Raw genomic sequence first — 114,724 nt, forward strand, 5'->3', positions numbered from 1 at the left:
CCCCCTGCACCCTGATTGGCAGCCGTGCATACTGTAAGGGCTCCCCAAACCCCACGTAGACCCCCTGTCCCCAAAGAGACCCCCTGCTCTTGACTAGCCCCCATATGCACCCTGCTTTCCCCCCCTGCACTCCAAGCAGACCCCCTGCACCCTCTCTGGACCCCCTGGACCCTGCCTGGGCCCCCTGCACCTCAGCCAGACATTCAGCATCCTGTCTGGACCCCTCGCACACAACACACAACCCCTGCACCGCAACAAGATCCTACACACCCCAACCAGATGCCCTGCAACCTGCCTGCACCCTGTCTGAACCGTCTGCCCCCCCAAGAAGACCTCCTGCACCCTGTATGTGCCCCCTACACCCTGTCTTGGCTCCCTGTTCCCCAATCAGACCCGCTGTAACCTCTCTGGCTCCCTAGCACCCTGTCTCGGCCTCCTGAACCCCAACCAGACCCCCTGCACCCCAGAAAGAACCCCTGCACCCCAACTAGCCCTGCTACACCTTGCCTAGTCCCCCTGCAACCTAAACAGACCCCCTGCACCCTGTCTGAGCCCCGTGCACCCAGGAAGACTTGCTTCGCACTGTGTGGTTCCCCTGCACACCAACCAGACTCCCTGCACCTTCGACCCCTAGTCAGCCCCAGTGGCCTCCACTCCCTCCCAGTGTCTCCCAGTGCACACACAGTGCCTCCCACAGAATTCAGCGTCTCCCTGTATCCTCCAGTCCCTCCCAGGGTCCCCCAGTGCCCGCCAGCATCTCCCAGTCCATCCGGTGTCCTCCTAGTCCTGTCAGAGACCCCCTAGTATTCCCCCAGTGCCCTCCAGTCCCTCCCAGTATCTTCCAGTGCCCCCAACTGTGTCCCAGCCCGTCCAGTGTCCTCCCAGTCCTGCTCAGACCCCCTAGGATCCTTACAGTACCTTTCAGTCCTCCCAGCATCCCTCCCACGGTCCTCTGCAGTGCGTCTCCCACTCTGTTCCGTGTCCCCTCAGACCATCCGTTGTCTCCCAGCACCCCCCAGTCCCTCTCAGCGTCCCTCCAGTGCACCTGCAGAGTCCCTCAGTGTCTCCCAGTCCTGCCACAGACTCCCTGGTAACTCCCAGTGCTCTCAAGTCCCTCTCAGTGTCCCCCAGTGCCCATTCCGGCATTTCCCAGTCCAGCCAGGGTCTGCCAAGTCCTGGCAGACACCCCCTAGTATCGCTCCAGTCCCCACCGTGTCTCCCAGTATGCCCCCAGTGTCCTCCAGGCCCCTCTGCAGCACATCCAGTGTCTCCCAGTTTGTGTCCAGGGTCTCCCCTTATGTTCCGTGGCCCCGCAGACCTCCCAATGTCCCCCAGTGTCCTCCAGTCCTTCCCCATGTCCTCCTGTCCTCCCAGTGCCCTCTTGTTGAAAAACAGTGAAGGAAAAAACATTGTTTAGGGTAGTGTAAAAACTTAAGCAATTGGTCAAACACCTGCAACGCGTTGTCCGTCACACAGAGGTCCCTGAGCTAGGCGAGCATGATAAACGCCTCCCAGGAAACGCAGATGTGGAGAGGCCCCATGAGGAAATCGGGAGACTCCTAATCACGAGCCATTGTCCTTGAAGATTAAGGCCCTCTGAAAAAGAACAAGCTAGCTGAAGCTAGGCAAGAGATAAGAAAGTGCAAACATAAACCAAAGAAAGACCAATTCCAAACCGTAGACAAGTATAAAAAAGGATCTCTCCAAAGACCACCAGAGGTGGCTAGAGACCACCGACAACCCCCGCGGAAGTCCCTCAGAGACCTAAACTGCACACATAATAATTACGTGATTATAGTAATGACTTTTTGGAAATTGGATAAATAGACACGTAACGGAGCAATATAAGCTTTGGCTATCGTAACGTACAGCAAGCATGTTAGGCAGAACGATTCCCTTGCGTCCCCGGCCAAATAAAGCAATGCCCGCTCGTTAACGCTAAACGCGATTTCAGTGAGGGAGGGAGAGAGACAGGGAGATGCTGAGAACAGATACGAGTCACCGGGTAGAGGGAGACCTTCCGATGCGATTTTCACAAGCGACAGGGAAGGCGGCAGCGTGGAAAGAATGAAATGCTTCAGGCGGCTGGGGAGCCAGCAAGGGAGCGGCGTGGAAAGGACGTGGAGAAGGCGACGGGGGACGGGGCGGTGTCAGCAGAACAGCAAAAAGCTGCGGGGACCCGGACAGCCCGAAAGGCAGCCGGAGGCGGGAGCAGGCGGGCAGCTGGAGAAGCGCGGCCGGGACCGGCCCGGGGGGACGCGCGACCCGCCGCAGCTCCCGGTACCGGCCCCGGCCCGAGGCTTTCGCAGCCCCGGGGCTCGTCTCTCCGCCTCCGCCCCTTCCCACCTCCGCAGCGCCGGCTGCCCGACCCTCACCCACGCGGGGGCGGGCGGCACGCGCCTCCGAGCGCCTCCCCCGCGAGGCTTCCCGGCCACCCGGCGGCTCGGGGGCGCCGAGCTCCCGGCGCCGGTGCTGCGCCCCGTCGGGGCCGGCCGGGAGGAATCCTTCCTCGCCGCACGGACCGGCCGCTCCTGGCCGCGGGCAGCCGCGGCTGAGACTCTCTTTCGCTCCTCAGCCAGATCCCGCGGGTAGAGAAGCCCCCCTCCCCCGACTCCAGCTGGAGCCCCTCGGCACGGCGGGGCCGGCCCCACCCTCAGTCTCACCGGCTGCACCTGGGGCTGCACCTGGGGCTGCCCCTGGGGCTGCCCCAGTCCATCCCCAGCTCCCCAGCTGCAGCCTATTTAAAACCTTGGCCCGGTCCCATCCTCACCTCACCTGACCCACCTGAGCTGCCCCGGCCCCAGCCCACAGCTGGAGACTGTGGGGAGCAGGGGGCCGTCAGTACCCGGCCTGCAATAAGGTCATCTTAACAGGCTCAGGAGCAATACTGTCTTTTATTCAGGCCTGGGGGCTCAGTGGATTTTCCTCAAATCCAGCACAGCTAAAGGCAGCTGCGGGTGCTTCTTTTATACACCCAAATCACAGGTTGGTGCTTTTCCAAATGCTCCTATTAGACACCGATTGGTCAGTAACTCTAATACAATTACAATACAAATGACACATCGAGACGATGAGGTGCGGAATCACGACTTTACAACCAGTAAGGTTATAAAGTAGGTATGTTTATTCAGCGCTGGGCGCACAGGGGAATCATTTCCTCCAAATGCGTTCCCCACTTGGAGCGAAAAGCAGCTCCTTTTTATTGCTTAGAAATGTTACGTATTCATCTACTCTAATACATATGCATCATTACTCTGAGGATAGGGAGGGAATATTACAATTAGTTCTGAGAAATCATTAACATATCCCCCCACCCCAAATGCCTCCTGTCGCGTTTGCACAGTGCTCCCTGGTGGTCATGGGCAGGGGTCTTCAGATGAAGGCTCATAGTCTTCTTCATGGTGTTTGCTAGTTGACCCTTACTTCTGCGCAAGCTCAGTCCTGTAGTCACGTACACCTTGTCCTTCAAGTCTGGGCTAATTTGCAGCTCCTTGGTCTTTCTGGCTTAGTGGTTTCAGTTCCCCTCTTATCTCAAGGACAAGAGATACCAGAGATGGCCCATCCTGTCTTCCTTCCGTTCAATCACAAGGGAGTTACCGCCCTTTGATAGGGACTACCAATGGTCCATCTTGTTCTTTCTCATTCCATTGCAAAGGAGTTACCATCCTTTGATGGATGGAGGCCATCTGGGGAGCATCCCACGGGAGGGGGGGGGGGGGCCGCTATCGAGTTAGTGTGAGCATCTCCTGAAAGGCGGGGGTTATCGGGTGTTTTCTCAGATCAGTTCCCCCCTTTTCTTTTTCCAGTAGTAAATTCTTTTACTTTTGTTAAAATTTGGATCGTTGTAAAGAGCCTCATACATAAATTATAGTCACTTTGCGAGTCGCCAATTCCATATATTTTCATTCTTCCAATGACCAAAGTTTTACACTGTGCACATTGATCTATGCCCAGCCAAGGGGGCCCTCGTTTAGACTTTCCTTCCTCTTCTCTATTTTAGACAAAGTGTGGTCCTCCTCCCCTGTACTTTTATAACGGACCTCTGTGGCAGCAGAGAGGACAGAGATGTTAGAGGTGGCAATTGCGAATAGAACTTATCTACACAAGGCAGATAAGCAGGCACTTCTTTATTCCAGCGCTGGGGAACACGGGGGATAACTCCACAAAAAAACGTGTTCCCCGACAAGTACAAAGCACAACATATTTATACACTTTTTCAGCAGAGTCATGGTTACACAAGATCAACAAAATTCACAAAGTTTAGTTTGACCTTAATAATGATTGGCTTTCAGTTACCGCACCTTACCTATATTCCTATTCTACAGAAATCATTGGTCATCTTTACTGATTGATTTGAATAGAATGATGGGAGTGTAATGATTAGCATATTCATGTTATTTCCTGGAAATCATTATGATATGCAAATGTCTCTAACCCATGCATGGTTATGTTGGACGGGGGTCCTCTGGTGGTCGTCAATAGTCTTCATCACTGTGTGCGCTGATTGAACTCCATCCTTGCGCATCACCAATTCATCTTTGGCTGATGCTCATTTCTTCTCTGGCTGATCTTCCAAACCAAACCCAGTATCTTCTGGTACCTATTGTTTTGACTCAAGATCCATAACCAGTACCCATTGTTTTGATTCAGAGTCCATAATGATTCGGACAGTGTTCAAAGCACACACCATACTAGCTACCTATTCCTAAGGGCCTTAGTGTGCTTTATATTCTTAAAGCTGCTATAACTCCATTTTAAATCAAAATAATATTCTAAACTAAAATCAAAATAACATTCTAGGATTCAAGCTACTTTGTTAAGGTAACTGCAACAGCAGCAGGAAGAGAGGCAGCAGGAAGAGGGGGAAAGAGCAGGGCAGAACAACAAAGTGATGAGCAGAATCATGACTTTACAACCAGTAATGTTATAAAGTAGGTACGTTTATTCAGCGCTGGGCACATGGGGGATAACTCCTCCACAAGCATGCGTGTTTGGAGGGAGAAGCGGCTCCTTTTTATTACGTAGAATGTTACCTATGTATCACAATTCCGGGAATAGGGAGGGAATATCACAATTACTTCCAAGAAATCCTTAACATATCCTCCACCCCAAGCCCCCAGTGCCGGATTCCCCAACTACAACTTTGGTGCCAGCCCTCCCCTTGCAACTCCCATGTTATCAGATAAACAGCATATCTCAACCCCCAGGTGCAATGTTTCCTGAGGGTGGGGGGGCTTAATGTTTCCTTAGATGAAAAGGACTGCAAGCAGGATAGATATGCAGAAAAAACCTGGGATGAGCAGCACAAGAGAGAGACAAAAAATGAATGGGGGCAGGGAGCCGGACCGAGAGAGACAGGGAAAGACAATAAAGCAACAAAGAACAGGGCAGAGAGGGAGGAAAAAGGCAATGGGGACAGGGAGCCAGGACAGCCAACAACGGAGGGAAGGGGCAAGGAGCTGCAACAATACAAAACAAAACACATGCCCACACTCTGCAGGTCAGAGATGGAAGAATTAAGAAATGGGGACAGGGAACCAGAAAAAAAAAAGCTGGAAAGGAGAAAGAATATCAGTGCGTGGGGGGGAGGAATTCTAAAATAGGGTTGCCGAGGAGCCAGGGACACAAAGGTCAAGAAACAAAAAAGCGACAAGGACAGAGAGCTGGCCACGCAGAGACAGCGAAAGGCAAAAGATCGCAAGGGCAACACGGCAGAGAGGGAGGAATTGAAAAACCAGGGACAGGGATCCAGACAGGGAGAGGCAGAAATAGAACAGGGAAAAGCGGCAGAGTGCAGAGGGTGGCATTCATCAACAGGGCCGGGGAGCAGACAGAATGCAATGGATGACACAAAAAAAAGTAGCTGCGGGCTACCGCGAAGAGAGAGCGAGTCAAGAACAGGGACTGGGAGCCAGACAGAGAGACACGGAGAAAGGAACACAAAGACGGCAACGGGCTACAAGACAGAGAGGGAGGAAATAAAAACTAGCGTCGGGGAACCGGACAGAGAGGGGCGGGGGGGGGAGAAATACAGGCAAATGTGGTGGGTCTATGGGACAGAGAATGCGGGATTAAAACACAGAGAGAGGGAACCAGCCAGAGAGAGAGACACCAAAGAAAAATTCCAGACAGACTACAGAGGGCAGAAGGATGAATTAACAGCTGGGGACGGGGAGCCAGATGAAAAGAGATGGATATCACAGGCAATAGCGGTAAGTGCAAGAAGAGGGAATGTTGGAGAATGGCTCAGAGACAAGGGTCCTGAGCCCACCGAGCAATTGTATGATCAGAGCCTGCTCTAGCTGCTGATGCTGAGCCTCACTAGGGTTGCCTGCAGCTGCTCGCAGCTGCTGTTACATGAAGAATGTCAAGGACGCTTCAGCCCTGTGTACCGTGGTGTGTCGAAAACAGGTTAAGGGGAATTAGGAATAGTGGTCTGAGAAACCCAGTGTTATGGTAACGGTGGTCTGAGAAACATTGTGTTATGGTACTGTCATGTATCGAAAACAAGTCAAGAGGAATCAGAAATAGCAGCATGAGAAACTTAGTGTTATGAGAAGCTTGTGCTGTAAGCTAACTGCAAGTAGGTGGACTGTGCGAATACGACCTTTAGAGCTTAAGCCAATCAGCTAGTGACTAGTAGGCATCATAATTATCATTGTCTGTATAAATATATGTACCCTGGACCAATAAAGACACACGGTGATTGATGCTCTATCACCCACACTGAACCCGTCTCGGCGTGTTGTTCGTCCGCGGCTCCGCAAGGGAAGAACTAATCAACAGGGACGGGGAGCTGGACAGAGAGGGACAAAGAAAGGCAAAAATAGCGGCAGGGTACAGGTCAGAGAGGAATGATTAAAGAACGGGGGCACTGGGAGGGACACAGAGAGATAGAGAAAGGAGCGACAGGCTACACGTCAGAGGGAGGACTTGAAAAACAGGGACGGGAAGCAAGAAAGAGGCAGATGGAGAAAGGGGGAGACGGGGGGGTGGGGGGTGGGCACGGCCCAAGGGGAAACAGGACAGAGAGGGAGCAATGGAAAGGGAGGGATGGGGAGCTGTGAAAGGAGAGGCAAACAGAATCACAACGTGCTACGGGGCCAAGAAGGAAGAAACCAAACAACAGGGACAGGGAGCCAGACAAAGAGAGCCAGACAAAGACAAAAAACCACGGGGCTATGGGACTGAGGAAGAGGAATGAAAAAGCAGGGATCTGGCGCTGGGCAGCAAGAGATGGAGAAAATAAAAATAGCCAGGGGCTACCAGGCAGATAGAGGGAAGAAGGAAGAAACAGGGATCCAGAGCTGGCCAGAGAGAGACGGTAAGAGACAGGTATACTGACGGGCCCCAAGGAAGAATGAAAAGAGAGGGACGAGGAGCCAGACACAGAGCAACGCTTACAGGAAGTACAGCAACAGCTAGAAGGCAGAGAGGGAGGCATTAAAACATCAGGACTGGGAGCCGGACAGGAGGAGGGAGATAGATAAAGAGGGGACAATGCCCAGAAAGACAGGCTACGGGGAAGAGGAGGAGGAATTAAAAAATTGGGATCCAGAGACAGATGGAGAGCAGGAAGTAAAATTGCCACAGGCTAAAGAGCCCAGAAGAAACTGAGAAACAGGGGGCGGGAGCCAGCCAGCGATGCAGAAAGGAAAAACCACTATGGGCTCAGAGACAGAGGGAGGAATTTCAAAAAGGATGGGACCAGGAGCTGGACAGAAAGAGACTGAGAAAGGGCAGAGAGCACCAGGCCGTGGGGCAGCGAGGGAAGAATCAAAAAGCGGGGACAGGGAGCTGGACAGAGAGCAATGGGGAACGGGGGAAAAAAAAAAAACACAAAACTGCACCAGGCTACGGGGCAGAGAGGGAGGAAATGGAACACAGGACAGGGAGCAGGACAGAGACTAGAACAATAACAATGGGCTGCAACACAGAGAGGGAAGAATTAAAAAACAGGCACAGGGAGCCCGAGGGAGATGAGGACAGACAAATAATAGCATTGGGCTACAGGGCCAAGAGGGAGAAACTGAAAAATAGTGACCAAGAGCCAGAAAAAGAAGAGACGGAGAAAGAACAAATTGCAACAGGCCACAGGACAGAGAGGGAAGAAGTAAAAAACAGGTACAGGGAGCAATCGACAGAGATACCGGGGAAGGAAAATTTAAAGAGCAACATGTACAGGGCACAGAGGGAGGATGTAAAAAAAATTAAGTGAGGGACAGGGAGCTGGACAGAGAAAGAAAAATCAGCAGCGGGCTACAAGACAGACAGGGCGGAATTAAAAAATCCCTGCAGGGAGCCGGACAGGGAGAGACTGCAAAAGAAATGAGTGGCAATGTGGCACAGGGCCTAGAAGGACAAACTGGAGAAACAGGGCCTGGGAACTGGAAAATAGAGCCAGGGAAAGAAAAAACTACTGATGGGCTCTAGGACAGAGAGAAAGGAATGACAACACAGAGCCGGGGAGCCATAGAGAGGAAGTAAGTACAAAAGAGGGGACATCGAGGGGCAGAGAAAGAGAGCTTTGAAAGTGACAGGCTGCAGTGCGGAGAGGGAGGAATGTCAAAAATCAGGATCTCGAACCAGACCAAGAGACGCGGAGTCAGTAAAAATGCTGCCAGGTAACAGGGCAGAGAGGGAGGAATTAAAAAACAGAGACAGAGAGACTGAGAAGAAGAAAAAGTCCTGGCAGGCTTTCAGGGAGAGAGAGGGTAGAATTAAGATTTGGAGGCAAGGAGCTGGACAGAGAGACAGACAAAGAAAAAAGCTGCATCCAGCTACCAGAGACAGACGGAGAGGGACGGAGGGAGGGAGGGGGAGGGAGAGAGGGAGGAAGGGAGGGAGGAAAGATGCGACAGGTGACACAACAGAGAGGGAAGAATGAAGGAGACTGGGAGCCAGACAAACCGAGACGGGTGTGTTGGGTTTGCTTGTGTGTGTGGCCGGGGGTTTTGGCAGCGGGGGAAGGGGCTACAGCACTGGCCCCCGTAAGGACATCCACCAAGCTCTGCCGGCTCCAAGCGGGACCCACCTCCGGTCAAGTCCACGCCGAGTAGCCACGGTGGCTGCGCCTCCAAGCTAACATTTAAGGAGAACCTGGGAGGATGAGTGGGAGTTGTGAGGGAGACAGCTGTGCAAAAACAAGGTCAGTGGAAGAAGGGGGAGGAGGAGGAGGAGGGTGGGGACGGGTGCAATGGAGCAGAGCGTCCCTTGCCGCCCGTGGTGAGACGGCAGGCTGTCCCCCTGCAGCCCGTGGAAGTCGCTGGCAGAGCAGATGCCCACCTGCAGCCCGTGGAGGAATCCCGCCGGCCGGAGCGGGCGGCTGCTCCCAAAGACGAATGCCGGGACTCTGAGGGAAGCCCCCGGCGCCGTTGTACTTTGTTGCCAAGAGGACTGTGAGGCGCAGCAGGGACCCACGCTGGAGCCGTTCAGGAAGAGCCGCAGCCTGCAGGAAGGACTCGTGTGGGAGAAAGTTCAGGGAGGACCATCTCCTGGGAGAGGGATGCCAAGCTGGAGCAGGGGAACAGCATGAGGAGTCCTCCCCCTGAGGAGAAAGGAGCAGTAGAAACAACGTGTGGCCAACCGACCGCAACAGCCGTTCTCCGCCCCGCTGCGGGGCAGGAGGTGGAGAAATCGGGAGCAAAGCTGAGCCTGGAAGGAAGGGAAGGGCGGGGGGGAAGGTGTTTTTAAGATGTGGCTATACTTCTCATCGTCCTGCTCCGTTTGCTACGTGTTGCTGTCATTTGAATTAAATTGACGTTCCTTTCCTTCTCCTAACAAGTCTGTCTTTTGCCCATGACCACAGCCAATGAGTCATCCCTCCCCGTCCTTACCTCAATCCCCGAGCCTTTTGCTTTATTTTCTCCTTTCCATCCTGAGGGGGAAGAGGCGAGTGAGCAGCCGCGTGGCAGTCCGTCGCCCTCTGGGCTCAAACCACAACAACAGGGAAAGAAAATTAGAGTGACATGCTAGTGGGGGGAGAGGGAAGACTTAGAAAAAAGGGGACAGGAAGCAAGACAGAGTGAGATGGAGAAAGAAAAAAAAAATGGCAAAAGGCGATGGGTGACAGGACAGAGAGGAAAGACCTTGAAATGACAGGCGGGAAGCAGGGTAAAGAGAGGCAGGAGTAAGAAATAGACTCTTGACATGCTCCAGAGCTGAGAGGGAAGACTGAACACCAGGGATAGCGAACAGGACAGAGAATTCCAGACACAGCAAAAATACTGATGGGCTACAGGACAGAGAGGGAGGAATGCAAAAATAGTGGCTGGGAGCCAGACAGAGAAATACGGAGAAGGGAAAAATAGCCACAGGCTACAGGGCAGAGAGAGGGAGGACCTAAAAGATGGGGACAGGGGGCCACTCAGAGTGAAGTGGAGAAAGGAGGTGCAGGGCAGAAAGGAAAAAAAAATAGCAGCTGTGTGGGAAAGCGAGGGGGCCAGGGGAGGGACAGGGAGGGACCGGGACGCACAAGCGGAGGAATAAGGCCCCAAGGGCCCAGGACTCACTGCAGCTCTCACTCTCGGCGCTGCCCGGAGAACGAGACAGTTGGGATGCTTCTTCCTCATTCTTCCTTCCTCTTCTGTAACTCCAGACACTTGGCTGTCCCCCACCTACAAGGATACCTGTGAGTCTTACAGCTCTTATGAGACAAAGCTTCCTGAACACGCAGCCCCACTCACTCGCGTGCTAAGTGCAGGAGAGTAGGACAGAGGGAAAGAGAGAGGAAATGACGAGTGGAGAGCAGAACACCTGGACAGAGGTATGTGGCAAGAAACAATGGGACAGGCAGCAGCATGGCATATACAGACAAAAAGTTGAGGGGATGACAGAGGAGAGAAGAAGAGAGAAGGGACAGGGAACAGGGCGGAGATGGACAACGGAACACTAGAGACAGCAAGAAGACGAGTATCACCATAACAAGGCAAAGACATAGAGAGGAAAAAAAGAAAAAAAAGACAGCAATGGGCAGCAGGCCAGAGGGATGAGGAAAGACAGGGGGAAGGACAGAGTGGTATAAAAACCAGGTGAGGGACAGAGAGCCAGAAAGCACGATCCTGCAAAAGAGAGTGGGACAGGGAGCAGGATGCTGGGATAGAGAGCCAGTGAGAGCAGAGACAGACTGGAGGAAGAACAAAGGGAAAGACTGACAAGGACAAGAAAGCAGGACAAAGGGATGGAAAGGGAAAAAGTAGCAATGGGAAGCAGAATAGCCGGAGAGAGAGAAAAAGAGCAAGAGCAGCAAGAGGAGGAGAATGACAGGAGTATCTAGAGAGAAAGACCGGCACTTGGAAAAGGCGGGGACTGGGGGAAACACACATCAGAAAGGTAAAAAGAAAAAGCGGCACTGCCACTTTTCTCCTCTCTTCTAGTGTCCTGCAAGAGAGGGATGGTGAGCAGGACAGTGTGACAGAGAGGGCGGGAGGGAGGGAGTAGGATGCAAGGAGAGAGAAAAGCAGAGGTAGAGGGAAGAGAAAAGAATGACAGAGAGAGAAAGGGGGAGGATGGGGAGCAGGAGAGATGGAGAATTAAAAAATAGCAATGGGCGGAATAACAGAAACACTGAGAATTAAAAAACAAAACAAAACAAAATCTATCTAGGGAGCAGGACAGAGGAATAGAGTGAGAGGGAAAAAAAACAACAGGGAGAAGGACGGGTAACCCACAGCAGGACACTACGGGAGCGAGGGGGCGGAAACACAAAGCAGGGCAGAGGGATGAGGAGCGAAAGAAAAGAGGAAGAACCAAGAGAGGAGAAAAAACAGAAAGAGACCTGGACAGAGATGGCCAGTGGGACAGAGAGATGGAGGGAGAAAGAAAAGAGGGACAAGGACAGCGACAGCAATGCAAAGAGAGGCACAGGGAGCGGGCCAGTGGGATGTAGCCAGAGAGGGACAGGCAGCGGGACACGAGCTTTCAGACAGAGGTGTAGAGAAGGGTAAAGAAGGGAAGAGTGGAAAAGAGGGGGGCGGGGAGCAGGTCAGAGAGCTGGAGAATGAAAATACACTGCTGCAGAGCAGGACAGGAAAACTGAGATGAAACAGATGAATGGGAAGCAGCACAGTGGGGTGCAGACAGCAAAAGTCACGCTAGGCAACGGGACAGAGGGATTGACAAAGAAGGAAGGGACAGGGAGCAGGACAGAGAAACGGAAGGAAAAAAGAGAGATGAGCGACAGGACAACGGGACGCAGAGGAAAAGGAAGGATGGAGAGAGAGGGAAAGGTGGGGAGAGAGCGCGGGCTGCGGAAAGACAAGAAGCAGGACAAGGAACGTGACAGAGGGACTGGGGGCAGCAGAAGGCGGTGAACCAGATGCAAATGAATACAAACAGGTGAAGGAAGGATAAAAATACGGAGATGGGCTGCTGGGCAGAGAGAGAGGAAGGAAAAGTAGGGCCAGAGTAGGGCAGAGAAAAAGGGAAAAAGGGACAGACGGCCGGACAAGGGGAGATAACTAGAAAGAGTGAGACGGGCAGGGGGATAAAAGCAGAATAACCCAAGGGAAGATGCGGGACAGATGGACAGTGAGAGGTAGAAAGGGGCAGAGATCAGGAGTGAGAGACGCAGAAAGAAGCATTAGGGGCAGAGGGACAGAGAGAGGAAGATACAGGTTGCACGAAGGAGAGAGGGACCGAGAAGGGGAGAGACAGAGCCCAGACAGAGAGCGGGAAAAAGGTAAACCAGGGACCAGCAGCAGGCCAGAGGCAGAGGGACAGGGGGGAAGGAGAGAGGGGTACAGAAAAGAAGTGAGGGATGGGAAGCAAGAAGATGGAAATGCAAGAAAAAGGGAGGAGTGGGAAGCAGAACACTGGGATAGAGAGCAAGCCAGAGCAACGGGAAGAATGACAGGAGGCAGAGCCAGGGGAAAACCAGAGACCAAAAGCAGGTACAGGGAAACGGAAGTGGAAAATGAGAGATAGGAAGCGGGACAGAGGGGTGGAGAGACAACGAGGAGCGCGGGGGTAACGTCAGAGAAAGAGGGAGGGAGAAAGGGAAGGACAGACAGCAGAGAGCAGGAGCGAGAGCTGGAAAAAGAAGCTCTGGGGCAGAAGGACAGAAAGAGAAAAAAGACAGACAGGAAGAAGGACGGAGGATGATAAGGAGGGGGAAAAAGAAGGCCAAGGAGAAGGACAGAGATTGTCCAACCAAGACAAAGGAGCAAGACAAGGTGATACAGAGAGAGGAAAAAGGGACAGGAAAGCAGGACAAAGTGAAAGACAGGCAAGAATAAGAGAGAGGGAGCAGAAGAGACAAGGAGGGGGAAAAGCCTAGGACGGGTAGCAGGACAGACAGCTGGAGAGCAGAAAAACACCAGTGGGTTGCAGGACAAGAGACAGAGGATAAAAAAAAGAAGAAGACGGAGCACGACAAAAGCGCAGAGAGAAAAAGAAAAGGGAGTGGCAGAACAAGAGAGAGGAAGAGGGAGCAGGACAGAACAACAGAGAGGTAAAGGGAAACGAAGAAAATCACAGCAGCGTGGGAAAGAGAAAAGGCCAGGGGAGGGCCCGGGACATTCAAGAGGGGCGACAGGGCCCCATGGGCCTGGGACTCACTGCAGCAGCTCTCGCTCTCGGCGCTGCCGGGAGAATCTGCCGGTTCAGACGCTTCTTTCTCCTTCCCTCCCCACTTCCTCTTCTCTAGCTCCAGGCGCTCGGCTGTCCGCCACCTAAGAGAACACGGGGGTGCCTCAGCTCTTACGGGATGAGGCCTCCTACGCACATAGCCCCACTCGCCCGTGCACTACGTGGCTGTACCGCATTTTCAGTGAGACGTACAGACCCTGCGGTGCACGTTGGTGGTCTGAGCTGCTGCAGACTGCGAAGCGGGATCCTTCCTCACCCGGAGAGGCTGGCTCTCTCTTCCTGCAGCGGGAGGCAGCTGCCGGCCGGATGGCCACCCGTTTAGTCCTCTTTGCCTTTCTCTGGCCCCTCCAGCGTCAGCCACGGCAACTCCTGCCCACCGCCAGCCACCGCTCTGCCTGTTCCTTTTTGCTGCCATGCCGCAAGGTGCACGAGGGAGGCCAGGCAGAGACAGCCCACGCAAGCCTGAGGCGGGTGCAGTCAGCAGCATCCCCGGGGGAGGAACGGACAACCGCTACCTCAGCGCAGCCTCTGGAAGAGGGAAAGAAGAAACAGAGATTGTCAGCACCAGAGCCCACCCCTGGCCACGGCCCCTCCTGCAGGGGCTGCTGGAGATGCAGTTGCGGGCCAGCTCGCTGCCCTCACGACAGGGCTTGGGGGGGGCCTGGGGCTACGGGACAGGCTCCAGGGGAGGGGCTGGAGCTGAGGGCAGCGGCACGGGGCGAGCGGGGCGGGGGCGGCTCAAGGGGATCTCTGGCGAGTCGGGGACGCCCGCCTCCTTTCCCCCTTCCCGCTCTCAGGGAACTCCCCGGGGCTGCGCTGGCGAGGCTCGCCTGCCGCAGCGGAGGGGGTGCAGCTTCCCGCGTCCCCCGCCCCCAGGAGACACCCCCCCCCCGCCCAAGGGGCGGGCTCGCCTCACCGGCAGCCTCCACCCGCCGCCCCGCCCCTCTCTCTCCCGCGCACCGCGCCTGCGCCAGAGGGACCAGAGCCGGCGCGCGACCGCCGGGCTGCAGTAGCGTGCTCGGCACCGCGCACGGGGGGAAGCGGCGGGCGCAGCGACACCGCTCTGCGGGCACTGCCGTTCACCGCGGAGGCAGCAGCAATGGCCGCAGAGGGCGCCCCCAGTGCGCATGTGCGGAAGCGGGGCTGCAGTACCGCATTTCGTTCGGCAGGCGGCAGTAGCGAGAGCAGCACAGGGCGCCCCCACCGCGCTTGCGAGGCTGCAGGGCTGCAGTACCGCACTTCGGTCGTCAGGAGTCAGGAGCGAGCGCGCGACAGAGCGCCCCTCACTGCGCATGCGCAGCTCCGGGGCTGCAGTACCGCATTTCCTTCGGCAGAAGGCAGTAGCGATCGCTGCAGAGCGCACCCCCATTGCGCATGCGCGGCTCCTGGGCTGCAGTACACGCTATCGGTCGGCTGGAGGCAGTAGCGAGCGCGGCGGCACCACCCCGTAGGCACCATAGTCTCATACTGACGTTACCGGCGCATGACAGCGTGAGCACAGGGGAGCCGCAGCGCATGCGCGGCATCCCAGCTGCAATAGCGAACTTTGGTCGCTGGGCAGCAGCGGCGAGCGCTGTGACGGATGCCACCGCGCATGTGAAACGGCGGACCCCAGTGCGAACGTGTGCTGTGCCGGCACCGCAGTTCCACACTTCGTGCGCCGAGCACCCGCCGGCAGCGCGCACGTGGGACGGCCGCGGCATTTCCCTACGGGGAGGCAGCAACGATCGCGGCGGCAACACCCCGCAGGCACCGCAGCATCGCGTTGCTTTTACCGGCGCACGGCAGCAGTGAGCGCCTGACAGTGCACCATTGCGCATGCGCGGTTCCCGAGCGGCAGTCCTGCGCTCCGGCCTGCGGGCGGCAGCAGCGAGCGAAGGGCCACGCCCCCGTGCGCGCGCACGGCGCCTCAGCGGCCGGATTGACTCCTGATCGCCGGGCGGCGGCGGCACCTTCGCTCTCCTTTTGTGAGCGCGGAGTAGAGGCTTCCGGGGCTACTCAGCCAGGGCCCGGTGGCTCGTCAGAGTCTTGGGGCAGGATTTCGGGTAGCCGAGCGCCACGGGACCACTACGGAGCCATATCAAATGGCAGGGGGAACCCCAGTGCAGTGCGAGGCTGGTGGAAGGCTACGCTGGCAGCAGGAGCATCTCTGAAGGCCTTGCCCTTTACCCTAGATGACTCCTAAGGCATTCCATATGGGTCCCTTAGGGTGGTACCTGGCCTCACGGAGGGCTCTGGGGAGGTCCACACCTCCATCCTAGCCCCTGCTGTTTCCTGGCACCACAGCCATCCCCCCGGGTAAGAGAAAGGCCAGGACTTAGGCACGGAGGAGGCAGGAGCCCTCTGGAGTCACACCGGTTTCCCTCGTGCAGCCTAACCCTGCTCGGTGATGGCAGCGCCTGCTGCTACAACGCTGTGCCCCGGGTTCAGCTGTGTGGCTGGGGGCCACTGCTTGCAGTCAGGATTTCACACGACAGCCAGGGGGACAAACTACTTTTTACTTAGATGTGAGACAAGTAAAGACAAACTTTACCAGAAAAGAACAAAGACATAGCTTGTACGTGTAGCTACTCCCATGGTAAATACAGCGGTGTAATGGAGAAAGCAAAGATAAATCACTGGTAAATTAAAAAATACATATAATTAATTCTGAGATTGGATCTTGTAATAGAGCTTTTCCTTTAAAAATAAAACTTCCACCCTTCCATACTGTTGCTCAGCTAAAATGAGTAGAATCTTTCCCAGTTTTAAGATTATATTCAAAGAACGGAGTTGGGCTTCTTGCAATTTTTGCCAAAAACTAATGTTTTCAATAGGTGTAGGGAACAAGGGAATTACTATAAATCACGTAGTAAGGATGTTTTCCCCCTGGGTACTACACAGGACTCTTAACATCTCATTACTTTGTCTCTGAATCCCAAGTGGGTTACAGTTGAAATTTATTTGACAGACATTGAAAAGTATTAAAATTATTAATTAAAAAATATAATTAAAGAAAAAGGTGTGTGTGGGGCTGTGTGTGATCAATCCCTGTGGTTTATGAGCTCGCAGAGTACAGCTGCATTTTCTAATCAATTTTATAATGTTCTACCATTATTCTCATTATCCCCAAATCAAAGGAATTATTTTTAAGTCCTTCTGCAATGTAGCAAATTCAGAGACAGAAAAACAAAACAAAACAAAACGAAAGCAGGAAAAAAAGCACACACAAAAAAATGAAGGCAAGACCATTACCCCATTTCAGACCTCTTCGTCATACTTCAGCAGAAATCCAGTTCTGAGGTATCCCTGTTTCAGATGATCTGGATCATAAAGATCTTTCTCGGGTTTGGTAAGTAATTTTTGGTACGGGCTTGGACTGCCTATGCACCAACATTAAAATATGTATAAATACCATCTAGAGACCAGCAGGCTGAAATAAATACTTGCTTCCGAGAAGACTGCAGAAAAGTTATCCTCAGGGATGTAGCCATTTCGAATACTAGAAGTGTCTTTCATGATAAAAAAAGATCTAATCTGAAATAACTGGCTTGGTATAGATGAGAGATAAAGCAGTTCAATTAAACTCAGTAATCTGAATGAACAACAGAAGTGACCTATGAATAACTTGAAAATTTCAATTAAGAGATATGTGCCTTTTTTAAAAACAGAAAAAAATGGGGGTAGAGCTGGAGCAACTGATGATTTTAAAGCTCAGAGGTTTTTTTTTTTTAAAGTCTCTGCATTTTTATTGGACATAGCAGAACAGTCAGCACCACCACCATGGTGGGAAAAGAGCCTCAAAGTAGTAAAAGAAATGGGATCTTGAGTATAGCTAAAAAAAATTTTTCTTCTTAAAACATAACCCGTTTAAGATAGTCTTCCTCCTTTGACAAGTTTGCAGGTAGAGCCTAACATTTATTGCATCAGATACAGATATATAGAACATTGCTCTAAACTTGATAAAAAGTTATCTTTACATTTCAAATGCTTTGCAAGCAATGTTAAAAGTTTCAAGACAATTTTTAAGTTTCCCTCCCCTTCTCCAAAAGGCTTATTTTCATCCGTAAGCACTAGTAAATACATTCCACAGTCCCTCTATTTAAGGGGCCATCTGTAATTTGTTACAGTGTGATAAACAGAAACAAATCAAGAAAAATTAGACTAAAGCTGTTCTGCGTGGCTACAGTACACAATCACAAACAGTTCAGCAACCATTTATGACACTTACTGGTTCCCCAGACTGTAGTAGCTCTACCTTGGGAACTGGCCACTGGTACCACCACCGCAAGCTCACAAACAAATGGGTAACCTGGACCTTGACCATTTTTCATTTCTGTTCATTTTTCATTACCGTTACAGAACAATTGGAGTACAAATACAATCTGCAACCCTTTTTTGCTTTCAGAAAGAGGCAAACCAACCGCTGTACAGTGCCAGCTTTCTCTTTGCACAGGCAACCAGAATTAAAGCCTCAAGAAGCACACAATTAGGCAAATAAAGCATCCATACGCCCTATATATACTCTAACATTAGTTTAATCCCCAGTGCCATGTAAAAATACATTCTAAAATAACTGCTTTTCAGGGGACCTTCAAAGTTGAAGATAAAGATCATAAATAAACAATGAACCAACTCCCTGCAGACTCAATCAGGGTTGTCAGTTCACAAGAGGTTCTTATTCCTCCTCCATGATACATTTGATATATTTTAGCACAGCATGGGCATATACTGATACATAGCTACGTCATTAGAAGTTGTATGTGCAAGTTTCTATTCATGTCCCCTTTCACAGACTTGCTGGCAAAGGTCGGTTACTTCCCATAAAATTTCTTATTCAGAAGAAAGATCAGAAGGTTGACATTCACTTTTGCTCTGTCGAACAACTTCATGACCGCAACGCCTTCATACTGCAGCTGCAAAAGATCCTGCCAAAGAGAATACCTTTGTGAGCGAGGAAACCTCAGAAGCCTATGGAGAATATACAAGACCCTGTGGTACAGTAGGTTTTTGAGGAATATTTATCACAAACTATATGGCATACGATAGAAAAACAAGAGACTCGTTAAAGATCCATGCGTACTGCATGAAAAATAAAGTTGTGCTAAGACATTTAAGAACTTAACTTTCTAATCTGTGTTTATTAGAAGAAAAATTATGAAAGAGAGCAGAAATAGAAGACCATCCTAAGAAAGTCAAATTTCAGATCTAGCCATCTCCAGACTTTTCATTTGTACGGTAGCCATAAAAGTTGTTGTAACATTTAGAAAGGGCCTCCTATGGACCTAGTTATATTATGTACCCATCAAACATTGTAACGTTCCACAGGATCGCTTTCTAAAAATCTTAGTTGCCACAGGTCTCAGTGAGGTGGTTTAGAGCACTGCAATCTAGGGCAGAAAAGGAAATGTCAGCTCTGCTAGGATTCAGTCTCTCAGACGTTAACATAGGCAGTATATCTAGTTACACTTTGCTGTTGTCAGCAATTCACCCGACAGAGCAATGCGACTCCCTGCACCGATTTATCTCAGCAATGCGTTTCTTTCAGCAAGCCCACTTTTAAGCGATATGTATTTAAGAAAGCCTTAAGGGAAACACCGTGTGCGTTCCAAAAATCCAAATCTAGCTCCTGCAGCTGTCCAGCTTGAGTGATACTGAAGTAAACGATCATAAAGCTCTTTCTGTAAAAATTTTGGCAATGACAATGCAAGTCCTTTTAATTAATGCCACTGTTAATGCTATAGTTGGGTGACCAACAGCAGTCCCCTCGTTGCTCTCCTCTCAGAATGCTTGCTTTTTCTGCAAAGCAGTGCTTCAAAGGCATAGTGGTGTAGCAACACGTGTGCCCGAGCAGCAAGTGACCTTGGGCAGCCCCACGAACCAAGAAGTTTGTGACCAGCTCTGACGGATTAGGACCGGAATGAACTGTGGGACACCCTCAGAGCACACAAACAGCATGCCCAAGGCAGCTGTTCCTTCCCGCAGCCAGTTAGGTGGCACAGACTTATCGCAATGTGAGGTGCTCTTGCACACAATCTGTTTCGAGACCCCAGAGGCATCCACAAGTAACAAACCTAATGACGCCCAAGTTGGGGTGGGGGGGGGGGGGGTGGGCAGGGACAAAAGCGGAAGAAGGGGACAGAAACACCAGGCACAACAGTACTGTCGTGGGAGGAAGAACGGGGAACTGTTTGTGAAAAGGTCATTCAGGATGCTTGTTCTGGTAGCCTGGCCTAAGTAAAGGTTGAGGACGGCTAAAGAAACTGGTAGGTGTAGAGTGACAGGAAGATCACCTATACAGCTGAAGCCACCACACCCAAGCCCAGCTAACTGCTGCCAGATTCCCGATCTCTCTGCTGTAGCAGAAGTTGTTGAAAATGCATGCGTTCATTTTGTGTGTGTACATCCAAGTGTAACTAAGAACACTGACACCAGGCTTTCATTAGTAAAGAAACAAAAGTAGTCCAAATCCCCCATTTGCATTGCACCTGTTTTGCCTGCAACAAATGGGTTGGTTTTGGGAGCATTTTTCAGACTGCTCAGGCAGAAAACATGTCATCGTTATTCTGATGAAGAGGCTAACAAGTGGAACTTACATGCCACTATTAAATAGGACAGTTCTTACCTGATAATGTAACATAAAGGTTTCCATCTGCACCCCCATGAATTTTGCTTTCACCTCAAAATCTCCTACTTCTTCTGTTGGACCAATTTCAAATATCACGTTTTTAAACCTATGCAATTAGAGAAATGAAAAACCACAGATCACTACCAAATGTGCAAATCCTACTGAAACGGGGAGAGAATATACGAGATGAAATCTGAAGATAAATTTCTAAGAATTACATTCTTAACTCTTTATTCTATATCCCCATTTGGAATGAGACCATAAAAGCTGACCAGAATCAATACAACAATGAACGGAAGTCTAACAGATTATACATCCAGCAGATCATGCCTTCACACGAGCACAGTAGGAAATACGGCAATTTAGCCTGTGCAGTCTAAACAGTCTACTTCTGCGCTGCACAGCCGCACCTATTTTAGTGCACAAAGTACGAAACTGGAATCAGGGTTGAAAAAAAATTCTATTAACAGGCAGCTTCTCTATATTCCACAGAAGCTACACCAAGTTCTCAAGGTTAGCAAACTGCAGCTGGACAAACTCAAGCTAGCATTAAGTTGATTTTTCGACTGTGAGAACTAGTAACCATAGTAGCAAGTCACCTGTGGAGGCACCCTTCTGTGACTGTGGGGGTGACAGGGAAGGGGCGGGTGGGAAGAGGATGTCACGTTTAAATCCTGTTACCCTTCTCAATCGAAGACCTGCTTCGCTTCAGCCAGAAAAAGAGAGAACTGAAGTGATCACTATAGGCGAGGTTTCTCGGCCCTAGAGATGCCAGCCTAGATCGCCAAAACAATTTCTTCAGTTTTAATAGCTACATCATCTACCAATAATGCTATATTCCAAGAACAAAACCGCACGACAATCTGTCATTATCTCAAACAAACCTCAGAGCTTCTGTTCCTCAATTACCAGCACCTAGACTAGTTCAAAGAAAGAGACCAGAACTCAACATACCTGTTTTCCTCCAAGGTTATTTAGCTCTAAAGAGTTTTAAAAAGATACTCACTGGTTACTTTGCAGGTCCTCAATCTCTAAAAGCACTCCCTTCTCATGAAGTCGAGCTGCTGTGTATTTTAGAGAAATCTTTTTACTGTTTTTGCCTTTCATCTCCTGAGGCTTCTTAGAGACTCTAAAAAAAAAAAAAAAAAAAAAACCACACAAAAAACCACAACAACATACACGTGCAAACAAACAAGATGATCGGTCAAACGAGTAAAGAGATTTCAGACAGCACACATTTAATCCTATTTATATGAGGGGACAGAACCAGTATAGCTAATCAACTATGACTAATGCAGCTGATAGATGATGTATTTCTACTAGTGAGTTTATCTACTAAGCACTTGTAGCTCAGATCAAAGCTTTGATTTTCTACTATTTACCAACAACTTTTATGCTACAGGAGAAGAAAAACAAAAAAACCAAACCAAACGAACAAACTGACCAACCATCCCCCCAAAACATAACCACATGGTACTTCACAGAAAGCAGTACCATCTATCGTTAGGCAAAAGGGGATCTGGTGACAGCTGACATCGAGAAGGCTGAGATCACTCAACAATTTTCTTGCCTCAGTTTTCACTGGCAGTTGTTCTTCCCACATCTTACTGGGGAGAAAGATGCTTTTTTTTAGTTTTTCGAGGAAAATCTGAATTGTCTTGCACTACTACAACTGACACCATTCGGGATAGAAAAAGAGGTCAATTAATGATTGATGCTTTCCTTGTAGATAACTACGTTATTTTCATTCTCTGCTCCCAGAAGGGATGACAGGACAGAATGAGCAGCATGTGCGTTATCTGGGCAACCTGCTTCATTCTCACTGGATTCTCTAAACTCTCCCAGAGGGACCGAAATTCTTTCAAGTATGTCTTTTTGACCCCATTCAGGACACTGCCCTCTCCCCATATTTTCCCATTACTTCTGAGACCCTTTCCCTAGAACTACTGCTGTGGTAAAGGGCTTGGCTGAGGACCTTTGAGCAGATGGCATGATGATTCTTCTTAGGAACAGCCTACACGTGCCTTCTCTAAGAAGCACTTCTAGGGCCACAGCGCGGTTCCAAGATACTTACTTGCCCTTGCTGGCCAGGTTATCCAAGCAGGTTTTGATGTAGCTTTTGTAATAATCCACTTGCTCCCCATAAAAAGTAGCTTTGGAGTTCAAGGCGCTGTACGTCTGCTGCAGCTTCACCAGCTCTGCCTTTCTTCTCTGACGGTATCTACGCTGATTTCGGATATCCTAAGTCACAGAGAAAGACAGGCAGAGACTTAACAGTCACTTGAGCTCTCCAGCTGCTCATGCCCAGAGCACAAAGTATTTGAAACACACCATTTGATTTTGCTTAGTCTTGCTTCATGCTACAAGCCAGAGCCCTCAGTTGCACTCGCCCCAGTTTAAGTGTAACCACTTCTTCTCTGTTTTGACGATTTTTGGAACTAACCAACCAACCCTACACGGCAGTTCATCTGAACCTTTTGTTGCTTTTTCAAACTTCCATGCTGTCCTAGTTGAAATGACTAGAGCAGGCACGGACAGTATGCGATCTAAAGGAAGGGCAGCAATTTTTGCCACCACCGGGTAGGAAAGGTATCTTACAAATCAAGCACTGAAACCATGGCAGCGCAGAGACTTCCTTACTTTTTGTTCTTGGTCGGCCATCTTTAAGCATACGTTACCTTAATACCTGAACAAAAAATATATTGAGTTCAAGTCGACTTCTATTTTAATGTTTATACATATAAACAACAGTACGATTAATTATAATCAGATCCCTAAAGGCAATTACTTATTCGCTTTACATACATAACATTTCCCAGATAGTTTTCTGGTAAGCACGTAATATAAAATACACTGTCACTGTAGCAACGTGCAACAGTAGCAGATCACTTTTGCAAGTTTTTCTCAAATCCCCCCTTTATTGTTTGGGTGTTCCTGAACAGGTACCTTTAAATAAAAATAAAAGTTAGGATGTCTTTAAGTTATGGATAAAACCTCCCCTTGTGAGTAAGTTTGTAAAGGTGCTACTTAAATTAGTGAAAGGGAGCAGGTTAAAAATAAAGGTCACACATCAGGACTTCCCTTCCAAGCTATAATGCTTTCCCTTAAAGTACCTGAGATTCTGGCAACCCAGTAACTTGAGAAAACACAAACATCCTACAAAATAAAGGACTTCCCAAACGCCAAGAGGTGAAAATGCTGTGGCAAAAGGTAGGCTTAATGTCCGTAAACTAGCTACTACTCCTGAGAGCTCCTGCCAGTTTCACAAGGCTGCAAACTCTGGTAAAACTCCACTATGATTACTAGGAACCCCCCCGATTGGCATACCTTCGCGATATCGTTGATTAGTTCCTGGTATTTATTTTTTGCATTCACTGTCCCCAGTTCTGTCAACCTCTTCAGGCCTGTCTTGATTTTATCTTTTTTTTCTTGAATATTTAAGTTGCCGTCCTCCTTTACAGACACAGATTTTTTCATCTTATCGGGAGTTTTAGCATCACGAATGGCCCGTTTCTGCATTGCTCTTTGATGTTCCGCTTCCTAGAAGAAAATAAAAATTAAAATTGATCTGCTTATGAACTTGTAAAGTGACAAAAAAACAGAAACGGATTGCCTGACCTCCAGCTTAACATAGGATAAATAGTTCCGCTCGGTCATTCCCATACTGATGCCAATGAATCCACGTTTGGTGAACACATTCCATGTATGGGAATGAGCAGATGCCTACTTGCCATTTAAAATGTTCTAGATAGTTTCTAGCAACTACGAGAGGAGTGAGATTCACACATACAATTTATTGGCATTATTCTCCCCCTCCTCATTGTTGTTACACACTGCTCCAACATCAGCGGAGACAGCTTCCCTACAATATATCAATGCAGATTCCCACGTATACCCACATAGATCCTAATTTCCTAGTCTAAAAAGAATGCCGGTAAGCAACTTCATACTTGCTCTGAGGTAGCTGGAGTTTCCAAGATTTCAGTCAGCGTCTCCCCTGGTTGGAAGCGGATTACATCAACAATTAAACGTTTTGTGCTGCAAAGAAACCAAGGAGAGTAAGAGAAAAACCTTTAAGCTGAAAGACCTTCAAGACTGTTCTATTCTGCAATGATACCAACGTTACTGATTTACCTAAAGTCAGATTATCACTGGATGCACACTTAGGGAGTCATCGGCTAGACCAGACTAGAACCCTGAGAAGCACTTTACTTATTTGGCAGTGTGTCATCAGAAACTGGTTCCCTGAAAGGGTCACCAATGTAGTACATATGATTTGGTCCCCGGTACCCCCTCAAACAGCAAGGACATTATAGCATATACTCCAAGGCAGCCCCAGCACTGCCATACAGACCACAGAGGCTGCAATTCCATGGTGAGAAGTAGAGCAGGTAGCACCAACGGTGAATTTGTGCAGCCAGAAAAAGTTGGTAATATTATCCATCCGTAAGTGCACTTCATTGCTTTGTAACAGGAATAAAAACACTCCACAGGACTATTTTCTTATGTGTATGGCAACCGAGACAAAGCAGATCCCTGAGTCCAATTTGGTGATAGACGGGGTTGTTCCTCGATCTCAACCGTGATCTAAATCGCAGCCGGTGCCCACTCTGAGGCAATTCTGTCCTTGAGCCACACAACGAACAGCACCTTCAACACTTCACGCTGAGGCTAAAATTACTTTGGGCATCACAAAAAGCACACCATATGTATCATCCTCCTCATCATCATCCACAGCTTAGACGACTGCCGGCACATCTAGTAGATTTTCATTTTTTAAACCAATGTCGCTTTCTTCTGTCAGATATCTTTAGAGAAGCCCAGTTCATTTAAAGTAATTTTTGGAGACAAGACTTTCTTCTGGGAGATCACTGGTCTGTTTAGGCCAAGTGTAAGCTGACCCTAAGAATTCTCCGTTAAACTATCCAGCACCTGAGCAGGAATGCATCAGAGTGGGTAAACGTGCATCTGAGCATCCGGTAGCTGCTGTATACCTCTCAGCAACAGGGGTTTGATTAAAACTGCCCCAAGAATCAGTATTAGTACTAAGTCCTCCAGAATAAAGAGTCCAGTGATAATGAAATCCCCGACAGTCCATTGCTGCCTGTTCATTAGGGTAACACCTCTATTTCCCAAAAAAGGTTACTAGTCTTCATCTATTAAGAGTCAGGTTTGGGGGACAGCGAGTGCAGAGAGAAGGGGACGCTATCATAAATCAAAAGAGGAGAGCAGCAACAGCAAAAATATCCTAAGGAGGTATTTCCCACAAGTAGGGGAAAACTACAGGGTGAGTATTGTAAGTTACCACTGTCTCTTGCTTTGCTAACAGGATACAGACATAATCCGCTCAGAGGCTGTGTAAAGAAACTAATTGTGCAGGAGCTAGCAAATTTAGCAACAGAGCGTTATTCACATATACTAGACATTATGCTACCCTTAAAATTTCCGTATGTCACATGTATTCTATTGAAAACATTTGCAAAGGCCATTATGTAGGCAAGACAAATATTCACAGAATCACAGAACGCTTTGGGTTGGAAGGGATCTTACAAGATCACCCGGTTCCAACCCCCCCACCATGGGCAGGGACACCTTCCACTAGACCAGGTTGCTCCCAGCCCCGTCCAACCTGACCTTGAATACTTCCAGGGCAGGGGGAGACACAGCTTCTCTGGGCAGCCTGGTCCAGCGCCTCATCACCTACACAGTAAACAATTTCTTCCTTATATCTAATCTGAATCTGCCCACTTTCAGTTTAAAACTGTTAGCCCTCATCCTATCCCCCCAGCTTTCCTGTAGCCCCCTTTAAATACTGGAAGGCTGCTATAAGGTCTCTCTGGAGCCTTCTCTTCTCTGGGTTGAACAACCCCAGCTCTCTCAGCCCGTCCTCAGAGCGGAGGTGCTCCAGCCCCCAGATTGTCATTGTGTCCTCCTCTGGAGCCGCTAAAGAAGGTCCATGTCCTTCTTCTATTGGAGGCCCCAGAGCTGGACACAGCACTTGTAGGGGGGGGTCTCACCAGAGCGGAGCAGAGGGGGAGAATCCCCTTCCTCGACCTGCTGGCCACACTTCTCGATGCAGCCCACACACTGATGGCTGACGGTCAGTTTTCCATCCACTAACACCCTCGAGTCCTTCTCTGCAGGGCTGCTCTCCGTCCACTCCTCGCCCAGCTAGTATTTGTGCTTGGGATTGCCTTGACTCACGTGCAGGACATTGCACTCGGCCTTGCTGAACTTCATGAGGTTTGCACGGGCCCCCCGCTCCAGACTATCCCAGGTCCCTCTGGATGGCATTCCTTCCCTCCAGCACGTCGACTGTACCACACAGCTCGGTGTTGGCAAACTTGCTGAGGGTGCAATTACTGATTAATCTAAATTCTACATTAATAGACTTCGGAGTTGAAACTCAATCGTGATGAATACTACGGATTATTTAAGAGGATATTTACAAATTATTCACATGTAGGCAAATCCAACTGCTGCTGTCACGCTCACATCTAGAAAGTTTTTTTTTCTGGTAGTTTTCTCCCCGAGAACCATCCAAGACAGACTTTTAAAGAATAACAAATTCAACAGTGACAAAGAACTAACAGAAACAAATTTAACAGCTGCAGCATTGAAAGGACACGGCTACAATATCAGTGCATTTGGATTAATACTCCCACCTTGGTTTAAATTACACTTCAATTCTCTTATTTTCACATGCAGATTAACTGTAAAAATTCAGGTTCCTCGCTCTCTTGAGAAACATACCGGGTAGTTACCACTCACTTACTTCAACAGAATTGTCCTCGCATCCATCTCTGCATTCTCATCACCAGGAACGTCAAATTTATTAGTGAGTGTGAGAGAAACCTCAGTCTTTGCTAGCATTTCCCTGTTGGGGTCATTAATATTGCCAGACCCTTCCCCTGCCAAGCAGAAAGAGTTTATGCATTAAATTGTATTCTTTATGTTCCTGACTGCTGGAGCTTTGTAATTTTTCCCTATGCAACAGACCACAGAAAAACGACACTGTTTCCTATACTGTCAAAAGGACACTTCAAAAGCCACAGTTTTTAAAAACATCATCTTGAATATATTACAGATTTTTTCTTCACAGAACTGAGAGAAGGCACTGGCCAGAAAGGCACTACAAAATCACTAGGTTGTATGCCTTAAAGATGCATGTGTGCTCCACGCTGTGTCTCAGCATCTTACTCTCTACTCAGAAGAGTAGCCGACCTGCCAAAAATACTTCATAAATAAAAATATGACCATGTCTTTATGTCCGCACCCTCATGAGAATGGATTTTCCAAGCTAAGAGCGAAGCCCTTATTAGCAACTGATCTTATAATCTTCGCTTAAACCAAGCCATTTGTCAAAAGGAATTCTTGCTTGTGTCTGAACTTTCATCAGAACAGCTGTTAGGACGCTTCCCCTCCTGCCTCCCTTTTTTAAAGGGCAGCAGAAAGATTAAACTTTGACATATTAACCACATTGATACAACGCACGCAGGACAAATGAAATGGGGAAGGAGAGTAAGTTCTAGTTAAACTCAAGCTCTAGGTTCACTCAGATAATACTTTTTATGTTCTGGTCTTTGTCAGTGCTCGGAAGAACATGTGCCACCAATCATTCCTTTAAAAGGTTCCAACCTTTCTCATCAAGTGACTTCAAAATAAGCATTTTGCTGTCAAAACATCATCTCCAAAAACTGTGTGCATCTGTCCCCTCCACCCCCCAGACTTCACGCTTCAAATAACGGCAACATAAAAACCAAGGAAGGAGGGAGGCTTGCTCAACTTTCCAGTGTTTCTTACGTCCTGCTCAGGTTAGAAACTTTCACAGGCTAGTAAAGACAGTTCCTTCCCTCCCCAGCCAGAATAAAAGAGGATAAAATTCTTAACATATAGAAGAAACTCTACAGGAGGGAAAATAGTTACTTGTCCGTATGCCAAAAGATCCTTATAGGGATACACACATAATTTAATACACTCATCACCGCAGTCCGAAAGGAATGAGTACAGATCTCCAGAACAGAGGACAGACCTTTGCAAACAAGCTGGAACAGACACGCACAGAGAAATGTCTCCAACACAATAGCCTTCTAGAAACTTATGAAGCAGGGGTGAGGTGAGGGTGGTGGGGAGGAGAGAAGGAACCCTTCTTTTTTTCAGGGTAACAAATTCTGCAGTCAGAGAGAATACACCGGGACAAATCTGTTGCTGCTTTTTAGAGTACGTCTTCCCAAACAACCTGTGATGATTCCTTAGATAGTTTCTTTACTGCACTTCAAATCATTTAAGGTAATATCACATATTTCTTAAGTACAATAAACTAGATCACCTATTAAGGACTCAATCGTCGGAACCTCTCCAAGATCATCCAACAGTTCATGAATCGGATCATTGTGCTCAGGAGCAATTGCATCTTGATGGTCTAGGAGCAACTAGGTGAACATGAAAAAACACTTATGCTGTTAATCATACATCCTTTTCTAGACAGTAAAATAACATTACTTTGAGCTGGTATCTTTTAGAAAAAGATCTTATTTCACTGAACTCCACAGCAGCAATATCAACATTCAAAGCTGTGCCATTATCACATATTCAAATACTTTCAAAAGAATCTTTGAGAAGCCACAAGCAAGTTACTTAATTCTTAAATAGTTCATAAGCCAACAAGCTCTTGCACACTACAAAAGACAACTTTCAGCCTTGTATTTGGTATCTTTACATTTCAGCCAGAAGCAGCATTTTCTTTGTAAGCGCTGCTTGTAAGGAGCAACCGTGACCAATGTATACTTACGGTGTGTGTATTGATGATTTCACCAATAGAAATATAAATAACTGGTTTAGTGAGAGTCACCAAGTCAGAATATTCATCAATATTAAATTTATCCTGCAATTCAGGAACTTCACAGGCAGCCTGAAAAAAACGTCTTCAGAAAAAAGGAGGAGAAAAGAAGAATCAGTATGACTCAGTCACATGATGCATCGAGAGCATTAACTCCCTGTGACATCCCAAGTGCAGCCTCTCCTCTTTAAGCTATGGTACAGTACGGCATACAGTTTGTCACCTTTAGCTTAACACAGCAGAAGTAACCTAGTGAATTCAATTATTGATATTGGCCACTGGCTCATTTTCAGCATTCGCAGGTCTGGTCTATGGCTCCAGTGACCTTGTTAACATATCCTCCCGCCTTCACTGCAGTAACACCTCTTGCTCCCAGCAACCTCTGGCTTTCCTTCTTCCAAAACACGAGAGGTATAAGATGAGTCGAACAAAAGCTTACTTCAACAATATGAACAGCTAAATGCCAACTTGCTTTATTCCTGCGCACCACCGGGTTTTCCTGTGGAGCCATGGATCGTATGGGACAGAAGAATATTGTTGTTGCCCACGTCCAAATTATTACAATAGACTTGTCCAAAAGCAATCTTTGTTCTGGAAGCTCCCAAATCAAATTACTTGACTTTTCAATCTCATTAACATACATTGTATCATTCATAAATTCGAGGTACACATTTTATCTGCCATTGTCACTTGCTTAGTACAATCTGGACTGCAATCTCCTATTTTCAACAGACCACATATCTGACAGAGATAGAATTTATCATATTTAAAATTTACTTTTATCCCTTTTTACTTGCAATGTACCAATGTACTTTTACTCGCAATGTTACTCTGCTAAACTTCTCAATTAGCTAAGGTCTTCTACCTGAATTTCTGGTGTGACTGAGATAGGTATTCATTAATGATGCTTAGGTGCGCATTGTCTCCCATGAACATCTTATTGGATGCAGCATGCTGCAACATCTTTGCAATGGAACCGAGGTTTCTGCGTTGATCCGTGGTCAGCTGACCTCCAGCTGAAAGATCAATGATGTCAAACGCATCTGGTGCAACAATGGCTGGATTCATGTAGCGATAATAGAGTAAGTTGCCAACGATCTGGGAAAAATTGAGAAGAAATGCATCAAGAAACAATGGTACGGGATCCAACTGAATTTTACTGAAACTGCTCTAACTGTGCTGTGATAAACTATTTTCTTGTAAGCCAGAGGCCTCTTCGAAGATAAAGGTTCTGCTGTGCTACTGTATGCAAGCACATACTATCCCAAAGAATCTACAGTGTAAAATAAAATAAAATAAAATCCTTAAGACGCAATAGGATGGTCATCACAAAGAAGGAAGACTACTAGTCAACGGGACAATACAGCAGCAGATATTCCTACGCATGAAGATTTAAAACATTAACTTATAAAAATGTACAGACAGGAGATACAAGTTACCAACTGACTACTCATATAAGCGGGAGACAATCTATCAGGAGAATTAAACGTAACTGAGTTAGTCTAACAGAGGGCAAAACAATCACGGTTTAGAGGAACCCCGTAATGAAGTTTCAATATGGAACAAAAGCTAATTCTGAGAGAAGCGTGCAGAATTGTCCGCCATCTCCGACAAAGCAAAAATGGTGAGGAAGCATGGCACACCAGGGAGCTAAATTGAGGAAACTACTTTCCATTCCTTCTTCAAAGCCATTTTCTCTTTCAGAATATTTCTTCGATAAGCCAGCAACATTTTCAGGCACATATCCCCCCGTTAGCAGGAGTAAGTAAGAAGCCATTTAATCCAGAGGTAAGAAAATCAGAAGCCCAGAAGACAAATGGCATTTGATGCTTCAAAACCCAATTTACCTAGTCAATTGTGAGCAGCAATAAACTTCAAGGAGCCAAAAATAAAGATGTCACATTATCCATATGCTCACAAATATAATTCTAACCTGTATTTAACATTTTGCCGAAAGTAATTCCAGCAATGAAAAGGAATTAACCCAACATGCTGATGTAAAGCGATAGTTCTCACACCGCATGCTCTAGTATTTTCTGGCGGTTCACAGAAATTTGCAGAGGGCCAGGTCACTGAATCTGGGCTTCGCCTGCTTGCCATGTGACCTAAATGCACGGAAGAGATTGGGGTCTGAATAAACGGCTGACAATAGAGAGAAAAAAGTCTAGCCATTGCTGAACAGCCCCAGAAACTATTAACTGCTTTCAGTGAAGTCATGTTTTTGACAACTGTTTCATGGAAGGCCCTGCTGTACTCTCATAGATTATGCTGTGGGATGACAACAGTCAAAGCAGTTTACTACCAGTAACAAAAAAATAGCCGTGAAAGAAACTGTATTAATAACTTTAAAACTTGCAGGGGGGGAACAGCAGTATATAGGTAGCTTTGGTTGCTACAAAATCTAGTAGTCATTGCACACAACTGCAGTTTTGACTTCAGTGTGGACAGTTACATTGTTTCCACAAGGATTAGTGAAAACCACAGTTTTCCACCTAAATTTAGAGATGGAAGAAATTAATTCACCTGCACAGAAAGAACCGATGTCTCAGAATGGGAAAGCACAGAACTAGAAGAAAGAAGAAAACAGCATTCAGATTGGTAATTATTTTGTGATGAAGCAGAGGCAGAGAAGTTTAAAGAGACATTGTCAAGTACTCCAAGATCCAAACTTTGTTTTATTAACAAAGCACAGCACTCGTGGACAAAAAGGCCTTCACAATTACCAAAAGCCACAAACCCAAAGAAATTTCGTTGAAAACCCCAAAGCTATACTCATCTGAGAGTGCCTACTATTAGAATCCTTCTAGTTCTCCAAACCTACTGAAATGCAAAATACAAAACTGACTAGACATCATGGAAAGAGACTGTCCACATGTTCCTGTCAGAAGAGCCGGCAGTGTTACATATAGGAGAATTAGGATTATCAGACTTTTTAACTTGCCATTGTCTCTTTTAAGAAAGGAGAAGCTGGCTGTGATCATACCAGCAAAACCAAGGTTTACATTCTAGGAGCAAGAGTACCCCAAGTCAAGAAATCTAAAGGACCAAATGCCCAAGATAGTAAAAGCAAAGCAGAAGCAACAGGATTACCCCTGAAACAATGCATTACGTCTTAGGTGACGTATATGAAGCTAACAATCAAAAGCCCAATGTGAAACATTTTCTATCCGTAGAAGTAAATAAGTAAGTCTATATACGTTTACATGCACTCCTCTCCACACACATAGCTGACAAAAGAGAACGAGACGTGCTTGCCACAGCCAATTTGGCTGACAATTACTCACAAAGGTGTTCAGATCCTCACCTTCAGAAGCTCATCCTCGCCAGCATCAGGAAACTTCTCATACAGGGAGTCTTTTAGTACCTTGGCAATGAAACGCATTCCGTAACTTCGAGAGAAAGAAAAGGGCAAGTCAGACTGCTGCAAGCATGAACCCAACAACTTCCCAGGGATAATACTGTGGTACACCAGACTCACGGGATTTTGTCCACTGAACTAACAATGGCAGACAGGAATTTGTCTGTCACTGTCCTCATGTTTCTGATTGAGGCATCCAGGCGCGTCCTCACCTCTTCGTGATTTAGAGCTTGTTCAGGTGTAACATCATATGGCAGTTTGCTATTTGAAAAAGTCAAAAGGAAAGGTGAGTATTCCTCAGGCTAGTACATTTCAAGACTTTCTAGCTTAACAGGGAAACAAGCCTATATTCACTTGGCTGCCAAGATCTGGGCATTGCCTTCAATTAACCTTTTAGGCACTGGAAGAGCTGAAGACTTCTTGCTTTTAACTTCCTCTACTCTCGCTTGCGGTAGCCACTGTGAGAAAAGGCCCAGCTAACTCAATACTGTTTTGTTCTTGTTTGTTGGTTTGTTTTTTTTTTTTACACCATGCATACTAGACAAAAAAAGAGTCACCTGTGACATGCAGTGGTACTTCAGGCTGCAAATAAATTAGTGAAAAAGCAAGCTACACATTTGAACATTAAGATGCTAAAAGCTTGGACACAAGACAGAAGCTAGAACAGCATCCACAAAATTGATATAACATGCTATCGGCAGGAAGCAGTGTCAAATGAGTAGTTAAGTTTTCTCCATCAGCTGAAATTACTGCGTAGTATTTCAGCGAAGACAGACAGATGAAGCAGATAATTCGTAAAAGGGTCTCCTAAACTTCATGTAAAGAGAAGGACCTGAACACACCCCTTCACCTGCATTTTTAACACATCCAGAATTTTGAACCAGGTGTATGGCAAGATATATGACTGCAGATTGCTCTGAATGGGGAAACTCATTCATCTGTACGGCTTTCCCCCCTGCCCTCCCTTTTCTTTTTTTTAAAAAACTACGTTAGAACACCCAAACACAACAGAAACCTCTAGTTCTAATAAGTCACATGCACCGGAAGAAAAAGAAACCAGAACGGCACAAAACCATCTGGCACAGTCCAATTGTCGTCAGTGGGTGATATTAATTAGAAGGATGCTAGGACTAAAAGAACTGCAATGTCATGCTTCTCCTCCAGCAAAAGAAGCTTTGCTGGCTTGCAAACAGTACCTTATCTTGCACAGTCTATATACAAGAACAGAAACTGACATGGAACTGATTCCCAAATACTTTTCCTGACCATGATTTCTTTTAGGTTAGAGGGCATCTCATAGCTAATTAGCAAGTAAACGTAGGCAAACACCGAAGAGCGTTTCTTCTTCCATCTCCTAATGAGATTCCCTTTCGATACCCTCAGCACCATCATCACCAGAACATGGTCTTTAGAACTCTCGGATGAAAGCCACCTTAAATGGAAAACCTCCTATCAGTTGGACACATGCATGCAGTGAAGCCATGGATGGTTTGGAATGATTAACCGAGCAGTGCAAAGCAGCCGAGCAACGTTTACAAAAACACAGTAGTAACAGTTCCCATACCTGGCCTCACCAGTCTGAGACTCCATCTGGTTAACCCAAGACTTGTAAATATCCACCGGATCGGTTTTGATATTGAGCGATTTGTCATCGATGATTTCCTTCACAACCGGTGCTAGGATCTGCCTCAAGGCATTCTGACCACGGGCACCACGGTTGAAACTTACCACCATTTTAATAACAGTAGGATTCCCAGTCACAATTTCATGTATTTGGTCTACTTTTGATCTGAAGAAGAGAGAATCCGTATGAAATACAAGATACCCATAATTCCGTTAGCTTTAGATCCATCTGTTGGCATAAACAAAACTGGTAAAGAGCATCACCCTCACGAAACAGATGATGGATTTGTACTAAAATCTCGATACAGCAATAAACTACAACACTGTATGAGTACAATACTGGAACACTGTTCAAGGACAGATGAGGCAAGAAACTTATGACCTCCGTTCGGGAATTCCAATGCAACTCGCCAGTAGTCATCTCGACGACTATTGATGCAAATGTGACTGTACATTCTATTTGAGACCACAATTCAAAAAATACAAAGGAAACAGAGCATGTTTTATGCAGAGAAGAAAAAGAACGGTAAATTTCTTCTTGTATTTAAAATAAGAAAACAAGCAATCGACAACAAAAGCCACTCCTAGTATACTCCTACGTGAAATACAGCAGCAGAGAACAAAATGTCTACGTTTCCCCGGACTAGCATAGTTGCTACTTGTTTCAGGGCGTATTTCAAGGAATGCTTGAAGAGTAGCTCCTCAAAAATTTTATTGCTCATTCTTCTTCACAGCACGTTGTGCAGCTGTGCATCATAAAGAACTGAAGTCGTGTAACACTGAGCCCCTAAGGCCCAACTGATCAAGCAAAACATGCCGGAGGACAGTCAGAATCCCTAACACTGACAGTAAACAGAAATGCCAAACAATAAAGCCTCGTGGTTTCAGCCTCCTCATCAGCTTTTGGAAATCCAGAAAGCTTAGTGTTAGCTCTCTCTCTGGCTTGTAAAGCCTGAGTTTGCAGTTTGTTAGAGGTGTTTACAACCAGACACTGGAGAATTGCGATTAGACTGAATTTTGGGATGACTTCGCATCAGATTAAAAGTAGCTGACATGTTGAGCGGTGAAATCTTGAGTGAAGTAAAAAGACCTCACCCTCAAAGGACATACTTGACTACTTCCTTTATAAACTACATTAAGAACAGACATGAAACGGGAAGAGGACGTTGAAGGCATGAGGTTAGCATTATCTCCATATTAGCATAAGACACGACGCAAAAACTACCTCAATTCAAGAAACTGCCAAAACTGATTCAACAGCAAGAACGTGCCATATGCTACCACGTACTTGATCTCTTCCTGCAATGCTGTTTGGAAAAGCCGCAACAACAGGTATTCCTCCCTCTGATTGGATGCATAGTTATACAGCGTGAAGATGACAGAATCCATGAATTTTGTGGATTTGTTTTGAGGCATCTGAAAAATCAGCTTCGCCAAGTAGGTTGGGTTAGTCTACAACAAGAAAAACGACTTAGTGTGCATGTCCACAGAGGCAACTGTCGCTAAGAACTATGGTGGCTCAAAATTACAGTGCATAATCAAAGACTGTGCCAAGACACGGAAGCCTCTCTGACGAGGTTACCGAGCAGTGCTAGAAGCTACTTACCTGAAGTAAGTAGAACAGATGCTGATAGGCTTCCAGCTTTTCTCTCTTCTCTTTGCTCAAAGCTTTCAACCCTCCCCTCTGTTTGTTGAGCATCATCATGTCAGAGAGCTGTTCCTTGTTCTTCTTGGTAAGTTTTTTGCTATGAGAAACAACATCCTGGAAAGAAAGAATAAGGACAGATTCCACTCTGAAGTATTTTGTAACAGACAATATTGGAAAACAGCTGCATCTGAGAGCCCGCTTCTCTTGTACGTGGAAAGGCAGTCAGGGTATGCCTGGTGCTACAGAAGTGTTATTTGCTACGGCAGCAATTTCTCTGACTGGAAGTACATGTTCTGCTTTGTCCCTGACTTCCTGAATTTGTCCAAAACCCCAGAAGGGTTAGTAATTGCTGCCAAGAGTGACTATCAGAGCTGGTAGCATCATGAAGATGCCTGAAAACGTTTTCCTTTTTAAATTTGGCTTAAAAATCTAAAAATCCTGTTTCATACTCAGCTAGGCTCGCCATCTCTGCATACTCTAACAGCAATGGCACTTTTCGCTGCATGCATCAGCCCAAAAACTGCAGCCTCCTTCCTTCACCACAGATTATTTTTACCACAGCAGTTGATATTTTACACTGGGAGAAGCCTAGGGTCACGACATCCAGGACCAAACGAAAAGCTGATCAGAACTTCAGCTTGAAGAAAAGGCAATGCTGTATCAGTAAGAGCTTTTTTTTGGTTGTCAAACGAATCACGTCAGCCAAGTGACAGAGGGGGCCTCCTTTAACCAACAAACACCAAGTGGCACGAGCATGTCTCCTGCCTCCCAAATCACACCCCTCGCTGCAAGCTTGCAGCGTGTCACTTGTTTAGCCACAAAGAAGCAACAAAACAGGGTTCTCAAAACCTTCAAACGCACAATCTGTTGCGTTCATTAGGTCAAGATAGTCTGGTGTTTGCCTTTTTTGGCTTCAGGTCTTGTTTCTTCTCCTCCTACAATTTTCTTTCTACGGATACATACTAAATGGGTGGAATGGAATAAGAACATACAGGGAGTAAAATCTGGAAGTCTGGGGCAATGTTTTCCACTGGGCCTGAGCAACTGAATTCCACGGCCAGGAGCTCTTCATGCTAACTACTGCTGGGCTCAGTTCAGTCTGTAATAGGTCTCCCATCAGCACATTTCCTACCTGCAGTGTGATTTTGTTTTTCACTAGCAGCCCAATTTTGATGTCCATGAGATTGAGGTCATTTTCCAGTTGCTGATTGGATCGGATCAAGGTTACAACTTCTTCACGCAGTTTCATTAGCTCAAGCTCCTCCTGAAAATCTTGGTCACTCTGATCAAGCAAGTGGACAAATTTCCGAACCACAGCCATAGGTGGGTTTTCAGCATTAACTAAACACAGGCACGGAAACATCAGGGAATGGGAAACAGAAGTAAATATATGCCTTATCTAAGTTTAAGCAGCATATTGAGGAGCAGCCAGAATAAAATTAGCACCATCATGTCTAAACAGCTTCTGACATTTTGATTTTCTTGTTCCGAGTAAATTATGAGAAAAGCAAACAATAAAGAATGAAGTCAGCATAAGCCTAGGGTAGTTCACACCACAAAGCTACAGTTCTATTTTTCAGCAGCAAAAAGCAACAGCTGGAATCAAGTTTTCCTTCAGCCTTAAGAACCTACTCTCCGCACTGTCCCACCAACTTCATCCCAATCGCTCTTCAACACTGTCTAGCAACATCCCTTGCAAATAGAGATCCGAGGCACATCGGTTTTATCCTCTTGGCAATACTTACTGAGGGTTTTATAGTCTTCTCGTGCTTTGTTTGCTCGGATAAAGGCTTGAATTTTTATAACATCATTTATCTAGGATTACAAAAAAAAAAAAAAAAAAAAAGCACGTGACCTCATTCTGGAAAGAGTACAAAAGTCAGGTACTGAATTCATTTAAGAAGATAGCCTCTTACGTGGTTTCTGAAATACTGCAGACGATCTCTGTAGCGCCTTCTGGCTTGATACATCCTGGTCATTGACTGAATCTGTAGAAGAGTAACCAAAAGACTCCGATAAAAACCTTTCCTACAAAGTTCAGTGCCCAGAAGGTTTATCAAAGTCGTCAGTAGGGAGCCTTCACTACCTTCACTACTTGGTCCTTTTGTGCTCGCAGGTAATCCAAACGGATTTGATATGCCTTCCTCTGCTTGTAGCCACGCCACTGGGACTGAAAACACAACAGGTGCACTGACTTTACTCTTCTAATTAAAGAGAAGCAATTACAGATCTGAGCTGCTTTCTGCTCCTCAGCTTCCAATTTCTCTTTTGGCCAAGTAAAATGTGAGGGAGACATGCTTATCTTATCAAGAAATATACAGTGTGAGGCATTAACTACTTCATCAACTGTTATCATGAGAGACTTGAAATTATCCCATGAAGAGCCTGGACCTTCTGAAGCACAGTTAGAGATCAAGCATATACCTAAACAGTCAAGTTGACAGAAAATGTTCTACGTGACCATCGTGCCTTAGATGCTGCTGCTGGCGAGAACAATGACGGAACATTATAAACCTTCAGTGGAGAGTCACTGCTACTGATACTTGGGGAACATAAGTTAGGCATGAGGTTGTACTACACTTAAAGGGAGAGAGTGTTACTTTATTGAGCTGGGAGTGGTTTTGGGGGTTCTGTTGCGTGGTGTGTTTTTTTTTTTTTTCAAACATACACACAGAGTGTATGCTACTTATGCAGAAACAAAACACAGACATACTGCTCAAACAATAAAGTGGTAGTAGGGTGCAAAGCATCTAATTCATTTGCACACATTTCAGTTACACCACCAGAGAAAGTTTTTTTTCATTGTTCTCCTGTAAATGAGCCCAATCTCATGATGAATTATCCCAACCATCTCTTTCAGGTCCTCAATCCTCCAAATACCTGGACAAATTTGAAGAGAAGAAGAATCTTACTCAGGAATACTGAAAGCCATGTTGTTTCTCTTCTATTCATGAGAAATCACAGTAGAAATTCATCACACCGTATAATCACCATAAAGACATGACACACCTCGTATTGCCCTATTCGCAAAACACTGAATCTGATAATAAAGTGATAGATAAAGCTTCCTCAAATAAGTTTTTCTCTGTCCAGTTCTGCCTGAGAAGACTTTACCGATTATATATGATATGGAAAAGTAAATAATATACCAAAACTCTTTGGGAGAAGGAAATGCCTTTAAATAATTTGCCAAATGAGGTGCAAACAATTGTGTGCTGTAACTGTTTGAATTGAACAAAAAACATCAACAAGCTTGTGTACAGAAAACAATAGCAGAGTACAAGTTTCAAACATAATTAAAGTACATCATTACCTGAATGCAAGTGATTGCTGGGACTTGTTTCTTCAAAAAATTCATTCTTGAGTTGAATTCCTGACGAACAAGATAGCCTCGACAACAAGCCTGAAGTTTTGTAATCAGGTTCTCATTGGCTAGCCACAACTGCTCTCGGTTGTATGCCGCAGTGACTCCAGATATGGTGCTCTGGATTAATGTTATGGTAGGAAGAAGAGACAAAAAAGAGAATGGAGATACAAGAAACAGGGTGTTACATCAGCTTTCCGTATTGCGCTTATGAAAAACGACGTTTCCTTTCAATAAACAGCAAGACCATGGTCCTCTACCCTTTCACTGACAAGATCAGTTTTTCTGAAATGGGACAAGGAGTTTTGACACACACAGTCCGATACTGCCCAGTGAAATAAAGCAGTTACTGAGCTTGTTAACATGACTATGGCGTTGAAGTGTTCTCTTAGAGCTGCATTGAGGATGGGGATGATAGGAATGTCAACTTTTCAGAGAAAGAGCATGTGTTATCTACCCTACCTGTATCTCCTCCCGTGACAGCTGTGTGTCATTTTGCACAAATTCTGCTGGTTCATCCCATCCTCCCTCTTTGGTCCGCAGGTTATGATAATAATGATAGCCTCCTCTCACCCAGTGTTTCACCCATTCGCTGCCATTGCCCCCTAAGAGCAGAAACTGCAGCATAAGTCTCAAAAACAGGCAAGTGTCTTATCTATCCCACATACAACTGTTACGCCTAAGAAATCCACATATACAGATGCTCCTTCCTCCAAGCAAGTGAAGGAATGTTTCCAAGTCCCTAATGACCTCACAGAAGAAATACCTAAACAATACATTCTACAAGTGGAGAACATTCTACTATTCACTTTTTCTTTTTTTTTTTTTAAACCTTAGTTCACAAAGCATCCACAATTGCCACCCTTAACGCAAGACTTCTCCCCAGAGGCTTTTTTACTTCCGATTATGATTCCACACGCAATATTCCTGAATTTATTTTACTGTTAGCTACTTGATGTTACCTGCTGCCAATTTTCTTCTCTTGACTTCTGACAGCTCTCGCTGGTATGTCTCAGCACATTCTGGAGTGACTCCGTATAACCCAACATCTGGTGAACGCAAGGCACTCAGGGTCTGGCTAACATCACCACGGTCTACTGCTTCATTAATGGCCAGAATTCCTAAGGAGACTTTGATAGCACAAGGAAGCAGGTTATCTTAGCATTCAGGGGCTCAGTGACTCTCGGAAAACACGTAACAACAGAATAGAGCAAGGCAACATGAACACCAGCTTACAGTATGTGTGTGTGTGTATACACAAATACTTAAGTGTATATAAATACAAAATATAAGTAAAACTAATCAGAAAACTTGCAGTATAGAGGCCTCTTCAGTACAGTGTCTAACCATATGGGGTACTGTACCTGGCAGCACGTAATTTGTGTGCCCCAAGTCCCAGTATGATGCTGATTTACCACCAATATTTCTCAACAACATACGATGTTTTAGCTCTATGCTGACATGCATTTTAGTTAATGCAGTTTCTTCTGGCAGAGCCAGGCCATGACCGAGGCCTTTTCAACAACTAGTACCATCCATCTCTAGTGAAAAAAAGTATGGAGTAGTTTAAACAAGTCAAAAACATGACTGGGGAAAGACAGCGGGCAAAGACAAATAACATGTCATTCCAGGGCTACACCACAACTGTGACTCAAATACGGACACATCCACAAGAACACAGGAATCGCTCTGACACAGCAAACATAAAATACTATCATTTTCAACACTAGGTAAGACTGCAAAAATGTCTGTTTCTACATGGATAGATAACGGTATCTGAAGATCTTATTCAGGCTTAGGGGCACATATTTTAATCCTGTTTTTGACCAAATGTTCCTTGGCGTGACATTCAAGCTGCTGTCCTCCCAAAGTGCTCAGTGGGTAATAAAATGGTGAAAAAATTGCACTGGCACTGCTGGGAAACAAACAGTAGGATGAACAGGTAAAGCTCTGCCCTACTCCCCCCCGAACACACCCACTCCCTTTTTTTTTTTTTCCTTAGGAAGTTCTCAGGGGAATTCACTGACCAAATAATGTAATTAAAAACAACTGAACTAGGCCATGGAGTTGGCCAAACTCATTTAGCAATAGAAAGCTTTTTGTGAACATGTTGATTTTTCTCTATTCTAAACCACCTACAAATAAAGAATGGCAACGGACAAGGCACAAATACAAAATCAAGCTCATTTCTGTGCCAACAGAACGAGGATGAGAGGAATCAACCGTGCCAGAAACTCTATGTATCTGATACACAGATTCATTAAGAACTCATGGCGGAGGGCAATCTAGTCCCATCACGTTCACAAATCTGGGCTAACTTCAAGGCCTTCTCTGAGTGAATTTGGGAAATCTTGAAGGACAGAGATTCCACAGTGTCTTTGGACAACTTGCTTCAGAAGGCATCGGGGATAATCCAGATTCAGGTTAAACTTTTCAGTTTCCGGTACGGTTACCCATTCAAAGCAAATATCAGAAGGGACTGACTGTGCATCTTTGGATAACTAACAGGGAAAGCAAGATATTTTATCAGCACACCAGAGATGAAGAAACAGAATAAAGAAAAATATAAGGTGTCTATAAAGAGAGAAAACAATGTTTACTGATACTGTACAAGTCAAGCAAAACAAGCAGATGCATGCAAATGTGGAATGTAATGGAAAATTAGAGATTTAGAGTAAATGTAAATAGATCATTATCGTATTTTTAAAAAATGTATAAAAACAGGCTCCCTGAAACATGTGGTACCCAGCCAACAAACAATATATACCTAGAACAGGCCACTAGAATATATCAGAAGACTTCAAAAATCCTCATGTTTTGTTAAAGAGAAAGCTTCTGTCAAGAACAAAAAAAACAAACAAACAAAATAACAACCAAAACCACAACACACACGAAAAAAACACCACAAAAATAACTACCAAAAAAACCCCAAGTTAAGCAAAATAGTAATTACTTCATTGCTTCTGGAGACAGAAATTACATCATTATAAAGACTGGGATGTAATGATGGGTAGGCCAGTCCACCTGCAAACTGCGCTGAGGAGCAAAGGTGGATATCACTGATGTGTATTATTGTCTGTATTTGAAAAAGATGTGAGGTAGTCTGGAAATACTTAACAGAATTGTGACAAGACAACAGTATGCCATCCAAACAAAAGGTAACGCACACTGGAAAGCACCATGTAAATCGGGCATGTGAACATTCTCATATCTTACTAACCACACACAGACACACACAATTAATCGCAAACAACAAACAATTTGATAGAGGTTTGCCCGATGAGGTAACACGGTCACATGTAAAACTGGAAAAATGGCATATCCCCCCAAAAGATAAGAAATTCACTCTAACGTTCACTCTTCAAAGAAAAATTACTACACCAGAAGCACCTAAGTGCTTTTGATTTCCTTTGCCACACGTACATTACTCTTCTAGCTCCCAACCTTTCCTTAAGTAACCAGTATTTGGTTGATAATGGGTATTAATTGCAATATTGTGTGACAATACTTACATCTCTCTGATTCCTCTGTGTCCTTGTTAGCGCTATGAATCCCATCCTGAATTTCATCTAGCCAAAGTACAGCTGTTTCATCCTGTGTGTCCTGAAGAGAATACGAGGCAAAAAACACACACAGTGTGAGGAGAAAAGTATCACTATTTTTGCAAAGTAAAATAACTCATAGTCAGCTATAGCTAATACTGTAGTTTTCCGTACCAGATGGAATAAGCAGCATTTCAGTCTTTCTAACTGACTTCAACACAAGAACATCACATGCATTTGTGGCGAGCAGAGACTGCTAGGGCATTACCAGACTCAATACCTCCCTCCCTAGTCAAAAACTTTTTTCAGGAAACAAAACAAAAAATAAAGTCTGTCAATGGGAATCACTCCGATAAGCAAAGAGAACACGGGGCCAAGGACTCCGTACTGGTTAGTTCTAAAAGCTGTGCTTGTTAAAAGAACATGACTTCCCAGGAACACAAGTTAGTCCTTTGACAGATCATGGCTACAAAGAGTTCTTGGAACAAAAAGCTGTTGATGCACACCTGTGGGCAGAAGCTAAAATCTCTCAGGTAACTAATGCCCCATCAGGCTGTTTTGTTCCTGTCCATAAAAGTTCACAACCCTGTACAAACTAGCAAACCAAAAAGCACTGTACACATTGTGGCTGGGAGTACACACACAACAGTCAAAGCCATGTTTTAAGTTTCTGTTTTAACAGACTGCTCATCAAGAAGCAGTGATCACACAGTATCTTGTATTTTGGCCAGGATTTCAAGAAATCCGATCAACTTATGTGACACGCAGAAATTTGAGAAGAGGAAAGAGACAAGTGTTTAGCAAGTCCCAAAATACACATAAAGAACAATGATCCAGCAGTTGCCAAGCATAGCTTCTCCTCACCCACTGTTGCTTCCTGTAGGTAACTACTGAAAGAAACACTAAGATGCAACTGCCAACCCTCTGACAACGTTCACCATACAAACCGAACATCTACTTCTGGCGTGGAATAAAAATCACACTGCACAAAAGAGCCACTATTTAGAGTGCTCGAAAGCTTTAGGGCCAGACTGAAGAGGAGTATTTCCTTACACGCCCTCCACATTTCTCCCACTGTTTTGGAGGTCTGAAACAGACAGGCTTAATGACACTTCCTTCAAGAGACTAACGTGTCTTTCACAGGCAGATTTCATCTGAAAGCTCAGACAGTCCCAAGAGGGTACCAGCAGCAGCAAAATTCCTGTTCAGGGAGTGGGGAAGAATAATCAAAGAAACAACTTCCTCTACTGTAATCTCTACCAGCAGAAGTCAACCCTAAGACTACCAAAACCATCCCGTGCTTTTCTACAGATTTACTGTTGCAGGCTTTTTGAAGGTACACACGGTGTAACATACTACAGGATCTACTGGTTTTCTCTCCCTCTCCTCATCACATGACAAGCATGCATCATACAGCGCTCCCCCATTCACATAAGCAACTGAACAATGTCTTGTGGTGAACTACACTCCCTCTCAGCCCCAAGGTACAGAAATCGCTAGTTAGTAAGTTTCAGCTGACTTCAGATAGTGACTATTTTCCCCACAGTGTTACTTTATAACGTGATCTTTCAATTTCTTAAATTACTGCCATGCTGCTGGTAGAAGCCCTAAACTGAACATATGCCTAAATAAGGTAATTTCACACCAACTGAGAAGTTACCAGCAAGGCCTGGCACAAGCTTACTGGAACACTAAAAAGAGTTCATTATTTCATTCTGACTCAGCGGGAGGAAATGCTTCAGCACAGAATGGGTTCCTGAGGAACATTAACCCTTTCAGGGCCCTAGGGAAAGCTGCTTCATGATTTTCATCAGAAACGTGTAGTTTTCAGCTACTGCCATCATATGGATTTACCTTTAGTCAAAAAAAAAAAAAAAAAAAAAAAAAGGTCAGTGTTCAACACAACCTAGATCTTAGTCTCTACGCAAAATTCCGCACTGGTATGAGAGCAGTGAGCTCCACATCAGAAAACAGGAAAAACCAAACCAAAACAAAAAAAAAACACACACCAAACATCCACACCATCAGGCCACTGATAGCAGACACATCTGCTACTTCTTTGAAAATAGACTAGAATAAAAAAAAAAAAAAAAAAATCAGTTTCCTGTATACACTACTCAAAAAACTGTTGTGTGTACACACATGCACTCCCATCCTCTCTCCTAAACCCACAAGATGAGGCTTGCTCTTCTCTTCCTCTCCCCATCTTCACCTGCATATTTAATCATGTTAATGAAAGCATTAACTAATGTACAAGTAGGATCAAGTCTTGGCTAATAAGACAGACATTGACCACTCAAAAAATCATTAGCAATATAAGTATCACCATGTGAACAACAGACATCAGTATACATTTTGCTAGTTGCATGTATTTTGCTTCATTTCTTTTTTCTAATTTATCACCTAACAGATGTTTCCACTTTCAGAAACTTCCTTTTTGCCATATATAACTACGCCTATGACTACGTTTAACAAAGAACACTACAAAAAATACTTCAGCTTGCAGGAAACTTGCATTCGGAAGTTCAGAACTCCTAGAATTAACACGGTCTCCTTGCGAAAACAGAGGAGGCGTGTTATTTCTCTTCAATCAAGATACATATTTCATTCTGGACCCAGGTTTAGCTATAGCAAGCCATCTCGTTCAGTTAATAGCCATTTCTGTAGTTCATGAAGATTCATATGGTCTGGCTGCAAATCTCTTTCTCTAGTATATAAAGATACAAACTGACTGGATAAGATCAGCTGATGGTACGCAGAATGTCCGGCTCTCATGTTTGATTCCTGGCTTTCAGGACCAGTAATAAGCCCATTACACACATGTAAAGGTATTTTGAGAGGTGGCATTTAAGTGCACTCACCTGTGCTTTCTCTCGCTTGGCTCGAAGTAGTGTATCCTGGTAATGCTGTGCTACCTTTGGGACTACACCCTCCAATTTTGCTGCAGGAATTTGTAAGGCTTGAATAGTCTTCTTGGTGTCCCCTTCATCCAGAGCTTCATTGATAAGACCAATTGCCAAAATCCCTAGGGAGGAAGGCGTAGCGGGAGAAATACAAAGTTCCGTTTTCAGTCAACAATAATCATAAGCATTGCTTCAGAAGAAAAGTACAGCTAAGTCCTTCTTAAACCAGGTATTGGCTGAGAATGGCAACATTTTTAACACAAAACCTTATTTACTAGTATAGGAAGCAAGGCTATTTCTCCACCTTAAAGTAGTCATAATGCCTGGGCATTGCAATTAAAAAGGGCCGGGGGAGGGTGGAAAAATCACTAAGGGAGATCACACGCAGGGACAGAATTGAGTCCTCAGACATCCAACTCATAGCAACTGGAAGACTGTTATCAAAGCCCACACAGCCAGAGTTCATAGGTTACAATTTTCCAAGGTTCTGGCTCCTCTTGAAAGAAATCTGCACATAAAGCTAAAGATTTGCATGGCATACCATTTAAAAACAGTAACTCCGTATTTTAGAAAACGCTAATATATGTAGTATTAGCTGTATTACCAGAGGTGTGGATGCTATTCAAGTACAGTAAAATTTACCATTCAGCTAAATAAACAAAAATAAGTATTTTAAAGTCAGCTAAATGCAAACAGAGTCTACATCATACACGTCTGACCTACAGCAACCATCTCCTGAGAATCACAAAATAACTTGGGTTGAGATAGACCCTAAAGGTCATAGGATTCAATTTCCCTGATTAAGGAAGGATCAATTCAAATCATGGTTTGATCAGTACAGAATAAAGAAATCTTTTAGACAAAAGAAAGGAAGGACTTCAGTGTGTGGATTTCCAATTTTGGTTAATGTAATCAAAGATCGTGCCTTTTTCTTCTATGCAGCAAAGAGAATTATAAAACAGAAGTTTGTATGAAAACCGGAACATCTTAGGGAAGAAGTGGTATTTGGATGGAATAGAGATTAGGGAAAAATATACATCGAGGACACTGCAAGATCCCTAAAATGACAGCATGGTTTCTGTCAAAATGCAGATATGGTAACTGTTTGACTTGGGAAAGGGCACAGAATGTCAGCAGTAATTCTCTTTGATTAGTTTGCTAATGTGGGCACAACAAGACTACTTCACAGAACAATGTATTACAGCTCCTCACTAGAAAGCATTTTTTTATTTTGAAATTATTTACAAGGATAGCGTAAATGAAAGATATATGCTCATATGCCTTGAGAACCTTCTTAGACTAATTTAACTTTTTCACAGACAGGAGATAAAAAGTGTCCTTGCATAAGGGCATATATGAAGCAGACCAAAGGAATAAGAAACTCCCTATGAACATTCCCTATAACATCTTATCTCATGGGATTTTCTGCACCATTTTTTACAGGATTAAGAGTGTTATAAGAAACAGGGTGTTGGGACTACACGAACTTCTGCTGTGACCTCTTATGTAGAAAAGATACTGTGCAAGTAGCATCTTGGCGTGTGCAGGCACCAGTGTGCGTCTGTGTGTGTGTGGTTTCAACAAATCTGCTCACGTGACCCAAACAGGAAACCCGGTGTCTATTTGGAGATGCAGGAAACTAGTTAATCAAGATAGCAGGCTCTTAATTTAAAATTTAACCCTCTCTAAAGTATAAAGTCTTTTCAAGGTGAAACACAATTCACCAACTACATAGCAAGAAGTGGCAGAAGACAACCGTTTGTCTCCGTATACAAAAACTTTATGATCACCTCCACATCTGTGACAAGACTCTCCCCCCTTACGATGCAAGGCTTTAGGCTAAATATTACAAAGATAGCATGAAAGTGAACGTCATGATACTTGCACATGGAGGAGGTGTTCAGTACCGGTCACAACCAAAAATTATGGTCCCTTAATGACCTTGAAAGAAAATTATTAGAAAATTAAACCACCTGATACAGAACCTTACAAGGATCTACCTAAGACTAAGCTTGCTTAATTATGCTACTTTCAAGGACACCTTTATCTCTGCTCTGGATTTTAAGTCAACTAGTACTGTCTCTAGAGAAAGGAGGATTACTCCAATTTTCTGTTTTGCTGAAATTTTCGTCATTATGCTCAATCCCACTCTTTTATCAGTGCTAAAAGACACTTATTAACATAAGCACTACTAAAAAAATAGAGACGAAAAAAATGCAAAACTAGAAGCAGCACAGAAGTTACATTAACAGCCATTCACATTTCTCAGCTTGCATCAGGAATTTTTTCCTTCACAAGTATTTAAGTTTTAGTACTTGCACTCGCTGCATACACTTATAACTTCTATAGGGTTTTGTTTATTTTCTAATTGGGGATTTTTTTTTGGCACTTTACCAATATTTCATCCTGAAAGGCAACAGCTGTGCAGGCATATTCTTCTACTGGTCAGAAAGTCAGTTATCAGTTATTTCAGCTTTTATAGATACTGGTTTTAACAACAAGTAGTCATACACAGTGTTAAAACAGAAAATAAAAGCTTCTAATTGCCTGATGGAACTAACTGTAAACAAAGCAATTAACCTCTTAAGAGGTCAGCACTTTTCATTTCAATTTTAATTTGAGGTTTATGTCTCACTATCTGGAACTTTGAATTTGAATGGCATCAAATTGATGAGATAATTAAATGTTCTTTGAAAAAAGAAAATTCAGTATCAAGTGTTTTAAACAAAAACATCTGAATACATAACTGCTGGAAAGACAGTATTTCACAATAAACTTTGTTGGGCATCTCTGTTGATGTATCCCTGAAACAAAGTAACTCCGAAAGGCTATTTCTTTGATGCAATATTTGCATTGCTGATCTTCAAAGATGCTGTAATTTGGAAGTAGTGTTAATACATCCAGGAGTTAAAGGACTGAGAATAAAACTTGGAAATAAACTCATCTCTCTGTTGTTTGCTCAAGCTCCTCATCCACTACAGAAATGTATCTGACAGATCATTAGATCTGAGAGTCATCAACACAAAGGTGGGTAGCAGGTCGGATTACCCACAGATAAAAAGGGAGATCCTGGACTGACTCTGTAGGACTTCCACTAAATATTGTTCAACGTAACAAGGCCAAATCACTTTCAAAAGGCCTAGAAGGGAGAAGAGGAAAACCTGAACAAGGCAGAGATTGCAGCCCAGGCAGCAAATTAGGAAGGAGGATGGACAAGTCCAAGACCGGGCTACAATTAACTCAGAGATTCTGGTAACAGTTGTCATTAAATTTGAGGGGTTGAAGCAAAATTAAAACAGATTCTAGACTAATCCTAGACACTGACAGCAGACAACACACTTTGTTATCCCAAAAGGGTTGAAATTTGCATTGGAGGGATTAATAAACTGTTTGGTGATACCACAAACACTCCTAACTCCCTGATCTCTCCATCCACAGTCCTGCTATCCAGCCTTTTATATTACTGACTACCAAGTCTTGCTCACAACTCAGATCTTCCTAGATATCTAATGTATGACACAACTACAAGTCAATCGGTAACTTCTTGTATTGACATGCTCCTAATTTTAGCACTCCTTATGAGCTGGAATCAGTCTAGCAGCAATCAAGCAGAAAAAACTTACTTTCATGTTCTTCGTGCACAATTATGTTCACACGATCAACACATGACTGGATATCATTCCACGTGATAAATTCATTTCCTTCTGCACGCGTTTGAGCTTTCAGCTTCATCAAATCATCGATATATCTGTCAAAGAACAAAAAGCAAAACCAACAAACATCACATCGCAACAAGCTGGCCAGAGAACACATAACACAGCATGAAAATTGTAAATGAACTGGAAGAAGTACTATGAGGGTTGAAACTTGAACAAATATGAAAAGCGGGAAGAAGGCTGCATGCAGCATAGTTAGCCCAAATGTAAAATAATAGACAAAAGCACTAAAACACTGAATGGGGGCCCAGGGCAAAGAACACAGTGGGTGAGCTGGCCTCATGTCAGTGACAACCTAATAGTACCACAACAAGGCTTTAATGTGAAATCCACAAGAAAGCATTGAAAGACTGCAAAGAAATCAGACCAGTAAGAAATAGTAATAGCAACAACAAGCTGCAAGAGCCAATGGAAATTAAATCAATACCGTAATAAATAACATAGAAAGAACATAAAGCATAAGAGGGAAAAACACATTCAAAAAGTCACAGAACTTGAACAACATCAAGGAAGACATGATTCCTTGAAATATCCACCTTTGAGAGTTCTCATCCTCAATGTTTGTAAGTCCCGTGACAGGACTGCTCAGTTGTTTCCACACTGTATTCACATCCCCTGAATCCAAAGCCCTATTAATCAGGGCCACAGAAGACAGCATCTCTACAGCAACAGATAATTCTGGATGGGTGAGGTTACCCTGAATACAAAGAAGACAACAAATTAACTCCACTTGCTCTTTACGAACTACTGCTGCACATAGAACACAGAATAGAGTAGTTGACAGAATAGACATATAACAAAGCAAAGGTACAACCTCTATGACATCGAAGTGGAAAGATGAATATCATAAACAAAGCTGGAACACCAAGAGATTAAAGTAGAACCTTACAGGGGCAAGTAGCTCGAGATTTAGGAATTAAACCGCACATCAGACCAGACTGACCACTAAAACAGTTCTATGAAAACTCAAGACAGGTTTGTTCCAGAGAACACATTCAATTAAACAAAGAAGGTAGACCCGATGATCCACAGCAACTTCCAGAAATATTGGAGAACGTGGTACTTACTTCAGGGCTCTGCTGCTGCAAAGTGGCCAGCTCCCTCTGGTAAAGATCTGCAGCAAATGCATAAACCTCTGGTAACTGTGCCTCTGGATTCATCATTTCTGCCACAGTCTTCTCAGCATCGCCCATTCGAATTGCAGAGTTAATTCTGGCTACTGCTGCCAGCCCTGGAAGATCAAAGAAGTAGCACAAAGAATGAGGAAGGCAGACAGTAGAGTCCCCAGTAATAAGAGCACTTTTAATCTACTTGATAATCAGATATCTAACAAGAAAGAGTAATTCCCTTAGCTGCAGGAATGAGCGAGTCTTTCTGATCCATACTTCCTCACTTAATTCTTCCATTACTGCAGACAACTAAAATACATAATGCCTTCTTTAAAATAAAGTTCATGTTTAAAACCAATTCACCTTTTTGCCTGGTTATCAAAGGATGTTTCACCATTTCGGTCTTCTGATAGTAAGAAGCCTCATATTTGTAAATTTTTGGATGGATGAGTAGTAACAACTTTTTCTTCCTGTCTGTGCCTATCCTGCTCGAGGCCGTAACAAGCACTCTATAGTGGGTACAAGTTGGCTAACTTGACATTAGCAGAAGCAGGTAAACAAACGCTGAACTCCATGATGAACAAATAAGGTATTTCGCAGGTACCCTCCTCCTTATTAGGTATTCACTGTTTTCCTCTTGTATTCTAAACCTTCTCTCCCCAGGTCTCTAGTAGTCTCCTTTATACCTATTACAAACTGAACTTATTGCTCCTACGCTGCTAGAACTGAACATTCTTCTCCAGAAAAGAGCTCTGCACTGTGTCAGAAGCATAAATCAAAAAACAATCAGCCACTGTAATCTGCATTTTATTTGCCACCTGATCTTTAGAAACAGATTAAGGTTCTGTAGCTCAAACCAAGTAACATTTATGTCAGTGGTCAGCAGGTAACCTAGTTTTCACACCTCATGGAGCAATCCAGATTTCCTTCACAGATCCACAGCACAAAAACTCATGCAAGCATTCTAGAAAAAGAGGTTATTTAAGGTGGATGCAAGAGTTCTATGGTTCTTCATATTTCAAATTATATGCTGTTATCTCCAACAGTATTGTAACAGCTGGATAAAGGACACTACAAATACTCAGGGCAACAGTCTCTAATGTTCTTAGCAGCTGTGAACTACTTAGAGAACATTCATAATGGTTTGAGAGAGACCACATGTACCCCCACAAAGACTCAAGTATTGTGTGGTCTCATCCTTTTATCCTTCTGATCACATCCATGGTCACTTTGTTGCAATAATTTCTGCTGATCCTTACTTTGCTGATACTGTTGTGCTGCCCTGTTAGCAGCATCCACTCCCAACTGCAACTCTTCCTTTTGCAGAGGACCTGTAAGGCCAGCCTAAGGAAAAAAAAAAAAAAAGAACACAGGAAGCTGAAATGATCATTCACTTCAAATAGCTCAATAATAATTAAAAAACAAACAAACAAAAAAAACCCAACAAACAACAACAACAACAACAAAAAAAAACCCAGCTTTTCCTTAAAGCACTTTAATGACACGTAGGTTCTGCAAAGAAAGAACGCCCAAGGAAGGCAGAAATGACCAGATTCTCAGTTCAGATGCTGAAAGACTGTATGTGGACAACCCGATCCCTCTTACAATATTAGAAGTGCAGTCCTATGAACACAGAAATTAAAGACAAGACCCAGCTTCCAAAATTATAAAACATTTCAGACAAAAGGGACACTTCTGTAGGAAAATACCCCCTGTACATGAGCTGCTTGCTGGAGTCAAATTAGTACGTGTGTAGTTTGCCAAGAGGCGACACATTAATTAATGTTCCATTTTACCTCTGAGCAACAGAAGGTAGCAGAAAGTCAAAAATGAACAACGTGCAGTTTTAGCTTATTGCTTCTTGGACTACACGGTACCACATGAATACAAACAGAAAATGAGACAGAGTGACTGGGGAGCAGGAGAGCTTGAATAACTTGCTTAGTGTCCGTACAGGTCACGATCCTTTGCATAGTTCACATGGTAAAGATGATAATTCTCCAAAAGCACCACCACATTTATATAACAAGACTCCTCAATTACATTCTGGAAGAATGTGCAATCTGACTTTGCAGTTTATAAAAAAGCTGAACTTGTTTTTTGTAGCTACTAAAAAACTTGGTAAAAATCCTCAGAGTCCTATGTCATTCCTAGAGACATCTCTGGACAACTATGGAGAGCTTCTGCCACACCAAAGCTTGGTAGGACCTTTTAGCAAGCCCCCACTTTCCCTATTTTATCTTAATTGTAGGTCCCAAGAAACATAGCTTGGGAAGATTTTTCTTCAGAGGTAAGTGACACATCTTCTGAATAGCAAGCTGTGAGGCTAAGTCTGTGCTGTAGAAGTCTTCACAGCCCCACAGAAGGGTGTAACAGCAACACACATATTCTTCAGCTCCATCATTCACACAGAATCCCAGGTAAGGAACACTCACAGAGTACACTGGCTGACGGAAAGAGTATCCCAAAACAGCACGTTCACTTTAAGGAATTATTCTCTAGGGAACATTGTTTAGCTATTGACCAAACAAAATCTTGCATCACATCTAAATAAATAATTAAATACATAAATAAGCATCTCTGAAGCAGCTCTGAATTACAGCTGTATGCCTTACAGTTTGAGGGATCCTTCTGAAACATAAAAAAGCTGCACTCCAGCAGAAAAAGTTGTAACAGCCAACAAAAGAAAGGTATTGTATACCCACATGTGTGTGTGTGTATATATATATATATGTATCAATATACGTTGATGCAAATAGATTTTGAGGGGGTTCAGGAAAGAGGACACATTAAGTTAGTAGAAACATCGGTCCTAATGAGCCCTACACAGAGACTGTCCAAACTGGGAGAATACATCAGGTCACACAAGACGGGTACAATCACGGTCACAGAGCCAGGCAGTCCCCACTGCAACTGCATTCAGTCCTGCTCTATTATATAGCAGTTAAGGAGTTGAATGAGTTGTGCTAAGTGTGACAACAAAAGGATAGGAATCCTGTTTGAAAGCAGCTTCCTAGTTAGGTACTACAACTGAGTCCCGGAAACTTTAAGGCAGAGAGTTTCTTCAGCATCAGAAAGACCAAAGTTCTAAGCGAGACTGGTTACAATGACAGAATCACAGGACAGTCGATGGTAGAAGGAATCTCTGGAAACAGCCTAGTCCGAACCCTGATCTAGAGCAGGTTGCCTGGGACCTCTGCAGAAAAGGAGCTGAACGTCCTGGTGGACACTAAATTGAACACAAGCAAGCAAAGTGCCCTACCAGGAAAGAGGACTAATGGTAGTGTAGGCTGCATTAGGAGGAGTGTTGCCAGCAGGTCAAGTGAGGTGATCCTTCCCCTCTACTCAGCACCAGTGAGGCCACACCTACAGTACCTTGTCCAGTGCTGGGCTCCCCAGCATAAGAGAGACACAGACATACCGCAGAGAGTTGAAAGCAGGGTCGCTAAGGTAATTAACGGACTAGGGCATCTCTCCTACGAGGAGAGGCTGAGAGCTGGGACCGTTCAGCCTAGAGAAGAGAAGGCTCTGGGGGGCGTCTCAACAATGTGTGCAGCTATCTGAAGGGAAGGTGCAAAGAAGCCGAAGCCAGGCTCTTTTCAGCGTTGCCCCATGACAGGTCAAGAGGCAACTGGCACAAGCTGAACCACAGAAGGGTCCCTCTGAACATCAGGAAGCACTTAATTTACTGTAGGGGTGACCAAGGAGTGGCACACATGGCGCCGAGAAGTTGTGGAGTCTCCGCCTTTACAGATATCTTTAGAGATATTCAAAAGCCATCTGGGCCTGATCCTAGACAGCCAGCTCTAACAGGACCTGCTGAAGCAAGCAGGTTAGACAAGATGACTTAACTTGAGAGAACTCCTATAGCCTCAATCTGTGATTCTGACTGTTCAGATGAGCTTTGAATATATATCCAAGGATAGAGACTCCACAAGCTCTCTGGTCAACTTATTCCAGTGTTTGATCATCACTGGTAAAAAAACTTTTTTCTTATGCTTAAATATAATTTATTGAATTTCAACTTGTGCCCATTGTATTTTATACTGTTGCTGTGCACCACCGAGAAGCATCTGGCTCAGTCATCTTTATTCCCTCCTACCAGTTGACAGCCGCCTTCTCCCAAGGTTCAGTAATCCCAGCTCTCTCAGCCTCTCCTAGTACGAGATGCACTGAGCCCCTACTCGGTTTCTGAGCCCTCACTACACTTGCTGCAGTACGTCTATGGGTGTTCTGCCGAGCCTCCAAACTGGGTGCAGTACTCCAGCTGTGGCATTGCTCATTTTGGTGCATGTCTCATCCACGTTGCGCTACACCCTTTGTTTGCCAACCCAGCTGACCACTTCCTCACTTGGAGACACCATCACCCTGTCCTGTTGATTCCTTATGAATGATGAGGCCAGATACCTCCAAAAGTCAGGGAGCAAACACGGTATGGGGTTTGATCACCACCTTTATTAGTTCTTACACGTACTACGTAAGATAGGTCAACCCAGAAGCTTGATGTTTGCTGACTTAACAGAAAAACGTCAGTTTTGTGAACAAAGAGGTGTGAAGGGCATTCTGAGGCTCGTTTCACGTTTGTCAGCTCTGAGAACACACTCCGATTTGACCTCATGCCCTTAATTGCTGCCATTAAACATGCTGAATGATGCAGTACTTGGCTAAGCAGTGGCTTACAATGGTGAACTACATACAATTACTTGCTGCCTGACACCGAGTGTTTGTTTCCCACTTGCCAGCTCCGGTGATTTAAGTCTCATAGTATCAGAGGTCTGCTCCAGTACCTGATGATTTAATAGTGGTAAAATTTCAAAGCCTTGTGATAATGCACAGATTTTAATTTCCAAAAAGAAACAGAAATTCAAACCTGACATTTATTCAGGACCTCAATTTAAACTGTAGTAAGTAGGCCTTACTTACTGCAGATTCAGCTCTCTGATTGCTTGTCGTACACTACTTCTAGTTCAAACAGTGGTTCAAAGGCCCTAAGAACAAGTAAGTTTCTCCAGCCTCTTACTGTAATTATGTGGTCTGAACTTTTCTAGGTCTTTCTACACTCCCTACAGTGCAAAAGTCATCTCACCTCCTCCTTCTCCTCAACAGGTCTTCCAGCAGGCACTGTTGGCTCATGTCACTGCATTTTCAGCTTATGACATACAAGCACCCATGCATCCACCACAGTGCCCAAGATCTAGTTTGTTTTAACTGTGTAACTGACTTGTCTGCATTTTTCCTGAATCCAAATGCATTCATCATCTTACTTGTCTACCTTGCTGCAGCTTTCAAAAAAATCATTTATTAAATAGATGCAACAGTAATAATCATCCTTGTATCAGCATATTTTTCCCCTATTGACGTATGACATTGTGATAACTGAGATAATACTGGTTTTAAAAACTATTCTGTGCTTTTTATAAGGGGCATACATAATCAGCGTGCACTAAAAATTCACTGAAGAGTTGTCTTGAAATGAGAAACTAAGGTTAATCTTAGTTATACAATCACAGAATCATTTAGGTTGGAACAACCCCTTAAGATCATCGAGTCCAACCGTAAACCTACCACTGCAGTGTCCACCACTAAACCACATCCTTAAGCGCCACGTCTACAACTGATGTACGGTGGGATCCTCCACAGTGAAAGTAGTTTATGCTTCTCTGATAGGTATTTACAAAACACAGGTATCCACATTATTTGCAAACTGACAATAGTAAAATGAGAGGGAAGACCCACCTATATTATAACGGTTCTATACACACACGAGTTAGTATTTTAAGGTTTGGTGAAAGTATTTTAATTATTTATACATACATACAAGCATTATACTGGCCCTTCATATGCAGAGATGGAAATTAAAGGATAAATATGCTTACTGCATGCTTTCGTCTTAGTCCTAACTTTTCAAACCAACACTAAACTGTAATGCAGGTATATAGCATGTGATTAGTATACACTGGTATGGTGGAAGGGGAGGGTGGGGGGGCAGGGGGAAAAGCTCATGAATCAGGGTAATCTAGAATTTTCTATACCTCCTGTTTCTGTTGTCTATCACTCAAAAACTGCTTGAAGTACCAGTCACAATTTTCTTGTAGCAATCCTCGGACTCCCAGGGCTGGTGTTGCCAAAGCTTCATACAGTGCTAATGCATCTCCTCGTTCCAAAGCTAGGTCGATCTTTGATATGGCTGCATGTGCTGCAACAGTAAAGCAGGGTTTTGAGAGAAACATGAAATGAGGAAACCCCACGGTTTATATAACCTACTGCTCAGAAATAAATACTCTTAGATCTGATAGATAGCAAGATAGGTAGTATGTAAGCTGAATAGAAGACTTCCGAAGTAAATTGTAAAGTAGTGCTTGACAAAGAGGCTGAAGGTTGGAAATGGCACGTATTACTGAATAAACGGGGGGGCCCAGACGGGCAGCAACATGGACAATCCATTTCCTAAAGGGCAACAGAAGTCAAAATTATTTCAGCTTACAACTATGTACTAATAAGTTTAAATAAAAAAACCCCAAACAAACAAAAAAAAAAAACCAACACCAAAACAAAAAACAAAAAACCCAAACAAAACAAACAAACAAAAAAAAAAAAAACACAAAAAATAAGCTCTGCCACCAAAAAACCCCAGAAAAACAGGAGAGCTGCCTTCCACTTTTGTTAGCATTACAGAAAGCAAGGAGGAATACAGGTATTGTTTTTAAGTACTCTTTTAATTAAGACTATTAGCATGATACCTACTGTTCACTTTATTGATGTTTCCCTGAATCTCAGCTTGAGTCAGAAGTTCTTCATACACATCCCTCTCTCTCTCTGAATTTTCTGAGGCAATCTGAAGATGAAATAAAAACTAATCAGTGTTTCTACAGTTTCTTTTGCCCTCACAGATCTCAGTGAAAATGTCAGGGAGGATAACTGTGTATCTATACAGAGCTGTGATAGGTCTTAGACAGGCTACCTCTACACGTGCAAAAAGAAGTCATAAAAGCAAATCCATCTTATGTAGGTATACTCATACTCCGATACAGACAGCCTAGAAACACCTTATTCCAACGTAATGTCTCTGTATGAACACACAGTAGAGCACCAGAACACAGTACGCTCCAGTACACATCACTAGGCATTTGATATACAGCATTCTAAACCAACATTGACCCCTAATGAGAGCATCAGTCAGTTTTATTCACCATTTAATCGTTTGGAAAACATACCTATATTGTATGAAAATAGAGTAGTATCATTCCCAACATATAAAGGCCGACATGAATTCTGTATCTATGCAGTCAATATTTCAGACAGCTAAACAGAGTAACACAGCTAACTACTGCTTGTCTTCTACAATAGGATGACAAGTTATTGGGGAACATATTAGAATACCATCAGAAATAAATCCACCTAACGCTATACATACACGACTAACACACATTCTGTGAATTCTTCAGTTTACAGTGCAATACAAAATTGCAATGCATGCAAATAGGTGGTTTGAAAGAAGAATTGATTACCCTATTTTTAGCATTTTCCATCTTGTCTTGCTTTGCTCGGTAGAGTGTGTCTTGGTAAATGGATTCCAGTTGATCATCAAGATTTATTAGCATGGCATTAGGGTTCTTCATTGCCATAAGTGTGTCAGCCGGAACCTGACGGTCAATTGCTTCATTAATGGCAATGACCGCAGCATGTACTGAAAAACAAGTCACAGTCTGTCAGTTAGCCTCAAACACAACAGTTCCATTAAAAACTGAAAACTTAATTAGAAAGAGCAGAAGAATTATCTGGAAAATTAACTGGAAAGCAGAAGAATTATCAAAGTACCTCTCATTCCATCATGGTTTTGTGTTCTTGACAAAAAACAACAGCCTACTTTCTAGTATGATATTCTAGCTAGTCAAATCGTCATGTTCCAGAAAGAAAATAAAAAATAAAATAAAAATTCACAAGAAGAAAACCCTCTTCCCAGTCTTCCAAAAGGCCTATCAAAAGGCCTGTACTGTCTTATAACAGGGAACGTTAAAACCAATGCTTTAAAAAGAAAAAAATCATCTCATCTGCTGATTTCAATAATCACATAAAATGAAACTCAGTTTCTCCTTACATGCTGCTTCATCCACAGAAAGTTCATTTGCAAGAATTCCTCCAATCTTGCTGAAGGCAGGCATCTGAATACCATACTTCTCCAATTCAAGCCTCATATTACTGATTTCCTCCTCTGAAACAATCAGAAAAACAGTGCGATGCAGGCTTAAACACATTAGGAATCAGCATTGCTATACCAACTACTGCTACAAAAAAAAATTTAGGATAACTACAATAAATTACAATTACTGTTTAAATAATACTTTGAATATAACTCAGTAAGTGGAACAAAATAAATGAAAACTGATAAACATTTTGCACACTTTCCTAAAAATCTACATTTCTCCCAGAAACTCCTATGGGAATATTCTGTAGTCTTTCTCACTAGAAAATAAGACACGACCCTCGTGAGGAGCTGGAAACAGACTCCTTCATTCTAAGGTGCCCCAACTATGGCTGCCAACAGGTCGGCAAAATGCACAGGCAGTATTTTAGCATTCTTTTTTTCCCTGCAGAAAGACTATGCTGAGAAAAGCAAATGGAAGTTATTGAGACATACTGTTGCTAAATACCATACAACTCAAAAAGAGAGTTGATAGTTTAGCATTTTATAGGTACAATGAACAACTGCTTTGCAGGAAAATAAAGTTTGTACACCTTTTAAATCAGATGCACGCCCTCAGGCAGGAGCCTCACTAATGCAAAACACAGAATTTGACACTTTTACAAAAATCAAGAAACTGAAACCCTGAGGAGGCATGTGGACATGAGACTTTATGCTGAACCTCCTGGAGGCAGATCAGCTGAAAAACGCTTCTTCAGCTGATGGCACCTCCACTTTAGGCTGTCGAGGGAGGTCAGAACCATTTACCAAGTTCCCAACTGAAACCTCCGCCAAAGGGATGGAGGCAAGGGCAAGGTTTAAGCATCTTACAATAGTGGAAAAAAAGTTCAGGGGCTGTTGTATTTGTGAAAGTAATGATTAGTGAACCGATGGCTACTTAACAGACTGGCACAGAAGCACCCAAATCAAACCTCTTAAATTACTATAACTCCTCACAGACATTAATTTTTATTTTAATTTGCGTTTAGGATGTCAATAGTAACAAACCTTTAATTGATCTATACAATGTCTATTAGAGTATGACATAAATGCAGCACACATCAGCACCTTTTTTTTCTTTTTACCTGTGAAGTCCACCTTCCCATATAAATCCTGAATCTGGGGGGCAAGACCCAGCTTGAACAGGTACAGGCTAGAAAAGAAAATAAGCAAATAATTAGAACTAGTGATTTTCCTTTGTGGTTCTGACAATGACACAGATAATTTTAGGAGATAGAGATTCAAAGAGCCACTCAGGTAAGCCAATATAACAGCTCATAATCACCAAGAGAGTGAGCTGACTCCTCTCTTCCCACCTCAGCTGCACGTATCTGGTCCACCACTGAAGTCTTCAGAGAATTACAGAACAGCCAAGGCTAGAAGGGTGCTCTCAAGTGTGTCTCATTCAAGTTCCCTCCTCAAACAAGGTCATGAATAACCAGGTTCCTCAGGATCAGGCCCAGATGGCTTTTGAATATCTCTAAAGATATCTGTAAAGGCGGAGACTCCACAACTTCTCGGCGCCATGTGTGCCACTCCTTGGTCACCCCTACAGTAAATTAAGTGCTTCCTGATGTTCAGAGGGACCCTTCTGTGGTTCAGCTTGTGCCAGTTGCCTCTTGACCTGTCATGGGGCAACGCTGAAAAGAGCCTGGCTTCGGCTTCTTTGCACCTTCCCTTCAGATAGCTGCACACATTGTTGAGACGCCCCCCAGAGCCTTCTCTTCTCTAGGCTGAACGGTCCCAGCTCTCAGCCTCTCCTCGTAGGAGAGATGCCCTAGTCCGTTAATTACCTTAGCGACCCTGCTTTCAACTCTCTGCGGTATGTCTGTGTCTCTCTTATGCTGGGGAGCCCAGCACTGGACAAGGTACTGTAGGTGTGGCCTCACTGGTGCTGAGTAGGGGTGAAGTATTCACTAAGCTGATCTGGCTTACTAAAATGGTGTTAATGCATTCACTTAGAGCCTCACAGCAAATTGAACTGCTACAAAGGAGGGATGAATCCATATAGCTAAAGACAAATGGGACTGGGGAAAGAGAAGCAACCCCTCTCCTTTTTGCCCGTCGTGCTGGCTCAGCACAGATCATGGACACATACCCTGTATTAGGATACCTGATTATACAGGAACTTTAAAAATAAACTATTAAAAAAGTAAATATCCATTCCTCCAGTAAACTCAGTCTTAACATGATTCTAAAATAGAGGGCAAGCAATTCCACCTTTTCACATGATCTCAACATGTCAAATCTAAATCTCCAATCTTTATAAATCTAATCAGTTTTTGTTTTGTTTTGTTTTTTTTTTTATACAAAAAACCCCCACAAACACCAGGCAGGAGCATTTATGACCTACTGACTATCAAAACTGCATTCTAGATCTTTAGGTCTTCACTGGAATATACTTAGACTAAAGTATATATGTATATACCTTATACATAAAGTATATATACACCGAAAAATGAGCGATGTTTGATAAAAACATCCTTTTCCACATTTATATTTACACGTCAGAATTACTCTTTTCCTTGATAAGTAACATAATTGAAATGATAAAATCTTGAGGAGGCTGCCTTCGCATAGAAATTGCCTATGGAATGTTTCAGCCAAAAAGGTTAGCAACTGAAAAAAATTAAGTAGTATGGAAAGGGTATTATTAGATGAAAGATTGTAACTTCTACAGCCTTAACTACTGCATCTATTAATTCTGCTCCCTGAATTAATTTTCTTTTCCTAATGTATGATCTAGAAAGAGTACAGCAACAGCAAATTTAATTTGCTTGGGAATCTTGGTAATTGTCCACAGTTCAGACTATTGGAGGAGTCGAGGGGTTGTGGGGGTGTGGCAGGGATTGGGAAAAACGGAGGTACAGCAAACAACATGTAACAAGAATATACACCAGCCAACTCCTCGCATAAAGCTACGACAAAGCTGCCAGCGAGGAAAGAACTTTGCCATAACCTAAACAAACAGCAGCGTTGTTCTTGATAGTGGCAGCATACCCCACCACAGGTCTAATCCTCACTATTCTTAAAACTCCAAATTACTTATTCTACAGAAGTAACTCATTTTATAAGATCGAGCTTGGGATCAAGCTCACTTCTGTAAATACCAATTTCATCTACAGCAATCTGAAATAACAGATAACATTCAGATAAACGCAATCCATCTCTGTGGATTTTACACTGACGACAGATCAGAGAGTAGAACAAGCCATTGATGAGAACTGAAACTGAGCGAGCAACAGACGAAGACCCAAACGTGTACAATCCACCATTGTAAATTCTACAAAAGGAACCCTTTCTAAATATAAATCTCAACATGTTTCAAAAGCCACACTTGCATTCAAACCAGCTAGTCAAGGGAAAAAAAAAAAAAAAATCAAACAAAAAACCCCACACCAATATCAGAAACGCATGCAATGTGCCATACTGTCAAATTAAAGAGCAAAGCTTCAACAAATGAATCCTCCCATTTTTACCAAGCACTGTGATTATCCCACTCAGTCTGCTATTTTACGGTTTAAGAGACCTTTCAACAACGGTTCCTGCTTGATCACTTATCGTGGTCATCAAGAGACACGTATAGCAGTACAATACCGTGACTACACCAGCTTTCATTCAGTGATCTGACTGAGCCCTAGAAAAAATAATATTTTCCTTTTCACAAACACCTTTTAGGGCTTCAGGCCTTCCTTTAAGCCCCAAAATGTTTAGCTCTGCCTCAGACAGTAGAGAGGGAGGGTGAGAACTGGGATGGGAAGGTAGTCATCACAACATACTTGACCAGTTCTTTTTCCTCCAGCATCTGTTTTGGCCAGTGAAAATATTGGCTTCACAGATCTTTGCTCTGACCTGGAAAGATTTTTCTGCTAGAAAATTCATCCTCATCCAGCCTTCAGTTCAGGTGTCTCCTCTCTCACCTTTCAGTTTTGCAGCAAGATTTCAGAAGCAATTAGATTTCTGCCTAGCATGCCTTACCTGAGTGCATGAATACAGTAGATACAGCGTGGCATGTTCTTGCGATCGTAGATATCTGTAGTTTCTGGGTAGAATATCTAAAGATAAAACAAAGTTAGCAATCTGAATCATACCCTATGCAGCCAAATTGCATAACTGTGAGAAGCCCAATTCTTCTGCAGTACACTAATGAAACAGCCCACAGAACAAAACGCTTCTAGCTTCTCTGCCCTGGCTCAACACTTCTCCTACTTGAAATCCTTCCTTCTGTTTCTACCACCCAAACCAGGAACTTCCCTTTTCCTACTCAAGTTCTACACACATGGATGAGTACACCCTCTCTTTTGCGTGCCCACAAAGACACCGGGTCATAAAGTATTACTGACGGCTTTGGTGAAAGCCAAAGAGACAAAAAAAAATACTTACAACAGAAGAGAGAAAAGAGGATTTTGTTTGGTCTAAATGGGGTGGAGAAGCAAGAGAAGAGAGGGGGATAAAGGGAAACAGAGCAGCACTGCGGTGCTCTGGATATTACATTTTCAGTTAGCTGGACCCAAAAACTTTCAGACTGTCTCAAACACAGAAAGTTTGACACAAGGGGCGAATACTGGAGTTTCAGTTTATTCAGAAGTGCTGACAAGGCACATTACTTTCTAGTTATTGGAAGGTTCCTTTCTGTTGCCTGTGAGCACAAAGTAGCATTGCTCTTTCTGTAAAGAAAAGAACTGAAGGACCCTCACAATTCCACAGCATCAGTTCCCTGGCTCTTCTGCACGGGAAAATACTGAAAGCACCTATATCTCCCTGTCAATGTACTGGACCCCAACCCAGCCTCTTTAACATCACCTCACACATTTATTTCCCCCCAAAATCCACTTACATCTGAAAATCTTGCCTCATACCTGGCACTTAACTTCTGTCCAGCTCCCTCCTCATTTATTTTCACCTAACAACCTTAACAGCATATTTCAGTATCTCCTAAACCCAAATTTGTTCCTGTAAAATCATTTTAAGCCCCAGAAAGGCTCAACTAGTAAATCTCAACAGTTTATTTGAAAAACTTTGCCAAAAAGGAAGTGTTTAATCTGCAAGCATGTATGCAAACACAACATACATCAGATTAAACTACACAATGCTGATTTTAGTAAGACTAAACATAACATGGCTTACAAAACAAAACCAAAAAACCACACATTAAAAAAAATTACTTACTATCCATGCATGCAACTTGACCGTCAGCACAAAACTACCACAGTTCCATATATTTTCAGGCAACAGTGTTAATTAGCTCAGGAGAGTTTATCTGGCCATTCCCCTAGTGAAGCCAATCATTTATATTGGATTAAGCTACACCAATAACATTTCAACTTGATATGAGTATTTTGTAGGGAAATCTGAAGAAATGGAGAACATTGTATTTTCTGTCACGCTACTTCTTTTAGAATAGATTTCTAAAAAAACTTCCACAATCATACTGCAGCTCAGATATTGTTCAAAAGAACGCATGACAAGAACAATGTAATGCAGATGTTATGCAAGATTAGTGATATTAAGGATATGGTACAGAGTGGGAATTGCTTTGCTCCTAATCATTCTCACACTCACAGCAGAATGAAATCTTTCTTGCAAGTTTTAGATTAGTATTTTTATAGGGACACAAATCTAGAAAATGGAGAAATAACTAAATGAAGTCTGCTGACTTTTGCACAACATAAAATGCTTCCACAGAACATAAAGCTTTTCTGAGATTATTTATTTATCTGTGGTGTTTGGCTGCCGACCAAGCTCAAACCACGACAATGTACAACACAGAAATTACCTTAGGGAGACCAATCTCAGCCATGGCATTCAGCCACTGGATTACATTATCTGTGTGCCGGAAGTGGAGACCAGTTGCCTGTAAAAAAAATAAGGAGGAACAAGGGGGAGGGCAGTAAGAAACAAAATACCACCACCGCCAAGAACAGCTAGGAGGTTCATTAAAATGGATATTGAGAACCGTACCCTTACAGAAAAGGGATCAGAAGTCTTCTATATGCAATTATACCGCCTGTTTATAACAAGTTCTTTCACATAAGTGCAAGCTCAGATATAAAGCTAAGAATTCACACACATACCCGCTTAACTGATGTTCTAGAGTGCAGGTGGAGTTTCTCAAGTAATGCTAATATAAACTAGCTTTCTGCTTATTTGCTCACAGTACCGCCACGTGCACATTTTCCTATTTTAGATGTCTCCCTAAAGCAGGACCTATGCCCAACAGCTCTCACCTTATATCTAGTCTGCTCCCTATCGTAGATTTTCTTCACAGAAACCACTTTAGGGGAGAAGAAGTTTCCAAGTTTGGCCAGGTAGACTCCATTTCTCAATCCTTCTTCCAGCTCTGTTGTGGGAGGCAGCTCCTCATTCAGACAGGCTTCCATCCATCTGAAGTGCAAGTAAAACAAAGTTGGCCACATCAGTCTATTTCCAATTTGTGAATACAACCCCATGCTAAACAAGTTTCACGCTGCTACTACTGTCATACTCTAGCATACTATTTACTTAACATTAGGGGTTGAAAGCACTACTACACAATCTGTGTCATTAAAATGTTTGTCAGTAAAACTTCAGACAAAGTATTACGGAGAAGTACTGAGTCCAGTAGCTAGATTTTCAAAAGTAATTAAGATACCATCTCACCATCATGTTTCTCTTTCAGCCCATGTGATTCAGCTGCTACCGGCCTAGGCAGAGTGGCGAACCTGTCCTTTTAACTAACTTAAATCTTCCCCTTGAGTACAGGTTTCTCTCACGAGCATTTCTTCACTTTAAGTATTCACTATTTCTTTCATGAATTTGTACCACTTATTTGAGCTCTCTTAGCTAATCTCATAGAAAGGCACTACAATGCTGTCATCAAGTCTACCTTCCTGACCTATGTATTTTCTCACACCCTAGTATAAATTTCAAAAATAAGGGGAAAAAAATGGAACAGGCATTTCTCTCACAGCAACTGATTTTCCCTTATCTTGTTTCCTCCCATCCCATTTAATGGTATCGTGGATCTTCGTGACAAAAACAAAGATTACAACAGGGATTAATTTGAAAAGTCACTGTTCTCAACACAGAAGTGCACCTTGATATTTATTCTGTACAGAGCTGCCAGAGGCCGTATACTGCAAGCTCAGATACGCAGTTTCATCCAAAGATGACACGTTCCCTCGCTGTTCTGTTCTCCGAAAAAGGGGGTTGCACAGCCATGGGACACTTTCTAAAGCGTTTTCCTTAGATTGTGCCTCACTTGCAGCTAACCTCTAAAGGTCTTGAAGCACGGATGAGCCTTACATCAATAAAGATCACAGAAAAGTGACTTTCAAGACAACAGTGGCCCAGAACAGCATTAGGCCATATTATAAAACAGAGCTGACAGTGTAACAGGAGCAAGGTTAATAACTTGGCTCATGGGGATGAGTCATCCACATTACTGGGACTAATTTTAAAGATAGGCAAGTAGAGGATCCCGCTTGAACCTAACAAACAGAATTTGAATATTCTAAATACTATTTCAGATGCATAGATAACTGTAAACTATATAGCTCCGTATTAATCCAGGCAAATAACTGGAAAACACCATACTGGATGCAAATGATAATTTACTACACTAATTATTCATGTAATGTGTTAACCCAATTTCAAAGAAATTAGTCCTATAGAACACAACTGGGAAAACTAAGTGGCTCTGTTGACCAACTGAAACTGCAGACGTTTCACATCTGTGAGGTACGAGGCTTCATACCTCGTAATATTCTGATTAAAATCAAGCCCTGTACATACATAGAAAAAATAGCTCATATATACTAAGAACTAATAAGACATCTCCGAGCAGTGTTTCTGTGGGGATTTCTTGACTGGTGCTGTTTCTAACGCATTCTGACATAGATGTGTGCTACATCCCCTTCTTTAAGTTTTCCAGGAAGTAAACACAAAAACTGAGGCTGACAAAATTAGAGAACTAAAGGATAACACTAATATTGGTATAACTACAACCTATAATTAGCACACAGGTGGTCACAGATTGAGCAAGAACAGGACTGTTCAAATAACCTAGGCTTCAGACACGGTCAAATATAAGGTCATTGACCTAGCTTATCTACAGACTGGGGATTGTATCCTAAAAGACAACCATGACACTGAAAAATGAGTAACGAGTACAGCACACATAATGAATTAAAAGTTTAAAGCTGTAAGACCTAGTGCTATTGAGGGGTGTATACAAAAGGGAAAAGAAAAGTCAGGCCCTGCTATTCCTTTGTGTACTACACCAATGAGACTAACCTTGTCACTGTGATCTGCATTTTTTCAAACGGGAGAGCAGAAATAAGAAAGAAAAGAAATTTTTTATTAGATAACACTTCACAGTGAGAAGCCTGAACAGTGCGGTGCATTCAGTTTGTTGAAATAAAGTCCGAGAAGCAGCTTGGTGCTCTGACAGTCCTCTGGTAGCACAATGAAATCGGATGACTGAAACCGTAGTCACTGACATCAGCCTGCTCCACCTTTTCTGATGAACAGCAACAAATCTGTGGCAGTAGCATATGAACTACACATGAATCAGCTTCTGAACCACCAATTTTCAGCCCAGCATGCAAGGCTCAATGGAAAAAGCTAAAAATTACTTAACCTGCAATATCCAAGATAATGACAGAGCAAGTGACCATTCTTTCTGACCTTAACAAGAAAATAGAATGTGGTGATTTCTTTACAGTAATTTAGGAAAGTATTATAAACATAAAATTTAATTTGCATTTTGGAGATATTTTTATACAGTTTACTCTTGATCTCAAATATGCGACACTAGCAGTACACGACAGAGATGAGACGCATTAAAATTCACCGTGGTCAGTTTTTCATCTCTCCTGAGAAGGTAGTAAGCTGCATTTCTAATTATAGAAGACAAGTACTTAGTTCTTAGTTAGAAAATGAAAAATCTCCCAGGCTGCAATATTTCAGCAGTCAGAGGAAAGATAACTTTGACTAGTGCAAAATGTAGTCTTAGACAATCTTGCCTGCATTTGGTTTCATCTATCTCTAAGGTTTACTTTTTTAATCTACCACAGAGCTAGTCTGTTACTCTGCCACACCTCCTCCATTTTCATGTCTATTAGCATGAACAGAATGCTTGCTGTAACATACATTTCAGATGAATGTCCATCTTCACTACTGAAACTCAAGGGGAATGGCAGTCAAGTTCTCATGTCGGAATCCATTACTTCTCCAGCTCTCTCTACTTGAAATGTTAGTATACAGTGTAGTCTCATAGAACATAAAGCAGACTTCTGCCTTTTAAGATAAGCAAGCCAGTGTTCTCAAAACAACAAAAAAGGTGTAACACTAGTGCTTTGTTCTTTGCTCTAATTCTCTATTTGATTAAAGGTACATTGAAATGTACATCTATTTATCTCAGCTGCTACTAATCCTCAGATGGTCTTTTCTCTTAACACAAGTTAAAATCAGCCGTAGCAATTCTGATGTCTACACCCAAGAGCATCTAAAACCTGACTGTAGAGAAAATATTGCATAAAGTCCTCAAATTTTTATTTCATCCTTCTCATACTTCTGTTTGAGGTTTTTTTAAAAGATCTAATCCCTGATACTGTTTTTTCCTATTTGTAGATTCCACAGCAGACAGTTATGCTTACAACCTCATTGTTGAAAGAATACTCATGATTCAATAGAGGTTTTACAAACAGCTTGATTTCATCGCCGTTTCTCTGGTTATTCAGACTGTTTTCAGTATCTGCATTCCTCTCTGGATTACATAGAAAAATGCTAACCTGTTTCAAAAGAAAAAAACCTCACTAACATTCCATAGCTGTACATCATAAAGTACCTACAATCAGTTGCTATTACAGTCTCCAAAACCTCAGTTCTACTGACTCTTCCACCTGAATACAAACAACTACTCCAAGACCCTTTCTCTTTGCCCAAGAAAGCCTTTTCCTCAGACACTTAGCTTCTCCACAGCTCCAAGCAGCAATGACTACACCTTTGAAAAGTTAACACAAGCAAAAGGTGCCAGGAAGCTTCTCAGTGAGTTTGCCACAGAAACTAATGACAGAAACAGGTCAGCAACCAGATGTCTCCAAGACAGCGGTGGAGACTTCGGGAGAGCCTGGAAGGAGGGGGAAGAGAAAAGGGAAACTCCACGTTTCTCAGGAACTACCACTCACAAAAATGAACAGAAAGAAAGAGTTTTATGTTCTTGTTGACAGCCCTCCCACAACAGGGAGTGGTTTTCTGCAGGAAATGGGCAACACAGCAGATTTTTCCTGCTTCTGGCTTCTCGTTCCCCAGCTCTCACTCACTCCTACTTTCCCAACCCCCAAAACTAGAGTAAATTTCCTAACTAATGCCTCACAAAACTCTTCATAAAATGTACAACCTGACAATTATATCCTCTGTTCTGAATGTCCAGATTACAAAGGCTCTGTCTGTTGAAACTTTCAATCAGCAAACAAGTAGCTGGTTGGAATGGCTGAGACAAACTTGACACAAAAAATGACTGGGCCCTAGCACTACTGACAAAGCGTTACTCAAAATGAGACACCGCAACACTGCATGGGAGGTGCAGAGGGAGAAAAACTTTTTTTATTCCCCCCCTTCCCTCTCTCAAAAGAGTGGATACTCCGCAGAAATCAAGAAGTATCCTTTTGTATTTCTGGGAAGCACTTAAATCACTATTTGGAAAGCTATATAAAAATGACATTTCCAAGCCTCAAAGTCTCACACACTTGTTGTGGGTTCTACTTGCTTTCCTAAAAAGCTGCGAGAAGTCAGTGGACTGATTTATGTGCCCCTTGAGAGCACCTGACTAACTGGAAATAATAACTCATCTCACTGCCTGGTTTATTCACAGAATCACAGAACACACAAATCTGGAAGGGACCTCAGATGATCATCGGGTCCAGCCTCCCATGGGAAAGGGAGTCTAGTTGAAGTTATCTAGCACGCTGTCCAGCTGCGTTTTGAAAACCTCCAGCGATGGGGACTCTATCACATCGCTAGGGAGGCTGTTGTTTCTTCTCACTGAAAAAAAAATGGTCTCTCTCATATCAAGATGAAACCTCTCCCCAGTGCAACTTGCACCCATGGCCCCTCATCCTCTCCATGTGGCTCCTTGCAAAAAGAGAGCCTCTGCTCTCTTTGTAGCCGCCCTTCAAGCACCGGAAAGCTGTGATGAGGTCTCCTCTGAGCCTTCTCTTCTCCAAAATGAAAAGACCTAACTCTCTCAGTGTTTCCTCACAGGGCAGATTCTCCGACCGTTTTATCATCTTCATGGCCCTCCTCTGGACCCTCCATTCGTATACAAGAAAGTCAGCAGTTAGCCATCAAACATCAGATGATGTGCAGCCACGTTCCCTCCATCTTGTCTTTGACCTCCTTGCCATCTAGCTTGGAAAAACAATAGGAAGACTGTTTTATGCAAAGCCTGTAAGCTACAGAAAACAAAGACAACCCGAAGGACATGTTAAGGGAGTAAGGAACTGAGTCAAAGTACGAGTTACAGAAAGTAAACCAGTTCAACAGGTTTTGACGGGAGTTCAGTGTTCAATGTGAACAGCTTACAAATTTTATGCAGTAAAGGGATGGGAGTGCAGAAGGCATCAACTCAGAACACATACAAGTCACAGATGGCAGGGGCTACATGTCAGAAGAGTTCCAATTAAGATATAAATCAAAATATCCCATACTAGAGAAGCTTCCACGAGGCAAAGGATGCTCAGTCCCTCTAGCCCCAATGAAAACAGTATTATTAACCTCAGAAAATCTTACAGACTTTACATATAGTAGGTCAGGTATAGGGCACTTAAACGTTAAGTAACGCTTTTAAGTGGAAAAAGAATATTTAGGACGTTGCTCATTTGAGTCCAGTTTAGCCTGGAAAGGATTAGCTTTTCTGCAAGTTTCTCAACAGTCTTCTATACTAAGAGGCTTACTACCATACTTTCCTTTTTAATGTGATAAATAGTGGTTTATGACTTAGTCTATCATATTTCCTCAGGTTACTCTTATAAATAGGAATGCAAACACTCTCCTAAAGGGATTAAAAACCAAGCTGGTTGGCACACCTTATTGAACAGAATGTTACCAAGTAAGCCTCTACTGCAAATGAAGAATTGTGGATCACAGACAGTTAAGCTTGGAGAGCACTTCAAATCCCGAATGAGACACCGTTACACTGTGGAGTGCAGCTTAAGAAAAGGGGAGCTTGCTACCCAAAGCAGGACAGGAAGCCTGGAAAAGCAACAAAGAGTAGTGTCTTCTGGGTACACCTGGCCAACTTCTACACAAAGAAACCAATTCTTCTGCAAGCTACTATTTTCCTGGGTTTTGCTGCTTTCCCCTCAAAAAACTTAGTTCTTGAACTGTAGTTTATAGAAAAATGCAGATAACAGCTGAATAAATGATAGAAAAAACACGACAGTAGTTTAAAAATTCTGGACCATTATCCAAAAGATACTGTAATGCCAGTGTTTGACCTGCTTTCAGACCATGCTCTTCCCCATCCCACATGGCTGCATCTCCTATGCACTTCCTTCAACCCAACCTTCACAGAATCTCTGAGGCTGGAAGGAACCTCTTGAGATCTAGTCCAACTCTTCCCCACCCCCACAAGTAACTTTTTTCCCCATTCCTTCTGAGTGGGGCAAGAGCTTTCTGAAACGACACTTGCATGCCTTAAATCATTACAACCAAAGTCTCCCAAGATGACAGAGAAATATTCAAACCCTTGAAGAGTTCAAATGCTGGCAACAAGGTTCATAATACCCTCTCAAGAACCTTACCGGGGCAACGAAAACCTCCACTCACTTTGTTTGACCTAGGAGGACCTAAAAATAAAGTAGAAGGGACATGGAACCAAATCATGTAATGCCCTACCAAAGGACACAGAGGCGGTGAGTTCTGTCTAAGCGTCTCCATATAGTAAGATAAATAACCCATAATTAGAACGTATGCTGTCTCAGTGCACTCATACCTGTTTCAACAGATTCCTAAGTGGGTGTTAATATAACTACAAAACTAGGGCAATTTACATACAATAAAGCTCCCACTTGGTGCGGCGCTGTTTAACCACTTGCTAGGCCAGAGGACAGAGAGATGTTTTCAGAAAGCATTACACAGTACAATTTTACATTTAAAAGCTCACGTACTCATATTAAAATTAACACCTGTCATCCTTAAAATGCAGAAATAAATGCAGAATTTCCAGATGAACAAGAGGAAAGCATTTCTCAAGTCTCACAAGGCAGGAGGTAAAACCTGGCCGATGGGCAGCAACCTCTACTCTCTTTAGACATTCGGCATTAGAACAGTATGTCATCGATAAGCTTCCTACAGAAACCTTGAATTCTTTTTTGCTACTTCAGCAGCTTCTACTACACTTCCTCCCTCTCACCAGCACAGAAAACCTAATTTTTAACTCAGAATTCATTCTTCACTCAAATTTAATCATCATGACTGCATAGGTAGTGCTGGACTCTCCAATTTTACCAAAACTAGCTCAAATTGAAGTAGTAATTGCACCTTTTTAATCTGTCAGTCCTACTGCTACAAAGTGCAGACGCCCTTCCTAGAAAGATCCTTGAATACCTACGTGCATCTACTGCCATCAGCTGCAATCTAGTGCCAGGCCTTCCTTGAGAAGACAGGATAGCAAAAATGTAACAAAGGGTACTGTTAGGCAGCCAGTCTCTCAATTAGTGCTGTCTTCAAACTTCTAAAGGGAATATTACTCCATTAACAAGGACTGGAAAAAAATTAACACCAGTTATCTCAACTACCAACTCGTTTACTCTCCCCCAATGCAGCAATATCAAGGATTGTGACAAGTTGCACAGAGGCATCATACTTTCCAATAGTATCACAGGCCAATTTTAATCAGAACTGGAGTTTAGACACAGCAAAAACTTAACATTGATCACAAGGCACATATTTTGCTCTTACACTAGTGAAAGCATCAAAAGCCTGTCTAACCCCAAGACAATGGAAAAAACTGTGGAAGAGAGAAAAAGTCACTCTTTTCCTCTCAGACTGATCATAGATAAGCCTAAGGAAGAAGAAGAACTAGCAACCCATCTCTCCAGAATTTTTTGCAAGAGTACCCAATTTAATAAACAAAAATAGTAGAGCAGACAATTTAGAAAATGGACAAATCTGTAAGAAACACTACTCATTTCGGGTCAGGAATACCAGGCAGTATGTTCCAGCACAAAAAGAAAACAGAACACAGCACAGAAAACACAGAAGGCATTAACAGTCAAAAAAGGTGATCTTTATCAACCAATAAGGAAAGCTCACATCTTGGTCATCGCTAAGTAGTAGTAATTTCAAGCTAAAAGTATTTGCAGAGGCCAGAAATAACTTCTTCTAACCTTCAGCTGGCCTAGAATTTCAAGACAATGGCTTTTCCTTTTGTACACAGGTTTAGCCAGTGACATTTTTCAACTCTCAGACCAGACTTTGGCCCAACACACTGTCTGGGTTTGCACCTGCTGTTCACTTCCACTGTGTTCACCTCAAGAGCAACACCTCAGTACCTATAGCCATTAAGAACTCTAAGAAGATAAAGTATGTAACACTAACACATCACGCCACAGGATAACCAGTACCACTCATATCAGAGTCTGGCACCAATGCTGTGTTGGTTGAAGACCAGATGTCACATCACATTCTGCTTATTGCACACCTCACCAATTCCACTAGCGGGAAAGCTGCAAACAGAAACTCAATGCAAACTTCTGAAAAAAATAGTTTGGGAGCACTGGCCACAGACTTCTTGATCAAGAGTCAGAATCACGGGAGTCTTCTCTTCATAAGCATGTCAGTGCCCCAGCACTCCTTGCTTACTTTTAGTCGTCTCCTACCAACTACGTTTCAGAAGGGTGTTGTCTCCTTCTTCAAGAAGGCTGAATATACTTTATTTCCCTCCCGAAGGAGGTCTAGATGTAGACTGAAGGGACATAGAGCTTGATTCTCTTTTCAGCCGCATATGATATTATTCTCCAGTCTTTGTAACAATGTCTGTATACTATACCAATGTATTTTAATTAGCAAAATAAGCCTGCCTAAACCTGTGCTCTACCAACACAGACTGTCTTACACAACTCTTTCTCGTAACCGTAAAATAGGCAGGCTATTTGCCCAAAATCAAGATCTTCAAGTACATCTTCAAGATGTGATCTCCATATGCACGTTCACACTGTGGGTACAAGTTCTTGAAATGAGTTGATCTTTTTGTGCTTTCAAAGTAATCCTATGGGTATTCACCCATTGCCTGTTGCTGTATCCGTATACAGACAAAGAGCGCATCTTGTACTCTTTGTTTCTTCAAATCTCACGATACCTAAAATTAAGGGACAAGAAGAGAAAAGGCGCATCCACCTTTGTACTGAAAGCGCCACAAAACTTCACAGGTTATTTCCAGTTGCTTCCCCTTCCGAGTGTTTACCCCCTAACGTTTAAAATGTGGGCAACTCCAAGCAGCATTGTGCAGTCTACACAGGGATCTGGAGAAGTACCTGGATAGTTTTACAAGAGCGACTGAAGAGCTGCTCAACCATTAACTGTGGCTGGAACTTGGAAGCTATGCAAAAGCTACATGTAATGCTTAGCAAAACTGCTGACAAAGCTTCAATGATCTATCTCAAAAACACCGAAGTCATTTGTACTCTTGGAAGGTATTTACAGCACAACGAATACTGGCACTGTTGTAGAAGGTTCTTAAGGAGTCCAATACTGAGTGCAACAAACCCTGTGTGTCAACATAAGTAGTACAGGTGCCCTCTGCTATGAAAAGAGGCAAGAGATCACACTGGAGTCCTTCGGGCCACTGAAGATAAAGCATTCATGGTGGCCAAGCCTATGACCTTATTCATAAATTCTGAATGCGCATAGTTCAATAAAGAGTGATTAACAGTATTTCATGCTAAAAAACACAGCTCAGAAAAAAAGATTTTAAGTGGCTATAGCCTTACAACTCATCCCACTGTTGAAGTAACATCCTGTTGACCTCAGAGATGGGGGTCCTACTCCCAGCACTCACTCAGCTATGAGACTGCCAACATATTCCCTAAGGAAATAACCATCTTTATTTTAAGTAGAGGCAAGTCACTGAGAAGGGCATGGAATTGTGATACACAAACACCAGGATCCTTTCATCTAATGCTGCACATCAGGCTGGGATTCTGTACAAACTCTTGTGAGAACAGGCCTTCAAGCGATGGTTACATAAACTAATCCCAGAACGTCAAAACTGAGATTACTGCAGATACTGTTACCTCACAGGGAACTAACAGTTCTTTAAACACAGTCATCCACAGAAAGACTGGGAAGTCCATCCCTCAAACTACCACAACACACCATGTCTTAAAATAAACCCCTGTAATTCCAAGCTCTACACTGGACCTATAGCACTGCATTCTCCCACTTAATTTATCAGAGTAAGAAATCTTTTTGTTTAATGCTCTTAAAGGAAAAGGTCCCTGCATGAGTTTATTGCTTACATCTCTAAACTAGCTAGTAAAGATCACCAAAGTTTAACTTCATCCTAATGGTAGAGCTACCACCATGTAACAAACAGGCTTCACTGTTGGCTCCTGCTCTTCTCTCACACTGAAATATACCAGACAGGCAGTCAAAACTAGCAAGGCAGTCAGATAGCATATCCAAGCACCTACTACAACTTAACATTTTCCTGTCCGTGCAGAATTTCAGGGGGATGGAGTGTATCTCCTTAGGATTTTATTTTTTCCCCCCAGTCACACCACATTCCCAAATAGACAACAGAAGGTACAAAATAGAGGTGAAAGCATACCAACCAAAGGCCAGAAAGGGGTGGGGACAAATACCTTTAGAAAATTCAAGCCTCCCAAATTGCTGCAGGATCATCTGCACTTCCCCTAGACAACCGCTCTATGCTTTTTTTTTGTAGTTTTTGATAGCATCTGCCTGCATTTTATGACTATCCAGTCCAGCAATCTGGTGAGCAGAGCTGCTGACAATGCCTACTAGACATCTCAACCATACTTAATCCAGGAAGCTATCGCCAAGGAAGGCACAGATAACAGCAGCCCCTATGCCTGTTCATGGTATCAGACCAAAAGTTCCCACCCCACGTAGCCCAATACCCCGTCTCTGACAAAGGCCAGCAAGTGAGATGCAAATAAACCTAGCCTTTTATTAAACTAGGTAATTGACTGCTCAATTAAATATGCTGTATCTATTCATACTTACCTAAATAATTGTATATAGAATCTATTTAATTGATTAAACTTTTCAACAGAAGTTTATGAATATCTCATACTTTTCAACAGTTTATAAATGTCACAGCCGCAAGTTTATCTGATGTGCAAAAACGTATTTGGGAATCGCAGAACTATTGAGATGCATAAAAATGGGCTTTAGATTTGCTTTCACTAGTTGTATCTCACACAGATAAAGTACATAGGACTTGACAAATACATTTTGCTTTAACACTCGGGCAAAAGTAGTCTTACCTGTAATTAACAGACTGAGTTTAGTCACCAAAAATCAGACTTAACTGTATTTACATAATGAGAGATGTCTTTAGGTATCTAGCAAAACCTTCAGAAGTACTTACATACACCAATTTCTGCCTCCCGAGGTAAACAATGAAGATCAGCTCTTAACCTGCAAGAACATTTCTTAAATAACATGAGACCTTTTTAGATCTTTAAGATGATGCTCTATATCAGCTCTATTTTTTTTTAAACTAAAAAAATCCTCATTCTCCTCTCAGACTTAACTAAAACAATTTTTCTTGTGTTTTTTCTCCTCATCTCTCTACCATTTCCAAGATTCTGAACAAAACATTCCACACCAAGATAGTAATCTATATACTGCAATAAATTACAGAACAGAAGGTAATTTTAAAAATGTCTTTTAAGAGTCTTAAGTAAACTAACATACTAATTTCTTTCTTTTAACCATTAGCCACAGTCTTAGACCTCACCCAGAAACTGACAGCCAGCACACCAGATGCAAAGCCTGAAGTTGCAACTTTGCTTGAAGTACACTTGCTGCAATTCAGAAGACAAATGGCAGAGTTCCTGCATCACTCCAGACACCGACAACACACAACAAACAGAATTCAATCTTTCTTCTCCATTTTGCTTTAGCACTCTATATCAAGATAACCCCTGTGTATCCAAGCAGGGCAATGCAGCATAAGCACACCACATATCAAGGATACATACAAATGTTTTATTTAGCTTTGAGAGAGATTCTCTTAATCAGTATGGGTGGGCCTAGTACAAGCCTTCATCTCCCCTACAGCCAGGAAAAACCTAACTATTCTCACATGACATGCATATGTCTACACAGGTGTATTGGGTTTGCATGGCAAAGTTTGGGTAGCAGGGGGTCTACAGGGGTGACTTCTGGGAGAAGATGCCAGAAACTTCCCTTGTGTCAGACAGAGCCAGTTCCAGCCAGTTCCAAGACGGACCTGCCCCTGGCCAAGGCTGAGCCCATCAGCGATGCTCGTAGCACCTCTGTGATAACATATTTAAGAAGGGGGGAAAAACTGCTGCACAACAGCAGCTGGGAGGGAGGAGTGAGAATACGCAAGAGAAACAAGTGTGCAGACACCAAGGTCTGTGAAGGAGGGGGAGGAGGCGCTCCAGAAGCTGGAGCAGAGATTCCCTTGAAGCCTGTGGTGAAGACCATGGTGACGCAGGCTGTCCCCCCTGCACCCATAGAGGTCCACAGTGGACCAGATATCCACCTGCAGCCCATGGAGGACCCCATGCTGGAGCAGGTGGATGGGCCTGAAGGAAGCTGTGACCCTGTGGAAAGCCCACCCCAGAGGAGGCTCCTGGCAGGACCTGCAGCCCAGTGGAGAGAAGCCCATGCCGGAGCAGGTTTTCTGGCAAGACCTGTGGCTCCGCAGGGGGCCCATGCTAGAGCAGTCCGTTCCCAAAGGACTGTATCCCGCAAAAGGGACCCACACTGGAGCGGTTCATGAAGAACTGCAGCCCATGGGAAGGACCCACGTTGGAGAATTTCGTGAAGAACTGTCTCCCAAGGGAGGGACCCCACACTGAAACAGAACAAGAGGATGAGGAGGAAGGAGCAGCAGAGACCATGCATAATGAGCTGACTGCAATGTCCATTCCTCATCCCCCTGCATCACTCATGGAGAAGAGACAGAGAAGTTGGGAGTGAAGTTGAGCCCAGGGAAGAAGGGAAGGATGAGGGGAAAGTGATTTAAGATTTGTTCTTATTTCTCATTATCCTACTCTGATTTGATTGGGAATAAATTAAATTAATTTTCCTAATTCTGCTTTGCCCATGACAGTAATTGCTGAGTGATGTCTCCTCGTCCTTATGTCGACCCACAAATCTTTAGTCTTACTGTCTCTCCTCCTATCCAGATGAGGAGGCAGAGCGAGCGAGTGGCTTAATGGGCACCTGGTAGCCAGCCAAGGCCAACCCACCACAGGAAAAGAATCCTCTATGAAACCCCTCCCATCCGCTTAACATATAAAGTGGTCCTCCAGAGTAGTCAGGCAAGGAAATTATTTTTTACTGTGGTACACAGAAACCCCAGTTATGCACAAGCCATTCACGGTGCTTCAGCACGTTGTCCGAGCCATCCCTTGCCCCAGACAGCCCACAACATGCCATAAAACATGCAACACAACAAAAAACAAAGGCGAGCACTGGACAAAGAAAGTATACTCCAAAAAGCAAAACCCACACCCCTACCTTGGCACTCTCAAATCCAGTGAAGGATGGTAGACACTGCAGCAGAAGGCATTAAATAGAGGAAAAGACAGAAGCTTTACACCAGCTGGGAGTAAAAGAAAACATCTTCGGGAAGAACCTTATTTGAGGAAGAGAAGAACAGGAATTGATCAAAGCTACTGTCCTTGGCCAAGTGAAAGTAGTGATCAGCAAGTGAAAAAATTATTACTTATGACAAAGCTAAATAACATGCAGAGAAAACAAAAACAAGCTTGAATTTGATATACAGGAAAAGGAGCCTAGAGAAGGGAAACCAAAGACAGCCAGAGTAATAAACTAGCTAACTGTCTAGGCACAAATGATAAACTTCAGAACTGCAAAGGAAAAGGTGGCAATATCAGGGCACACCTACAAAAGATAAATCTCTTTGACCGCAACACATTCCAGCTGCCGCCCTTGCATTTTGGAAGCCCATACATTGCAGTAAGCAGATACAGCCTAGTTACCTGACAAAGAATGTCCCCACCCTCCATCCCAAGGAAAAGAACAGATTATTTCTCCCAGGTCAGCAAACTTGCTATTATAGAATATTTAATCACTCTTATCTAGTACCAATATAAATAGAGTATTTGCAAGAGCATGAATCTCAACTAGACAAAGACAGTAAGAAACAACAGCTAGAAGCTGAAGCAGGAAAGACTCTTATTGAAAAACACAGCTAAATTTTAAATCCACTGGAATGATCCACTTAGATACTGGCTCACCTCTCACCACCCGGAGCCTCTAAATATCACCACTGGACACCTTCATAGTCTAACTCTGTCACGTGTCGTAAAGCTGATGCAAAAGTCACATAAAGTTGCCTAGTCTGGATTCCAAAACTTAAAACAAAAACCAACCAAACAAAAACCAAAAAAAAACGCACAACCACAGTTGTCACAGCATGTATTGCTGATGTACAGGCTTCTTCAATACTTTAAAGGAGTGTCTGCGGAAAGACTAGAAAAGTTTCTCTCTGCTCCTTTCAGCCCCTTTTGAGGACAAGTGAAAGGTAGAAGTTTTGAACACAAGAAAATAAATGGAAAATTTGAACCTGATCTACCAAAGCCAAAGTGAAAACCTGCAGCAGCAAGCATCTAAAAATGTTCATATTCGGTTTTTCAGTTACTTACCTAGTTTCACAACTCCTAGATATCTACATTTTGAAAAACAAGGATCTGTAACATAACATATCTGTCCCTGTGTTGAGAAGGACTTTTATTTTAGAGTAGTTTGTTTCAAAGGATTTCTGACATGCAGTAAATGATATCATCTTCCTCAAGCAAGAGAGGTTACGATAACATCTTATTCACGTGACTGCTGTAACAGGAAAATTTGGCAAGAATCTCATAGACGGTAGAAAAACTGCAAGGAGAAGAGGGCAGAACCCTTTGTCAAACTGAGTTTCAGTGATCACAGCATAACAGCCGATCAGAAACTGGAAACAAGCCAGCAAACACTGCTAACCAGCCATTCAATTCATCCGACAAAAATGACAAATTACACTATGCTAAGAATTTCAGAATACCAAGCGTTCCACTCAGAACAACAAAACCTCAAGAAAGAAAAAACATCTCCCTTTCCCTAACTCCCCACCAGGTTTGCTCACCCTCAGGGTCAATATTTGCATAACATATCATTGGCTTTCCCCCATCTTGTCTAGTATCCTGCACTGACACACAGAATTTCAAACATTATCGTATTTTGCCTGACAACTCAGTCTACAGGAACAAAGCTCACAAAAGTGGGCTGAGGGACACTGGCACATTCCAGACAGGAGATGTCCAAGCTACAGGAAGGCACCAACAACATTTATTTATAATGCCAAAGAACATATTCAAATCCATAGGGAGAGGAAGGGAAGCCAAGTTGGCTTCCATAGTGGTGCAACAATGAACACCCTGGGAAACAAGATCATCACCATCGAGAGATACAGTGTTCAATATCAGCCCCTTAAAGTCTTCCAAAGCAGGTTAATCTGAAATCACACCAATAAACTCAAATGGCTTTGCTCAAATCAGTGTGACATATTAACTCAGGTACCTTTACAACCGTTAAAATTACACAAGTAATGACCACAAAACAATCAGAATTGTAATTTGAAATATTCTATTGAGCAAGATCTGTTTCCTAAAGCACATCTTGCCTGTCCATTTGTTCATAATTTTCTCTAGTTCTCTATCAAAAGCAGCAGTCTTAATTTCAATTTCAAATGTCCTGGGTTTGAGTGAGTGGTGGGGTTTTTTGGTGGCAGGGGAGGGGGCTATAGGGGTGGCCCCCTGTGAGAAACTTCTCGAAGCTCCCCCAGCTCCAAGTCAGCTCCACCTCTGCACCTAAACTGAGCCAATCAGCTGCGCCTCTGTGATGACCTATTTAAGAAGGGACGTGGTGACGAGCAGCCGGACTGGTGAGCAGGAGTTGTGGCAGCTGCGTGAACACCAAGGTCAGTGGAGGAACGGAGCTAGAAAGGAGGGGGGAGGTGTGCCGGAGCAGAGACCCCCCCGTATCCTGTGGGGAGACGGCAGGGCGGCCCCTCCCTGCCACCCATGAAGGTCTGCGGTGAAGCAGACACGGAGTTATGGCCTGTGTTTTTTCACCTGGTTGATCAAGGTGCTGTGCCCGAAGAAGGACGGGGTCTCGTGGGAAAAGGCAGCCCCGCTGCTGTAATTCAGCGCTGGGAGGATTGCAGCATGCGGGGCTGTCCCACGCCGGAGCAGCTCGGGAAGGGCTGCCGCCGTGGGAGGGAATCCAGTCAGAGAAAGTTGGTGACCCACAATGGAGCAGTGTGGGGAACGCTGCGGGCCGTGGGAGGGACTCACGTCGGAGAAAGTTTGCGGAGGACTGTCTCCTGTGAGAGGGGGACCACGATGGGGCAGGGGGAAGAAGTTCCAGGAGCTCCCCCCACCAAAGATGGAAGGAGCGGCAGCACTGGCTGCGCCCCCCATTCCCTGCCCCTGAGCCGCTGGGGGAGGAGGTGTAGCTATCGGGAGCAGAGCTGAGCCCGGGAAGAAGGGAGGGGTGGGGGGAAGGTGTTCTCAAGATGTGGCAATGCTTCTCACTGTCCTACTCTGTGACATGTTGTTAGTGTCTGTAATAAATGTATGCTCTTTTTTTCATCCCCTAACGAGTCTGCCTTTTGCTCGTGACCACAATGGGTGATCTACCGCTCCCAGTCCTATCTTGAACCCCAAGCCTGGCTCTCCGTCCCTTCTCATTGCTGGAAGAGAAGGGGGAGAGAGTGGCTGTGTGGTGTTTGGCTGCCAACCAGGCTCAAACCACAACACAAATCAAATAGTTTTGAGCAATCTAACAAGTAGAAATTGAAATATCTGTCACTTGCCCCAGAAAAGAAAAAGCTCTTGCATTCAATTTATGTCTAAAGCCAGTATCTACTGAACCTGTAGAGGTGTCAGACGAGAAGGAAATGCAGTTACACCCCCTGTACCAACTATGGCGCAAAATACACCAGACCTTACAGAAGGGGGAAGCTGATTGTGTTTGACATAAAAACTGAAAACAAAACATGTTTCACTCAATCTCACACTCGGAAGCACCAGAAAGCATTTGGCGACCAAAAATCAGGCAACCAGGAGAAAGATGTTCAAGTTGTCTACCCAGCAGTGGGTCATTACACCTGGCCCAACTACAAGCAATGGGAGATCCAGGATCTGTCAAGTTCTCCTCACATCTCCTGGGCTCCTCCTCAGCTGTCAGCCACATGCAGATTTTTCAGGTTACAGATAGGCTTTTTCATACCCCTCTGTAGCTAACAGCGATGACTATCTCTGTTCTGTGCCACCTTCCTGACTCATCAGGATTTGTTCCCTGTGCTCTGTCTCCAAATTAAACCAAATACAAACGTGCTGGGGTCTTGACGACTAGCTACTAATCCAGGCATTTTTAAACACAGGTCATTCCAACAACCCTTCCTCTGTTGCATGAGGTACTTCCACATCTACATGCTTCCATTCACATCCATTTAGCCCTTCTATTGCAATTCCCTACAGGTGTGCCAAGGAAAACATACATGCCTACAGCAGAGGAAAAGGTGGCCAGAACAAAAGGGCAGCCCTTTTTTTTTTTTTTTTTCCCCCCCCAAGTGTCTGTATAAGCTATCTGAAAAAACATACGAAGCTATGGCTCAAAGGCTTTTGTATGGTTCAGTATTGCCAACATCAGAGGTATGGCATTTTTTGCACAAATCATACTATTAATTTTATTGAAAGAAAAGGGATCTCATAATCCAGCAGATCACTGCCTCTACATAGGAATCTCAAATATTTTTAGTTCCGTAAAATCACAGATTTGGCACACATTCTCACAGAGGATCAGAAGAAAAAACTTGCAGATAGCCTCAGCTCTTCATCCAGTTCACCTGATCAAGGGCATTACAGCCATGCAAAAATCGCAAACAAAAATTTCTCTCTAAAATAACTCATTCTACCAACTCTGGATAAATCAAGGAATCACCCAAGAAGATGAAAAAGATCTCTGAGAGGTAACAACAACGTACAATAAATGTATCACATCAGAAGTGTTCTCTTACAGAGAAGTAGGTGGAAATTTATATGCATTTCAGTACAGTTTGTGCAGGAAAAGATACAGCCTCCCAAATGAAGAGTTAGGAAAACAAGTTCTGCCCACAGCTAAAAGGCCCCAGAACACTCTCATTACCCACAGAGACATTTTCAGTTTAAAGATACCAAAAAGCAAAGGATTAGCCATAACACTGGCCATATTTTTCCCAATGACTGATGTACCCTCCCTAGAAACAGGCAACTGAACAAAAGACCACATTAATATCCTGGCACTGAAATCCTCTTTCGCCTCCCCCTGCCATAAAAATAAATATGGTAAATCTCTTCTCCATTGCAAACACTGCCAACAACTGGTAAAAATTACCTTATCTGCTCTCGCTGATGGGGATCCTATCACATCCGCCATGTTTGCCAAAAAGACTAGTCCTAAAGAGCTTTCAGATGAGTACAAAGCACATAGTCATGAGAACTTACTCATCACATATGCAAAAATCTTTTTCAACACACATTTATCACTATAAATAGGTTTAAATGCTTGGAAGATATAGCATCACTAAAGTTATCACACCTTAAAACTAAGTTGATTTTTTGCAAATACGGGTTATAAGAAATACTCCACAGTACCCAACAGTCAAACTGTTACATAACAACTACTTGCTTTGATTACTTTAGGCTGCTCTCTTCTTGCATTGCATACAATATTCCTTCAGAAACTACTGTCCAAACAGCAAAACCACGGTCTCTGAACTGAATTCTGTGCAAACTGCTGTTTCTCTCCTCCTGGCCTGCCTTTCATTATTATTTCCAGTGAGTCATAAAAAAAGTATTCAGAGTGAGGCAAAGATACTCCACCACTGTCCTCCCCCCACCTCTCTCCACCCACTCCTGAGAAAAATATAGTTCTGAACATGCATTCCAAGACACTTCCAGTCCAGACAGCCACTCCCCGTCAGCTGTATGAGGTCATCAATGAAAAAGTACAGGAGCTGTAGAGAATTATCTCCTCAAGCACAAAAAAGAGCTGATAAGAAGCCCCAGGATGAAGCAGTGAGAGCTAAACAGCAGCTACTTCAACTCACAACTATCATCTAAGAACATTCGTGGGTTACAGTCTAACATGAGACTTGCATCGTATCTGACAGAAGCAGAAAGAAAAACCCAAAATGACAAAATCACGCACACAAAAAATTTTAAAAAGGGAAAAAAAACAACCAACTCAAAAAGCAGTATTTGACCCAATTTACATGTGAGAAAAAAGTCTTGATTGGCCTGGAATAAAACAGGAAACCCTCTTTATGCCATGTAGAGTAAGTTCTGCTATGTCAATTAGTGATCTGACCCACACGCCAGATCTAGAGGGGTCATTTTCAGTCAAATGCTAGTTCCTGAAATTTTGTGACTTGGATTATACATGAAGGTATCAGCACTCCTCACACAGAAATATATCTACAAATACATCAATTTATGAATTAACTTATTTCTCTCTTGACTCACCAACTGTAAAAATCCAGTCAGAATTCAGTATTACAATTTTTTTTTTTTTTTTAAAAAAAAGGCCTCGTTCTCAAGTTAGAAAAACAAACTATCTCCAAAAAAAAGTTATACATTTGAAAGAATACATGGGCAAACCAATTTAGAAGTCTCAGATTGCCTCCCATCTAAATCTGACGCTAAGAGGAACACTTTCTTAGGTTCTACATTACAGGCTACTGACTAAATTACAGCAGATGTTCTCTAAACATAACTAATTCCATCTCTAGATCTTCTCCAGCATGCAATACTGACCAGCGATTATTAGAGGTGACCATTATGCTCTGGTGGATTAAATATAGATGCAGGCTAACCTACATAAGGCAAAATAGCTTTCACATGTCTTAACTACAGAATGTGTTTCACATCTAGTCTGGGAACAGTTTAAGATCCACTGCATTATCCTTTCTTTTTCTGTTATTTGCAAAGTTTCAGTAATTTCACATGCTTCTGAGGTAATACAATTAAATGCTCATAAATCACTACACTGTAACTGGGCTGCATACACTCTGGACATTAGAATATGAATGCAAATAGAAATAACTTTAAAAGCTAAAAGAAACCCCACCCCACAAAGTGAGGTTTGCCTAAGTCTGGGAAAACAAAAAAAGAAAAAAAAAAAATAGCTCAGAGATAAACCCAAAACAATTCTCACGTTTCTTTTTATTTGAGGGTGTCGTGGTTTGAGCCTGGTCGGCAACCAACTCTCTCCCCCTTCTCTTCCAGCAATGAGAAAGGACGGAGAGCCAGGCTTGGGGTTCAAGATAGGACTGGGAGCGGTAGATCACCCATTGTGGTCACGAGCAAAAGGCAGACTCGTTAGGGGATGAAAAAAAGAGCATACATTTATTACAGACACTAACAACATGTCACAGAGTAGGACAGTGAGAAGCATTGCCACATCTTGAGAACACCTTCCCCCCACCCCTCCCTTCTTCCCGGGCTCAGCTCTGCTCCCGATAGCTACACCTCCTCCCCCAGCGGCTCAGGGGCAGGGAATGGGGGGCGCAGCCAGTGCTGCCGCTCCTTCCATCTTTGGTGGGGGGAGCTCCTGGAACTTCTTCCCCCTGCCCCATCGTGGTCCCCCTCTCACAGGAGACAGTCCTCCGCAAACTTTCTCCGACGTGAGTCCCTCCCACGGCCCGCAGCGTTCCCCACACTGCTCCATTGTGGGTCACCAACTTTCTCTGACTGGATTCCCTCCCACGGCGGCAGCCCTTCCCGAGCTGCTCCGGCGTGGGACAGCCCCGCATGCTGCAATCCTCCCAGCGCTGAATTACAGCAGCGGGGCTGCCTTTTCCCACGAGACCCCGTCCTTCTTCGGGCACAGCACCTTGATCAACCAGGTGAAAAAACACAGGCCATAACTCCGTGTCTGCTCCACCGCAGACCTTCATGGGTGGCAGGGAGGGGCCGCCCTGCCGTCTCCCCACAGGATACGGGGGGGTCTCTGCTCCGGCACACCTCCCCCCTCCTTTCTAGCTCCGTTCCTCCACTGACCTTGGTGTTCACGCAGCTGCCACAACTCCTGCTCACCACGTCCCTTCTTAAATAGGTCATCACAGAGGCGCAGCTGATTGGCTCAGTTTTGGTGGATAGGTAGGGCGACTTGGAGCTGGGGGAGCTTCAAGAAGCTTCTCACAGGGGGTCACCCCTATAGCCACCTCCCCTGCCACCAAAAAACCCCACCACTCACCCAAACCCAGGACAGAGGGACTCCAGAGTTATATTATGATTCTCGCTGTCTCGGTATTTACAGTAAAACAAAGTAAAAAAAAAAATTAAATTCTTCAAGTGCAGCTCTGGTTCACACCACCAGGACTGTGACGCTCTATGCTGTACTCCACAGACTGCTATTACTTCACTGTCGGAATCTTCCAAGAGGTAGTACGCTAACTCTACAGCTTCAAAATCCACAGGAAAATTGCCTGTATCTAATTTGCAGATTAATTTTGGCAGGATTTAAATACAATATTTTGCACACAACTTGCTTATCTGAGGCACACTGAGCTCACTGAACTGTACAAAAGTAAGTGAGAAAGACTAATCCTGCTTTTCTCAAACTACTTTACTGGTAGCTAGCTCTCTATTGCAGCCCTGTTCTTAACAGGGGCTCATAAGACAGATATTTTAACTAACATACCTCAATTTTTCCAAGTTCAGGTTAATAAGAGAATGGAACCAATGAAATTTATTGCCTTTCTGAAAAACTTCTGATTTGCAATGAAGCAGCCTTGTGACAGTCGCTCTTTGACATAGAATTAGTCTCATTTCCTTCACAGGCAGATTTAAGTTGTAGTATACTATTCTAAGTGTTTTATCTTCAAACAAGAGCTCCTTCAACAACTGATATCTACACCTTTACAGACACTGATGAACCAGCTTTACAAAGTTATGCACAGAATAAGCTTTATAGAGCTTCCCACCTAGCACTAACTCTAGATGCGTTCAATCTGTCCAGAAAGTGATATCCTCTCTAATTCTTCCTCTTCATTCTTCCAGGCACCCCACACCGCTGAAGATAAAGAAACCTGTTTAAGCACATCTTGGATGACTACACCAAATTCCAAGAGACCATGATATCCACCCAAACACTTTCAAACAAAAAGTGGGAAATGCAAAAAGATGAAGACCAGATTTTTTTTCTTTAAACATTAGATTTCTTCTAGGAAACAAAACTTAACTGGGTCACCTGGCTAACAATTTAGGTTTATTTTTGCTTAAAGACACATACAAGTCATCCCAAGTCAAAAAAATTGCTCCCGACTTTAAAGATAGAAAGCATGCATGAGAGAGAGGGGAAAATAATTCTTACAAAAACAGAGTCTGTGGGAAAAACCCTTCAGTCTTTACCACACAAGCACAAAATACTGATTTCTCTCAATGGTGTCAAGATCACAGACGGTACACTTCAATCCTGAACAGATTAAACTAGCAATGAAGACCAAGCAGCATCCTTTCCTTGCTCAACTGGGAATATCTTTGACAAGAAACATCCCCCCCCCCCCCCAAAAAAAAAAAAAAAAAGCAAGTACACGATCAAATTCCATCCTGACACATACAAGAAGAAATACTGCTCAGGCACAATGGAAGTTATACAGTTATTGGAAGACACATGATCTGGGCACTAAAATGCTCATCCCATGCTGGGGCATAACTAAGAATTAAAATAGTTTATACTATCCCAAGGGAAAACCACGGTACCATCACTCAGGAAGCCAGATAAGGAAACAGCCAACAACGTTCTAGTTTCCAACTTGAAAAACCTAAAACATTCCACAGTGAAAGACAAAGCTTGAAATAACCTTTGACAAATTCTTAAGTGCTCATTTAATCATGAAAATGCCACAATACCCCAACAAGCAACCCAGGTAGGAAAAAAGGCTATCACACAACACAGATGAAGAATATTATAGTGCACCAGCCTGACTTCTGGATAAGGACCGCAAAAATAAGTTCTCTCGGGCTGTTTCTATTCCAGGTAAGTATACCCTTACCCTTCTGGGAGCACAAGTTGCCATGTCACAACAGAACAGAGTGGTACGTACAGTTTCACCTGCACTGCCACAGCTCTTCCGTTTAGACTACTCTGATATGAAGACAGAAAACCAAACCAACAAACAACAACAACAAAAAAAAAAAAACAACCAAACAAAAACACAGCTTCAAAAAAACCCAACCAAATAAAAAACAACTACAAAAAAACCCACTAGCCAAATGCAAATATCAAACCTGAAGTATGAAACAACACTTACTCATAAAGCCATTTTTATTCAAGAAAGAGGTATCTGGTCCAAGCATAGTACAGTAATCCCTCTATTCACAATCTTCATTTCAATGTCCTTCATTATCCTGCGCAACATAGTTGCACACTCTGTCTCACTCTAACTGGCCAGAATAATGCCTATTTCACAAGACTGTTGCACATTAGTAGCTGAAGTCAAAAACAGCTAAGTAACAGAAGAACAGTGACAGCTGAAGAAAAAACAAATCAGGCTGGAATACTGCTAAATAAGTACAAGTTATTGATATTCCTCTGATGTATACTCCTTAGCAAACAGGTACTCCGACCAACTTCATTAAATACGCAAAGCTACTGCACATGTGCTGTTACATCAGACAGTTAAGAAATCCAGACTTTTCTGATTTTTAATTTCAGTATGAAATCAGGTGCTAGCTAATTTTCATGTTACCTTCTTCTTTCAACACTTATGGGTTGGGGGAAATCACTTTTGCTTCTAGACTCCGTATATGTTGCTTGGTTAAAGGGATAGCAAGCCTCTGACAATGCTGACGAAATGCAAATCAGCACGATATTGTTCACATCACTGTAGGTGCCTTTACATTATAAAAAAACCTGAATATAAATTACAGTGTCTGAATGTGATATTATAACATTATATATGACAATATGATTACAGGGGAGAGGAGGGGCTGCAAAGAATTGTTCTTCAGCCATCTCCCATCCTGTCTCAGCTGCCTTCAACTTAAAACATTTACCTTCTCAGCTTCTGACACAGGGCACATCAGATAACTTCCTCTGCTATTAGGTCCTCCTCCTTATAGACATAGCTTCCAATTTGAAAATCTCTCACTATGAAGAAATATTATAAACCCTCCCATCCATACCCATATCTCTGAGTAACTGTAATCAACAGCACAAGCAAATTGCTACAGTACCTAATCCACACTATGTCTCAGTTACGCTACTGGCAAAGTAGTCAAATACAGAAAATCTCAGCCCAAGGACATTAATTTCAAATACAATGATCTCTTACAGTTCTGGTTCAGTCGTTGTTGTTAAATAAACTCCTTTCCAACAACTCAGCCAAGAGCCCTCTCTTAGGCTGTACTAGTAGTAATAAAAAAAAAAAAAAAATTCAAAGAACAATTTTAAAAAAGACTGCTCAGTGAGGAAAAAAATTCTTGGGAGTAGACCATGAACTCCAGCCTTTCTCCTCTTGCTTGTGTATCTTAATTATGAAACTAAGGAGTCTGCTCCCCTCCTTCTGGTCATTTAATCTTTAACTCTTACACAAAGTGGTATGGCTTCAGCCATAGGAGTCAGGAATTCACACTCACATACTAAAGAGAGCCTGTAGGCCACTAAGCAAATATGGGTTGAAAGTTGGAAAAGGGGTATTTGAAGCTCTCCAAGCAGACCTTTCACTTAACAAGTAAGTGCTCTGACTGCCAAGGTAGATAGGAAGAAGGCTGTAACAGCATTTTGAGCAACAGAGCTGTTGCCTCATTCTTCACAAAGCACACTGGCAACCATTGGGCATTATCTGAAACATCTGAAGGCTTGTCCTGAGACAAAACAGTGAAAACGTCTTATTTTTGACAAGGTGTGGCAAAAATCAAATGCCCTGCTGCTCAACCTCGTCAGTACCAAGCCAATACCCAGAGGCAGAGATAAGATGGCCGAGAAACTTCAGTCAAAGATGATTCATCTAAAGAGTAAATCCCCAGGATTAAGCAAGACCTTAATGAAAATATTAAAGCTGTTGCTGTATTAGGCATTTTTGCCCGAACTATGGTGCAAATCTGGATTTAGAATTGAACAAAAACCGAGCAACTCTGAAAGCATTTACTCTGAGGCCAATGACAGAAAGAGCCCACAAGTGATAGATCTGGGGCTCCTTCAGGCACCGACAGCAACTACAGCGCAACTCATCTCTCCCTGTCCCGCAGCATTTGCTCCTAAAGATTTTGGATTCAAAGGGAAGGAGTTATTTTGACCTATAGTCAGATCTTCCTCGCTAGTTCAAACCTCATCCAAATCCATACGGATGGAAAATTATTATCTGCTAGTAACTAAGCAGCCTCTGTGAATCTATAGCAGTGACAATTGTTATGAAGCACCCAGGAGACTATAGCACAAACTGAGTGCTCCCTGATCCTTCAAAAATATACAATGCATCCTTAGTAAGGCAGCATAAACTATTAAAATCCTGGAATGAGGTCCTCCTTTATATTCTGCCGGCAGTGAACTTGTTCAAACTCAGCATTTCCTCCCCAATAAAATCACTACAGTAGAACATGCCTGTCTTGCTGGGGAATACTTACACAGATTTATCCAAAATTCACCACCCAGACAGTGGAAGAGAAAGTTTTCTGGTTCTTACACCATATTATCTTTTAAAGGATAAAGGCAGACTGAAGTATTTGGTGAGCCATGACAAAACATGCTGCTGACTTTTTTGAACATGTTTTTATGCATGCTCCATACTTTTCCACTGCTCTGTAAATTATCTTCTGTAGCATACACATTGGCTAGTTTGCCTAGATCTCTGTGGGAACAAGGAAAGTCTAAACTCACAATCCATTTCCTGACTAATTACAAAATGCTCACAGTCCATTTCCTGACTAATTACAAAATGAAACCTGAAACACTAGCCTTACTTTCAAAAGTGTTGGGGGCAGGGGGAGTCACCGATACAAACATTACCTCGCATCTTTAATCTTCTTGAAAACCTGTCTTTGGTCTCAAATCTCAGCTTCAAAAAACATTTTAAACTTCAAGTAAAAACTGCAATTTATACAAAGGCATGAAAAGACCCAACTGTCATGAAGGAAAGCAGTAGACAAACTGGTCTGTCTCATTCCTGCTCTCCACACACAGCATATAGGATTGAATGTTTGCAAAAAGATTTTTAAAATACCAACAGGAAGACTTCATGCATTCATTTTTAATATTGATTCTTTTTCCTTTAATAGCAGACATATAGCATCTACCGTGTTCTGATCACACTTTCTGAAGAATTGTCTGAATGAAGAACTACAGCATGCTTACATGCTTATTAAACATGGCGATGACACAAAAGCTACACACAGGCTGGAAAACCAGAATAAGATCAAAATTATTTCAACATAATAAACAAAGATCAGGAAAAAACAAATTCAGCAGGATCAAGTGAAAGGTAACACACTCGGGAAAACACAATAGACCATATAAACATAGGATGAGGTATAAATTTCAGTAGCACACCTTCAAGCAAAAGGGTTGCAACTCAGCAAAACTCTACTATATCATACCGTTACAAAAATGTAGATACCATGTCATAATGTACGATACTAGCATATCTATCAGGGAACACAAAATAATCCTTGTGTTCTTATAAGCATGGATGTTAACAGCCCTGTTGGAAAACCTCTCTCTGTTTTGGTAGGGCACTTCCAGAAAGACAGAGAGTGAAGTCAGAACAATCTAAAAAAAAGCACTACAGATCTACTAAATCGGACCCACAGAAAAATATGCAAGAATTGGGATTTTGATCCAAGAAGGTAAGTACAAGGGAAATACGTGGTTACGATTTGCATTTTTTAAAGGCTGCAGTTAAGAGGAAGAGAACAACCCGTTCTTCATGGCCTTTTATAAGTAGCAAGGTAAAACTGCACTAAGACGTATGCACATTAGATAACAAGGAGAACCCATCCAGCGCTAGGAACACCAGAGCATTACAGCTACTGAGTCTGTGTTACAAGAAGTCTTTAAGAACATGTTAGATATGCACATCAGGGGCTGGTTGGTTTTGGGTTTTTTGTTTGTTTGATCACTTTTTAAACATGAATCTATATAGCCACTAAGAAACACAGACAAGAGGTAAGCTGCATCCAAAATATTCCCCTTACCAACTATCACAACTTCTGTTAAAGCACCAGCTTTAAAATAAGTTTCAAAACCACTTATTCTTACCTCTTTGCTTCCTCCAGATGACAAAGGTATTCATAGGCTACATTCTGGCGTCGTCTTTCATCCATTTCCTCTGCTGTTAATCTCTCATTATCCAAGACAGCTGCAAATAGTCAAAACATGTTCTCAGGTGTTTGAAGATTGAATGTAACTGAACAGGCACAACAAAATCAGATCCAACCTTTCTCACAGAAAGTCATTACAGGTTTTATTTGATTCAGAAAAACAGAGGATCTACCATATCCATTATTTGCAAACAACAGAAGTGACCCTGTTTCCTTATCCTTCCTTGTCACATAAACTTGCCATCTTCCCTCTTTTTGATTTCTCAATCTGGCTGTGATCCAACTTCTTCCAATTTCTTCGAAACAGTCCTTCATTTTCTTATTTTCTTCTATCTTTGCCTTTCTCTTCCTCAAAGGCACATCAATGACCGTATGTTCCTCCGTCTATCCTCCAATTTTGGTAGTCAAAGATTAAGGAAGGACAACAACATATATTCACATCATATAATCCCTTCTTGCATTTTGTAGTCCATCTCTATAATATAAAGATGGAAACGCTATTCACAATCCTCATGTGGAAGGGAATTATTCAGATCCACAACCCGCATATCATCTTTGGATCAAGCTGAGGACCTACATAGGAGTATATGGCTAAATCTTCCAGATTCTGTGCGTTTAAAGCCCGCCCTTTCCACTCTTAAATACCTCATCCAATGCTCTCATGTCAAAAAAAAAACCAAACCCACAACTTTATAGGTTTTATTGACCAACTTGACAAATAGGAAACGTCTCATATTATTAATCAAAGCTTAGCTTACATCTAAAATGCCTTCAACAAATACACACAAGTCATGAGGTATCAATGACAGCACTTGGAATCAAACAAGATCTTGGTTCAAACTTCAAAGGGTCTCTTAGAAATCAGTTTCAAACACTGCAAAACCATCTTGCCGATTACTCCAACCCCACCCAAAGTTACAAGAGCCTAAAACTATCCCAAACCACAGGGTAACGCCTACCGGTAAGGAAAAGCTCCCTCCCTTCCCTGCTCCCCAACTCAGCCTTTCCTTCTAACTTCGGGCCGAGCGTGGAGCACACAAGGCTCCCAGCACCCCACCTGCTGCCGCCCTCCCTGCCCGGCACCGCACGGTCTGGCCGGCTGGCGCTCGCATCTCCCCGCCGCAGCACCACGCTGTTGCCCGCCTTTGCTCGTTTCTGACTTGGTATCGTAGCACGAGCAAGCATGTCTCTCGGGCACCTCGAACTAAAGTTTCCCTCTCCACAGCACACATATGGCAAGAAGGTGGAGGTGTCCGATCGAACCTGCGTTTCGCCTCGTAAGTCAGGTGCCGTCGCCAAAACACGCGGGAAGGAAGCAGGCCGGGACGGCCACGGTGGCGGCCCCGCGCCCCTCTCCTGACGGGGCGCCCCCCTCCCAGCGGGGGCGCCGCGCCACGCCCTTCCCTCCCCACACCCCCCCCCACGGCGGACATCTTGGGCGAGGCGGGGAGCCGGCCCGCGGAAGGCGATGGCGGGGCAGCCGCAGAACGCCCCCGCACTGCCCACCCACCACCTCCTCCCAGTGCTCTTCTCTAACGCCCGGGTAAGGACATCGAGCTTGGATGAGCCCCCGCGCCCCACAGCGCCCACCCCGCGGAAGGCAGAGTGGGCCGCGCTCTGGGGCCGGCGTAGGGAGCCGGCGGAGCCCACCGCGCCCCTGGGCCAGTCCCAGAGCTGAGGCCCCGCGGCTCCCCCCGCGACTGCCGCGCCCCAGCCTCCACTCCCGGCACCGGCCCCTGGGAGGAACGCACAGCGTGGGCCGGGCAGGGCGTCGCCCGCCGGCCGCGCGGCTCCCCGGACCCCGTGCGCCCCAGCACTCACAGCCATAGTGGGGTCTGGACATAGCCAGCCCGTCCACCTCCTCCGCCGCCATGACGCTGCGCTGGGCCGTGCCCGGCCGGGAGCTGGATGCGGGAGCGGCTGTTCCTCTTCCTGCCGCACCGGGTGTGGCGGGGGAGGAGCCGCCGCTCCGCGCTCGCTCCCTCTCCCCGCCCCGGCCGCACCCTGGCCGCCTCTGCCGCCTCCGTCCGTTGCCGAAGCGGGACAACTTGCCCTCGGCGCCAGGCTTAACTCGGCCCCGTCCCACCACCCTTACCCCAGCGGACCCCGTCCCGGCTGCCCTGCCACACGCAGGTCCCCGAATCCCACCCTGTCCCTCCTCGGGGTGTCCCCCTCACCTTGGCCCTGGCCCACCCGTAGCCCTGAACTTTTCTGTGAGCCCCATTCATAACACCCAGCTAAACTCTGCCTGCCCTGTTACACAGGAGGCAGCCCGGGTCCAAACAGCCATGACCACGCATCTACCCGCTCAACTCTTGAACACACAGCCCCACCCTGGCAACCCCTGTGCCTACACTGCAGCCACATCAGCTCAGCCTTGGCAGCCTGGCCCCCTTCCACACACCTTGCTGGGCCAAGCTTGTGTAGGCGCCCTTCTCTTGCCAGGCTTCCCAGGTGCACCAGCCCCCCTCAATAGCAAAACCTGGCCTTGCCAGACACAGTTGTGCCCTTCCACGAAGACAGCTCTGCTGACCACACCGCGGTAACTCACTTGAAATGTTAGCCATGGTTTGAAGCAGGGTGCCCTGAAACATCAGCATGCAACAACAGCGACATTCAGCAGCACTGCCACAGGAGATAACCATGCCCTGAAAGTTCCCTTCCCCTCAGTGTATGTTAAGCTCATCTATAACTGTTGCTTTGCCTAGTTCTTGTTCAAGAGTACTGAAGATGCCACCATATGTCCATTTTAATTGGTCCCATGAATTCCGATGCCAGGGTATAAGCTTATTACTTAAGAACAAATTAAGTAATTTGCTAGACCAATAGCCTCTACTAGGAAAAGCATCACCACGAGGTAAGGGAGGTCCCTCTTACCGGTGCTGGTGAAACCACATCTAGAATACTGGGTCCAGTTCTGGCTTTCCCAGTACAAGGAATACATGGACATAATGGAACAAGTTCAGTGAAGCACTGGGCAACTGATTAAGAGCTTGGAGCATCCAGCATACAAGAAGATGGGACAAGATGCAGTAGACTGAAATTCATGAAAGTCCACTTAAACATAAGAAGGAACATTTGTACTCCGAGGGTTCCAACACTGGAACAAGTTGCTCAGAGAAGTTGTGGAATCTCTGTCCTTGGACATACTTCAAACCTAACTAAACACAGTTCTGGACAACCCATTCTAGGTGACCTCGTGCTGAGGAAGCAAGGTTGGACTAGAGGCTTCCTGAGGTCCTTTCCAACCTCAATTATTATGTGAATCCATGAAAAAGTATACATACATACAATTTTTAAAGGATCTATGAGAGAGATTAAGTGAAAGTTGGCTTTGTTGATTATAAGGGTTACATGTCACAGTTCAACGGTTACAGAAATAACTACATAGGTGAATGCCAGACATACATTACAGAACAAAAAGGGTTTATGACAGTTAAGAGTTTTAATTATTAGCATTTATTTGCATAACTTCACATGTGATCACTTTGCAGTTATACAATGAGAAGGCATTTAAAATACTATTTATATGTAATTGTGGAGTACAGAACTGGTTTTGTTCCCCCTAAAAATCCCCTAATTTTTTTTGCACAATCCCACAATCCCCCTCAAAAAAATCTCATAAACTTACTCTTTCCTATAAGACCCATTGTGGTAAGAAAAATAAAACAGGATTATCACACATCATCAAAGAATCTGGCTAAACCTCTTCAAGGTCATATTTCAGTGGTTCCTGTAATAGTTCTCCTGATTTAAGATTTCTGGTCTTTGTTACTGACTCTTCTAACTTGTTTATCAGGGTTTGCCTATCTAAATGTTTAATTTATTGCATCTCCTGTTTTTTGGTTTTTTTTTTTTTTTTAACGTTGAAGAAGCACTAGTCAGATAGCCTTACAAATAGCCTTACAGTGGTACCTATTTTTCTCTAGTTTCAAATTTTGAGTGATTTATTCAGTAAAAAAAAAAAAAAAAAAAAAGTGCTTTGCCTTAATGCTTAATCATTAGGCTTCCTAGGGGAAACGAGCTCCAAAATTCAGTCCTTTATTTAAACTGTTTTCTTTTGCAGGTATTTATTGGCCACTTCCTTTATGAGAAAGATTATTTATATGAATGATGCTGAAAAAAAATACATATTTAGAACACCTGAACACTCTGAAACTGTGATTCTGCAGTCACTTAAAGGTAACCTAGCTGAAGGCTACCACTGAAACGTACGTAATCTCTGGTGTCTTCAAATCCTCCTCCAAGCAGGATCATATATACAGCTACGACACCTGCCTTTCCAAAGTATTACAGTCTTGCAGTCCAGAAAAGATTAGGAAATAATAGTATATTCAGACAACCTTCTGCTGAATAGCTGTTCATGTTTATCCTCATTTCTGGCAAAACAAACCCTGAGGATGGAGTAGGATCTGCTCTAGGTTTCATTTAGCACTAAGAATTCCGAGCCATCACTTACTCTCTCCATAGCACACATGAAGCTCTCAGACAGCTGGAATAACATAAGTCTATTGTCACTCTACATCTTAGCGTCCTTCATTCTGACCATCTACCCCATCCTTATTAATTGTTTTTCTCGTAATACTATTTTTTGTACTTCAATCATGTACAGCCAATCATGACCTTTCCCTTTAGACCCCACTTATCCTGGATAAGTTTAACTCCTACCATCTATGTCCGTAATAAGGTTTAGATCCCTATTCATTTTTACTGTCTTCTCTAGTTACCTAGTTTAGCTATCCTTTTCTGTGCCTACAGGTTCAGAATGCCCTGTAAGAATCCAGATGTGGCTGTCTCAACTGAGGAAGTATATATATATTGAAAAATGTGTGTGTGTATGTATGTATATAAATCAAAAAAGACTCCTACCCCTCATATATCTGAGCATGTTAGGCTGTGGATTGCCAACAGCAAGAGTTGCCTTTTGGCTCCCACCATCAGATCAAAATCATAGTGGTCAAATCAGACAAGTTACTAACCTGGTATTGAAGGAAACAGACAACCCCGCACCCCAGCTCTTCCCCAGTGCTAGTTCACAACTGCACTCTCAGTGCTAGCCCAGATCACTCCCACAGCCCTGATCTACCCATATTTGCAGCAGGGAACTTTCCATGAAGCTCTGGAGAAACTGCAGCTGAAGCAGCTGCACACTTGGGGCAAGAGAATGCAGACCACCCCACCCCACATGCTTACACTGCACCAGGAAGTCAGGCAGCAAAAAGGGAAGTATGGCTTTCAAAATACAGCCCTGCATGCACACTGTCTGCACTGGAAGACTGACAGCAAGCAACAAAAAAGCACGGACCTAAAATCCTGACCAGTTCTGCTGATAGTCATGATGTGATGCTAGGCACAGTAATAGGCTGCTGGAATAGCGGAGTCCTTACTCTTTGGAGGAAAGTTAGCAACTTTCCCATTATGAGTGGCAATAATAAAATCCACCCCTTCCTCCCTCACGACAGTGTAACATGGGCAAGCTCTGTACTGGCAAAAAGGCTTTTTGAACTGTCCAGTTGTCCCCACGCACCACATACAGTTTCTCTTGAAAGACCGGTAAGGTCCAAGGAAGCCCCACAGCTACCTGGAAAAACAGAGCAAAAGAAAACAAAAGATTGGGTAATTTAAGATTCATTTTGCCTGTGGCACATACTCCCTGTCTTTTTATCCACTTTGTAATGCTTCATGTTTCCTCTATTCTGCTGTAGGCTACCTAAAAAGACACTTGGGGAACCAATCAAGTAATTTAAGTCCTGAGCAGACCAGAGTATTTAGCTGGAAGCAAGTGGAGATGAGTCAGACTTAGATTGTAAAGTAAAGACACAACGAGACATCTAGTCTGACCAATTCTGCAACACTAGCCACATCCCAAACACTCTGCATCAAACCTGTAACTTTCACCATCAAAGGAGGACTCTAATGATGAAAAGGCCACCATATCTCTATTTAAATTGCTTTCTTGGTTAATTATGTTATCCCTAATATAATTCACTTCAAACAATTCACTACCTTCCACAAAAATTAGCTCCCACCACAACCCCTGCCTTTGATAAAAGGAAAGTTCCTTCTGCTCTAATACATTTTACACCTTGTTTACTCCTGACCTGTTCTTGAGGAAGACGCTTGGAATTTTCCACTTGTGATGAAATACTGCTGTAAGCTTAGTTTCTGGCTGCAGAAGATGACTGCGTTGAGATTCAAGATTTAACATATTAAACATGTAGTATGTATTTATGTTAATAAAAGCATTACATTAATAATACTGTACAAAGATACCATTAAATTACATATTTAGTCTTTACAGACTAAACATTTTTTTGGTTAATTATTGAGCCATCACTACATATTTAACTAGCTATAAGCTATCCACAGCATGCTTAGCTTTATAATCTACTGGAAATAGTATTTAAATTCAGCGCTAATCAAAGTCCACCTGTTAGCACAGACCTTTTGATCAGCAGCATGGAACTGAACCAGAGCCTTCTATGAACAAGGGAAGGATGGCTACTAACTTCAGCACTGCAAGATCAAAGCCAACGGTGCTAAACATCAAATACAGCTTCCTAAAAGCCAGAAGGGCACATAGCTTTCCTGTCCCAACTGTATATGGTAATATTTATGTCAGCGATGACCAACAAATTCCTAGACTAATTCCTCAGTTTTTATTCAGACACTAGAAGCTTTGTCAATATAAAGGACAGTTTTATTATACTGATACATACAGTTCGGGCTCCCAAGTTACATATAAAGATAGCTAGAGAAAGCAAATGCATACATATCAGAGGGGTACGTTAAAAAAAAAAATTTCTTTAGAAAACTGGGCAATGTAGTAGGGAACTTACTCACCCCTGTAAGGACATAATAGTTCTTCTTCCTGCAGTTCACACCTCATTGTGACAAGCTGCTAATGCACCAAATACACGTTTAAAAATCAGTTAAGAGACATCTGTTGTATGATACTTAACAGCAATTTTTTCTGAGTGAAGATGAGTAAAAATGCACGTGAAATAAAACACCACCAAAACCAGAAAATTAAAAGGAGATTGCTAAAACCCAGCTTATTAGATAACGCCACAACTTTGAAAGCGGGCAGTGCTGATTAAAAGGTTGCCTGGGTTAAGAGAGAAGTGAAGGGAAGCAATGTATATTAAATAGAGAAAGGTAAAACTGGCATTGATTGAACACTGACGAGTCATATGCAAAACCGATAAACCCGGCAAGTAATACCAACACCGAAGCGTACGGATTTGCTGCTGTCCTGGAAGGGACCGCAGCCACCACGTTACTCAGCCACGCTCCTGCATCAAGCCGCCGCCAACGCGCCCTCAGAGTAGCTCGGGCCAGGGTATCCCTCACGGCGCCGTCCGGCCAGGTCGGCCACGCCCGGTGACTCGTCTAGCAACCCGGCGCCCGCCCAAACGTGGCCCCGTTCTCCTCCGCGCCCGGTGAGAATCCGCCGATCTCCTCCGCGCCCGGTGAGAATCCGCCGATCTCCTCCGCGCCCGGTGAGAATCCGCCGATCTCCTCCGCGCCCGGTGAGAATCCGCCGATCTCCTCCGCGCCCGGTGAGAATCCGCCGATCTCCTCCGCGCCCGGTGAGAATCCGCCGATCTCCTCCGCGCCCGGTGACAATCCGCCGATCTCCTCCGCGCCCGGTGACAATCCGCCGATCTCCTCCGCGCCCGGTGACAATCCGCCGCCGCCCCTCCCTCAGGCCGAGCCGCGGGCCCCGGGCCTCGCGAGAGCCGCCCGCCGGCCTGCCCCTTCCCGACGGCTCTTGCGCACCTCCCAGCAGACCGCGCGGCGCCGCGCGGCAGGATGATCCACGAGCTGCTGCTGGCGCTGAGCGGATACCCGGGGGCGGCCTTCACCTGGAGCAAGCGCGGCGGCCTGCAGGTGCGGGACGGCACGGGCCGGTACGGCCCGCCCGGCCCCGCCCCGCCCCGCTCTCACCGCTGTTCCTCCCCTCAGGTGTCTCAGGAGCTGCCGTTCCTGCACCCCAGCGAGACCAGCGTCCTGAACCGGCTCTGCCGCCTCGGCACCGACTACATCCGCTTCGCCGAATTCGTGGAGCAGTACACGGGACACGTACAGCAGCAGGTGGGCCGCCGCTCCGCTCTGCTCTCTTTCCCGGTCGAGCGCAGCAGATGCCAGTCCGGCCAAGCTGCTGCGGGTGCACGGATGGCCTTCAGCGCGTATCCGCGCTTGCACAAACAAGTGCCTTTTCCCGAGCAGGGCTCCAGAAAGCTCTATGCGATGCAAGTAAGGCAGGGCACAGAACTGTGAAAGATGGACCAAGCGTAAAATCTCATTCTTAGGGAAGCATACTGTAATAATTTCTGGTCACTGCAGGCTGGCCAGGGTTTGGGAACTGCACAGGATGCTCATCCCTGTCATAGTGACTCTTACTGGTTTTTTAAGAGCTTTGAGATCCAAGAGGCATGCATAAGTACAAAGAAGCACTGAAGTTACCAGTGGTTCCCCACACTTGCATATGTCAACAGAAGAGCTAAATATAACTCTGATCAAGTAGCTCCTTGTGACAAACTTCTGGTTTTTTTTTTTTTCTGGGCACGTTGTGGTGGGCTAAGGTGCAGTGCAACATGTTTGTACCACAGGCTGCTGGTGTAACACTGCACAAAAACTCCATTATTCTTTAGACCTGCACTAGGAAGCTGATGTAGATTTTATTGTTTGGTTTCAGGACCATCATCCATCTCAGCAAAACCAGAGTGGATTACATGGCATTTATTTGCGAGCCTTCTGCACAGGTCTTGATTCAGTGCTGCAGCCGTATCGACAAGCACTACTTGACCTAGAACAAGAGGTAAAGGAGAGAAACTTGGAACAAGAGGCTGTCCTGCTGACAGATTGTGGAAAGTTGTCATTTCTGCAATTTATATGCTAAGTAGTAGTAGCTAAAGAGGAGACAAGGTATTTTCCACATCAGAGATGTCTTCCAAATTATTCCTGTGGGGTGCTATTGGAAATGACTCTTCATTCTAATAAGGATAATAAGACCAATAAGTCCTTTGTACCTTCAGTTCAGTAAGTACCCTATCTGCCTCAGAGCCCAGTGCTGTCTCAGACTATTGTGACTTATGTTTTCAGTTGTAAAGGTTTTGATTACTCTTTGCTAGGTTAGCAGCTGTCGTATCTTGGATTCCACCATCCAGTGGTTGTTGCAGTCTAAAATGGGACACAGCCCAAAACTAGGGGGGGGCGGGGCGGGGGGTGAGGGGAGCAAAGCTGTGGGAACTAAAGATTTGAAATACAGAGCCAAATGTGCTTTTTAAACTTATCTATGCGTTAGTTTAATTTTCATTATTTGCACTGTTGCTCTTACAGTTTCTGGCCGACCCACATCTTTCCATCTCACATGTTAATTATTCCTTGGACCAGGTATGTCATGTTAATAAACAGGTAGTGTGCTTTGGTTACTCATATCACTCGTTGAGTCTAATAAGAAAGAGGGTTAGTCTGTCATGTCATGCCATTTCTTTTTAACACCTCTACATATGTAGTCCTTTACTCATGCTCAGAGGATCACTTGCGCTTTGACACAAAGCTGAGGTCTTCTACCTTGACTCTCGCATATTCCTCGCTACCTGTGTTTAGCTTGAACTGCAGCTAGGTTATAGTAACTTCATGCATCTTGGTCCAGTGGAGGGAGGACATACTTCCTGGAGATTTTCATGTCACATTTCTAATTCGTAGGAAAAGCCAGACAATAGTTTCATTAAATTATTGTAATCAGCTGCTGTCCACATGCACTCAAGTACAGTTTTTCTCTCTACCTTGCATAGCAACCTAATTTAATACTTGGATCCTTGTTCTGCAGTTTCAGTTACTATTCCCCTCTGTGATGGTCATGGTGGAACAGATCAAGACTCAGAAGGTACAGTAAAACTGTAGCTAGTTTCTCTTAACAGGTTTCCTCTTTAGCTAATCAAATTCTCTCTGCCCCAATCCCAGACCTTTAATACTAGGAAAGAAAGTGGTTTCAGGAATGGGTGCCCTATTCCTAGTACCACTGTAAGTACTGAAGAACTATTTTGCAAATCCATTTACAGTGAATTTGACTTTTTCATTATCAGTATGATCTACGATGACTTGCGTTTTATAATCGCGATATATTTCATAGTACAATATGCTGCCGGTTGGAATTTCTTCTTTTCTGGATCTGTATTCTCCCACTGTCACCTGAAAAAAAAAAAATAAAAAGGCAGAAGCTAATAGCTAATGTTTTCAGAATCCAGAGATGCTTACTTTTAATTAAGGGAAATTCTGAGAAGCTTGGGTGTAGGGCCACACATAGAGGGCCTCTTTCTTCACTACATGAAGTATGTTACATCTTTCCTTCTGTACGACTTGGGCAGCTGTTAAGGTTTTTTCTTGTTAGCCAAAAGCATAGCATTTAAATGTCTGAAAAGGTCGGTACAGATCCAAATAACAGGCCTAGTCTAACCATGTTTTCTTTCTGTAGATTCATGGATGTCAGATACTGGAGACAGTCCACAAACATAGCTGTGGGGGGTTGCCTCCTGTTCGCAGTGCTCTTGAAAAGTATGTGGATACAGTAAAGCTATTATTTCATTCTTCTGTAGTAACTGGAGTTAGTGTCAAAATGTTTATCTTACTTGTGAAAACAGGACATGCAAAACAGGATTGCATGATATAAAAGTAGGAATAGCATGCAGGGAGAACTGTCACAGTCCCTGTTGTTTACCTAAAGCATGCTTATGGCAAGAATTAAGGCTTTCTCCATACTTCGGGCTTAGAGCTGAGGAAAGTTCAGACCCTATGTTTTTTCTTCTTTTGAGGTCTATATGAACTGTTTTGCATATGGTAGACCTGTTGTTTTTTGATCCTTCAAAAGGATAAATGTGACTGGGTGAGCGTCACTAAGTTTGTATGTCCTCAGGGAGAAAGTCAGACTACTTAAAAGATAATCTGTGTTCATGCTAAAATGGTAATTGAGTAGAAACAGGAGGACTAGAAAGCCACTGCAAAGTTACTCGTAATTCTCATACACTAGCAGATCTCCATGAAGAAGTCACGCATTCAGAGGATATGTTAATTTAGTTTTGCAAGTAATTAGTCCACCTTTCTTTGTTAAAAAAAAAAAAAAATCATAAAATGCCACATTAGCCATTTAGCACTTGCCATATTGCTTGGCTGACTAACTGGACTTTCCAGAATGATGTATAATGAGGTTCTGATTACTGCATGCAAAGGCCCCACTGTCTGCTTCTCTTGACCTCAGGATTCTGGCTGTGTGTCATGGAGTCATGTATAAGCAGCTCTCTGCCTGGATGCTGCACGGATTGCTACTAGACCAACATGAAGAGTTCTTCATCAAACAGGGCCCCTCTTCTGGGAATGTCCCTAGCCAACCTGAAGAAGATGATGACGACTTGGGAATCGGGGGACTTACAGGAAAACAGCTACGAGAACTGCAGGACCTGGTAAGACCGCAAATCACATCTTGGCATCCTTTGGTCCTTAGGGAACTAAAGAAGAAATACATTGTCTTCTTGGACGTATATGGAGACCTGGTAGGATGATAAATCAACAGAGTATTGTAGTAGGTTGCAGGTGGGTGTAAAGAACAGAGACATACCGTTTGGCACAGGTGGATGATCTCAGGGCAGAAAGCCCTTTGGATGGAATCTGTATAGATGCTGGTGTCAAGTAATTGGAACTGCTGTGCTCACCCTGCTCCTGACTGACTCTTTCCTGATTCCTTATGGTCAACACTGTGATCTGCTCAACATAGGCATTGGTGGTAGTATGAGCAATTGCAAGGGAAAGGGTGTGGGGAGCTTGGGTGTTGATTTGCGCCCTTTCAATTGGCAGCTGGGTCAGGTACCTTTCTTGCACAACTGCTCATTTTGCAAACGTTACTTAACAGGATAATACTACTGACGTTATTGGGGAAATATGTGCTATGTGACAGTTAAGAGGATGCCAAGAATGTGTCCAGGGTACTAAGTTAAGCAAGGGAGCAATTTGTCAGTATACTGGTGAAATGCGGTAACTCATGTAGATGGCATACCATTACAGTGCCCTTGTGTGAAGCAGCTTTCTCAGTGGAATAATGTTACATACTTTCTGCATCTGAATAGCATCTGCATCAGGGACCAGTAAGGAGCAACTGCAATTCTTTAAATTTACAGTCGTTTAATGTGAGAGAACATTTCATGGGCACCCATGGTGTTAGTGTGCTGCATGCAACTTGGCTGTGAACACACAGAAGATTCACCCCTGAAACACCCTGCGTTGCATACCAATTAAGTGCCCTGTACAGTCTCTGTTGAGGACAGACTACACACAGGCAACAACAAGGGAAAACTTTAAAAGGCAATTAATGAAAAATCTATTATTTCACTATATCGGATATAGGAAGAATGTGAAACTTGGTGAGCCTTCTAGATCCACGGTGGAAAATGTAGGCATTAAGAAGGTGACACCGAGAGAGTCTAGTTAACTCTCTTTTTCAGTATTACTGACTAACAGTGTTGGCAGTTCTTCAGTCAGTAAAATAAAAATCCAGAGTTTTGATAGGATAGACCAATAAAATACTTGGGTATTTCCTAGTCTAAAAGTGTCAGAAGAACCTTAAGAAAAGAATTGCCAAGCTGTTAATGTCAGTGTACAAACTTGTACAGAACTCTTCTATTAAAATGAAGAATTCTGTAGATAACAAATTTTTGAGACTGTTTGCCAGCACAGTATTTTTTGGATTATCGACTAAGGAACCTCATTTGCCAATAACAAGAAAGCCAAATGAAATAATCAGTATTGCTTCTCTGAAGGAAAATCTTGTCTCCGTACTTGGAGTTCTTTACTCATACATTCAGAAAAAAATTAATGACTTACTGTATTGTTTTAAACACCTGTTGCAAAAACTGAGAAAAGTGCCTCATTTATGCTAGCAAGCCGTCAGATCTTTAACCTATTTGCTCACTAGTGGAAGCATCTACTTTTGGCCCATAACACAAGTGTTAATTAACATTGTTATGGCTGCAAAAACCCTAATGTAATGCATTTGCAACAAAAATTCCTTTTGCTGATGTAACATTATCCTTTGGGAGAGCCAATTTGCTGCTATTTCACAAGGGTTTAGTTTCATCTTTTCCCACTTCTTCTCCCCTCTCTGATGAATGCAACATCTTCCCTAGGGAGATCTGCTAGTGTACCAGAAATACAAAAAAGTTTGCAGGCTTCCTTAAATGATGCAGTTCAGGTTTGCTAACTTTCTGCTTACTCCCACTATACTTGGATTATGCTTCCTACCCCCTCGCCCCCTTTATACACCTTTTCTATCTGGCTTTCTCACACTTTTTTTGCTTGATTTCTTTTCCCTGGGGTCTCTGACAGCGCTTGATTGAGGAGGAGAACATGCTAGCTCCATCTCTAAAACAGTTTTCTCTGCGAGTAGAAATGCTGCCTTCATATATTCCCGTGCGGGTTGCTGAGAAAATCCTCTTTGTGGGAGAATCTGTACAAATGTTTGAGAATCAAAATGTTAACCTGACCAGAAAAGGTAAGGAACATCTTTCTTGTGGCTTTTGCTCAGTTATAGTGACTGACAAGTAACTTTCAAAATCCTGTATTAACAAATTCCTCAGCAGTCACTGACCATTGGCATTCTCCAGAACATATGCATGGTTGTGCCAGGACAGAGCAGTGGTCCCAGTGTTCTGCTTCTCATTGATTCCAAAGGAGAGGCGTAACAGGATGACTAAAAAATAACGTTTTCCAAACATAGTCTCCAAGTTTCCAGCAACAAGTCACCATGCGATTTGCTCTGGATAAATAAAGCAATTGCGAAGGTCATGTTTTCTTTTTAGTTTGCATCCCTATCCCTGAAGGGTGAAGATAGACAAAAGGGCACACCTTGCTCTGAATCTCTATGTTACAGAATGCTGTCACAGGATTAAAACACATCCACAAACATAAGAGATTCATTGCAAGGTGGTCCCAAAAGTCACTCTGGAGGACAGATGATCAAGATGGAGCCTTTAAGAGAGCAAGAGAGGGAGAATTCCAGCTGATGGTTCTCTTTGAGAGCCTGATAAGTTTACATTGGAGATGGTTTTGGAAGTATATTCCTATACGAATTGGGGAGGACTGCTGTGGAGGCTGTATCTTGAGCTTTTGCAAAAGCACTCAAATGACTTGAGCAACATTGCAGAGAACAAAGGACCAATTAAATTGGACTGTTTTCTTGCCTTAGCAGAAGTAAGGTGAAAAGAAACTGGTATTCTAGCTTTGTTGGTTGAAAAAAAAAAATCCAGCAGTAGGATAGATTTGAAAGGTGCAGGGGTAGGTGGAGAACCAAACCAACTGATTAATCTGGCAGAAAAGTTGTGGGTTCAAAGATCTAGCTCGGTCCTAGGAAAAGGGCTGTTAGTGGTAAGCATTTACATAGAAAATATTTGGGGTTTTTACTGATACCACAGCACTGCCATGTCATGTGTCTCTGCTGTAACTGTACTTGATCAAGTACCTTGGTACCTGTACTTTGAGGCCTCCTCAACTTCACGTTCCTCGCCAGACCTGAGATGGTGCTGCCTGGGCAGCCTTTCTGCCCCACTGTGCTGGAAATGGTCTGCACTTCTCCAAATGGTATTCCTTTTTATTGTCCAAAACACTTTTGCCATTTCTGCCCAGGCTCCATCCTAAAAAACCAGGAGGACACTTTTGCAGCAGAGCTACATCGACTCAAGCAGCAACCGCTCTTTAGTTTGGTGGACTTCGAATCGGTGGTTGACTGGATACGGAGCACTGTTGCTGAGGTAAGGATCCTAGGAAGGACAACTGCTATACAAGCTGAGGAGCTCTTCAGTTTTGTGAACGACTGGGAGAAGAAGGAGGCTCTTTAGAATCGGCGATTGAACAAGCGTGTGAACGCTGCAGGTAGCTTTCATGTTCTTATGGGCTCAGAGCTTCATGTTACCCCAGCTTCGAATGACAAAAGCACGTTAACAAATACTATGTACTTTCATGGGGGAAAGAATTTTTGTATTTTTTTTTTTTTTTATTTCCCTTGACATGACTTCGGAACTTTTCACTATGTTTTTAGCATAATAGATGGCATCTCACTGGACAAATTCTTTGCTTTGGCAATTTTTAATCTTTTTTTCATTTGGGGTCAGGGGGGCAGAACCTGAGAAGTTGGGGAGGTCAGAGAAGTGAGAACAAAGCTAGAGTGGATCTGATTTCATAAGATTTTGCTTGGGTTTTTTTTGTCATGGGTCTTCATGTTTACTAGGAGGTGTCTTGCTGGTATACATCAAGAGCGTTCTAACTAGTAGCAGAGGCTGCCTACACACAGGATTCTTAGTATGTTCTCTTGTGCTTTATATAGCATTTTATATAGGTGCTTTTTCGCATCACAAGTGTTTTTTAAGACAGCTACTGTTCTCATTGAATGGGTTTAGATAAATCTGAAGGGAGATTTCTTTTGTATGTTTCTTCACTAGCATCTTTGGAAACTGATGGTGGAGGAATCAGATTTACTAGGACAACTGAAGGTAACGTAACTAGCTTGTTTTTGCTAAAGCAGCTTAGATTTTTTTTTTTCTTTCCTTTTTAGTGGCTCTTTCACGTTAAATACTTTACTGTGTTAGATTCTGAACTTTCTTTCTTTTAGGTAAAGCTGTTTTCATTTTCCAGGTCTCAAGAATAAGCACAGAATGATAGAACTTGGTCAGAGACAGAGTTAGAGGGGTATGTGTATGTGGTTTTGTGGTTTGCATCTTGAAGCAAAGGCAGCGTAGACTTTTTGGGTACTGGATGAAATTCAGAGCTCTCCAGCTGTGTTTGGAAATGGCAATTGTCCAAGCAATATTAAAAATGGATGCTATCAGCTAGGATGCTTAAAATTTCTGCTCAGATTTTGATATGCTTATATACAAAAAAATTATCTCTACAGATTATAAAAGACTTTTACCTTTTGGGAAGAGGTGAGCTGTTTCAGGCCTTCATTGACACTGCACAGCAAATGTTAAAAACACCACCTACAGCTGTAACTGAACATGGTGAGCGTTGCTTATTCACTTACCAAACTGTCCTTGTTATGGCATAGCAGGAAAATGGTTAGCCACGTCCAGTACAGAAGACCTCTATCTTATCCTCTAGAGGTTGTTGTTAGTTTTGAAAGAACATGTTGGTTTTGAAAGAACAGCACTTGTGAATTAGAATGTTTACAGAGTGGGTGAAAATAACATCTCGCAAACTTTCAGACAGCAGGTTTCTCTCCATATTTGAAACTGGAATGAAACTAGTCGAAATAGTGTGTCAGTGTTGTCTTTTATAGCCAAGAAGAATTAATGGGTGCAAAATTAGCACTAGCTGCATCATCTTGTGTTGATATCTGTGCTCTTTTATCAGATGTCAACGTTGCATTTCAGCAGTCTGCTCATAAGGTACTGTTAGATGATGACAACCTTCTTCCTCTGCTTCACTTAACCATTGAGTATCATGGAAAGGAGCATAAAGGTATCTACTTGCATTTTTAGTAGCAAATTAAGAAGGGAGATGATGACCTTGTTTTCAAGTCCTATTATTTACCCTTTTCTGAAGTTAAACAAATACTAACTTTGTTTCCTTTGCAGACCTATGTGATGGCCTAGCTTCCTTTTCTGTTCTGTTCTCTCCCCTTGTCTTCCTTGCCAAGGTTGTCTTGACTGAGAAGATGACTTAATTTAGCGCCTCATTTGTTTTCAGATACTTCTCAGACTCGTGAAGGGCCTTCCCGGGAGTTATCTCCACGTGAAGCCCCCACATCTGGATGGGCAGCTCTGGGCCTGTCTTACAAAGTTCAATGGCCATTGCACATTCTCTTTACTCCTGCTGTTCTGGAGAAGTAAGTAATAGGTATGGTCTTTGTATATTTATCTATAGGTTCCCTCATTTCAGCACTCACTAATGTGCTGGGTTTTTTAGTTCCTCTCCAGGGAGAGAAAGGTAGAGCTATAATACTTTTATCTCCTTGAACCTTAAAATAACTTTCCACTTAGTTACATTGAGGGTACTTGTTGTAATGACAGTAAGATCTGCAAGATGCTGGCAGATGACTATTTTATGAACAGTGCTACTTTGACAAAACGCTCTTCCATCCTTGGGGTGAAATTAACTTTGTCTTTTTTAGGTCAGTAACCAACACAAGCAGAAATCTGTTACTCTGAGATGGGCCATCACCTGACCTACCCTGTCTGTTGGCAGGCAGCCATCTCCTGTTTCGAGTCTTGCATTGTTATGTTCTCCAGTACCTGCACCCAAGGAAGACTTTAATCTTAAACTTTGTATTTTTTCATTGTAGGTACAATGTTGTGTTCAAATACTTGCTGAGTGTGCGGCGAGTCCAGGCTGAGCTACAACACTGCTGGGCTCTCCAGATGCAACGCAAACACCTGAAATCTAATAGAACTGATGCCATCAAGTGGCGTCTGAGGGATCACATGGCTTTCCTTGTGGACAATCTTCAGTATTATCTGCAGGTCAGGATTACAGAGAAAGTTGAACTGTATCAGTTAATCAGAAACTGGCAGAAATGCATGGAGGGAGCATTGAAGTAATGTCTTTCAGGGTTCAGATTCTTCGTAGCTTAAAGAAATCAGGATTTCCTTTGGAACAAGTCTGGAAGTTTCTCTGAGTTCCCAGACTTAGTCCTACAATTATAAAGTTTTTGGACTTGTGAATCAGTGTTACTGGAAATGCAGGAGTTTTGGTGTTCTAGTGCTATTAAACACTCGTGAGAAGCCAGTCATCTCTGAAGTAGCATCATTAAGATACCATCCTGGCTTCCTCCCTTGCCCCCTTAAGTGAACTTCAGTTTGATTTAAATATTGTTGGTTTGGTTTTTTTTTTTTTTCCTTTCCTTAAGAATTGAAAGAATTCATATTCTGATCATTTGAAATTAAAAAAGAGATTTTTCAAATGTAAACACCTGTTATTAGTAGCATGATCTTGTGAGAATTATGTATCATTCAGTTAATAGACATAACACCTGAATTGAGGGTGCCTGATTTCTAGATTCTTGAGAGTAACCTGGCTGAGCTTTTGCACTGCAGCCTTTGCCCTGAGATTCCAGATAGTATCTCCCAGTGTAAAATTCAGAGATGACTACAATCAAATACCTTTGTTTACATGCTAGCTGTATACTTTTTCAATAGTTAAAGAAAGTGACCATTCCCCTTTCCACTTAGATAATACTTAGGCATTAAAAATTGTGTGTCAGTCCATACCTGCGTGTCCCCCCCCCATTATGTACTACTATAATTCCCCATTCAGGAGGCAGAGAGAAGGTGATCCTCAGCCTCTAAGGTAAGAGTATCAATAAGGAGAGTAAGTTTCTTACACAAAATTTCTGGCTGGTCTGAAGTACTCCCATTCCTCAAGATACTAATGAGACTTCTTTACATATCCATCAGGTAGATGTACTGGAATCTCAGTTCTCACAGCTTCTGCAACAGATAAATGCCACGCGAGATTTTGAGAGTATACGACTGGCTCATGATCATTTCTTAAGTAATCTGTTGGCTCAGTCTTTCATCCTCCTAAAACCTGTAAGTAGGTCTTGTTTTCACCTTTTTCTACAAATTCTCCGGCTGCTCTAAAAAACACTTTTTTGAGCAGATATGATAAACCATCTCTTTTAAAACGTATCAGTGATAAACTCCTGCAGAACACAGACTACAATTCTAGGAATAAAGCAGGTATAAATTAGAACAGATAACTGAATTAAGATCACTTCATTTACAGTTGGCGAGTGTAGATGCTGCATTCCTGGCAATTTAAAATCAAGATTATTCCAGTGTTGAGTTAGCCTTATCAACTTAAATTTTGTCACTATATTTTCTTACAGGCAATTTTATTAAGTACTAATTTCCATAGGGCTGGGAACTGTATTTCTGAGGGATCATTCTGAAATGCATTAGATTAGGAAAAATTCCCTCTCTCTCTCATACTTGAGAGGATAAAAATAGTTGAGATGTCCCTGAGTGGACCTTAAGGGTCTTTTTTATTGTTGCTTTGGTAAAAAATACATTACAGCGTTGCCCGTATTTTTATTAAACATGTAGCCTCACAAAAACATTCTCCAATGTTGGTATCAATGAAACACAGGGATACCACAGACCTTGTCCATTTCATTATTTTGCTCAGTCTATGAGGCTATACCATTGGTGGCAAAATACTGATTATCCAGTCTGGAACGTCTGTGTGTTCCAGTAGTTATGTCTGTGAGGCATTTGGGCTTTCTTAACACTCCTGAATGCAAGTTACCTTGACCAACTGATACAACAGAAATTCCAAGTTTTGTGAACAGTGAAACCAAAGCCTGGAACTACAGCTCTTGCTCTTGTTGCTTCTCAATTCTGGAGCTGCAGTGAGGGCCTGCTGGTTGGATAGGGAAGCCGACGTTCAACTTCTGTGCCGATGCAGTCTTCTGGCTCGTGCCAATCACTGTTTCCCCAGTAATGTCTGCAAAAGAGGGGGTGGGGGCGGGGGAGAAGATGCAGCATAACATGTAAGTCCTTTTTCCATCGAAAACCTTATAAAAATGCTGCAGGTGGTTTAACATCTTCCTTACTGATTGAAAAATATGGTCTCAGCAACATCTTGATTATAAATGCTGTAACTTTTCAAGTACTAAAACCAGCTTTCTCTGGGATTGAACTCTGTTTAAACTACTATCTTGTACTTTTTATCCCATGCAGGTTTTTCACTGCTTAAATGAAATTCTGGATCTTTGTCACAGTTTTTGTTCTCTGGTCAGTCAGAATCTCGGCCCGTTAGATGAACGGGGAGCTGCACAACTCAGTATTTTGGTGAAGGTAAATCTGTTTATATGGACCTGTTCTCCCATGCAGACATTTGCCTAAGCAGCCATCTTGGCTTTAACAGCTGTAGAACAGGAGTGAGTTTAAACTGAGACTTTCTATACAAGTACTTGCAATGGTTTTAATTAATCAACTGTTCCCAAGTCAAAAATTCTATGTGCAGAGAGGAGGAATGGGGGAAGATACGCAGAAATTACTCTGTTAGAATAAAAAGCAGGTGGGTATTGGTGCCTCTAGCCCTCCTTTTGGATACCTAACACCTAATCATTCTTGTGGCTGACAGCTTACCTTATACTGGACCACACGCAACACTTCTCTTGCAGAGATTCTTTCCTTCAGGCTGTTAAAGGCTTGTTTAGGCAGGAACAGAGATGAAGGGCTTGCTTGCTTGCTTTCTGTCTTCAGCATGCCCAGAACTGACTACTTCTAATTTGTAGGGATTCAGTCGTCAGTCGTCACTTCTCTTCAAGATCCTCTCTAGTGTTCGCAACCATCAGATAAACTCTGACTTAGCTCAACTGCTGCTGCGCTTGGATTATAACAAATACTACACCCAGGCTGGAGGAACCTTGGGCAGGTAGGAAGATCTTCAGGGTTGTTTGTAGCATTATCCTGAGGTACGTAAAAGTACAACGTGATCTAAATGATTATAAGTCATTTTTATTGGTTGTATAAGCCAAAATAATTGGAAGCAAAGTGTTGCTAAATACCGTGACAGAGAATTAACAAACCAGCCTGAGCTAAGGTTTGGTTTCTTTTATGCCTTCTCCCCCTCGAGTTTGTTTTGGCATGAAGTTGACCTAGCCGCTAGCTCATAGTGGCTGAAAAATGCTGATGTGGGTTGATAAAGGGAGTTCCTTTCAACACGTAGTTAATATCGTATACTTCCCTTGCAGTTTTGGAGTTTAAGCACTAAGACCTTTTCTGCAAGCTGTGACCAACGACACCTCAAGCAGTGGAGACTGGCGCTCCTGGGAAGTCTGCACTCAACTGAATTTTTCTTGGTAGCTGGCTCTTGCCTGGTGAACCACTGTTTCAGAAGGAAGTGGAAGGAAGTGCCACTTACATGAGGCTGCCCAGTGACTGCAGAAAGCTACTCCATTTTTTCTGAACTAGTAAAAACATGCTTTCTGCAGCTCTGCCTATACTTATAAGTGATTCTAGGGAGGCAGTCTGCCTCTTAAGCGAAAGAGCAGCAAGAATTATGTCATCTCGACTCTTCGGCTGGACTGTGATCCTTTGCAAGTTGGGAGTATGGAGAAAGTCTATTGTTCTTGACTATGAATGAAGTTTCGACTGTATTCAGAAGTTCCACTTGTGCCGTAAACTGATTTACCGTACACAATGTCTCCTAATGAAATACGTACCTCCAGGTAAATGAAACAACTGCACTGGCAGAGGTGAAGGCAGAGGGAAGGAGAAGGACATAAGATTTAAGAATCTCCTCATACAGTGCACTCTTCTAGCCTATCAGTATAGGTAGAGCCACCGCTAGTGATGTCACACGCCTCCTCTATATCTTAATAAATTTTGTGTGCGCTAAAATTACACATGGACACGAGTTGCAGCTTTGCCCTATTTAAAGTACAAAGCTCCTGCTGCTGGCAGGAGAGGGTGCTAGAGTTAAAGCTAAGGAGAGACTTAACTATGCTACCAGCTCTGAATGCACTGTTTTCATTCACAACTATTTGGAATGCTACTAGTGACTATCCTACTGAACCAAAATAAAACCATCTCGTCATGCAATTATGTGGAATATTGTCAATGTCTGCACCCAAGTGCAAAGGGACTAGAGTGGCACAGCAACCTCTTGCAATGAAAAGCACTATCTGGCAAGAACTTCTTGCATGTTACCAAGGTTTCCTAGTCTTGCTGTAACAGACTGTCTTGCCGTAGGTCCATTTGGATGAGTGGCAGAAGAAAGCCCTCCAGTCTGTCACTGGGCTGTAGTATCAGGTTTCCCAGTTTGAACACAAAGGCTATGAGGAAATTGGCCTTCCCCTCAAAGGGTTGCTGGGGTGTAGTATCAGGTTTCCCAATTTGAACACAAAGGCTATGAGGAAATTGGCCTTCCCCTCAAAGGGTTGGTATTTTTACAGTATCCAAAGCTGCAGCTTTCAAAAAGGTTGAAGTGTCTGTCCTCAGGGGAAAAAATCCTCTCTACTCACTGAGATGCAGTAACAAAACTGACAGCAAGTACAAAGGCCTGGCATCTTCAGTGCACTACAGCTGTTTATGGTAGGACTGTGCCTGATGCAGAGTTTCAAAATTCTGTCACCATGCAAAAAGCTAGAAAACTGGAAGAAGCGTGTTGAAGTTTGGATGTGAGATTTACAGACCAACACGGTCAGAAAGTGACTGAGCTAGGAAACTAGAGGGGAAAAAATACACATTGAGAAAAACTTAGACTGTTGAAGCAGGGGACTAAAGACTGTGTGCGAGGCTGGATGGAGGCCTGCATATACCTATAGTGTATAGCACTGTTAGACTGAAGAGCTGTTGAACTCAGTTTTTGCCCTTATGCCAGCTGACCACTATGAAAAAAGTCCCTGGCTGTGAATGCAACAGCTCAGCAGATAATTTACCCCACTGCCATTTAAAAAAGGGTACACAGCACGGACACTCTTTTCACCTCAGCCTCCCAGCAGTTTCGTTGACCTAGGTCCCCATGTCTGTATCTCTACTTAGGTAGTGCCAGTCTGCACTAAGGCAGTTTAATACCTATGTAGTCACAACAGGGAAAAGAGAGGTAGCCAAAACAAAATGGCACTTTGTCCAAGAAATTCTTCCCAGTCACTTTAGTAACATCTTAATGAAAATA

The 114,724-nt window shown here is 43.5% G+C and overlaps 2 protein-coding genes across 3 annotated transcripts; one reads left to right on the forward strand and one right to left on the reverse strand.

Annotated features, from left to right (window-relative positions):
* Nucleotides 1-16,065: 16,065 nt before the first annotated feature.
* IQGAP1 (IQ motif containing GTPase activating protein 1) lies at nt 16,066-94,021 on the reverse strand. Its single transcript, XM_042804225.1, has 38 exons — nt 93,875-94,021; nt 91,992-92,091; nt 64,706-64,862; nt 64,255-64,332; nt 62,457-62,533; nt 59,564-59,631; nt 58,395-58,508; nt 57,805-57,983; nt 57,041-57,131; nt 56,329-56,492; nt 51,556-51,640; nt 50,255-50,418; nt 49,724-49,884; nt 49,095-49,219; nt 45,430-45,593; nt 42,539-42,629; nt 39,989-40,156; nt 39,489-39,631; nt 38,976-39,146; nt 37,749-37,832; nt 37,579-37,650; nt 37,408-37,477; nt 36,795-37,003; nt 35,621-35,776; nt 35,303-35,466; nt 33,956-34,180; nt 32,512-32,652; nt 32,338-32,422; nt 29,899-30,131; nt 28,986-29,118; nt 28,524-28,626; nt 26,970-27,105; nt 24,145-24,232; nt 23,522-23,734; nt 22,269-22,435; nt 21,201-21,323; nt 20,192-20,300; nt 16,066-18,494 (listed from the first exon to the last, which is right to left on the reverse strand). The coding sequence occupies exons 1-38, from the start codon at nt 93,924-93,926 to the stop codon at nt 18,381-18,383; spliced, it is 4,977 nt and encodes a 1,658-aa protein (XP_042660159.1). The 5' UTR covers nt 93,927-94,021; the 3' UTR covers nt 16,066-18,380.
* Nucleotides 94,022-95,145: 1,124 nt separating this feature from the next.
* TUBGCP4 (tubulin gamma complex associated protein 4) lies at nt 95,146-113,649 on the forward strand. 2 transcript variants are annotated; one of them, XM_033011844.2, is made up of 18 exons: nt 95,146-99,946; nt 100,022-100,150; nt 100,755-100,877; nt 101,399-101,452; nt 101,892-101,948; nt 102,537-102,616; nt 103,317-103,518; nt 105,434-105,599; nt 106,730-106,854; nt 107,542-107,592; nt 107,994-108,099; nt 108,452-108,559; nt 108,788-108,926; nt 109,383-109,560; nt 110,494-110,628; nt 111,781-111,897; nt 112,341-112,480; nt 112,800-113,649. In XM_033011844.2, exons 1-18 carry the CDS (start codon nt 99,869-99,871, stop codon nt 112,810-112,812), a joined length of 2,001 nt encoding a protein of 666 aa, XP_032867735.2. In that variant the 5' UTR covers nt 95,146-99,868; the 3' UTR covers nt 112,813-113,649. The 2 variants fall into 2 exon arrangements, with proteins under 2 accessions (XP_032867735.2, XP_042660160.1); XM_042804226.1 differs by lacking the exon at nt 108,452-108,559.
* Nucleotides 113,650-114,724: the final 1,075 nt, after the last annotated feature.

This window comes from Tyto alba, unplaced genomic scaffold (genome assembly GCF_018691265.1).
Source record: "Tyto alba isolate M040663 unplaced genomic scaffold, T.alba_DEE_v4.0 Super-Scaffold_41, whole genome shotgun sequence".
NCBI classification, from domain to species: domain Eukaryota; kingdom Metazoa; phylum Chordata; class Aves; order Strigiformes; family Tytonidae; genus Tyto; species Tyto alba.

What these genes read in the sequence shown, in the direction of transcription:
- IQGAP1 (XM_042804225.1), bottom strand. Translation starts at nt 93,926, where the DNA reads ATGGCGGCGGAGGAGGTGGACGGGCTGGCTATGTCCAGACCCCACTAT. An exon ending in TGGGAAGGTGGACTTCACAG is followed by an intron (nt 58,509 to 59,563) that starts GTAAAAAGAAAA and finishes TGATTGTTTCAG; the next exon opens with AGGAGGAAATCAGTAATATG. An exon ending in CCTTTATGTTACATTATCAG is followed by an intron (nt 18,495 to 20,191) that starts GTAAGAACTGTC and finishes TCTCTTTGGCAG; the next exon opens with GATCTTTTGCAGCTGCAGTA.
- TUBGCP4 (XM_033011844.2), top strand. Translation starts at nt 99,869, where the DNA reads ATGATCCACGAGCTGCTGCTGGCGCTGAGCGGATACCCGGGGGCGGCC. An exon ending in GCAAGCGCGGCGGCCTGCAG is followed by an intron (nt 99,947 to 100,021) that starts GTGCGGGACGGC and finishes TCCTCCCCTCAG; the next exon opens with GTGTCTCAGGAGCTGCCGTT. An exon ending in TTAATTATTCCTTGGACCAG is followed by an intron (nt 101,453 to 101,891) that starts GTATGTCATGTT and finishes CTTGTTCTGCAG; the next exon opens with TTTCAGTTACTATTCCCCTC.